Source organism: Hylobates moloch, unplaced genomic scaffold (assembly GCF_009828535.3).
Source record: "Hylobates moloch isolate HMO894 unplaced genomic scaffold, HMol_V3 SCAFFOLD_12, whole genome shotgun sequence".
Classification (NCBI taxonomy): Eukaryota; Metazoa; Chordata; class Mammalia; order Primates; family Hylobatidae; genus Hylobates; species Hylobates moloch.
In genome coordinates this window covers 100,138,426-100,281,452 of record NW_026652287.1, presented here as the reverse complement: position 1 = coordinate 100,281,452, position 143,027 = coordinate 100,138,426, and the positions used below count along the sequence as shown (strand labels likewise).

General features: G+C 45.1%; 4 protein-coding genes and 3 pseudogenes across 6 annotated transcripts in view; 3 read left to right on the top strand and 4 right to left on the bottom strand.

Annotated features, from left to right (window-relative positions):
* LOC116479147 (zinc finger protein 160) overlaps nucleotides 1-28,562 on the top strand; it is a 36,677-nt gene extending 8,115 nt beyond the window's left edge. The window contains 7 exon segments of the mRNA XM_058425903.1: nucleotides 3,880-4,188; nucleotides 9,275-9,334; nucleotides 9,487-9,583; nucleotides 20,368-20,494; nucleotides 21,278-21,406; nucleotides 25,283-26,557; nucleotides 26,560-28,562. Of these exon segments, the coding sequence (XP_058281886.1) occupies nucleotides 9,512-9,583; nucleotides 20,368-20,494; nucleotides 21,278-21,406; nucleotides 25,283-26,557; nucleotides 26,560-27,095 (2,139 nt within the window). The 5' untranslated portion in view covers nucleotides 3,880-4,188; nucleotides 9,275-9,334; nucleotides 9,487-9,511 and the 3' untranslated portion in view covers nucleotides 27,096-28,562.
* Nucleotides 28,563-40,218: 11,656 nt separating this feature from the next.
* ERVV-2 (endogenous retrovirus group V member 2, envelope) lies at nucleotides 40,219-46,670 on the bottom strand. The gene is made up of 2 exons (XM_032171014.1): nucleotides 46,452-46,670; nucleotides 40,219-43,016 (listed from the first exon to the last, which is right to left on the bottom strand). The coding sequence occupies exon 2, from the start codon at nucleotides 42,636-42,638 to the stop codon at nucleotides 41,025-41,027; it is 1,614 nt and encodes a 537-aa protein (XP_032026905.1). The 5' UTR covers nucleotides 42,639-43,016; nucleotides 46,452-46,670; the 3' UTR covers nucleotides 40,219-41,024.
* Nucleotides 46,671-49,293: 2,623 nt separating this feature from the next.
* Nucleotides 49,294-142,265, top strand: LOC116479152 (zinc finger protein 816). 3 transcript variants are annotated; one of them, XR_009209104.1, is made up of 6 exons: nucleotides 49,294-49,355; nucleotides 119,098-119,175; nucleotides 122,308-122,434; nucleotides 123,595-125,313; nucleotides 136,747-136,937; nucleotides 141,408-142,265. XR_009209104.1 is itself a non-coding variant. In XM_058425904.1 (5 exons), exons 1-4 carry the CDS (start codon nucleotides 49,296-49,298, stop codon nucleotides 125,307-125,309), a joined length of 1,980 nt encoding a protein of 659 aa, XP_058281887.1. In that variant the 5' UTR covers nucleotides 49,294-49,295; the 3' UTR covers nucleotides 125,310-125,313; nucleotides 136,747-137,454. The 3 variants fall into 3 exon arrangements, 1 of the variants encoding a protein (XP_058281887.1); XR_009209105.1 differs by having other exon boundaries at nucleotides 141,404-142,265; XM_058425904.1 differs by lacking the exon at nucleotides 141,408-142,265 and having other exon boundaries at nucleotides 136,747-137,454.
* LOC116479149 (endogenous retrovirus group V member 1 Env polyprotein) lies at nucleotides 83,055-84,644 on the bottom strand. The gene has a single exon (XM_032171015.2). It carries the CDS (start codon nucleotides 84,642-84,644, stop codon nucleotides 83,055-83,057), a length of 1,590 nt encoding a protein of 529 aa, XP_032026906.1.
* On the bottom strand, nucleotides 93,582-98,849 carry LOC116479354 (actin-related protein 2/3 complex subunit 1A-like; annotated as a pseudogene).
* LOC131380863 (ubiquitin-conjugating enzyme E2 E3-like) lies at nucleotides 98,428-99,544 on the bottom strand (annotated as a pseudogene).
* LOC131380757 (zinc finger protein 860-like) lies at nucleotides 99,934-117,586 on the top strand (annotated as a pseudogene).
* Nucleotides 142,266-143,027: the final 762 nt, after the last annotated feature.

Sequence of the window (143,027 nt, the reverse complement as noted above, 5' to 3'; positions counted from 1 at the left end):
CACAGTTTCCCGCGGGAACCCTGGGACTCGCTACCAGTCCCATGAGCGCACCTGGGGATTTTAACGTCTGGTGGGATGGTGGATTCCGAGTGTGGTTGGACAGGGCTGGAGTGCCCTGAAAGGCAGGCTTGAATGCTCTCCTGCCGGTGAGAAAACTGGAAGCGGATTCTGGGCGGGAGCTGTGGCCAGCGAGAGGCGGGTCTTGGATAGTGGGGAGAGGCCAGGGTAGGGAGGGTGGAAGCCACCGTGAGGTGGGGTCTGGGCAATGGGAAAGGGATGGAAGAGGGTCAGGTGGGAGGGTGGAACTGTTGTGGGGCGGGGCCTGGGCAGTGGGGAGGGGCGGGGTGGGAAGGGTAGAAGCCGCCGTGGGGGCGGGACCTGGGCAGTGGGGAGGGGCGGGGTGGGAAGGGTAGAAGCCGCCGTGGGGGCGGGACCTGGACTGGCAAGGGGCCAGGGTTGGGAGAGTGGAAGCCACCATGAGGTGGGGTCTGGGCAATGGGAAAGGGGTGGAAGAGGGCGGGGCGGGAGGGTGGAACTACTGTGGGGGCGGGGTCTGGACAGTGGGGAGGGGGCGGGGTGAGAAGGGTGGAAGCCGCCTTGGGGTGGGGTCTGGGCAATGGGAAAGGGGTGGAAGAGGGCGGCGGGATGGGAGGGTGGAAGCTGCTATGGTGCCGTCTGGGCTGTGGGAAGCGGGCAGAGCCGGGAAAGGAGCGGGTCTGGGCTCTCTTCTCCTTTTGGCCCCAGGTCATTTTCTGCTATGTCAGCCTTTCTCTCCACTAGGACTGGATCAACAGCATTGCACTGCTAAAATAAAATTTCAGCTAATTGAAATTAGGCGGGGATGCTTCCTGCTTATTTTCAGTTAATCCAACATTTCAAACAATTTAAGGCAAAAGAACAGAATTGTACTGGGCCACTTAATTGAAGGTTAACGTTTTTTTACTCTTACATTGAAAACGATTTAAGTGAAAACCTCATTTTGTTTGCGGGTGGAGACAGGCATCCTACCATTAAGAGGATCACAACTCATCTTAGCTCAGGGTACCAGGAGGGGTGCAGGGGCATCAGCGGATGGTCCCTGTGGGGCAGTGGTTTCATCCTGGAACTGGCCGTTAGAACCGTTTAATTAATCCGGGACCTGATTTGTCTGTTTAGAGGATGAAACGAAGGTGAAATTTCTACTTGTGCTGTGTTCAGTTTCATAGTGACAACGATCAGAACGTTGTTTCCATTGCTATTTGCCAGGCACCGGGATGGAAGAAAGAGAACTCTGGGCTTAGGTCCAGGGACGTCTCAAGGACCCTCGACCAGGGTGTGTGGAGGAAGGGTATCTGGTAATTTAGGTCGCCAACCATTCCCTTAAATATAAAGAATACTTTTTAAAATAGAGGAATTACAGGGAAAATCTCAGAGATAAATTTCTGGGTTACCTTTGGTGTTGGATTATTTTGTGTTGTAGATCAAGAAGCTTTCAGATGCATTTTGGAGGATAAAATGATAGTTTGGAGTGTTACCTTGTATGATATCGGGGTCTCATTGGAGCATGTGCATCGCTAATGCCTTGTTTCCTTATATTTCACTTGTTGATCTATTGCATAGTTGTAAGGGAATTTTAAATGTATATGGCTTTGAAATAAACTTGGTGCATCTAATTTTTTCAATTAGCTGAAATTTTCTTTTAGCAGTTAATGATGTCTCTTATGTGTGACAGGAACATTCAGTACACCCACAGTGAAGACTGAGTGCCCTTCAAAGCTTTTTTCTTTTGTTTTTTTGTTTTTTGAGACAGGCTCTGTCACCTAGGCTGGAGTGGTGTGATCATAGCTCACTGCAATCTCAAACTCACTTCAGCCTTCTGAATAGCTGGGACTATAGACATGCACCACCACACCTAGATAATTTCTAAATTTCTTTGTGTAGATGGGGTCTTATTATGTTGCCCAGGCTGGATTCAGTGCCGAGTCTCAAAGGCCAAGGTACCAGGGCAAGTTCATTATTTTTGAGTTTCACTTGGTGTTATGTGTTGACAATGTAGAAGCTGATTTTGATCCTGTAATCCTAGCAAATAGCAAAGGTTAAGCCTCCCCCCTCCATCCTTTCTTCTTTTTTTTTTTTGTTTTGTTTTGTTTTTTGTTTTTTTGTTTTTTTAGATGGAGTCTTGCTCTGTCGCCCAGGCTGTAGTGCAGTGGCACGATCTCGGCTCACTGCAGTCTCTGCCTCCCGGGTTCAAGTGATTCTCCTGCCTCAGCCTCCCTAGTAACTGGGATAACAGGCGCTGCCACCGCGTCTGGCTAATTTTTATATTTTTAGTAGAGACGGGGTTTCACCATTTTGGCCAGGCTTGTCTTGAACTCCTGACCTCAGGTGATCCACCTGCCTCGGCCTCCCAAAGTGAAGTGTTGGGATTACAGGCATGAACCACCGTGCCCGGCCAGAAATACCCTTTTTAAATCTCTTGTGAATATGTTGATTTTGCTTCAATGAAAATTTTATAAGCATTTAAACTCTGCATATACAAAATGGATTCATGGCTTTCATCTATAATCAGATTCACCCCTACTATTCTCAATTTAATGAAAAGATCCAAAATCAAATCATTTCTTTGCTTGGAATTATGGAAGTCCATGCTGAAACTGCTTTCTTGGCAACATAGGTACTTAGCAATATTGCATAACACAGAGCTGCCTACCTTGCAGAAGTCCCCACATCTATCCCAGACCCCATATCTTTTGAAACTGTGTAGATGTAGTTGTGAAATATGCTATTTTTCCTGTCTAAACAATTGTATTTTCAATTAATAACCACTTTTCCATTGATGAAATCTTCCACATGTGGGGATGTGAGAGGCAAACATACTTCAAAGTAGAGGTAAATTCACAGATGTTCACATAAAATTATTGCTAGTAGATACGATGCCATTTAATATTTGATAATCTAGTTTTACTTTGTATAGGGTTCATATGAAGGAGAATATCCAGCCAGTATGGTAGCTAACGCCTGTAATCCCAGCACTCTGGGAGGCCAAAGCAGGTGGATCACTTGAGGTCAGGAGTTTGAGACCACCCTGGCCAATGTGGTGAAACCCCGTCTCTACTAAAAATACAAAAAAAATTAGCTGGGCATAGTGGCGTGCGCCTGTAATCCCGGTTACTTGGGAGGTTGACACAGGAGAATCGCTTGAACCCAGGAGGCAGAGGTTGCAATGAGCCAAGATCGCGCCGTTGCACTCCAGCCTGAGCGACAGAGGGAGACTCTGTCTCAAAAAAAAGAAAAAAGAAAAAAAAAACGCTATCAAATACGCTTAAAATCTTGCAAAATTAATTACCCTTTAGGTGAATATAAATGTAAATGTTTTCTGAAGACGATTTTACAGGCTTTTTTTCTACAACAGATTAAAATAAGTACTTAGAAAACAATTTTTATTTAAATATTGTAATCTGTGTTCTTTGGTTTCTCTTCTATTTCTTCAAGTACTTTTGGAATGCGTGTAAAGTGAATTTCAAATTACACTATATGTAGAAATTATTGACATAAGCATATTATGATGACAAAGTTTATCTCAAAGGTATTTGAGGCTGTGTCATCTCAAGAGTGGAATGGGATAAAGGAAGAACAATGGAATTTATTTCTATTTGTAAAAAGTTACTGCTTTTTAAAAAGCAAGTTATTGACCTAACTAATACACAGGCCTTAGCCCTGCTCTGGAACCGAAGTTGACACTGTCCCTCCTGGGTGCGCAGGGAATAGAAATGGAAAGGAGGTTCTGCTGATCAGCATGAAATTGTACACTCCCTGCGAAGCTCAATTTTTGCATTTCACATTCTAGTTTGCATCTCATTCAGTTACAGCATTTCTTTAAATGCTTAATTTTAATTGCAGAAACGTTCCTGGATCTGATCACTGCCCCCTGAAGACCTAGAGAGATCCCAGCTCCCAGCCCACTGAGTGGCTTCAGCCTCGCTGGTAGGTCTCTCCTCCAAAGCTCTGGAAACAGACTCCTGGGAGCGAGAGGGAGGGAAGCGCAGGCGCCACCCTCTTTCCCCAAGCCTTCCCGCCCACTTCATCTCTCAGGCACCTCCCAACTCCTGGCCCCTCTGCACGAGGTGCCTGCCCCGGGCCCCGCCTACAGGGGACCCAGCTCTTCTTGCAGCTGCTGGAAGCTGATCACCTGGAGTGAAGGCCTCACACGTGAGTTTCCCTCTATTTAGGTTAAACTTGGGCTTACCAGGCTCCTGCACATCCATACTCGGTTTGCAGGAGTCCTCAGAGACATACATGTATATATGCGTGATTGTAGTTCACAGCAGCCTGGACCTCCTGGGCTCAAGCGATCCTCCCACCTCAGCCTCCTGAGTAGCTGGGACCACCAGTGTGTACCACCATGTTTAAATAATTTTTTTATGTATATTTAGTAGAGAGGAGGTCTCACTGTGTTGCCTGAGCTGGTCTCAAATTCCTGGGCTCAAGTGATCCTCCTGCTTCGGCTGGGATTACAGCCCACGAAGTGCTGGGATTACAGGCGTGAGCCATCACTCTGGGTCCTATAGACCTTAATATCCCCTCATGGCTCTTTCATTCCCAAGTAAATTCAGAGGTGTCCATGAGAGGTCAGGGGTCACTTCCCATTGAACCACACAGACAGGTCCTGCTTGCAGTATTTCTGCCTTCAGGCCATGTAGACAGCTTTCACGCCATTTCCTGCTTAAAACCCTTTACTCAGTTGCCACCCTGTGCCTTGTAAGGTCCCCACCCGCGAGGTGCATTCACCCTTTGGGTCCCCTAAGCCTCGCCCTTCATCGCATCTGCACAGCAGCACCGCAGCTCCGGTGCAAGAGAGTCCTCACCCTGGTCCTGGGATTCCACAGATCCCACCCCTCCCCTGAGACACCCGCCCATCCTGCTCTCACTGAGCCTTTTCCTCTACCCTGCAGGCCTCCCCCTCATAAGCATGGCTTCCTCTGACCCAGCGTTGAAGGAGGTGACTTGGGCCTGTCTGTTCACCTCCAGTGTTCTTTTGTCCCAGATTCCACTCCACTAGAAGATGTGCTTTCAGTAGGTGGGCATCTTATTCCATCCCCTTCCCTGTAAATATGTGGCCAAAGGGGATCAGGAGAAAGAGAGACAGGAGAAAGAGAGAGGAAATAGAAAAACTGAGAAGGAGTGAAAAGGACGAGTGAGAACCATGAACAGATGGCAACACAGAGGATGGGTGGGGAATTTGCAGACAGACACTGAGAGTGAAAGACAAAGCTGAGAAAGTGTGGGGCAGGGAGCAACTGGAGGAATGTAGAGAAAAGCTGGGTCTCCAGAGAGATGAAGGACAGCAAGATAGGGAGAGGGGCAGAAAGGGGGAGGCTCCTCAGAGAGTGGCAGAGAGGAGGAGGGATTTGGAGCCAGGGCAGACAGCAATGTGGTGCTGGGACAGCAAGACGGGACAGCTGGTGACAAGGAGAGCAGAGGGAGAACCACAGTATGGGGAGGCTTGGGATCTGGGGGTGCCAGAGAGTGGGGACAAGGGGTGTAACAGGGAAGAGGGGATTTAATAGGGGGAACAGAGGGGGAGCAAAGATGAGGGAAGAAAGAGGCAGAAATATGTGGAGATTGGGATTGGGACAACGAAAAGATTGGGCAGAAAGAGGAATAAGAGGTGGAAGAAGTTGTAGGAATGGAGCAGAACAGGAGGAAGAGAAGGAATGGAGGGAAGAAGGGGAGAAAGAGCAGGAGGGGAGAGGGGCTCAAAATAAGGAGCAGAAACCTGGGGGGAAACATAGAAAAGAGAAAAAGCCAGGGAGAGAAGGTGAGGATGAGATATGTACAGAATGAGAGAGGGAAACACACAGGAAGGAAGGAGGAGGGGACCTTGGTTCAGGTGAGTGGTGAGTTGATTGAATATGGGTAATTTAGTTGTGACATGTTGATTTCTGTCTTTATAATGTGACATTTTAAATATGCTTAAAATACACAGATAAAGATGAGAATTGCAAAACTTGTCTATAAGGCTATGCATTTCATTAATTATGGCATCAGAGGTTAGCTTCCACTTGTAACCTTTTCAGCCAGAGGGCAGTGACTTAACTCATTCATTTGTGGGCCACCCTCTTCCTCCCTTTCCCTGGGATGGGGTTGGGTAGGGGTGAGAACATGAGTTAATGTAGTACTGATTACATAATATTTAGTATTATATGATGCTGATTATAGTCAATATAATAGTGAACACTCAACACAGAAAACTCATCACCAAAATGTGGAGGAACTTCTTCCCACCAGCAATGCATTTTCCATCCGACACTAACTGGGTGACCTTTATAGTTCAACTCAATTCTGACACTGTCCAGCTAGAATTAGGATCAGATGCTGTTTACTGGTTGGTCAGTTCCACAGGGCTGCCCCCACTTCAAATGCCGGTCACAAGTCGCAGGTTGGGACCTGAACTTCTGGGTGACCAACTGTAAATTGGGGATTCTCTTGACCCCCCTCCTCAGGTTGTAGTAATTTGCCACGGTCATTCACCGAACTCAGGACAACACTTAGTTTACTCATTTGTTATAAAGTATGTTGCAAAGGGCACAGATGAACAGCCAGATGGAAGAGCTGTGCTAGCTAGTTATTCAAACCCAGGGAAAGTGTTAGGGAAGCACATTGACCAGGTCAGCCAGAGCGTACACCATGTGAAGCAAGGGCAGTCTTGTGCGACTGAGCTGTCAAGCTGTGGTGTCTGATTCTGTTTTGTAGACAGTGTCAGAATTGAGTAAAACGGCGGGACTCCCTACCTGGGAGTCTGCTGGAGAACCTGTCATTGTGGGGAAAATGACACACATTGTGGTGACTAGAGGTGAAATATTCTGTGTTGAGTGTCAGAGTAGTATGAACAATTTTTTTCCTCTCTGAACAGATCTCCAACGCGTAATAAAGCCTTTTTTTCTTCTACTTTTCCATCTTTAAGACAAAAAAAATACTTCCAACTACATTTCCCTCTGTAATAAGTAAGTACCTATTTATGCTCTATTTAAGAGCATAATATTCTAAAAACTAGTTTTACTTTGTCTTCAATTTTTTTTTTTTTTTTTTTTTTTTTAGTAAAAATATAGAGACAAGATCTTGCTGTGTTGGCCAGGCTGGTCTCAAACTCCTGGGCTGAAGTAGTCTTTCCACCTCAACTTCCCAAAATACTGGGATTACAAGCGTGAGCCGTGTGTGGCCACTTTGTCTTCAATTCTTGCTTAAACCGTTGAATTGTTGCTTGAATCTAGCTTTCACATCCAGCATTCCACTGATTCTTCCTTTTTCAATCATCAGTGACCTCCCCATTCCTAAATGCCGTAATTTACGTCCTGTCCTCATCTTTTTCTTCCTGTCTGTAGCATGTAGCACAGCTGATCACTTCCTCTTCTGTTGTCTTGGCTTTTATGACACCCCGTTAACCTTTACAAATCTATTCAATCTTCTTGCCACTCTGATCACTTTCTGCTTTCCTCTTCTGGTGTCTCCAGAACTTTCTTGTTCTCTGAATGTGCAGGTGCTCATGGCTCAGTCCTTACACCTCTTCTTGTCTCCATCCACACCCACTGCCTTTCCTTACTGTCTCATCTCATGGCTTTATGCCCCACCTATTAATACACAGCCCCATGTCCCCTGCAGACCGTCCTCTGAGGTCTAGAATCCTGTGTCTAGTTGTCTCCAAAACTCTCTACAGGGATGTCCCAACAGGCATCTCCATCTTCATATGTCTAAAAGTGACTTCCTGGCCAGGCACAGTGGCTCATGCCTATAATCCCAGCACTTTGGGAGGCCGAGGCAGGTGGATCACCTGAGGCCAGGAGTTTGAGACCAGCCTGGCCAACATGGCGAAACCCTATCTCTACTAAAAATACAAAAAATTAGCCGGGCGTGGTGGCAGGCGCCTGTAATCCCAGCTACTCAGGAGGCTGAGGCAGGAGAATCGCTTGAACCCAGGAGGCGGAGGCTGCAGTGAGCCGAGATCACCCTACTGTACTCCAGCCTGGGCAACAAGAGTGAAACTCTGTCTCAAAAATAAATAATTAATTATTTAAATAAAAGTGACTTCCCAAACTCCTCCAAACATGTTCACCCCTGCAGTCTTGCACATCTCAGCTGAGGGCAACCCTGTACTTCCTGGGGCTCAGCTGAACTTCTTGTCATGTTTAAAATATGTAAGATACTATGTTGTAAGTGTGTTACTTTGTAAAATGAAGAAACAATTATGCATTTACTTAAAACAGGTGAGGAAATACATGGTTTTATAAATTCTTTTGAGGTATGGGAGAAAGAATGTTTGAAGACCTCTCCCTGTGTGATCTGCCCCTCAGGACCTCTCTGATGTCATCTCCTTCCTGTGTCCTCCCAGCCCCCTCTGCTCCAGCCCCACACGCCCCTTTCCTTTTCCTGGAGCCAAGGTTGCTCCTGCCTCAAGGCTTCCATGTGGGCTGGCCCTCTGCCTGGAACTCTCTGGCCTCTCAGCTGCAAGTGACAAGCAGCCTTTCTTCCTGAGGTCTTTGTTCTGACATCACTTCCTCCGTGGAAACCTTTGTGATGTCCCACAGCCTCCTATTTGACATTGCAGTCCCACCTTCACCCCCACCTCTGGTCCATGTTGCCTGTTCTGTGTGATTCTTTTTGCTCCTTCAGTATCCAGTCTGGATCCTGGTGAGAACAGGTCCCCAACAGGAGAGCAGAGCCAGAAGGTGGGGCTGTGCTGGGCTCGCCCCCGCGGTGGAGCGCAACCCTGGCTTCATATGAGAGTGCCCAGGCGTTTTGCAGAAACATCTCTTGTGCCCCCTTGACATGTTTTCATTTCAGTGTTTTAGAGCCCAGCTGAGTAATATTTCAAGTTGACTCTATTCTGTAGCCAGCATAGTACCAATCCCTGTCTTTTGTTTCTGAAGGCTGAGCTCAGCCTGGGATCCACAGAGAGGTGAGGGGGGCTGTGCTCTGCATGGGGTTTGGTCAGGGCTGGGTCTGTGTCCTAAAGGGGAGCTCAGTCCAGCCCAGCTGCCCACGGCTGCAGCGTGTGTGTGGGCTTCCCCAGGAGAGCGGGTTCTGAAGACAGGGGTCAGAAACTCCCTTCTTCCTGCAGGAGTCTCTCGTCCCCGTATTCCCCCTGTGCAGTGGGGCGCAGAGGACCGTCTTTCCACGGGGTGAGATCTTCTGTGCGTGTGATTGTGGCACATGAAGGAGATGTATAGATTCTCAGCCCTAAGCAGCATAGTTTGGATATTCAGTATTGGCTTCTAAAGACTCTTTTATGTTACCCAAGGAAGAAGTCTGGAAGAAGAGGAAGAGGAAAGAAAAGGAGTCAGGGATGGCCCTTACTCAGGTAAAGTGATATTCCTGGTGGATTGTTTTTTTATTTCTTCCTAAAATGCCTGGCATTGGCACTGCGAATCTTCTCTGAGTCTGAAGCATCCTGCCTGACAGATTTGCTCACACTCACCCGTGCCTTCCCTCAGTCCCTCTCATCTCGTTTAGATTCCATCTCCCGTGACCCAGTGACATGAACTTGGGAAGAGGCTGCACTGGGCATGGTCCTGGGAAGGGCTCACACCCAGACATGGATGGAGACGGGGTGAGGATCCTGTGGTGTCAGTGCTGTTGGGCAGCAGGGATTGTTCAGGGGTCGCATCTGGATGCACTGTCAGCTCTGTGTAAACCATGATAACAGAAGCTGCCCATGAAGTCAGGTATTACTGTGCACAAGTACCTGCTCACTGGCGTGGAATAAGAACACTAAGGGGAAAGCTTTCCTGCCTCATTGATAACTGCATTTGAAGCCGAACAAGTGAGTCATTGGGTTTCCGACTCCAAACTCATAAAGATTGGGAACGGAATGGAAAGTTTAGACACTGACATTGGAGATAGATGATTCTTTCATTCCATCATCCATTTTAATGTATGACATCAATGTAAATGTGTAACAACACAAGATTCATTAAACTGTATCCCATGGAGACTGTGATGTTCTTAGAAGAACCTTTGTCCGTTGGGTATTGTAGGTGAGAGTGGCATATGAGCAGGACAACCTTGCCATTAGAGAGAATGGAACTGTATTTTTGTTTTACCAGTTATGAGTCAACATTTCGCTTCTTTTATTTTAAACATGGCATCATGTATATATTTGTTTTATAGTGAAATGATACATTTATGTGCCAAGAGGTAAAGCATCCCTTTTCCTGTCCAGCCTTCCACCCTCCCTCACATCTCAGTGGGGAGCCACTGTTCTCAGTTCTGTGGGAAGGGTCAGTGCGAGTCCTGTAGAAATGTATTTTGACATCATTATGAGATTTAAACAAATTCCTCAGTGAATGTTTGGTTGTGGTATGTTAACCTGCAAGTTTTGAACATTGACGTGTTTTCGTGTTAGGAAAGGAGCTCTCTTTTCTACATCCTTGTTGGAGCATTCTGGGAATGAAGACAGGTGGATCTTTTAACTTTCTCACTTTTATAAAGAATGCCACACAGGGTGCTGCACGGTGGCTCACACCTGTAATCCCAGCACTTGTGGAGCCCAAGGTGGGAGGATCATTTGAGCCCCAGAGATTGAGGCTGCAGTGAGCCATGATAGTGCCACTGCATTTCAGCCTGAGTGATAGAACAAGATCTTTTTTTAAAAAAAAAAAAAAAAAAAAGTGCCGCCTTGGCTGCCCATGGCCATGCCGACTTCACTATAGATCGTGGAGGGTTCCTCCAGGCTGGGCGATTGGAAGAGTGATCTCTTCTAGGATGGTGCATTTCCTGTGTTGCTAGATCTGGCAAGATTCTATCCCTACCCTAGGTGCAGAGGTGCCCTCTCCCACCAATGCCACGTCAGATTTCCCCTTCATTAAGCAAACTTGCCACTGTGTTCATTTTATGTTATGAAAATCTGGGGATAATGCAACCCATTTTATTTTCATTTTCTTATTTCTTGTGAGTCTGAGTGGGTTGCATTACTTTGTGGATGTGTATATATGAAATGAATTTTTATACTTTGCTCCATTTTCTGTTCCTGGAATTCAGGAGCTATGTTGTATTCTGCGGTTTATTTTCTTTTTAACTTTCACTACAGTTTTTGAGACAGGGTCTCACTGTGTTGCTGGAGCGAGGCTGGAGCACAGCGGCTCTGTCACTGACATGCAGGTTCAGTTGCTCGCTGCTTGCAGAGTCCAGTTAACAAGAGCAAGGTCTGGTAGAAAGACAGTGACTTTTTGGTCCAAAGCTAGCTTAGGGGAAGAAGTACAGGCTTCCTGCCTTAAGGTACTGCATTGCTCTTGGAGCAGAAAGCAGGCGCTTTTAAAAGGGGGACTTGGCATGAATGGCACTAAGGAGAGGAAGCGAGCAGGTGGGTGTCCCCCTAACTTGCTTCTGTGCCTTATGTACCGGGGGTTGAGCTGGCAGCCACTGGTGCCTGTGTGGGCAGAACTAGGTTGTAAAAGTGGCTGAAACTCTCCAGGTGGGAGAGAGTTTTGTAGCAGGACTTTGGGTTGTAGATTGATTGCTGTTCCTCAAGTTAACCTCCTGGCAGGTGAGATTCGCCTCTGGAGCTCAAAGCACGTAGTTAGATGAACTTGCCCTGTAGAGAGTGTCTGCTGAAGGGGAGTTAAAAGGTTATAAGTGTATTTCTAAAGGGCTAAGTAGGAAGTAGGCAACAGGGGAAAATGGAGAAAGGAGAAAATAAGAGAAAAAAATAATAACTCACTCCCTTTTTCTTAGAAAAATGAGGGTACTTGGTTACAGTACAGTCATGACTCACTGTAGCCTTGACCTCCTTGGCCCAAACAATTGTCCCACCTCAGTCTCCTGAGTAGCTGGGACTACGGTTGTGTGCTGCCACACCCAGCTAATGTTTTATGTTTTTGTTTTTTGTAGAGACAGGGTCTCACTATGTTGCCCAGGCTGGTCTCAAACTCCTGGGCCCAAGCCATCCTCCTGACTGTGCCTCCTAAAGTGCTGGGATTATGGGCATGAGCCATTGTGCCCGGCTTGGTTTAATTCTTTATGTACGCACTGTTGTCTTCCTTTCGATTACACATTATTCTACTGTAAAAATAATCTTTCTTTGCTCACCCCTTTCTCAATTATTCGTTCAGTTTATCTTGTTTTGGAAGGCCTTACGAAATGAAATGGTATGCTTTATCTTTATCTACCGGTGGATTGCTCACATGGCCTTTGTCTTTGACCCAGTTCCTGGCATATACAGCTCCTAAAATCTATAGTTTCCAAAGTGTTGTCTTTTTGCATACTGATGTATTGACTGATAGCTGGCAGCCTCCAACAAGCTTTAGGATGGGGCCTGGGTCACCAGAATATCCAAGGCAAGATTGGAAGATTGGGGCTTTAAACTCCACTCCTCAGCTACCGGGCGGTGGGGGAAGAGGCAATGAAGATTAAGTTGATCACCACTGGCCAATGGTTTAATCATGCCTACTTCATGAAGTTTCTATGAAAACACAAAAACACACGGTTCAGAGAGCTTCAGGATAGGTGAACACGTGGAGATTCCTGAGGGTGGCATACTTAGGGAGGGCATGGAAGTTCCAGCCCCTTTTCCAATACCTCACTGCATCTCTTCATATGTATTCATCGTAATATCCTTTATAATAAATGGGTAAATGTACATAAAGTGTCTCCCTGAGGTCTGTGAGGTCTAGCAAATTAATTGAACCCAATGAGGGAATTACAGGAACCCTAATTGTCAGTCTGTCAAAAGCACAGGAAAAACAACCTGGGGCTTGCTGTTGGCACCCGAAGTCGGACTGAACCCTCAACCTGTGGGATTTGCCACTATCTCCAGGTAGATGGTGTTGAAACTGAACTGGGGTTGGAGGACACCCAGGCGGTGTCTGCTGCACAGTTGATTGCTTGCTGGTATGGGGGAAAACTACTATACATCTGTTTATTTGTTATTTGTTTGGTTTTTTATTGTTTTGAGACAGGGTCTCACTCTGTAGTCCAGGCTGGAGTCCAGTGGTGTGATCACAGTTCACTGCAGCCTTGATCTCTGGGGCTCAAGTGATCCTCCCACCTTAGCCTCTGGAGTAACTGAGACTATAGGCATGCACCACCATGCCCAGCTTGATTTTTTTGTAGAGATGAGGTTTCATTGTATTTCCCAGGCTGGTCTCTTGAGCTCAAGCAGTACTCCTGCCTTGGCCTCCTAAAGTGCTGGGATTATAGGCATGAGCCACTGCACCTGGCCACATCTGATTTTAGAAGCATTTTCTGAGATTATAGTAGGAAAAACAATTTCATTTTTCCACAGAATGTGTCTCATGGATTTGAATTTTTGTGTGTACATTGGTATGTACTTTTATTTGATTCACTTTATATTTATTTTAGATTCAGGGGGTACACGTGAGGTTTCTTATGTGGGTATATTTTGTGATGTTGAGGTTTAGTCTTCCAAAGATCCCATCACCCAAGTAGTGAACATAGTACCCGATAGATAGTTTTTCAGCCCTTCCCCTCTTCCTTCCTGTTCCTTTTTGGAGTCCCCAGTGTCTATTGTTCTCATCTTTGTGTTCGTGTGCACACAGTGTTTAGCTTCCATTGTGAGAACATGCGGTATTTTTCTATTTGTGCATTAATTCGCTAGGGATAATGGCCTCCAGCTGCATCCATGTTGTTGCAAAGAACATGATTTTGTTTTTTTTATGGCTGTATAATATTCCATAGGGTATATGTCTACTATATTTTCTTTATCTGATCCACTGTTGATGGTCACCTAGGTTGATTCCATGTCTTTGCTATTGTAAATGGTGCTGCAATAAACATATGAATATAGGTGTCTTTTTGATAGAACAATCTGTTTTCCTTTGGGTACATATTCCAGTAATGAGATTGCTGGGTTGAATTGTAATTCTATTTTTAGTCTTTGAGAAATCTCCAAACTGCTTTCCACACGGTCTGAACAAATTTGCATTCCCATAAGTGTATGAGTGTAAAAGTGTTTCCTTTTCTCTGAAGCCTTGTCAATATTTGTTATTTTTTTTTTACTTTTTAGTAATAGCCATTATGCCTGGTATGAAATGGTGTCTCATTATGGTTTTGATTTGCATTCTCTGATGTTTGGGGTGTTGAGCATTTTTTCATATGCTTGTTGACCAATACTACGACTTCTTTTGAGAAGTGTCTGTTTATGCTATTTTCCCACTTTTTCGTGGGGCGATTTGTCTTCTTCTTGTTGATTTGCTTATGTTTCTTATAGATTCTGGATATTAGTCATTTGTCAGATGCATAGTTTGCAAGTATTTTCTCCCATCCTGTAGATTGTTTACTCTGTTGATAGTTTGTTTTTCTGTGTACAAGCTCTTTAATTAAGTTCCACTTGTCTATTTTTTATTTTGCTGCATTTATTATGAGGTCTTCATAAATTCCTTGCTTAGGCCAAAGTCTTAGAAGAGTATTTCCTAGGTTTTCTTTTAGGATTTTTATAGTTGGAGGTCTTATATTAAGTATTTAATCCATCTCAAGTTAATTTTTTTATATGGTGAGAGATAGGGGTCCAGTTTCATTCTTCTGCATATGTTTAGCCAGTTTTCCCAGCACCACTTATTGAATAGGGCATCCTTTCCTCATTGTTTATTTTTGTGGATTCTGTTGAAGATCAGTTGGTTGGAGGTGTGGGCCTTTATTTTAGGCGTCTCTGTTCTATTCCATTGGTATATGTGTCTGTTTTTGTACCAGTACCATGCTGTTTTGTTTACTGTAGCCTTGCAATATAGTTTGAAGTCAGGTAATGTGATGCATCCAGCTTTATTCCTTTTGCTTAGGATTGTCTTGGCTCTTTGAGCTCTTTTTTGTTTTCATATACATTTTAGAAGTTTTTTCTAATTCTGTGAAAAGTGATGTTGGTCATTTAATAGGAATACTGTTGAATCTATAGATTGCTTTGGGCAGTTTGGACATTTCATTGATATTGATTCTTTCAACCCATGAGCATGAAATGCTTTTCCATTTGTTTGTGTTGTCTCTGATTTCTTTCACTGGTATTTTGTAGTTCTCCTCATAGAGATAGTTCACCACTTTGGTTAGACATATTCCTAGGCATTTTTGGGGGTGTGTGGCTATTTTTAATAGGATTACATTCTTGATGATGTGTTTCTCAGCTTGAACATTATTGGCGTTTAAGAGTACTGCTGACTGGGCCGGGCGCGGTGGCTCACGCCTGTAATCCCAGCACTTTGGGAGGCCAAGGCAGGCGGATCAACTGAGGTCGGGAGTTCAAGACCAGCCTGACCAACATGGAGAAACCCAGTCTCTACTAAAAATACAAAATTAGCCGGGCGTGGTGGTGCATGCCTGTAATCCCAGCTACTTAGAAAGGCTGAGGCAGGAGAATTGCTTGAACTGGGGAGGCAGAGGTTGTGGTGAGCCAAGATCGCACTCCAGCCTGGGCAACAAGAGCGAAACTCCGTCTCAAAAAAAAAAAAAAAAAAAAAAGAATACTGCTGATTTTTGTACCTTGATTTTAAATCCTGAGACTTTGCTGAAGTCATTTATCAGGTCTAGGAGTCTTTTAGTGGAATATTTAGGGTTTTAGATACAGAATTATATCCTTCTCAAAGAGAGATAATTTGACTTCCTCCTTTTCCTTTTCGTTTGTTGTTTTTGTTGTTCCTAAAAAATAGAGAGAGTCTCACTATGTTGCCCATGTTGGTCTCGAACTCCTGGACTCAAACTATCCTCTCACCTTGGCCTCCCACAGTGATGTGATTACAGGTGCAAACTACTGCATGCAGCCCTCTTTCTATTTGAATGCCTTCTGTTTCTCTCGCCTGATTGCTCTGGCTAGGACTTGTCACAGACATACTGTTTTACTCTTGGTAGCATCTGTTGATGCACAAAAGTTTTTTGGTTAGATGCAGTCCCTTTTTTTTTTTTTTTTTTTTTTGCTGCTGTTGTGTTTGCTTTTGGTGTCATAGCCAGGAAATCTTTACCAAATCTAATATTCTGAAGTTTCCTTGATTTGTTGAGCCTTTTTTTTTTTTTAGATAGAGTTTTGCTCTTGTTGCTCAGGCTGGAGCGCAGTGCAGTGGCACCTCACTGCAACCTCCGCCTCTCGGGTTCAAGAGATTCTCCTGCCTCAGCCATCCAGGTAGCCGGGATTACAGGCATGTGCAACCATGCCTGGCTAATTTTTTGTATTTAGTAGAGACGGGATTTCACCATGTTGGTCAGGCTGGTCTCGAACTCCTGACCTCAGGTGATCCACCTGCCTTGGCCTCCCAAAGTGCTGAGATTACAGGCGTGAGCCACCGTGCCCGAATTGTTGAGCATTTTTATCATGAACTATGTTGAATTTTGTCACATAACTTTTTTTCGCACCGATTGAGATGAGCATGTGGTTTCTGTCCTTCGCCATGTCAGTGTGGTGTATTACATTGACTTTCTTCTGTTGAACCCCTCTTGTCTTCCCAGTGTGTAGTCCACTTGGTCGTGGTCTATAATCCTGTTAATGTCTTTACAATTTGGTTTCCTAGTATTTTGTTGAGGGCTTTTGCATCAGTGTTTATCACGAATAACATCTTACACTTTTGTTTCCTTGTCATATATTTGCTTGGGTGCTGTCAGAGTAAGGGTGGTATCATACAATTGTTTTTTGTTGTTTCCTCTTCTTCACTTATTTAGAATTGTTTGAGAATTGTTAATTCTTCATTAAACATTGAGTAGAATTGTACAGTGCTTATGAATTATGCATTTGTTCCTGGTCGTTGTTCTAGGATTTTTTTTTTTTTTGATTACTGCTCCAGTTGCCTTACTACTTAGGAGGGTATACAGATTTTTTCTTTCTTTTTCACTCAGACACAGTAGGTTAAGTTCTCTTATACTCCTTTTTCTTACTTTGACATTGGAGTTGACACACATGATAGTGTTCCACAGTTCCCTTAGGCTATGTTCATTTGTTCATTTTTCTTTTTTCTTTTCTTTTTTTTTTTTTGACATGCAGTCTCACTCTGTCACCCAAAGCTGGAGTGCAGTGGTGTGATCTTGGCTCACTGCAACCTCTGCCTCCTGAGTTCAACTGATTCTTCTACCTCAGCCTCCTGAGTAGCTGGGATTACAGGCACACATCACCATGCCTGGCTATCTTCATCATTCTTCTATTTCATTTTCTCCTTTTATTTATTTATTTTTTTTTAGAGGTGGGGTCTCACTTTGTAGCCCAGGCTGGAATATGGTGGCATGATGATAGCTTACTGTACCTTCAACCTCCTAGGCTCAAATGATCCTTCTACCTCAACCTCCCGAGTAGCTGGGACTACAGGCTCATGCCACTACACTCAGCTAATTTTGTGTATTCTTTTTCCCCTGAGATGGCAACTCTTGTTTCCCAGGCTGGAGTGCAATGGTGCGATCTCAGCTGATTGCAATCTCCATTTCCTGGGTCCAAGTGATTCTCCTGCCTCAGCCTCCCGAGTAGTTGGGATTAGAGGCGCCCGCCACCATGCCCAGCTAAGTTTTTGTATTTTTGTAGAGATGAGGTTTCATCATGTTGGCCAGGCTGGTCTTGAACTTCTGACCTCGTGATCCGCCCGCCTTAGCCTCCCAAAGTGCTGGGATTACAGGCGTGAGCCACCACGCCTGGCTCTAGTGTGTTTTTTAATTCAGTTATGTTTTTCAGCTCTAGAATTTCTGTTTCTTCTTCATAGTTTTTATCTCTTTGTTGATAATCCCATATTTATTGTTTTTCTGATTTTCTGAAGTTGTTTATGAGTACTGTCTTAATACACTGAGCAACTTTAGGAGTCTTATTGTTATTTCTTTGATAATGTGTATATATATATATATATATATGCTTCTTTAGTATTACTTTGTGGTGATTTAATGGGTTGCTGCATATGGTCCATGTTTCTTTTTTTCTTTTGCCTTTTTTTTTTTTTTTGAGACGGAGTCTCACTCTGTCGCCCAGGCTGGAGTGCAGTGGTGGGATCCCAGCTCACTGCAACCTCCATCTCCCGGGTTCAAGCGATTCTCTGTCTCAGCCTCCCGAGTAGCTGGGATTGCAGGCATCCGCCACCATGCCTGGTTAATTTTTGTATTTTTTGTACAGACGGGATGTCACCATTTTGGCCAGGCTGGTCTGGAACTCCTGACCTCGTGATCCACCTGCCTTAGCTCCCAAAGTGCTGGGATTACAGGTGTGAGCCGCCGTGTCCGGCTTCTTTTGATATCTCATCTCCTGTTGGGATCACAGCATTTCACTCATCAGCCACTTCTAGTTTTTGATTCTGGCTTCCTTCAGGGAAGACATGCTACAGTCATCCTGACTAGAGGCTCTGGAGATCCCTCAAGCCTTTTCTAGGGATGCGTCCTCTGTGGGCTTTTTGACTGTAGCTTAACTAAAGAGGTTGTGCCAGTTTGTATGCAGAAATGCCTCTGTTGTCTGCCGGCTGTTCCGCAGCCTCGCTGGTGTCCTAGTAAGCTGGGGGCTGCACCGCCACCTAGTGTCTGCCTACTTTACTACAAGCTCTGGTTTATGACGGATGGCTTTGTTCTCAGTAGCTTCGTTACCTGGGGTCCTGTTACTTCAGTGTTTATATTCAGGCAAGACAGAAACTTGTCCCTTAGCAGTGCCCTGAAAAGTCAGAATGTTATGAGCCTTGTGTTGTGTTACAGGAAAAAAGAGAAAAAAAAAGTCAGAATGTTAGATGGATATTCCCATACTTTCTCTCCCCAGGAGAAAATGGAAGTGTGGTTTTCTCACAGTGATACTACATCATGCCAGGGTAGGGCCTCAGGTGAGTGGGTGTTTCAAAAGAGTTCTGACCTCTGATGTGGTTACCAGATTTCCCACAAAGACAGTTTGGTCCATGTGGTGTTATTAAATCTGTGTCTCCATGGGTAGTGCTTTGGGACTTCCTCCTCTGTCTTATAGACAACAGCATGACTTCAGTACAGTTTTCTTTTTTTGAGATGGAGTCTCACTCTGTCGCCCAGGCCGGAGTGCAGTGGCGTGATCTCGGCTCACCGCAACTTCTACCTCCTGGGTTTAAGTGATTCTCCTGCCTTAGCCTCCCGAGTAGCTTGGATTACAGGTGCCTGCCACCACGCCTGGCCAATTTTTGTATTTTTAGTAGAAACGGGGTTTCACCATGTTGGCCAGGCTGGTCTTGAACTCCTGACCTCAAGTGATCCACCCGCCTCGGCCTTTCAAAGTGTTGGATTACAGGCGTGAGCCACCATGCCCGGCTGCATTATCATTTCTTAAGATATCAGTTGTGCTTTATTTAGTTCATGTAGATATTGAATATCACTCAGTATGTCAAACATAATATCTAACACTTCCATAGAGATAACCTTGTTTTCAGTTTTTTATTTGTATACTTATTGCCCATAAAACTGAGAAATTGACACTGATATAGAGGATATCACAATCTCTTAGGTAAAAGAATAATAAAACAGAATTAGGGAGACATAACTTGCTCAAAAGCCCTTAATGTGTAGGAAAATATGGGAAAAACAGACTCAGTTTCTCCTACTTTGCTTCCATAATATAAATACTTCTGTGATCTTGGATGTATTGGGTTTTCCTCTACACATCAAATAAACAATTCTGCAACAGACACCAAATGGGTGTTCTCATATTTGATTCCATTCTGATACTGTCTATCTGGATATAGGGTCAGCTCTCATAGGCTGAGGGCTCAATCCCACAACAGCGCACACACTTTAATGCCAGTCACAAACACAGGTTGTGGCCTGTGCTTCTCAGTGACCAGCTGTGAATTATGAATTCTGATGACCCCCTCCTTGGGATTGATTAGTTTGCTTGAGTGGCTCACAGAACACAGGGAAACACTTTACTTATACTTACCCATTTATTATAGAAAATGCTACAAAGCACACAGATGAACATCTAGATGGAAGTGATCTATTAGTTGAGATATGGGAAAGGAGTGAGGAGCTGGGATGTATTCTGTCATGTATTCTGTGTTTTTTGAGTTTTCATGGAGGCCCCATTATGGAGGCATTGCTTCCAGTATTGGCATTGGTGATCAACTGAACCTTCATTCCCTCTGCCCTCCCGAGAGGACAGAAGCTTCGTTTAACCGAGCCTCAGTCTTTCCAGTGACCACCCACCAAGCGTTAGTTCCAGTGACCGCCCTCCACCCTGAAGCTACCTAGGTGCTCCAGCCACCAATTATCCCATTAATGTACAAAAAGATACTTATCACTCCACAGATTTCAAGTGAGCTCTTATGTCAGGAGAGGGGGATGAAGACCAAATCTGTATGTCACATTGTCACAATCTGGATCTGTCAGCTCACCCACTTCAGTTTAACCTATCTCACAGTTTTCTCCTCTTCTCCTTTTATGTGAAATTTTGAACTCTCCCCTTAGCCACTTGGTGAAATGTGTTTTTCATTTTAGGTACGGTTGACATTTAGGGATGTGGCCATAGAATTCTCTCAGGAGGAGTGGAAATGCCTGGACCCTGCTCAGAGGATTTTATACAGGGACGTGATGTTGGAGAACTACTGGAACCTTGTTTCTCTGGGTGAGGATGACTTTCTTCCAGAAGTCAAGATCTATTCTTGTCTATTGTTGCATTTTCCCTTATGAGTCCCTGGAGAGCCCCAGCATTGCTTGACTGAGATTGAAGTCCTGTTGACTCTGAAATGGAAAGCTTAATCATGGGAAACCTGGACTTTAATCTTCCCCTTTTTCAGATGTTCTGCCTCCTTTGTGCTTCATCATTTGAGGTTTCAGAGCTTTTGTATGCATAATACATTGTGTTAGACTTTTGAAATGTCAGATTTCCTGTTTTCTACCTCTCTGCTTTGGATTAAGTTGTTGGTGGAATAGAGCCTTCTGTCAGCATGTACCGTGTTTCCTGGGTATTCAGGAAGCATTCAGTGGATGATTTTTTTTTTTTTTTGAGGCGGAGTCTCACTCTGTCTCCCAGGCTGGAATGCAGTGGCGTGATCTAGGCTCACTGCAAGCTCCACCTCCCAGGTTCATGCCATTCTCCTGCCTTAGCCTCCCAAGTAGCTGGGACCACAGGCACCTGGCACCACACCTGGCTAATTTTTTTTTTATATTTTTAGTAGAGACAGGGTTTCACCGTGTTAGCCATCATGATCTCCATCTCCTGACCTTGTGATCCGCCTGCCTCAGCTTCCCAAAGTGCTGGGATTACAGGCATGAGCCACCGCGCCTGGCCCAGTGGATGAATTTTTGAAGTTTTCTTAGATCCACATGTAATGTCCTCTCATGTAAACACAGGGTTGGGATTCTGGAAAAGCCCCGGCACATTGCGATCCTTTCTTCTTATAAACAGGACTGTGTCATTTTGATATGAATATTATCTCCATGTTGGAGGAAGGGAAAGAGCCCTGGACTGTGAAGAGCTGTGTGAAGATAGCAAGAAAACCAAGAATGCGGGAATGTGTCAAAGGTGTGGTCACAGGTAAGAGCTCAGATGGGCAGAGAGAAGGCCGCTCATTAACTAGAGTGTGGGAGGAGGCACAGTAGCTCACGCCTGTAATCCCAACACTTTGGGAGGCCAAGGTGGGCAGATCACTTGAGGTCAGGAGTTTGAGACCAGCCTGACCAACAATGTGAAACCCTATCTCTACTAAAAATACAAAAAAAATTAGCCGGGCATGGTGGCGCATGCCTGTAGTCCCAGCTGCTCAGGAGGCTGAGGCAAGAGAATTGCTTGAACCCGGGAGGTGGAGGTTGCAGTGAGCCAAGATCATGCCACTGCACTCCAGCCTGGGTAACAGAACGAAACTCCGTCTCAAAATAAATAAATAAATAAATAAAGTGGGAAACTCTCTGCACACGAGAGTTCTTTGGGAAAATAAGTTGCCTTAGAGATAGAGGCAAAGTCTTTATCATGATGGACAACACCCTGTCATTTGAACTCTATGGTTCCTTTTGAAGAGACTGCTTTCTTTCTTGGTCTCTCCCTCTGTATTTAATTCCATATGGCGCTCAGTTCTTAGTCCATATGGGTCAGAGGGGAAGCCTCCATAGTCCTTAGTCCTGACATCTAGACCTATTTATGTTCCATCCCATTTCCTGTGCGTGGAAGACTTGCTCAGGAGATGGAAACATTGGCTGCTGCTCCTTGGCATCTGCTGCCCCAAACCTCATGGAAGAGTCTCCAGCCGTCTCTGCCTGTTGAGGTCCCTCAGCCATTTCTTCCATTCTGCTTTTGCCACTCTTCATGGGGGTGTGTCATAAGCGAGTGGGTTCTATCTTCTGAGATTGTTCTCAGCATAACCGTAAAGACACCTAACAAAATCATTCTGTCATTGATCCTCAGTCTTACATGGGGTGCGCATTCTGTTTTTCCAGGCTTTAGCACAGAAATACAAGTACTGCGTGTTCTCACTTATATTTGGAATCTAAACCAATAAAGCTAATAGCAGCAAAGAGTAGAGTGTGGGTTACCACAGGTTGGGGACTGGAGGGAATAGGGAGATGTTGGTCACTGGGTGAAAACATTAGGAGTAAATGATAGGTTTTTGAGATGACTTATATGGTAATAAGCTTGTTTCCATCAGTCCACATTGCATACCTATAACAGAATATCAGTTTGTTTCCTGTAAATATATATAATTTGTCAATATAGAATTTTTTTTAAAATCATATTCCAGTTCTTATTATCTGTGTTGGTTCTAAATAGAAATCCTTCTTTCTCTTAAGAGAAAACTGTTTATTATTCCACAGACAATAATTTTTTTTTTTTTTTTTTTTTTGAGATGAAGTTTCGCTCTTGTTGCCCAGGCTGGAGTGCAATGGTGCGATCTCGGCTCACCGCAACCTCTGCCTCCTGGGTTCAAGAGATTTGCCTGCCTCAGCCTCCCAAGTAGCTGGGATTACAGGCATGCGCCACCATGCCTGGTTAATTTTGTATTTTTAGTAGAGATAGGGTTTCTCCATGTTGGTCAGGCTGGTCTCGAACTCCCGACCTCAGGTGATCCACCTGCTGCGGCCTCCCAAAGTGCTGGGATTACAGACATGAGCCACTGCGCCTGGCCAATAACTTTTTAAGTTTCCACACGTGGCCTTAAACAAGAACATTTTATATATGCAGTTATTCCTCTCAATTCATTTTATCATAGTCTACTAGAATATCTTATTAGTTGATTTTCATAAAATTAATACATTATGGTTTTCAGCATGTATTGTGAAATATAACTGTCAGGCCAGGTGCAGAGGCTCACGCCGATAATCCCAGCACTTTGGGAGGCAGAGGCAGGCAGATAACAAGGTCAGGAGTTCGAGACCGGCCTGACCAACATGGTGAAATCCCGTCTTTACTAAAAATACAAAAATTAGCCAGGCATGATGGCACATGCCTGCAGTCCCAGCTATTCGGGAGACTGAGGCAGGAGAATCACTTGAACCCTGGAGGCGGGGGTTGCAGTGAGCCGAGATCGCACCACTACACTCCAGCCTGGGGAACAGAGCAAGACTCTGTCTTAAAAAAAAAAAAAAAGAAAGAAATATAACTGTCGTGTACCACTTACTAATGTTGCAAAATTGTCTGCTCTGTGTGGATATAGATAGTTATGTAACAAGTATTTCAACACATTTTTTTCTGACATAGTTTTATTGAATATTCATTTTCCTAGTGCTATTATGGTTTTGCAGTTCAAAATTCCCGCTTCTTAATTACGTTTCCTGTGAGCTCTTTGCAATTGTAATATATTATGTTGTACTTTAGTATGTATTTGTACATAATGAATATGCTTTAAATGTGTATAACTTATTTTTCTTCAATTGAGATAGCCATATGTTTTTGGCCAATTGGTATGTGCCGTGAGGTCATGGTGGAGAAATAATCCTCTGATGGCTAACATAGGATTCACAATGTGAGTGTTTTGGTCATAGGTAGTTTGAATCTAGGCTGCCCCAATTTTTTTAATTTTTTTATTTTTTAAGAAATCTCACTGTCTCTAAGGCTGTAGTGCAGTGGTACAATCATAGCTCACTGTAACCTTGAACTCTTGGGCTAAGGCAATCCTCATGCCTCAGCCTCTTTTTTTTTTTTTTTTTTATGAGACAGAGTTTTGCTCTTGTTGCCCAGGCTGGAGTGCAATGGCGCAACCTCACCTCCTGAGTTCAAGCAATTCTCCTTCCTCAGCTTCCCAAGTTGCTGGGATTACAGGTGCCCACTACCACACCCAGCCAATTTTTTATATTTTTAGCAGAGACAGAGTTTCGCCATGTTGACCAGGCTGGTCTTGAACTCCTGACCTCAGGTGATCCACCTGCCTTGGCCTCCCAAAGTGTTGGGATTACAGGCATGAGCCACCGCACCCAGCACCCTCAGCCTCTTGAGTATCCAGAATTGCAGGCACATGCCAGCATGCCGAACTAATTTTTTTTATTTTTATTTTTTGATGGAGTCTTGCTTTGTCACCCAGGTTGGAGTGCAGTGGCACAATCTTGGCTCACTGCAACCTCTACCTCCCAGGTTCAAGCAATTCTTCTGCCTCAGCCTCCTGAGAAGCTGGGACTATAGGCGCATGCCCCCATGCCTGACTAATTTTTGTATTTTTAGTAGAGATGGGGTTTCACTGTGTTGGCCAAGCTGGTCTCAATCTCCTGACCTCATGATCCACCCGCCTCAGCCTCCCAAAGTGTGGGGATTACAGGCATGAGCCACCACGCCTGGCCTAATTTTTTAATTATTTTGTTTTTGTAGAGATGGAGTCTCGCTATGTTGCCCAGGCTGGTCTCAAACTTGTGGCCTCCTGTGATCCTCCCACCTTAGGCTCCCAAAGCATCGGGATTACAGGCATGAGCCACAACAGCCAGCCCTTCCCAGATACTTGAATTACATGTAACTGCATTTTCTTTGTTAAAAAATACTACTTTGGCTGGGCGCAGTGACTCATGCCTGTAATTCCAGCACTTTGGGAGGCCAAGGCAGGCGGCTCACGAGGTCAGGAGATTGAGACCATCCTGGCTATCATGGTGAAACCCCGTCTCTACTAAAAATACAAAAACAAAATTAGCCAGGCGTGGTGGCGGGCGCCTGTAGTCCCAGCTACTCGGGAGGCTGAGGTGGGAGAATGGTGTGAACCTGGGAGGCAGAGCTTGCAATGAGCCAAGATCGCACCACTGCACTCCAGCCTGGGCGACAGAGCGAGACTCCGTCTCAAAAAAAAAACATTTTTGTTCCTAACAATTGAAATACACGGTTCTGAAGTTCCAAAGTCTGTTCAATATAAGTATTACTTTTGGTGGAATATATTTTCAATGTAAAATATTTATTTCTATACTGTAATTAATTGGAAATTATGTGGTTCTTTATATCTTGTAGATATCCCTCCTAAACATACAATCAAGGATTTGCTACCAAAAGAGAAGAGCAGTACAGAAGCAGTATTCCACACAGTGGTGTTGGAAAGGCACGAAAGCCCTGACATTGAAGACTTTTCCTTCAAGGAACCCCAGAAAAATATGCATGACTTTGAGTGTCAATGGAGAGATGACACAGCAAATTACAAGGGAGTGCTTATGACCCAGAAAGAAGGTAAAAGAGATCAACGCGATAGAAGAGAGATAGAAAACAAGCTTATGAACAATCAGCTTGAAGGAAGCTTTCATTCACATCTGCCTGAACTGCAGCTATTTCAAGGTGAGGGGAAAATGTATGAATGTAATCAAGTTGAGAAGTCTACCGACAATGGTTCCTCAGTGTCACCACTTCAGCAAATTCCTTCTAGTGTCCAAACCCACAGGTCTAAAAAATACCATGAACTTAACCATTTTTCATTACTCACACAAAGACGAAAAGCAAACAGTTGTGGAAAACCTTACAAATGTAATGAATGTGGCAAGGCGTTCACTCAGAATTCAAACCTTACAAGTCATAGGAGAATTCATAGTGGAGAGAAGCCTTACAAATGCAGTGAGTGCGGCAAAACCTTTACTGTTCGTTCAAATCTAACTATTCATCAGGTCATCCATACTGGAGAAAAACCTTACAAATGTCATGAGTGTGGCAAGGTCTTCAGGCACAATTCATACCTTGCAACTCATCGGCGAATTCATACTGGAGAGAAACCTTACAAGTGTAATCAGTGTGGAAAAGCCTTTAGAGGACATTCAAACCTAACTACCCATCAGTTAATTCATACTGGAGAAAAACCGTTTAAATGTAATGAATGTGGCAAGCTCTTCACTCAAAATTCACACCTTATAAGTCATTGGAGAATTCACACTGGAGAGAAACCTTACAAGTGCAATGAGTGTGGCAAAGCCTTTAGTGTTCGTTCAAGCCTAGCAATCCATCAGACAATCCACACTGGAGAAAAACCCTACAAATGTAATGAATGTGGCAAAGTCTTTAGGTACAATTCATACCTCGGAAGGCATCGGAGAGTTCATACTGGTGAGAAACCTTACAAGTGTAATGAATGTGGCAAAGCCTTTAGTATGCATTCAAACCTAGCTACCCATCAGGTCATCCATACTGGAACAAAACCTTTCAAATGCAATGAATGCAGCAAGGTTTTCACTCAAAATTCACAGCTTGCAAATCATCGAAGAATTCATACTGGAGAGAAACCTTACAAGTGTAATGAGTGTGGGAAAGCCTTCATACTGGAGAGAAACCTTACAAGTGTAATGAGTGTGGGAAAGCCTTTAGTATGCATTCAAACCTAACTACCCATAAGGTCATCCATACTGGAGAGAAGCCTTACAAATGTACTGAATGTGGCAAGGTCTTCACACAGAATTCACACCTTGCAAATCATCAAAGGACTCACACCGGGGAGAAACCTTACCGATGCAATGAGTGTGGGAAAGCCTTCAGTGTTCGTTCAAGCCTAACCACCCATCAGGCAATCCATACTGGGAAAAAACCTTACAAATGTAATGAATGTGGCAAGGTTTTTACTCAAAATGCGCACCTGGCAAATCACCGAAGAATTCATACTGGGGAGAAACCTTACAGGTGTACAGAGTGTGGGAAAGCCTTTAGGGTAAGGTCAAGTCTAACTACCCATATGGCAATCCACACTGGAGAAAAACGTTACAAATGTAATGAGTGTGGCAAGGTCTTCAGGCAGAGCTCAAATCTTGCAAGTCATCACAGAATGCATACCGGAGAGAAACCTTACAAATGAGTGTGGTGAGGTCATCAGGTACAATTCACTTCTTTCACATCAGTTAATTCATTCTTGACAGAATCCTTACAAATGCAGTGACAGTGGCCAATCCCTTATGAGTTGAAGCCAATACCTCATGAGAGGCCATAAGCAAGAGACATCATGTAAACATATGTGGCAGAGGGTTTATCCAGGCCTTGCAGGTTACTAGGCATCAAAATTTATATCTTTGATGAAACCAAACAAATGTAATATGCATCCTGAGGCCATTACCCAGTGACTGACGGTAAGTGAGGATTCCTACGAGGAATAACAGTCTCTGGTTTCCCTGTTTGCCTTTGATATTATACACTGTAGAATACTTACAAGTCCAAATATGCTAAAAATTATATATTTTTAACTCATATATGAAAAGGTTGCAGGATATTTGTAGGCAGTCAGTTACCTTCACCTTATGAAATGTTTTATTGAGTTATTTAAGGTTTTTTGGAAAGCCTACCATTGAGTTTCAATGTGAACTTTGAAATCTGTTATTGTGCCTCCTCACACACCTTCCACGCTGGTTTCCTGGAAAGATCATTGGGATGGAAGGATCATTGATTGGGTGAAGATCATTGATTAGGTGAAGGATTATTTCTATCCAATTTGTGAAGAAGGAGGACTTTGCTTTTAAAATTAAGTATTGTCTGAATTAGCATTTGGGAGTGGCGAAAAACAGTGTAAAACTATGATGTCACTCACCATTCGGATAATGTTCAGGGTGCCTTTCTCCTACCAGGAGAGTACTGTGGCTTAGAGGAAAGAAATGGTCTATCAACTGAACATGAAATGGAGCAGGCCAAGACCCTAGGACATTGGGATTTTTGTGGGAGGAAAGTAATAGGTAATTAGATACTGATTGTGTGGTAGAAATACTACAGGGGAAAAGGTCGCCCCCTTATCCATTAAAGAGCAATACCTGTTGTTTAGCAAAGAGTGATGAAAAATTGGTCTTGTTTTTGAAATTGAAAAGAGAGGCCAGGCGCGGTGGCTCACACCTGCAATCCCAGCACTTTGGGAGGCTGAGGCGAGTGGATCACCTGAGGTCGAGAATTCTAGACCAGCCTGACCAACATGGAGAAACCCCATCTGTACTAAAAATACAAAATTAGCCGGGTGTGGTGGCAGGTGCCTGTAATCGTAGCTACTTGGGAGGCTGAGGCAGGAGAATCACTTGAACCCAGGAGGTGGAGGTTGTGGTGAGCCAAGATCATGCCATTGCACTCTAGCCTGGGCAACAAGAACAAAACTCCATCTAAAGAAGAAAAAGAAAGAAATTGAAGAGAGAGTAGTTGTCAGAGTGAAGAGTTTAATCAACAGAAGTAGAGTAACATATTCTTTAGTAGAACTCACGTTATCTGCTTGAAGCACATTTTGCTAATGTTTTATTCAGAATGTATCATAGATAAAATGTTTTAACTAATAAAATAGAATGGTTTTTCTCTATGAATGAATCACATTCTTTCTGCCAACATAGTTTTATCCTGTCTCAGTAGGATACTTCATAACATAATAGCAGTGCACCGCTAGGCTCTTAAAGGATCAAGAATAATTTTTTTCATGGTGAAATCAAGTAACACAGTTTTGGAAACCTATAACTGCATTTTGCGCTTGAATTATGTGCCCCGCACTGTGGCTTAGGATACTTATTGGGGTATAATGAAAATCTTACTGAAAGTTAATTTCACATTCTTTTTTTTTTTTTTTTTTGGGACGCGGCCTGTCTCTCCCGCCCGGGTGGGGTGGCGCAATCTCGGCTCACTGCAAGCTCCGCCTCCCGGGTTCACGCCATTCTCCTGCCTCAGCCTCCTGAGTAGCTGGGACTACAGGCGCCCGCCACCTCGCCTGGCTAATTTTTTGTATTTTTAGTAGAGACGGGGTTTCAGCGTGGTCTCGATCTCCTGACCTCGTGATCCGCCCGCCTCGGCCTCCCAAAGTGCTGAGATTACAAGCGTGAGCCACCGCGCCTGGCCAATTTCACATTCTTACACCCCAAAATCTGCATTGGCTTTGATGGATATGCACCACATTAGTATATTTCCACATCAGTTTCTTGTGTGCCAAATAAGACCCATGCTATGCATCTTGGTTTCCATGAAGTGAAAATACATAGTAAGAATATGAGAAATATAAATTAGGCCAGGCACGGTGGCTCACACCTGTAATCCCAGCACTTTGGGAGGCCAAGGCAAGTGGATCACCTCAAGTCAGGAGAGACCAGCCTGGCCAGCATAGTGAAACCCCATCGCTACTAAAAATATAAAATTAGCTGGGCTTAGTGGTGCATGCCTGTAGTCCCAGGTACTTGGGAGGCTGAGGCAGGAGAATTGCTTGAACCCAGGAGGCGGAGGTTGCAGTGAGCCGAGATCATTCCATTACACTCCAGCCTGGGCACGTCTCAAAAAAAAAAAAAAAGAAATTAAAAGACGTTGGCCGGGCATGGTGGCTCACACCTGTAATCCCAACAATTTGGGAGGCTGAGGTGGGTGGATTACTTAAGGTCAGGAGTTCAAGACCAGACTGGCCAACATGGTGAAACCCCGTCTCTACTAAAAATACAAGAACATTAGCCCGGTATGGTGGTGCATGCCTGTAAATGCCAGCTACTTGGGAGGCTGAGACAGGAGAATGACTTGAACCCAGGAGGCGGAGGCTGCAGTGAGCTGAGATTGCGCCACCGCACTCTAGCCTGGGCAACAAGAGCAAAACTCTGTCTCAAAAAACAAACAAAAAAAAGTGGTGGAGAATAAAGACAACACCTCCTTCCTGATGTTCTTGGAATATTGATATAATTTGAAAAGATTAATGTTCATGAGTTTCCTCTTAAGAGTGAATATGGAAAAGGAGCATTTTATTTTGTTCTGGTAGATAAACTAGGAACATGTATGTTTGCTTATCACACACATGCATGACTCTCCCATAACCTGTTGAGTATGTTTACTTAATAGTCAACATGCTGCTCTTCAGTATAAATTCCTGTCGCAGCTTTCCTCCTCTGAACTGCCTATGTTGTTTCTGGTAGAGACCATGCTTCCCAGCCTCCAGGCTGCAACCCTGCGTAAGAAATAAAGGTCTCCTTACTAGACTTTTTTTTTACCTTTTTGGTCAATGCTGGTTAGGGTTTCTTGGTGGACACTCTGCAGCATCCTCAAGCAGTGTAGCACATCCTTGTGAGAGCACTGAGTACACTGTTTGCTCAGGTCTCTCCTCTTCCTATAAAACCGTCACTTCTGCTCCCATGATAACACAGTCCATTAATCTGTGCATGGATTGATTCATTCATGACAGCAGAGCTCTCATGATCCAATGACCTCTTAAAGGCCCCACCTCTCAATATGGCCACACTGGGGATCAAGTTTCCAAATGAGTTTTGTTGGGGATATTCAAACCAGAGGAGTATTGTATTTTATTTTCAATTTCCATGTATTAATTGCTAGTATATAGAAATAAAGTAGTTTTTGTATGTTAATTTGATAGTCTATTTCCTTAAAATCTCATTCTCCAGATTTTTTAGATTTCTTAGGGTTTTCTACATAAACTCAATTTCCCATTGCTGTTGTAACAATTACCACAAAGTGAGTGGCTTAAAACAACACAAATTTAGGCTGGGCATGGTGGCTCACACCTGTAATCCCTCTACTTTGGGAGACCAAGGCAGGTGGATCATGAGGTCAGGAGTTTGAGACCAACCTGGCCAAGATGGTGAAACCCCATCTCTACTAAAACTACAAAAATTAGCCGGGCGCGGTGGCACGTGCCTGTAATCCCAGCTACTCTGGAGGCTGAGGCAGGAGAATTGCTTGAGGCGGAGGTTGCAGTGAGCCGAGATCATGCCACCACACTCTAGTCGGGGCGACAGAGCAAGACTCCGTCTCAAAAAAACAAACAAACAAACAAAACCCACAAATTTATGCTGTTAATGTGTGGTGGTCAGGAGTCAAACAGGTTTACAGAACTGTGATCCTTCTTACTCTCTAGGGGAGTTTATTTCTTTACCCCCGCTAGGTTCCAGAGGCCACTTAGATCCTTTACCTCATGGCCTATGTCTGTCCGTTTTCACAGTCAGAAGGTAGTGTCATAAAATCTCTTTGTCCCTTTGCTATGCAAGCATTGCCAATTCTCTGTGATTCTAAGTCCACCTGTATTTTTCCTATATGGACTCTTGTGATTATGTTGCTTCAACCAGATAATCCCGGATATTCTGCCATCTCAAGATCCTCAGCCAGATCACATCTGCAAACTCTGCTTTGAGATACCATGTAATACAGGTATAGGGCTATTGATGCGGAAATCCTTTGTATGTGCATCTTTGGGGGCGGGGGTCATTAGCTTACCACAACCATCACATCGTGTACACTATTATGCCTTCCTTTTTGGTCTCTATTATTTTTCTTATTTCACTTGTATTATTCTTTTCTAGATGGGGTCTTGCTTTGTTACCCAGGCCGGAGTGCAGTGGTGCAGTCAGAGCTTACTGCAGTCTTGAACACTTGGGCTCAAGGGATCCTCCTGCCTCAGCCTTCCAAAGTGTTTAAATTGCAGGCATGAGCCACCTCGCCCAGCCACCAGCCAATTTTCAATTTTTTTTTTGTAGAGATAGGGTCTCCCCATCTTGCCCAGGCAGGTCTCAAATTCCTGGACTCAATCAATCCTCCTGCCTCAGCCTCCCAAAGTGCTGGGATTACAGACATGAGCCACTACAGACATGAGCCAAGAATTGCTAACACTACGTGGAATAGAAGTGGTAAGAGTGTACATCTTTGCCTTGTCCCCAACCCTGGGAAGGAATCTTTCACTTTTTGACCATGATACATGATGTTTGCTGTTAAGGTTTTGTAGGTACCCTATTAAGGAAGTTTTCCAACATACTGTTTTCCATAGTGGGTGTGCCATTGTACATTCCCACCGCCAAGCGGAGGAGGATTACAGACTCTCCTTGCCTATGAAGTAGGTTCACTTCGCACAGGTTACAAATGTCTGACTCCAGTGAGACAACCCGTGCACACAAGTTCAATAAAGTGAGTTTACTACTGACAGGCAACAAGGGGCAGTAGAAACCTAGGATTGATTCATTGCAAGATGGTCCCCCAAGGCTCAGGAAAACTGCTTGGGGAAGATGGAGTCTCATCTACTGGTGTCCCACCGGCAGTGATGCTGAGGGACCCCACAGAGCTCCCACCCTAGGTTTTACGGCACATGGCCTCGTGATGAGCCGCCCTAAAGCACTGAAGGACATCCTGTTTTTTGAAAGGGGGGCAGGGGGCTCTGGAATGGAGCCCAGGCTGCTTTGGCCAGTTTCTTCATATTTCAGGGTGTTACCTTCCGAATAACATTCTGAAGTTATTCTTGAGAACTACAAGCAAGGAAGGGAAGAAAAATAAGTTTGTTCCTTTAATGTACACATCCCACGGTACCTTCTACAAAACCAAAAGACAGCTCAGGAAGCCTTATCAAATTTGCTGTCTCCACATCTCCTATTGGAACTTTCAAGTGCCAATTAACAATATCAAGTTAATTAAGAAGAGAATGGATGGGGGAAAATAGTGGAGATTCGAAGGACTTCTCTCATAAAGGTGGAAATTTTAAAATCATCATTAAGAAAAAAGGTGAATAAAGCAAGCATTCATAGGCTGGGTATGGTGACTCACACCTGCAATCCCAGCACTTTGGGAGGCCGAGGCGGGTGGGTCCCTTGAGGTCAGGAGGTCGAGACCAGCTTGGCCTACACGGTGAAATCCTGTCTCTACTAAAAATACAAAACAATTAGCTGGGTGTGGTGGTGCACACCTGTAATCCCAGCTACTCTGGAGGCTGAGGCAGGAGAATGGCTTGAACCTGGAAGGGGGAGGTTGCAGTGAGCCGAGATCGTGCCACTGCACTCCTCCAGTCTGGGTGACAGAGCGAGACTCTGTCTCAAAAAAAAAAAAAAAAAAAAAAAAAAAAAAAAAAAAAAGCATTCATAAAATGAAACAAAGCGGGGAAAGGTAGGGGAGAGTCATGGCTCTCCTCCCAGCAGAGTGGAAATCTTTAGATGGTAATTAAGAAATGGGATGACAAGCCTGGGCAACACGGCGAAACCCTGTCTTTACAAAAAAATACAAAAATTAGTCAGGTGTGGTGGTGCACTTCTGTGGTCCCAGCTAACTTGGGAGGCCAGGATGGGAGGATCACTTGAGCCCAGGAGGTCGAGGCTGCAGTGAGCAGTGATTGGACCACTGTACTCCAGCCTGGGTGACAGAACGAGACCCTGTCTCAAAAAAAAATGGGATGAGTAAAATGGAAATGGAAATTGATGGAGTTGAAACAAAGGTCTTAATACAACAGTTTCGAGGACTGGGTGGACCAAAGGAGCCCCTGCTGTCCTGCAGCATTAAAGGGTTGCACACAAGTCTGCATGGCTCATGAATCATGAAAATGTGATGAGATATGGTGGTGGATGTGGCCTGCAGGGGCCATTACCAACGCATGCAGTTTGGCTAGTTAGGCAGAATGTCTATGTCTAGTCTTAGTCAAGAATGGCCATCCACTGGGTCAAAGAATGGCCATCCACTGGGTCAAAGAATGGCCATCCACTGGCTGAAGCCCAGTAGACCCTGTGTGTTTATTGTTTTGCAGAGACATCAGTAAACCATGCCATACACTTGGTGGGCATATATGTGAATCTTGGGTCCCAGGTAGCCACAAGAGGAGCCAGAGGATCCTTTAAGGATTGTTTGATCCCTTCTTGTAAGCTATCCATTTGTTCATGGAGTATACTGGTCCCTTGAGGTTCTGCTGTGCCTCATCTTGAATATGCCAGTTCCATTTTATAGTTGAGCTCTATTGAGCCTGTCCAATTTTATTGGTAAGGTTTGTGAGCACCTGAGTGAGAATGGGCAGTTCATGTTACAGGGTAACACAGAGCTCTGGCTGTAAGATGCACCGTTCCCACCAGTGTCCAACAGCAAGCAAGGAGTTACATTGAAAAGGTATATATGTGGTGGGTATCTCAGGTAACTTACATGTCCAAAACCCAACGAGGTTGGTTCACGCACCGTGTTTTCAGGCTTTTAAGTAGCCAGGGGTGTGGCCCAGCCAAAACGGAAGGGGGTGATGGAGTGTCTCCTAGGTAGCTTGCTCCCAGGAGGTAGGGAGCTGCAGTAGCTCAGCTGGGAAATGGTGGACAGGTGTGAGCCACTGCACCTGGTCTACATGAGCTCTTTATTTTTTCCTCTTCTTCTTTTTTTTTTTGGTAGAGATGGGGTTTCATCATGTTGCCCAGGCTGGTCTTGAACTCCTGAGCTCAAGTGATCCATCTGCCTTGGCCTCCCAAAGTGCTGGGATTACAAGCATGAGCCACCGTACCCGGCCATACACAAGCTCTTTGTATGGAACAGTGCAGGGCCAGGTGCAGTGACTCATGCCTGTAATCCCAGCACTTTGGGAGGCCAAGGCAGGTGGATCATTTGAGGCCAGGAGTTCGAGACCAGCCTGACCAACATGATGAAACCCTGTCTCTACTAAATAAAAAAAAATTAGCCAGGCGTTATGGCACATGCCTGTAATCCCAGTTACTTGGGACCCTGAGGCAGGAGACTCACTTGAACTGGAGAGGTGGAGGTTGCAGCGAGCCAAGATTACACAACTGCACTTCAGCCTGGGCAACAGAGTGAAACTTTGTCTCAAAAAATAATAATAAAAAATAAATAAAGGAATAGTGCAGTCATGTGAACTCCAGGTAGCTTAGGAGAATTTTAACAGAAGATGAAACATGGCTTTACCAGTACAATGTTGAAAAAACCACAATCAAAGCAATGGTTACCAAGAGGTGGAAATAGTCCAGTGAAAGCAAAAGGCTGACCAGTGAACCTTGGCTCTGTGGCACACACCTGTAATCCCAGCATTCTGGGAGATGGAGGCAGAATGATTGCTTGAGCCTAGGAGTTCAAGACTAGCCTAGGTAACATAAGGAGACTCTGTCTGTACAAAAAATTACAAAACAATTAGCCAGGCATGGTGGTGTGTGCCTGTGGTTCCAGCTACTTGAGAGGCTGAGTTAGGAGGATCACTTAAGCCCAGGAGGTCAAAGTTGTGGTGCACCATGATTGCGCCACTGCACTCCAGCCTGGGCAACAGAGTGAGACTCTTTCTCAATAGTTAATTAATTAAAATAAGCTGAGCGGCCGGGCGCGGTGGCTCACGTCTGTAATCTCAGCACTTTGGGAGGCCGAGGCGGGCGGATCACGAGGTCAGGAGATCGAGACCATCCTGGCTAACACAGTGAAACCCCGTCTCTACTAAAAATACAAAAAAATTAGCCGGGCGTGGTGGTGGGCGCCTGTAGTCCCAGCTACTCGGGAGGCTGAGGCAGGAGAATGGCGTGAACCCGGGAGGCGGAGCTTACAGTGAGCCGAGATGGCGCCACTGCACTCCAGCCTGGGCGACAGAGACAGACTCCATCTCAAAAAAAAAAAATAAATAAATAAAATAAAATAAGCTGAGCAGTGAAGAACAAAGGTCATGGCAATAGTTTTTTTTTTGGCAGGGGGGATGCACAAGGCATTTTGCTTGTCGACTTTCTGGAGGGCCATAGAATAACATTTATTTATTTTTAGAGCATTTTGAGAAAGTGAGCCAAAGTTTTAGCAGAAAAATGTCCAGGGAAACTTCACCAGAGTCCCCCTCCACCATGACAATGTTCCTGGTCATTCCTCTAATCAAACAACGGCAGTTTTCCAAGAGTGGGTTGCAATGAGAAATCATTAGGCATCCACCTTACAGACCTGATTTGGCTGCTTCTGACGTCTGTTTTCTAATCTTAAAAAAAAAAAAAAAAAAATGCTGGGCGCAGTGACTCACGCCTGTAATCCCAGCACTTTGGGAGGCCGAGGCGGGTGGAACACCTGAGGTCGGGAGTTCCAGACCAGCCTGTCCAACATGGAGAAACCCTGTCGCTGCTAAACATACAAAATAGCCAGGTGTGGTGGCGCATCCCTGTAATCCCAGCTACTCTGGAGGCTGAGGCAGGAGAACCACTTGAAACCGGGAGGCAGAGGTTGCAGTGAGCCGAGATCGCACCATTGCAAAACCAGGCAGAAAGAGTGGGCTGGAACCAAGCACACACCAAACACCCCCACCCCGGGCAAAAAAAAAAAAAAAAAAATGAAAAAAAAAAAAAAAAAAAAAAAAAAAAAAGTTTAGATATTATTGATTTAAGCATATTATGATTTAAAGAAAGTTTATCTCGGCCCGGCCCCTTGGCTCATGCCTGTCATCCTAGAACTTTGGGAGGTCGAGGTGGGCGCATCACTTGAGGTCAGAAGTTTGAGACCAGCTTGGCCAACATAGTGAAACCCCATCTCCACTAAAAACACAAAAATTAGCCGGGCGTGGTAGTGGGCGCCTGTAATCCCAGCTACTCCGGAGGCTGAGGCAGGAGAATCGCTTGAGCTTGAGAGGCAGAGGTTGCTGTGAACCGAGATCGCGCCATTGCATTCCAGGAGCCTGGGGGACAGAGCGAGACTCCATCTCAAAAAAAAAAAAGTTTATCTCAAAGTTATTTGAGGTTTTGTCAAGTGTGGAACCGAATAACAAGTATAAGGAAGAACAATGCAATTTATATCTATTTTTTAAAAGTTATTGCGTGTTTTAAAGCAGCAGTTGGTGATCTAGCTTACTGCGGGTTTTAGCCTTCCACGGTCCACAGCCCACGGTCCAGGTGTTGTCCTAGAAAAGTCTCTGGAAGCACAGACTTGACTCTTCCCCTGGGACAGGTGTGGGATAGAAATGGAAGGGAGGATCCTTTGGGCAATAGCATTACGTATCACATTAGTTCCGGGCAGAGTTTTGCATTTCACAGTCTAGTTTGCATCCCCTTCACAGATAATTTCAGGGCTTTTCAAGTAAGTTACTCAAATTAATTTGAATTGCAGGAACTTTCCTGGATCCAATCACTCACTGCTCCTCCTGGACCCCCCCCCCCCCCCCCGCCCACCCACCGAATTCCCACTTCCCAGACCGTTGAGCTGCAGGAGACTCCCTAGCAGGATCGGGTTCAACCCGCTGGCAAAAATAGTTTTGAGATAAACCGTTTTCATCTTGGTGGGATGAAAACATTTTGCTTTCCATCATAAGGGGCCCACACAACTCTATGCTTTTTACCTTAAAACTGCACAGGCCCCGCCCCGGCGGTCCCTCCGCAGACCCCGTCTCTCCCCGGGCTCCGCCCCAGGCTACCCCGGCTCTGCGCGCACGTGCAGTTTCCTGCAGTCCCGGAAGCGGATCGCGGTGTGTGAAGGTGACGCCGCCGAGCAAGAGTGTGCCTACGTGTAGATTAAGCCTTCGATTCGCCGTCCACCTTTTCCACACCCGCTCTGCTGACCTTAAAATCCCCGCATCGCGCCCTTCGCCCCAGGTAAATACAGACCTCGCCATGTGGGTAAAACTCGCTCTGAGACCGGTCCCTGTCCCCTGCCTTTCGCGTCTTCTTCCCGCATAAAACCCTTTCCTGACCCCTCCTCCCGCCCCGCGCTTTTTAAAGTCCTCACCCGCGAGGTGGATTCCCGTCCTGAGCGCCTCCCAGCCTCTCCGTCGTCGGCTCTGGAGCGCAGTGCCGCAGCCTCAGTCCCGGGGAGGCCGCGTCCTCTGCCTGGTCCTGGGATCCTGCAGACCCCATCCCATCCTAAGGCGTCGTCGCCCCCGACCTCCCTCCTCCTCGTGCCGGGCCCTGCTGCTCCCCAGGCCTCCCCTTCGCAGTCACGGCTTCCTCTGCGCTCGCGTTGGGGAGGTGCCCGGGACCTGTCCTGTGACACCTGGCGTTCTTGCCTGCCCAGCTCCACCCTCTGGAAAATGTGCTCCTCCGGGGTGCAGGCGTCTTACTCCAAACCCTCCTGTGAATGTGAGAGGGAGGAAAGAGTCAGGGTTAGGGGAAAAGAATGTTCCTGAATGCCAGGAAGCAAGACATCATTGGCATTAATCTTGAGCAGCTTCCTGGCTGCTGGCTTTTCAAGTAAATGAAGTTTTAATGTCTCATATTCACCTTAAGCTCTCTAGCAGCTTCGGGGACTCTGTCCTTATCTCCTGCCAGCTGGAGGAGAATGAACAACAACCAAACACCATTAAGGTGGCTTCTTTCAATTCGAACTCTAATTCCTAAGGCACGATTCCTAGGTAGGACAGTGGGGAGCCACATGTCTGCCACAAGCTCATGAACACAGAAGAAATTAAGATAGAGGCCGGGCGAGGTGGCTCACGCCTGTAATCCCAGGACTTTGGGAGGCCGAGGCGGGCGGATCACGAGGTCAGGAGTTTGAGACCAGCCTAGCTAATATGGTGAAACCTCATCTCTACAAAACATACAACAATTAGCTTGGTATGGTAGCAGGCACCTGTAATCTCAGCTATTTGGGAGGCTGACGCATGAGAATAGCTGGAACCTGGGAACTGAAGGTTACCGTGAGCCACGATTGTGCCACTGCACTCTAGCTTGGGTGACAGAGCCAGACTCCATCTCAGAAAGAAGAAAAAGCCCGGGCACGGTGGCTCACACCTGTAATCCCAGCACTTTGGGAGGCTGAGGCAGGCGGTTCACTTGAGGTCGGGAATTCAAGACCAGCCTGACCAACATGGAGAAACTTCGTCTCTACTAAAAATACAAAAAAATTAGTGGGGGTGGTGGTGCATGCCTGTAATCCCAGCTACTCAGGAGGCTGAGGAAGGAGAATTGCTTGAACCTGGGAGGCAGAGGTTGTGGTGAGCCAAGATCACGCCATTGCACTCCAGCCTGGGCAACAAGAGCGAAACTCAGTCTCAAAAAAAAGGAAGAAAGAAAAAAAATTATTCTATGGAATTTGTACCAATTGCAAAACTGAAAATAATAACAAACTATCAATTGTATACATACTTACATGAAACTACTTAATATTTCATTTAGTATTGCTATTACTATTAATTGTTACGGAGCAGAAGCTGAGTCTGTGTTCCATTACAAGGGAGTGGTGTCCATTTCAAATTGTGCTGTCTTCACAGTGGGTGAGTAGAGAAATTTAGTAAATATTGTGCAAAACCAGATAATTTATATATTTCTTTTCTTTTCTTTTTTTTTTTTTTTGAGACAGAGTCTTGCTTTGTCGCCCAGGCTGGAGTGCAGTGGTGCAGTCATGGCTCACTGCAAGCTCCGCCTCCTGGGTTCACGCCATTCTCTTGCCTCAGCCTCCTGAGTAGCTGGGACTACAGGCACTCTCCACCACACCCAGCTAATTTTTTGCATTTTTAGTAGAGATGGGGTTTCACCATGTTAGCCAGGATGGTCTTGATCTCCTGACCTCGTGATCCACCCGCCTCGGCCTCCCAAAGTGCTGGGATTACAGGTGTGAGCTACCGCACCCGACCAATTTGTATATTTCTGATAAGATTAAGGTATTCCTCACCTACCAGGGAAAGCAAAGACCAGGTTCTCTGGAGTTATCTCTCATGAGAAAATAGATGCTGACTGCTTCAAAACGTATATTGATTAAGGTAGAGGCATTCACCAGCCACTAACTGGGCTGGGATTATCAATTTATTGTTTTCCTTTGTGGAGAGGATTTCTGGGTGAGGAGAAAATTTTTTTGCCTTTAATTATATTTTCCCAGCGTTTAATAAATAAAGAGTATTTCTTGGACAGTTGAGTGCAGTTTGTATTTACTAGTTTATTTATTTATCTATTTATTTATTTATTTGAGGTGGAGTCTTGCTCTGTCACCCAGGCTGGAGTACAGTGGTGCAACCTCAGCTCACTGCAACCTCCGCCTCCCGGGTTCAAGCGATTCTACTGCCTCACCCCCTCGAGTAGCTGAGATTACAGGTGCCCGCCACCATGTTTGGCTAATATATGTATTTTTAATAGAGACGGGGTTTCACCATTTTGGCCAGGCTGGTCTCAAACTCCTGACCTCAGGTGATCCGCCTGCCTCAGCCTCCTAAGGTGCTGGGATTACAGGTGTGAGCCATCGCGCCCAGCCTGTATTTACTATTTTAGATGCACTAAATCCTTCATGGACCTTTGGTTACCATGAAGGGTGGGGAATCCTTCAGTTCTTGGTCTTCCTCAAGGAAGGAATTCAGTCAGGAGACACAGAAAGAGTTAAAGGATTAAGTAACCTTTATTTAAAAAGAGAGGACATCAGAAGAATGAGCCAGCTGCTAGTGCCTGAGTTTTTATGGGAGCTTTTAAAGTCATCAGAACAGCACACCCAGAAAGACAGAACAGGGTGGGCTGATCAAAAGGATGCGTCTCCTCCTACTAATGGCTGGGCAGATGTTCTCATGAGAACCCTACATGATTATTCACGAACGTGCCATTCAGAGTAGCCAGGCGCAGTGGCTCACGTCTATAATCCCAGCACTTTAGGAGGCTGAGGCGGGCGGATCACCTGAGGTCAGGAGTTTGAGATTAGCCTGACCAACATGGTGAAACCCCATCTCTACTAAAAATACAAAATTAGCCGGGCATGGTGGCCCATGCCTGTAGTCCCAGCTACCCAGGAGGCTGGAACAGGAGAATCAATTGAACCTGGGAGGTGGAAGTTACAGTGAGCTGAGATCGCACCACTGCACTGCAGCCTGGGAGACAGAGCAAGAACTTGTCTCAAAAAAAAAAAAAAAAAAAAAAAGCAAAAGGCTGTTCTAGGATGGGTTATTAGAGAAGTGCTGGCTGTCTGTGGGCAGCATCACCAAGGAAGCTATCAGTGGGCTGCGTTTCTAAAGGTTCCTTTCCCAAGGGCTCTCCTGCCTGCTCATGCCTGCCTACCTGCCTACCCTAATATTTCCCTCCTCAAGAGATGGGGACCCTGAAAAGCTTTGGGTGTAAGGACGTCGTGGGTCTTCTGTAACTACTTCCTGCTGACATGGGGCGAAGAAGTCATCAGGGTCTCCCTCTCTTGCTCTGTCTCAGAGAGGAAATTCCTCTATAGCTTCCCGGAATCTTCGCCCACTGGCATCCAAGGGGGAGATGTGCTTATAGGTGCTGGGGCCTCTGATGACAGATAGCTGATGTCTTTCCGTTTTGGGGGACTTCATGTGAAATTGCTTTATCCTAGAAGAGACACACTTAACCAGTAAATTAAAGAAACAAGGGCCAAAGAGGAAAAGTAAGAGTATAACTGTTGCTGGTCCCAGTAAAGGGACAAACCAGTTGAGGGAGGGGAGGGCAGACTTCACAGCCTCCCAAATGGCCCTTGCTGAAGCACCTCCTTTTCCAAAGTCATGGAGCCACGTAGCCTCGTCATAGATCTTTTTTATATCCTCCTCTATCGCCCCACTGTTATTGACGTAAACGCAACAGGATTTATTGATCACTGCACAGACTCCGCCCTGCTCTGCTAAGAGGTAATCTAAGGCCAATCTGTTGTCCATGACTACGTTTGCTAGAGAATCTATGGAGGCCTTGAGTTTAGAGATGCTATCTCTCGTACTCTTAGCTATGTTTTCTATTTGTCTGGAGAGATTTCTGAGGGTGACATCATGATAAGTGAACCCTCCCCATGGGGCGAGCATTCCTACGGCTGCTCCCATCCCTGCCAGTATTAGACCCAGAGCTCTTTTCTGTCTGGGTTGGGTGGTGTTATAAATGGTCACACCTATCCCCCGTGGTCCCAAAAGTCCCACAGCACATTCCCCAGTATGTTGGATGTTATTAATGCAAGTATAGAGGTTTGCCACAGGGGGGGTTGAATAGGTTCTCTTAGGACTTCCGTCAAAGGGCAGTTTATTTTTTTGTGGTCCACATAAAAATACATAGCCGGGAGGGGTACAGGCCCACCGGGGGACGTGGCTGTCGAACCACTTGTGTAACTGCGATTTCCACGCTGCTGGAATAGATTGATTGCACGTAGGGGATAGAGGCCCTCCCAGGGGAACTGTAGTTTTTGGCCATGTGGGGACAGTGTGTGCCTTGGGAAGCGAATATAGAACCCTCCATGTGATTAGCTCTTTTCCTTCCCAAGCTGCACAGCGGTTTTGGGGTGACTTGTCTCGATAATCGTTCATTTGTTTATGGCTAGCTGGACACCAGTGAGTCAAGTTAGGGTGGCAGCCTGCTGGGGAAAAGCTCATGGGATGGATGGTGGGACTGGGGAATCCCTCCTCAGAGGTGTTCTTCCTGTCGCAGTGTCCTTCAGGGCATGGACAACAGGTTTGGTTTAGAGAAGAGCAGTTGTAGAAATAGAAAGAAGTTTTAGAGCTTTGATTGAAAGGTGGAGTGAGATCCAGACAGGGGACTTGGTGCGCTGAGTTAGCAAGCGAAACCTGGAGTGGAACAGATTTATGTTGGCCTTCGGGGATTCCTGAACCAAATGTTAGGTTTAAAGAAAAATTTCTTACCAAAATATATTGGTAAGATGCGGACCTGGTGATGAAGTTGTGACAGATCCAACAGTTGCTTAGATGGTTTCCCGAAGCAATTATTTTGGAAAAATTGACAAGGGAATTTTCACTCCATTGTGCCTGTGAGGGTAGGGGCATGGGAAGGAGGGAAAGATAAAGGAAAAGGAATTTCTCTGTCATAGCTGATTCTCCCTTAAGCTTTGTGAAAGCAAAAGGAAAGTGGTGAAAACAGGAGAGACAAATAATGAAATGGTTAGACGGAGTGTTTAGTGAGAAAACAGGCTGTTATCGGGACTTCAGGTGGCATGCAAGTGTGGGTCAAAATCAGGAGAATAACCAATGCCACCGCAACCAAGATTCCCTGTACTGAGGCTGACTCCAGTTTTGAGTGAACAGAGAGAAGGCTTTACTTATCTTTTCACTTGAAGTGGAATTTTAAGTTCTCCAGTGGCTCACAAGAATGCTCAGGTGCTGATTCTGTTGTTGGTTCTTCGGGACCTTCCTACAGTTTTACTTGGGACTGATGTATCCAACTGGAGATGCCAGAAATGTTGATAGCTGTTGGGGTGGAAAGTACAACAGTAAAGGGGCCTTTCCATAAGGGAGTTGAGACCCAGATGACCCATCTCTCCAGGTTTTGATCAGGTTTTTTGACCCTGGTTGGTATAATGGGTGTTGATTACTGGACGGGTCAGTGGCAGGCAGTACCTTTTGTCCAAACTCCTGAATGGCTTGTATTTTTTTTTTTTTTTTTGAGACGGAGTTTTGCTCTTGTTGCCCAGGCTGGAGTGCAATGGCGCGATCTCGGCTCACCGCAACCTCCGCCTCCCAGGTTCAAGCGATTCTCCTGCCTAAGCCTCTCGAGTAGCTGGGATTACAGGGGACCGCCACCATGCCTGGCTAATTTTTTTGTATTTTTAGTAGAGATGGGTTTCACCATGTTGGCCAGGCTGGTCTCAAACTCCTGACCCTAGGTGATCAGCCCACCTTGGCCTCCCAAAGTGCTAGGATTACAGGCGTGAGCCACTATGCTTGGCTGTTTTTTTTTTTCTTTTTTCTTTTCTTTTTTTTTTTTTTTCTTTTTGAGCCTGTTTTGCAGCCTTTACAAAAATCAGGGTTTTCCCATGAGATCATGAGGATTTTCACATAAGGGACCTCTGACCATGTGTGTTGGCGTTGGCAGTAAAGGTCAAGCTGGAATATGGTATTAACATTTAAGCTCCCCACCTTTGGCCCTTCTAGTTCATATTCTGACCAAACTATATTGCAAAGGAAAATCAGTCTCTTTCGTTTTACAATCTGGGGATCAACCTTATCCCAGATTCCAAGGGGATCCAGGAGGGGAATCCTGGGATATAAAGATCTGATTACCCGTCTGAAAGACAAGACAAGGGAGAATGCAGGATAGAGGAAGTGTCCTTTTACCTATTTGGTGACTCATGAAGGTCAGGCATTCCAATGCTTGACCTAAATGAGGTGTCTCATGCCTCTCCCTGCAAGGGTGAAGTGTCCTTCACCTTGGAGGTCTGGAATTAGCCCTACCATGTGCTCTGCTGTTTGCATTCCTTCCTATTGTTTTGCTCAGAAGGATTTCTTAGATTTCCTGGGTCTGATGCCCAGTAGTGATGCCTTCCACTCTTCCGTGTTGGGTAAGGCCGGGTGGAAGAATGTCTGCCATGAGAGTAGTTCTCTTCTCTCATATCCCAGTGACCTTCGTTCTGCAGGAAGCCCAGTAGTTGTGCCCCTGCTGAATTCTGCAGAGAATGGACTTCTAAAGTCCTTTTTTTTTTTGAGACAGTTTCTCTCTTGTTGCCCAGGCTGGAGTGCAGTGGCACGATCTCAGCTCACTGCAACCTCCGTGTCTGGGGTTCAAGCGATTCTTCTGCCTTAGCCACCTGAATAGCTCGGATTACAGATCCATGCCACCAGGCCCGGCTAATTTTTTAGTAGAGACAGGGTTCCACCATATTGGCCAGGCTGGTCTCGAACTCCTGACCTTGTGATCTGCCCGCCTTGGCCTCCCAAAGTGCTGGGATTATAGGCGTCAGCCACCGTGCCCGGCCGATACGGGGTTTCTCCATGTTGATCAGGCTGGTCTCGAACTCGTGACCTTAGGTGATCCGCCCACCTTGGCCTCCCAAAGTGCTGGGATTACAAGCGTGAGCCAATGCGCCTGGCCTAGGTCTTCTTAATACATAATGATATCGGGCTAATACTAATGATTACAGGAATGGAAAAGATGATATCTTCCCCCACTCTTAAAAGGTTCCTTGGGGATTATACAGAAAAAAATGCTTAAAAAGCATGGAAGCCCCCCTAGGGCTCAGAGTTAGTGAACTGGGCTGTTGATCCTGGTTTTTTAGGTCCGTTATATGATCACATAAACAGCAAGGGGAATGTGAGAAGCATTTTCTATCAGCTTATTCAACAAAAAGCAAAAAGGACCTGAGTACTTCATGGGTCTGTTACAATGGCCTAATGAGGTGGAGAAAGAAGTCCCCTGTGGCCCATTGGAAACCCTGGCTGTACAGAGAAACTGGGAAGTAAGGAAGTGGTCACAGGTGACCCTCTGGAGGAGCCAGGCAGTTCTGTTGAGGAGTCACAGAATGAGGCATTCTTGAAGAGTAGGCAGGCGGAGAAGGACCCAATAATAAATGAGGGATTACTTTTTTTTTTTTTTTGGGACAAGAGTTTCACTCTTGTTGCCTAGGCTGGAGTGCAATGGCATGATCTTGGCTCACTGCAACGTCTGCCTCCCAGGTTCAAGCTATTCTCCTGCCTTAGCCTCCCAAGTAGCTGGGATTACAAGTGTGCACCACCACACCTGGCTAATTTTTGTATATTTAGTAGAGACGGGGTTTCACCATGTTGGCCAGGCTGGTCTTGAACTCCTGCCCTCAGGTGATCCACCCGCCTCAACCTCTCAGAGTGCTGGAATTACACATGAGCCACCGTGCCCGGCCAAAATGAGGGATTTCTTTAAGCAGGCATCCTGCCAGTGCTGGTCCCTCCAGTGAAAAAGGAGGCAAGGGAAAGGACAAAGCCGAGTCTCATTTCTGAGGAAAAAAGTGTAAACATCAGCATAGGCCCTCAAAGGACTCTGGCGCCTGAGTGAAGCAAACGCAGCAGGTCCTGGATGAGCAGGCCCTGCAAGAGGCTTGCACCCACAGGAAGAATTCGTGAAATCCTCACAGCAAGGAGAGGGACAGCAAAGAGTAAGCAGAGTGACCTGGGAGATTAATCAATGGTGGGGGCATATTGTGTTCAGGGGAGTGAACGGCCATGAACGGCAAGTATACGAGCTGACTTAACACAGGATTGTAGTTTTAGTTAAAAGATATGCGCCGGGGCGCGGTGGCTCACGCCTGTAATCCCAGCACTTTGGGAGGCCGAGGTGGGCAGATCACGAGGTCAGGAGTTCAAGACCAGCCTGGCCAATATGGTGATACCCCGTCTATACTAAAAATACAAAAATTAGCCAGGCATGGTGGCACACGCCTGTAGTCCCAGCTACTCAGGAGGCTGAGGCAGAAGAATCGCTTGAACCCGGGAGGCGGAGGTTGCAGTGAGCCGAGATCACACCACAGCACTCCAGCCTGGGCGACGGAGTGAGACTCTGTCTCAAAAAATAAAAAAATAAAAATAAAAAATGAAGCTCCCCAGTCACTGCACAGCCAGGCATATTCCCTGCCACCTTCATAAGCCTCCTGCAGGGAGGGTCACTGTGTGTCTCAGATCTACTCAGTGTGGAGTTTAAAGTCCTCCCTCCTCTGCTTGTCACCCCTCAGGGTGAGCTGAGAAACCAGCCAGCAGGAGCAGAGTGACAGTGGCTGAAGGGAAATGGGACTGGGCAGGTGTTAGTGAACAGAGCCTGAGAGGAAAAACCCCTCCCCTTAAAGCTGCCAGAACTGCATTAGGGCAGGAGGTTCTTCAGTGCAGAAAGAAGCAGAGGTCATCAACCAGAGAATCTGGCACCAGCTTTTTGGCACTTACCCGGATAACCAGGCGAGGTAACCACGTAACCAGGTGAAAACACCAGATGTTACCCGGAGGGGTGTGGAAGTCCTCTGGTTCTCGGTCTTCTTGGATTCAGTCAAGAGATGCGCAGAAAGAGTTAAAGGGTAAATGCCCTTCATTTAAAGAGATGGGAGCTCAGAAAGAAGAGACACCCTGAACGACAGAACGGAGTGGGCTCCTGAAAAGAAGGAGTCTGTCCTTACTAATGCTGGCCTGACCCTTTTAATGAGAACCTGACATGATTATTCATGAAGGGGCCGTGCACAGGCATTATTGGTCAGCACGTTCTGGGAAGTCCTTTGGGCAGGAATGTGCAGTGACTGTCCGTGCACACATCACAGTCTCCTTAGCATCTCAAGTCTCCACCCAGGGGTGTGGCTTTTATTTTCTTTTTTCTTTTTTTTTTTCTTTTTTTGAGATGGAGTCTCCCTCTATCGCCCAGGCTGGAGTGTAGTGGCGCTATGTCAGCTCACTGCAAGCTCCGCCTCCCGGGTTCACGCCATTCTCCTGCCTCAGCCTCCCGAGTAGCTGGGACCACAGGTGCCTGCCACCATGTCTGGCTAATTTTTTTTTTAGTAGAGACGGGATTTCACCTTGTTAGCCAGGATGGTCTCGATCTCCTGACCTCGTAATCTGCCGGCCTGGGCCTCCCAAAGTGCTGGGATTACAGGCATGAGCCACCGCGCCCGGCCCTTATTTATTTTTTTCTAAAATCATATTTGAAAAAAGGGGGATGTGTTTCTTAGTATTATAATGAGCAAAAGGCCATTCTAGGATGAATTATTAGAGGAGTGTGCATGCTCCTTAATAGGGAAAATCCCCTAGCTGGGTTATTTCTGGCTAGGGCCTGAGAATTCCCTTTCTGGGCCAGACGAGCCCAGCCACCAGCACAAGTGTAGGCAATGTAGCCACTGTCCTGCTTTTGCTGTCAAAAGGGGATTGTCAGTGGGCTGTGTTTCTTTTCTTTTTTTTTTTTCTTGAGATGGAGTCTGGCTCTGTTGCCCAGGCTGGAGTGCAGTGGTGCGATCTCGGCTCACTGCAAGCTCCACCTCCCGGGTTCATGCCATTCTCCTGCCTCAGCCTCCCAAGTAGCTGGGACTACAGGCGCCCGCCACCAGGCCCGGCTAATTTTTTTTGTATTTTTAGTAGAGACGGGGTTTCACCATGTTAACCAGGATGGTCTCGATCTCCTGACTTCATGATCTGCCTGCCTCGGCCTCCCAAAGTGCTGGGATTACAGGCATGAGCCACCGTGCCCGGCCCAGTGGGCTGTATTTCTTAAGATTCCTTTCCCAGGGGCTCCCTTAACTGCTCATGCCTGGCTACCTACCTACTCCAAGCTGGTTTGTTGGCAGAAAGACTTTATTTATTTATTTATTTATTTATTTATTTATTTATTTATTTATTTATTGAGATGGTGTCTCACTCTGTCACCCAGGCTGGAGTGCAGTGGCGTGATCTCGGCTCACTGCAACCTCCAACTCCCTGGTTCAAGTGATTCTCCTGCCTCACCCTCCCGAGTAGCTGGGATTACAGCCACATGCCACCATGCCCAGCTAGTTTTTGTATTTTTAGTAGAGATGGGGTTTCACCACATTGGCCAGGATGGTCTTGATCTCCTGACCTGCTGATCTGCCCGACTCAGCCTCCTAAAGTGATGGGATTACAGGCGTGAGCCACTGCACCTGGCGCTAGGAAGACTTTTAAAGTAGTATCTAGTTCATCCACATTTGTATGTTTCTTCTATTCAATTTGAATGCAAATTTACCTAAAGCTTTTCCCCTGAGATCACAGAGAACAACTTTCTTCACCTTAATTTTGTTTTCAGCTGGGCATGGTGGTGCACACCTGTAATCCCAGCACATTGGGAGGCTGACGCAGGCGGATCACTTGAGTTCAGAAGTTTGGGACCAGCCTGGGCAACATGACAAAACCCCATGTCTACAAAAAATACAAAAAAATTAGCCGGGCATAGTGTCGTGACCCTGTAGTCCCAGCTGTTGAGGAGGCTGAGCTGGGAGGACGGCTTGAACCCAGGAGGTGGAGGGTACAGTGAGCTGTGATCATGCCACTGCACTCCAGCCTAGGGGACAGAGTGAGACTCTGTCTCAAAAACAAACAAAAAACAAAAAACAAAAATCAAAATACGTTTATTCTCATTAGGTTATTTCTCTTATCATGAAAGAAAATATCTCTGAATTACCTTCCTTCATCAGGGCTCAGCTGGTACCAAAAAGGATGTCAAGAAAATTTAGATTGAGGTCAGGCGCGGTGGCTCACGCCTGTAATCCCAGCACTTTGGGAAGCCGAGGTGGGCAGATCACGAGATCAGGAGATCGAGACCATCCTGGCTAACATGATGAAACCCTGTCTCTACTAAATATACGAAAAATTAGCCGGGCGAGGTGGCAGGCGCCTGTAGTCCTAGCTACTCGGGAGGCTGAGGCAGGAGAATGGCGTGAACCCAGGAGGTGGAGCTTGCAGTGAGCCGAGATCGCGCCATTGCACTCCAGCCTGGGCAACACAGCAAGACTCCGTCTCAAAAAAAAAAAAAAAAAGAAAATTTAGATTAATATGAGAATGTGACATGGATCTGACATAGAAATTAGTGTTTTTATTGTCAAATTGTGACCAAAGAATTCATGAAGCTGTGAGAATATGTTTTCCCACGATCAGCAGAAAAATGTATACGGGAACACTATTTTTCTTAATATGACCCTAGCTTTCTGCTTAATTCGACAGTTACAGAGACCCTTGAAGGTGGAAATGTAGAGCCGTATCTTCCAACAATAACTGATCAGTGTCTTGCATGTGATAGAAATGAATACCACGCAGCCAAAATGCGCACTGAGGACCCTTCAATGTCATTCAGAAACTGAGGTAAGGAGCAAAGTTTGCTATTGTTCTTGTTACTTTTAGTTCTGTTTTTCAAGTAGAACACATGTATTTATTATTTTTTAAAATCTTTGTTTGATGTTATAATATGTGGTGACAATGTTGAAGTTTACTACAACTTCAGCCTGACCAACATGGAGAAACCCCGTCTCTACTAAAAATACAAAAATTAGCCGAGCCTACTGGTGCACGCCTGTAGTCCCAGCTACTCGGGAGGCTGAGGCGGGAGAATCGCTTGAACCCTGGAAGTGGAGGTTGTGGTGAGCCGAGATCATGCCACTGCACTCCAGCCTGGGTGACAAAGTGAGACTTTGACTCAAAAAAGAAAAAAGAAAAAGAAAAAGCTTTAGAGCAGAAATGAAAGGAAGGAAAGTACACTTGGAAGAGGGCCAGGTGGACGACTTGAAAGGCAACATGCAGTTTGACCTTTTGACATAGGGATTTATACGTTGGCATACTTCTGGGGTCTTGCTTCCTTGGGGTGGGCTGTCCACACGCACATGCTTTAGTCCACTCGCCCAGCTCCTGAGATCTCATGGTAAGGGGCTGATCACCAGTTTTAGGTGTTTTCTATCTATGCCTTTCCCTGGTGCCGGCTGTGACTAATTATTATTTTAGAGAGACAGTTAACAACCACCTGACCATCACCTGATGGTTGCCTGGCTCATTCCTGATCTGTGTGTATGGGGAGCGGGAGCCCTCTCCTTCTCATACCGGGTAAGCTACCTACTGTAACAAAATGTCATTCTTTGGAGTTGCAGATCTCTGAAACATCCTGCCTGACACGTTTGCTCACTCACGCATGCCTTCCCTCAGTCCCTCTCATGTCACTTAGATTCCATCCTGCATGCCCTAGTGACATGAACTTCTGAAGAGGCTCTGCTGGGCATGGTCCTGGGAAGGGCTGACACCCAGACATGGATTGGAGATGGGGTGTGGGCCTTGTGGTTTCAGTGCTTCCGGGGAGCAGGGATTGTTTAGGGGCCACATTTGGATGTATGCCACCTCTTTGTAGACCAGGATTCAAGCAGTTGCCCATGAAGTCAGGTATTAATATGCACAAGTTCCTGTTGAATGCTTTAAAATGAGAACACTATGGGGAAATCTTTCCTCCCTCATTTTTATTATATTTGGAACTGAACAAGTGAGTCACTGTGTTTCTGAGTTCAAACTCTTAATGACTGGGAATGGAATAGAAAGTTTAGATGGAGACATCAGTGATAGGATTTTTTCATTCCACACATTTTAATAGATGAAGTCAACATAAATGTCAAGCAGCAGGAGATACATTAAACTATTTTCAGATAGACCAGAACAGAGATGTTGTATTCCTGCAGGATCCCCTGTGAACCACGTTTTAGGTGAGAATGGTTATCACTGTGCTCATACAGTGAATCAGAGCTTCTTTGCCACTGGAGAGAATTGAACCATTTTTTAAACCCAATAATTATTAAATATTCTATTTTATTTTGAACATCACATGATGTTTTTATTTATTTATTTATTTTTTGAGATGGAGTCTCGCTCTGTCGCCCAGGCTGGAGTGCAGTGGCGCGATCTCAGCTCACTGCAAGCTCCGCCTCCTGGGTTCACGCCATTCTCCTGCCTCAGCCTCTCCAAGTAGCTGGGACTACAGGCGCCCGCCACCACGCCCGGCTAATTGTTTTGTATTTTTAGTAGAGACGGGGTTTCACCGTGGTCTCGATCTCCTGACCTCGTGATCCGCCCGCCTCGGCCTCCCGAAGTGCTGGGATTACAAGCGTGAGCCACCGCGCCCGGCACATGATGAATATTTTATAGTAAAACTCCAAACTTACAGCTTAGGCACTAAGATGCAACACATCCTCTTTTCTGTTCAGCTTCCTTCCTCCTGCTCATCTCAGTGGAGAACCACCATTCTCAGTTCATGGCAAGAGTCAGCACAAGATTTATAGTAACGTATTTATACATCGATACGAGATTTAAAACATGTTTTTCAGTGAATGTTTTATTGTGATATTTTAACCTGCAAGTTTTGCGATTTTGCTTTTGTGTTAGGAAACAGGAGCTCACTCTTCTACATCCTTGCTGGAGCACTCTCTTTTGATGCACAGAAGTTTTTCACTTGGATGTAGTTCCATTCATCTGTTTTTGCTTTCCTGCCAGTGCTTTTCATATTGTATCCGAGAAATCATAGCTAAATCTCATGTTCTGATTTTTTTTCTCTTTCTAGTTTAAGTGGTTTTTTAAAATCATGAACAGTATTGGATTTTCTCAAATACTTTTTATGCATCAATTGAGATGATCACGTGATTTTTGTCCTTCACTTTTTCAGTGCGGTGTATTACAATGACTTTTTTCTGTTTTTTTTTTTTTTTCTTTTGGTCTAATTTTTAGTCACCTATATGTTCTTCCAGGCTTCAGCTTTAAAAAAAAAACAAAAAACTTTTTTTCTTGGGGCTGGGCTTGGTGACTCATTATTCCCAGCACTTTGGGAGGCCGAAGTAAGCAGATCACCTGAGGCGGGGAGTTTGAGACCAGCCTGACCAACATGGAGAAACCCCGTCTCTACTAAAAATAAAAAACTAGCCAGGTGTGGTGGTGCATGCCTGTAATCCCAGCTACTTGGGAGGCTGAGGCAGGAGAATCGCTTGAACCTGGGAGGCAGAGGTTGTGGTGAGCCGAGATCATGCCACTGCACTCCAGCCTGGGCAACAAGGGCGAAACTCCATCTCAAAAAAAAAAAAAAGTTCAGCAGTCAGCCGGGCGCTGTGGCTCATACCTGTAATCCCAGCAATTTGGGAGGCTGAGGCAGGTGGATCACCTGGGGTCAGGAGTTCAAGACCAGCCTTGCCAACATGGTGAAACCCCGTCTCTACTGAAAATACAAAAATTCAGCACTTTGGGAGGCCGAGGCGGGCAGATCACGAGGTCAGGAGCTCGAGACCATCCTGGCTAACATGGTGAAACCCCATCTCTACTAAAAATACAAAAAATTAGCACCTGTAGTCCCAGCTACTTGGGACGCTGAGGCAGGAGAATGGCGTGAACTCAAGAGGCGGAGCTTGCAGTGAGCTGAGATCGCACCACTGCACTCCAGCCTGGCTGACAGAGCGAGACTCCGTCTCAAAAAAAAAAAAAAAAGAAAAAACAAAAATTAGCTGGGTGTGGTAATGCACGCCTATAATCTCAGCTACTACTCGGGAGACCGAGGTGGGAGAATCACAGGAAAGGCAAATCCGTATCTGGCCTAAGTGTCTATTCCAGTAAGGACAAACTGCTGCCCTTTCCATGATGCAAGACCTGCCACCAAGTACCGGCTGATCACTCCCAAGGAATGGTGCCATGTTGAGGGCTCAATGTTGGTCTCTGCTCCTGGCAAATTGGGCCCTCAGTGGTGGCCATAGCCAGGTCAGCCTTGGTGAGTGGAAGTCCATGTTGCTGAGCCCATGAGTAACCTCCATCCCTGCCACCATGGCCACTTTGTTTATGAGCCCGTTGGGCGATGACAGGAGTGGCTGGGGAAAGAGGCTGAGTGGTATCCACAGAATGAGTTCTCCTATCCATTTCATTATTAAAATCCTCCTCTGCTGAGGTCATCCTTTGGTGAACATTCATGTGGAACACAAATATCTTCACTGTTTTTGACCACTCGGGTCCATCCACATTTGGATGGAAATTCTCCAGATTTTTCTGTCACCAATTTTCCAATCATGCTCCTTCCAAGTCCCTGACCATCCAGCCAAACCATTAGCTACAACTCATGAATCAGTGTATAATCACACATCTGGCCATTTCTCCTTCCAACCGAAGTGCACAACCAGGTGTGCTGCTCAAAGTTCTGCCCACTGGGAAGATTTCCCTTCACCACTATTCTTCAGGGATGTCCTAGAAGGTTCTGCAGCTGTCTACTTTCAGGTGGTACCTGCATATCATGCAGAACCATCTGTAAACTGGGCCCTGGTCTTCTTTTGCTCTGTTAACTGATCATAGGGAACCCCCCGTGAGGATGTTGGTGCAGGCTGAGGGAGAGAAGGCAGGGTGGCAGGAGTAGAGACCACAGGCATTTGAGCCACTTTCTCTCTTTTTTTTTTTTTTTTTTTGAGATGGAGTCTCATTCTGTGACCCAGGCTGGAGTACAGTGGCACAATCTCGTTTCACTGCAACCTCCACCTCCCGGGTTCAAGCGATTCTCCTGCCTCAGCCTCCTGAGTAGCTGGGATTACAGGCATGCACCACCACACCCGGCTAATTTTAATATTTTTAGTAGAGATGGGGTTTTGCCACGTTGACCAAGCTGGTCTCGAACTCCTGACCTCGAGCTATCTGCCCACCTTGGCCTCCCAAAGTGCTGGATTATAGGTGTGAGCCACCATGCCTGGCCATTTGAGCCACTTTCTCATGTAACTTCCTTGTGCCTTCAGGAACTGCTTGAGCCCAATCACATATATACCATTTCCATTTGATGATGGAATGCTGCTGTGCATGCACAGCTTTATGGCTCCATGAATCAGAAAGTACCCAGTTCATGACAGGCAGATCAGGTCTCATCGTAACTTGGTGACCCATAGTCAAATGTTCAGTTTCTACCAAGGCCCAGCGACAGGTTGGGAGCTCTTTCAAAAGGTGAGTAGTTATCTGCAGAGGATGGTAGGGCCTTGCTCCAAAATCCCAGAGGCCCCACTATGATTCACCTTTAGGGGCCTGCCAAAGGCTCCAGACAGCATGTCTATCTGCCACTGCCACTTCAAGTACCATTGGATCTGCTGGGTCATATGGCCCAGTGGCAGAGCAGCTTGCACAACAGCTTGGACCTGCTGTGGAGTCTTCTGTTCTGGACCACACTCAAAATTGGCAGCCTTTTGGGTCACTTGATAAATAGGCCGGAGTAACACACCCAAATGAGGAATGCGTTGTCTCCAAATCCAAACAGGCCCACTAGGCGTTATGCCTTTCTTTGTTGTAGGAAGGGCCAAATGCAGCAACTTATCGTTCACCTTAGAAGAAAGATCTTGGCCGGACGCAGTGGCTCACGCCTGTTATCCTAGCACTTTGGGAGGCTGAGGCAGGTGGATCACCTGAGGTCAGGAGTTCAAGGCCAGCCTGACCAACATGGTGAAACCCCGTCTGTACTAAAAATACAAAAAGTTAGCCGGGCATGGTGGCGAATGAGTGTAATCCCAGCTACTTAGGAGGCTGAGGCAGGAGAATTGCTTGAACCTGGGAGGCAGAGGTTTCAGTGAGCCAAGATCGAGTCATTGCACTCCAGCCTGGGCAACAAGAGCAAAACTTCATTTAAAAAAAAAAAAAAGAAGAAATATCTTGACTGGCCCCACACCACCGGACCCCTAGAAATTTCACTGAGGCAAAAAGATCCTGAATTTTACCCCGATTTATTTCTCATCCCCTGGCATACAAATGTCTCACCAATAAATTCAGTGTGGTTGCTACTTGTGGCTCACTGGGTCCGCTCAGCATAACGTCATCAATGTAAAGGAGCAGTGTGATACCTTACGAAAGCGAACTGATCAACATCTCTGTGAACAAGGTTATGACATAAAGCTGGAGAGCCCATATTTCTCCAAGGCACGACAGGGAAGGTCTATTGCTGGTCTTGCCAGCTGAAGGCAGATTCCTTCTGGTGGGCCTTATGGACAGGAATGGAAGGAAAAAAAAAGCATTTAGCCAAATCAGTGGCTGCATACCAGTTACCAGGAGATGTGGTAATTTGCTCAAGCAATTAAACCACATCTGGCACAGCAGCTGCCATTGGAGGCACCACTTGGTTGAGCTTATGATAATCCACTGTCATTCTCCAAGATCCACCTGTCTTCTGCACAGGCCAAATAAGAGAGCTGAATGGAGATGTGGTGGGAATCACCACCCCTGGATCTTTCAAGTCCAGAGACGTGATGTTGTTGTTTCTGTTTGTTTTTGAGATGGAGTCTTGCTTTATCGCCCAGGCTGGAGTGCAGTGGCGCGATCTCGGCTCACTGCAACGTCCGCCTCCTGGGTTCAAGTGATTCTCCTGCCTCAGCCTCCCAAGCAGTTGGGACTACAGATGCGTGCCACCACGCCCAGCTAATTTTTGTGGGGTTTTTTTGTCTTTTTTTTTTTTTTTGAGACAGAATCTTGCTCTGTCGTCCAGGCTGGAATGCAGTGGTGCTGTCTCAGCTCACTCCAACAGTCACCTCCCAGATTCAAGCAATTCTCCTGCCTCTGCCTCTTGAATAGCTGGGATTACAGGCACATGACACTGAGCCCGGCTAATTTTTGTATTTTTAGTAGAGATGGGGTTTTACCATGTTGGCCAGGCTGGTCTGAAACTCCTGATCTCGTGATCTGACCACCTCGGCCTCCCAAAGTGCTGGGATTACATGCGTGAGCCACCACGCCCAGCCTGTATTTTTATATTTTTAGTAGATACGGAGTTTCACCATATTGGTCAGGCTGGTCTTGAACTCCTGACCTTGTGATCCACCAGCCTCAGCCTCCCAAAGTGCTGGGATTACAGGTGTGAGCCACCGTACCTGGCCTGTGATATTTTTTATTTGCAATTTTTCTAGTTGGAGGCAGCTCTAGTGGCTTCCGTTTGGCCTTTCCCACCATAATAGCCCTCACTTTACTAGTCAGCAAGCTAATGCGGCGATTCTGCCTGCTGCTAAGTATGTCTATTCCATTTATGCATTTTGGCACCGGGGAAATAACCACAGGATGAGTCTGGGGACACGCTGGACTCACTGTAAATCAGACCTGAGCTAAAACTCCATTAATTATCTGATCTCCCATAAACCCTTACTCTAACTGAGGACCAAAATGATGTTTTGGGTCCCCTGGAATCAGTGTTAGCTCAGAGCTGGGTCCACTAGTCCCCAAAAGGTCTGATCATTCCACTTTCCCCAATGCACATTTACCCTGGTAAAAGGCCAGAGGTCTCCTTGGAAAAGGATGGGAGAAAGATTGACAGTATAAATTGTCGTGCAGTGAGATCCTTTCTTAAGGAAATCCAGCTTCCCTTTCATTCAAGGGGTCCTGGGTCTGTAAACTGGCTCAAGTCTGGAAATTGACTGAGAGGCCATAAGTCTCGCTAGTTGGCCTCTACCTCCTTAAGATCCAGTTATTCCCACTGCATTTACGTTTTTTAATTGAGTGACTGGTTCCCACTGTAAGATCTGGCATACAGAGAAGATCAATCACAGAGCTCTCCAAGGATGCAGGTGCTCCCTTCACAAATCTATTTCACAAGTGAGGACTAAGCTCTGATTTTTTTTTTTTGAGATGGAGTCTTGCTCAGTTGCCCAGGCTGGAGTGCAGTGGCACGATCTCAGCTCACTGTAACCTCCACCTCCCGGGTTTAAGCGATTCTCCTGCCCCAGCCTCCTGAGCAGCTGGGATTACAGGCGTGTGCCACCAAGCCTGGCTAATTTTTGTATTTTCAGTGGAGATGGGGTTTCACCATGGTGGTCAGGCTGCTCTTGAAGTCCTGACCTTGTGATCCGCCCACCTCAGCCTCCCAAAGTGCTGGGATTATAGGCGTGAGCCACCACGCCTGGCCCACAATCCTTTATCTTTAACCTGAACATTCCTTTCTATCGATCCCAGGTCTACAGATAACCTCAACCAATTGTCAACCAGAAAGTGTTTAAATTTACCTTTAGCCTGGAAGCCCCCTGCTTTGTGTTGTCCCACCTTACTAAACCAAACCAATGTATTTCTTAGATGTATTTGATTGATGTCTTATGCCTTCCTAAAATAAAACCAAGCTGTACCCCAACCACCTTGGGCACATGTTCTCAGGACCTCTTGAGGGCTGTGTCACAGGCCATGGTCACTCAAATTTGGCTCAGAATACATCTTTTCAAATATTTTTGAAAGAGTTTGACTCTCTTCGTCAACACACGGTATTGGTAAAGAGTATGTCTTCTGGACCCTCCTAATTGGGACGAGTAGGTCTAAATTGACTAATCCACTCTAGCATTCCAATCTCCGTAAGCCTTAGGATCCCATCCTCTTCATTAAACCAAGGGAGATCAGGCATTTCCAGCTCACTCTCAGTAAGCCAGCTTTCAATCCATGTTTCAGTTAACCAAGCAAATAAAATATTAGAACCTTTTTTCTTTTTAACTCCCTGAGCTGCAACTTTTAATACGGAATCTCTGCTTAGTAGGCCCATATCAATAAATTCAGCCTGAGCCAAGTTTGTGTTCCTTCTAACATTACCCCACATCCTTAATATCCATTCCCATACCTGTTGTCCAGCTTACATAAATTAGAAAACTCAAGCAGTTCTTCTGGAGTGTAGCACACTTGCACGTGGGTCACACCCTGAACCTCACCTCTAGGAACCTGCCGGGAGTTGAGTCTAGTGACAGGTCTAGAAGCAAAGAGTGTGGGTCCTGAGGAGAATCAGTGTAGTGTTGCCTGGCACCTGTCCCAGGGTAGACCCTTGCCATGGCCTCAGCCAGTGCAGGGTTAATCTCCTCAGACAAAGGTGGAAAGACTGATGGCAGCCTGGGTGAGGAAGGGGAAGTTGCCACCACTGAGGGTAGGGAGGCTGTCTCCTCTGGCAAAAAAAATAAATAAATCCGAATTTAGAGGCTCAGTACCCCCAGCTTCCTCAGGGTCCTTCCTCACATCCTCATTCCAAGTTACAGGTTCTCATTATTTTCCAATCAACGGCCTCACTTTGACAGTAGACACCTGATAAGGCTGACGTTCACATTTCATTGCAGGTCATCCATTTGCATTGTATGGGCTTGTGTCTGATTTTCCCCAATTTCAGCCCTTTGTCTAAAGGAGATTCGACTCCCACCCAGGGCAATCTTAGATTTGAGGCTAAATATGCGCTTCTGGTGCTGGGAGATGGAATCCCTGAGCTCGTTTTTTTTTCTTTCATCTATTTGTCCAGCAAACTTATGAGCAATCAACCAACTTCATTATATTCCTTGATTCTCAACATATGGTCAAAGGTATTATGTACAGAGTTACTAAACGCCTTACCTCTCAGGTGTGGTGAATCAGATGTATCAAATGCATTTATTTTGCATAACTATTAAACAGTTTATGCCAATAACTACCAGTGTTCTCCATACTATTTGAAGTAGAGTCCTTGGCATTTTGGGGTCTAATCAGATTAAACAGCCAACTCTAGAGACCCCAAAACCAACTAAAGAAACATATCCTTAAAATTCTGTTCCTCTTGAACCATTCCCGATACCAAAATCTGTACTGGGGTTCTCCAGAGGGACAGAACTAATAGGATATATGTATATAAGAAAGGGAGTTTGTTAAGGAGAATTGGCCTACACGATCACAAGGCCAAGTTCCACAATAGTCTGTCTGCACGCTGAGGAAGAAAGAAGCCAGTAGTGGCCCAGTCCAAGTTCAAATGCCTCAAAAGTAAGGATGCCAACAATGCAGCCTTCAGTCTGTGGCCAAAGGCCCGAGAGCACCTGGCAAACCACTATAAGGCCAAGAGTCCAAAGGCTGAAGAACCTGAAGTCTAACGTCCAAAGGCAGGACACATGGAAGGAAGCATCCAGTGTGGGAGAAAGATGAAAGCCAGAAGACTCAGCAGCCCAGCTTATCTCACCTTCTGGGTGCTTTGTTCTAGCCTTACTGGCAGCCAACTGGATGGTGCTGACCCACATCGAGGGTGGGTCTTCCTAGCCCAGTCCATTGAGTCAAATGTCAGTCTCCTCTGACAACACCCTCAGACATACCCAGAAACAATACTTTACCAGCCATCTAGGCATCCTTCAATCAAGTTGAAACCTAATATTAACCATCACATAGACCTTTATCAAATGCACAGTTTGCAAAAAGCTTCTCCCGTTCAGTAGGTTGTCTGTTTACCCTGTTGTTAGTTTCTTTTGCTTTTCCCCAAATTTCAGGGGCTTAGCTCCGTTGCCTTAGTAGTGAGTTCTTGAGTGAGTTTACCTAAGATCCAGTTGTTTTTAATGTGTACAAAAGGTCCTAAGTTTAACTAGATCCCATTTGTCAATTTTTGATTTTGTTTCTATTGCTTTTGGTGTCTTTGTCATAAAATCTTTGTTCCTATGTCCAGGATGGTGTTGCCCAAGTTGTCCTCTGGAGCGCTTATAATTTTGGGTTTTACATTTAAATCTTTAATCCATCTTGAGTTGATTTTTGTATATGGTGTAAGGAAGGGGTCTAGCTTCAATTTTCTGCATATAGCATCATTTCTTGAATAGGGACTCTTTTCTCCATTGCTTGTTTTCATCGGCTTTTTCCATGGTCAGATGGTTGTAGGTGTGTGGCCTTATACGTGGGCTCTCTATTCTGTTCCATTAGTCTATGCGTCTGTTTTTGTACCAGTGCCATGATGTTTTGGTTACTGTAGCCCTGCAGTATAGTTCAAAGTGGGGTAACATGATGCCTTCAGCTTGGTTCTTTTTGCTTAGGATTACCTTTAGGATTATCTTAGCTATTCAGGATCTCTTTCTGGGTCCATATGATTTTTTTTTTTTTTTTTGAGATGGAGTCTCACACTGTCACCCAGGGTGGAGTGCAGTGACATGATCTCGGCTCACTGCAGCCTCCACCTCCCAGGTTCAAGTGATTCTTCTGCCTCAGTAGCTGGGATTACAGGCACCCACTACCAGGCCTGGCTACTTTTTTTTTGTATTTTTAGTAGAGACGGGGTTTCACCATGTTGGCCAGGCTGGTCTTGAACTCCTGACCTCGTGATCCACCTGCCTTGGCCTCCTGAAGTGCTGGGATTACAGGCATGAGCCACCGTGCCTGGCTAGATAAACTTTTTGATGTGCTGCTGGATTTGGTTTGCTGGTATTTTGTGGAGGATTTTTACATCAATGTTCATCAAGGATATTAGCTTGAAGTGGTTTTTTGTTTGTTTGGTTTTTGTTTTTTTTTAAATCTCTGCCAGGTTTTGGCATCAGGATAATCTAGAATGAATTAGGGAGGAGTCCTTCCTCCTCAATGTTTTTCAGATAGTTTCAGCAGGAATGATACCAGCTCTTTATAGCTCTGGTAGAATTCAGTTGTAAATATTTCTGGTCCTGGGCTTTTTTTAGTTGGTAGGCTATTTATTACTGATTCAATTTCAGAGCTCATTATTGGTCTGTTCATGGATTCAGTCTCTTCCTGGTTCAGTCTTGGGAGGGTGTATGTGTCCAATAATTTTTCATTACTTCTAGATTTTCTAGTTTATGTGCAAAGACGTGTTCATAATATTCTCAGATAATTTTTTGTATTACTGTGGGGCCAGTGGTCACATCCCCCTTGTTGTTTCTGATTGTGTTTATCTGAATCTCCTCTTTTCTTCTTTGTTAGTCTAGCTAGTGGTTTATCTGTTTTATTAATTTTTTCAAAAACAACCTTCTGGATTTGTTGACCTTTTGAATTTTTTTGTGTGTGTCTTCATCTCCTCCAGTTCAGCTCTGATTTTGGTTATTTCTTGTCTTCTGCTAACATTGGGATTTGTTTACTTTTGATTCTCTAGTTCTGTTAGTTGGGATATTAGCTTGTTAATTGGAGATCTTTTTAACTTTTTGATGTGGGCATTTAGTGCTGTGAATTTTCCTCTTAACACTTCTTAGCTGTGTCCCAGAGATTCTGGTGTTTTGTATCATTGTTCCCATTAGTTTCAAAGAACTTCTTGATTTCCGCCTTAATTTTATTATTTACCCAAAAGTCATTCAGGAGCAGATTATTCAATTTCCACATAATTGTGTGGTTTTGAGTAAATTTCTTGGTCTAAATTTCTAATTTGAATGGAATGTGTACAAGAGATTGTTATAACATCAGTTATTTTGCCTTTGCTGAGGAGGGTTTTACTTCCAATTATGTGATTGATTTAAGAGTATGTGCCATATGGCAAGGAGAACAATGTATATTTTGTTGTTTTGGAGTAAAGAGTTCTATAGATATCTATCAGGTCCATTTGATTCAGTACTGAGTTCACGTCCTCAGTATCTTTGTTAATTTTCTATCTCAGTGATCTAATATTGTCAATGGGGTGTTAAAGTTTCCCACTATTATTGTATGGGAGTTGAAATCAATTTGAAGGTCTCTAAGAACTTGCTTTATGCATTTCAGTGCTCCTCTGTCGGGTGCATATATATTTAGGATAGCTAGGTCTTCTTGTTGAATTGAACCCTTTATCCTTATGTAATGCCTTTGTTTGTCTTCTTTGATTCTTGTTAGTTTAAAGTTTTGTCAGAGGCTGGGCATGGTGGCTCACTCCTGTAATCCCAGCAGTTTGGGAGGCCAAGGCAGGTGGATCACTTGAGGTCAGGAGTTCAAGACCAGCCTGGCTAACATGGTGAAACCCCATCTGTACTAAAAATATAAAAAATTAGCCAGGTTTGGTGGCAGGTACCTGTAATCCCAGCTGCTCAGGAGGCTGAAATGGGAATCACTTGAACCCAGGAGGTGGATGTTGCAGTGAGCCAGGAATGTGCCACTGCACTCCAGAGCAAGACTCTATCTCAGAAAATAAATAAATACTTCAATGAAGCTGGGACTACAGGCGCCCGCCACCACGCCCGGCTAATTTTTTGTGTTTTTAGTAGAGACGGGGTTTCACCATGTTGGCCAGGATGGTCTGGATCTCCTGACCTCGTGATCCGCCCACCTCGGCCTCCTAAAGTGCTGGGATTACAGGTGTGAGCCACCGCGCCCAGCCTCGGTCTTGGTTCTTTATCCACCTTCCCACACCATGTCTCTTAATTGTGCATTTAGCATATTTACATTTAAGGTTAGTATAGATGTGTGTGGATTTGGTCCTGTCATCACAATGATAGCTGGTATAGTGTCAGTGATTTGCGTCCTTTGGTGTATTTTTGTAGTGGCTGATAATAGTCTTTTTTTTTTTTTTCCATAGTTAGTGCTTCCTTTAGGAACTCCTGTAAGGCAGGTGTGGTGGTAATGAATTCCCACAGCATTTGCTTGTTTGAAAGGATCATGTGCCGGGTGCGGTGGCTCACGCTTGTAATCCCAGCACTTTGGGAGGCCGAGGCGGGCGGATCACGAGGTCAGGAGATCCAGACCATCCTGGCCAACATGGTGAAACCCCGTCTCTACTAAAAATACCAAAAAATTAGCCGGGCGTGGTGGCGGGCGCCTGTAGTCCCAGCTACTCGGAGAGGCTGAGGCAGGAGAATGGCGTGAACCTGGGAGGCGGAGCTTGCAGTGAGCCGAGATCGCGCCACTGCACTCCAGCGGGGAAAAGAGAAAGACACCCTCCCAAAAAAAAAAAAAAAAAAAAAATTCTTGAGAAGTATTTCACTGGGGTTCTCTGCATTTTCTGAATTTGAATGTTGTCCTCTCTAGCTAGGTTGGGGAATTTCTCATGATTGGTATACTAAAATATGTTTTCCAAGTTGGTTTCACTCTCCCCATCGCTATCAGGGATACCAGTGAGTCATAGATTTGGTTTCTTTACCTAATGTCATATTTCTTGGAGGTTTTGTTCATTCCTTTTCATCCTTTATTCTTTTTATTTTTATTTATTTATTTATTTTTTGAGGTGGAGTCTCACCCTATTGCACAGGCTGGAGTTCCAACTTCGCTGCAAGCTCCATCTTCTGGTTTCAAGTTATTCTTTTGCCTCAGCCTCCCAAGTAGCTGGGATTACAGGCACCTACCACCATGCCTGGCTAATTTTTGTCTTTTTAGTAGAGACGGGGTTTCACTATGTTGGCCAGGCTGGTGTTGAACTCCTGACCTTGTGATCCACCCCCCTCGGCCTCCCAAAATGCTGGGATTACAGGAGCCACCATGCCTGGCCTGCTTATATTCTTCTTCTTCTTCTTTTTTTTTTTTTTTTCTTTGAGATGGAGTTCTGCTCTTGTTGCCCAGGCTGGGGTGCAATGGCACAATCTCGGCTCACTGCAACCTCCACCTCCAGGGTTCAAGCAATTCTCCTGCCTCAGCCTCCACAGTAGCTGAAATGACAGGTATGCACCACCATGCCTGGCTAATTTTTTGTATTTTTAGTAGAGACGGGGTTTCTCCATGTTGGTCAGGCTGATCTCGAACTCCCGACCTCAGGTGAGCTGCCCGTCTCAGCCTCCCAAAGTGCTGGGATTACAGGCATGAGCCACCACGCCCAGCCTATTCTTCTTCATTTTTATTTATTTATTTATTTTGAGATGGAGTCTCCATCTATCACCCACACTGGAGTGCAGTGGCACAATTTTTACTAGAGGTGGGGTTTTGCCATGTTGCCTAGGCTGGTTTTGAACTCCTGACCTCAGGTGATCCAGCTGCCTCAGCCTCCCAAACTGCTGGGATTACAGGTGTGAGCCACTGCACCTGGCCTATTCTACCTGTATGGTTATATTCAAATAGACTTTTATTTTTATTATTTATTATTATTATTTTTTGAGATGGGGTCTCACTCTGTCACGCAGGCTGGAGTGTGGTGGGGCTCACTGCAACCTCTGCCTCCTGGGTTCAAGCGATTCTCCTGCCTCAGCCTCCTGAGTAGCTGAGATTACAGGTGCACACCACCACACCTGGCTAATTTTTGTATTTTTTTTAGTAGAGACAGGGTTTTATCATATTGGCCAGGCTGATCTCAAACTCCTGACCTTCTGATCCTCCCTCCTCAGCCTCCCAAAGTGCTGAGATCACAGGCGTGAGCCACCATGCCAGGCCTGGACTTTTATTTTTATAAGCAATAAAGTATTTTATTTTAATTTAATTTAAGTTCCGGGATACATCTGCAGGACATGCAATTTGTCGCATATGTAAATGTGTGCCATGGTGGTTTGCTGCACCTATCAACCCACCCCCTGGGTATTAAGCCCCACATGCATTAGCTATTTATCCTGGTGCTCTCCCTGTTTCCACCCCTCCAATGTGCCCTGGTGTGTGTTGTTTCCATCTCTGGGCCTGTGTTCTCATTGTTTATCTCCCATTTATAAGTGAGAACGTGCAATGTTTTGTTTTCTGTTCCTGTGTTAGTTTGCTGAAGGTAATAGCTTCCAGCTTCATCCATATACCTGAAAAGGACATGATCTCATTCCTTTTTATGGCTGCATAGTATTCTATGGTGTATATATACTACATTTTCTTTATCTAATCCATTATTGATGGGCATTTGGGTTGATTCCATATCTTTGCTATTGTGAATAGTGCTGCTCAATTGCACTTTTAATAGCTATATCTCTAATCTATGATGATTAAATGAATGAAAAATCCATTCTATGTAATTTCTACTTATTTCAAAGCTGAAAATAATAATGAATTATTAATTCTACACCTACTTACATACAATTACTTAATATTTTAATTAGTATTGCTATTAATACTTATGGTTCTGGAGAAGAAGCTCGGTCTGTGTAAGTTATAATACAAGAGAGTGGTCTCCTCTATTTCTTTTCTTTTTTTTTTTTTTTTTAGACAGAGTCTCGCTCTGTCACCCGGGCTGGAGTGCAGTGGCGCAATCTCGGCTCACTGCAAGCTCTGCCTCCCAGGTTCACACCATTCTCCTGCCTCAGCTTCCTGAGTAGCTGGGACTACAGGTGCCCGCCACCACGCCTGGCTAATTTTTTTGTATTTTTAGTAGAGACGGGGTTTCACCATGTTAGCCAGGATGGTCTCGATCTCCTGACCTCATGATCTGCCCGCCTTGGCCTCCCAAAGTGGTGGGATAACAGGTGTGAGCCACTGCTTTTTCTGGTTTTGTTTTGTTTTGTTTTTGAAATGGAGTCTTGCCCTGTCGCCCAGGTGGGAGTTCAGTGGTGCCATCTTGACTCACTGCAACCTCCGCCTCCTGGGTTTAAGCAACTCCCTGCTCAGCCTCCAAAGTAGCTGGGATTACAGTCGCCCACCACCATGCCCAGCTGATTTTTGTATTTTTTAGTAGAAATGGGGTTTCACCATCTTTGCCAGGCTGGTCTTGAACTCCTGACCTTGTGATTCACCCGCCTCTGCCTCCCAAAGTGCTGGGATTACAGGTGTGAGCCGCCGCGCCCGGCCCAAGAGTGGTCTCTATTTCATATTGTGGTAAGTGTCCACAGTAGATGAGTAAGGAAATTTAGTAAATATCATGCAAAAACAGTCAGTTTACATGTTTCTGATAAGATTAAGGAATTCTGTATTCCTCATCTACCAGGCAGAGCAAAGACTAGATTCTGCGGCATCATCTTTCATGAGAAAATAGAAGCTGACAGCTTCAAAACATGTGTTGATTAAGGTAGAGGCATTCACCACCCAATAACTGGGATTCTTGTGGGGAGTGTGTGTGTGTGTGTGTGTGTGTGTGTGTGTATGCATGTGTGTGTGTGTGGAGAGGATTTTTGGGTCGACAGAAAATTATTTGGCTTTTAATTATATTTTCCCACTATTTTAAAAATGAAGTAAAGAGCATTTCGTATATATATATATTTTTTTGTATAATTGAGTGCAGTTTGTATTTACTAGTTTTGATACACTAAATCCTTTACACACCTTTTGTTACTGGGAGGGGTGTGAAAGTTCTTCAGTTCTTGGGCTTAGTGACGTAAAGAATTCAGTCAGGAGACACACGGAGTTAAAGGGCTAAGTAACCTTCATTTAAAGAGACAGGAGATCAAGAAGAGACAGAACTGGCTGCTTGGGAGAGTGAGCCAGCACTAGTGCCTTAGAAGGAGTTTTTATGGGAGCTTTAACCTATACAAACAGTACACCCTGAAAGATGAAACAGGGTAAGCTGCTCAAAAGAATGAATCTGCCATTACGAATACTAGGCAGACCCTTTTTATGAGAATCTTCCATAATTATTCATGAAAGTACTATGCAGGGCTGTTATTAGTTAGCATGTTTTGGAAAGCCCTCTGGGCACATAAGCACTGAGTGTACATGCTGGTATACATGTGACCTGACTCGTTAGCATCTAAAATCTACAGACGGGGTGTTTTTTAGTATTATAATGAGCAAAAGACTGTATTAGGGTGAATTATTAGAGAAGTACACATGCTCCTTAGTGGGCAATAGCTCCTACCTCGGTAACCTCTGGCTGGGCTGGTAAGTTTCCTTCAGGACCAAACAAGCCCAGCTGCAAGGCCAGATGTAGCCGATGCAGCCACTGTCCTCTCTTTGCTGACTCAGTGTGCAGCATCTGCAAGGAGGCCATCAGTGGGCTGCGTTTCTAAAGATTCCTTTCCCACGGGCTCTCCTGCCTGCTCATTCTTTCTAAAAGAAACTGTGTTCTTCCTAAAAGGTAAATAATTTTTGTCTAATTCAAAGCTTATTTAAAGGCAGTGTGTAAAACAAGGTAAAAGAAGGCTGGGGGGCCAGGCTCAGTGGCTCACGCCTATAATCCCAACACTTTGGGAGGCCGAGGCGGGTGGATCATTTGAGGCTGGGAGTTCAAGACCAGCCTGACCAACATGGAGAAACTCCGTCTCTACTAAAAATACAAAATTAGCCAGGCGTGGTGGCGCATGCCTGAAATCCCAATTACTTAGGAGGCTGAGGCAGGAGAATCGCTTGAACCCAGGAGGCAGAGGTTGCAGCAAGCCAAGATCGCACCAGTGCACTCCAGCCTGGACAACAAGAGGGAAACTCCACCTTAAAAAAAAAAAAAAAAAAAAAGGCAGCGAGGTTAGGATTATGGAAGGTACCTGAATTCTGCTAAAATGTAGGCATGAACAATAACCAGTCATTATCATGGAGATCAAAAGATTCGTAATTTCCCCAATTGCTCCTATAGACATCATTACTGTCAAAATTTAAGATTGATCTCTGAAGTATTTTTCAGACATTTCCAATTGGGCAGAGCAGCTCAGGCCACCTGGGCCTCCTCTTCACTGGTCCCAGAGAATTGGCACCAACAAATCCTGTGATCCCCATCCACAAACTGACTCAGCTCAGGAAGGCTGTTTTGGACACTCCTAAGATTTCCTCTTCTATTAATCAGCCGCACCAATTACCTAGTCCCTTGCTCCCCATATTATCCTCAAAACCCCTAGGCTACAGGTTTTTGGGAGACGGATTTGAGAATTAACTTCCCTCTCTCCCACTTGTTTGACCTGGTTAGCCCTGCGATTATTAAACTCTTTCTTTGCTGCAAAACCCTCCTGTTTTCAATGCATTGGCTCTTGGGCAGAGGCAAGATGAATCCGGATGATGACAGACCTAGCTTCCCACGCCTTGCACCCCAGGTGTTGTCCCTATGAAAGTCGCTGGAAATGAGTACAGGGTTGACTCTTTCTGGAGGGAATGGAGGGTTTGCCTTTCACATTCCAGCTTACATTCCTGTCACAGACAATTCTAGGGCTTTTAAATTAAATTGCTAAGCTTAATTTCGATAGCAGGAATTTTCCCGGATCCAATCACCAACAGTTTGCTCTGTCCCAGGGAGATCCTGCCAAGTTGCTTCAGCCTCACTGGTAAATGTCGCCCCCTAAACCTGTAAAATAGAGATGCCCAGCGAGCCAGAAGAGGAAAGCACAGATCCCGCCTCTCCGCTCTGCCCCCGCCCCCTCCCTTCCTCTCTCCCCCCGCCCCCTCCCTTCCTCTCTCCCCACTCTGCATCTCGCTGGCTGGACCTGCCCAACCCTGGTTTCCGCCCTGTGTGCGCAGTTTCCTGCAGACCCGGAAGCAGTTCACTGGAATGGAAGTTGCTCCTCCACGAGTGAGTTTTCCTCTGACTATATTAAAATTAAATTTGGGGGTCGGGCGCGGTGGCTCACACCTATAATCCCAGCATTTTGGGAGGCCAAGGTGGGCGGATCGCTGGAGGTCAGGAGTTCAAGACCAGCCTGGTCAACAGGGCGAAACTCGTCGCTATTAAAAATACAAAAATTGCTGGGCGCGGTGGCTCACGCCTGTAATCCCAACACGTTGGGAGGCTGAGGTGGCCGATCACGAGGTCAGGAGTTCGAGACCAGCCTGGACAACATGGTCAGACAGAAACCCTGTCTCTACTAAAAATAGTCTACTAAAAATACAAAATTAGCCGGGCATGGTGGCAAGCTCCTGTAGTCCCAGCTACTCAGGAGGCTGAGGCAGGAGAATCGCTTGAACCTGGGAGGCCGAGGTTGCAGTGAGCCGAGATCACACCACTGCACTCCAGCCTGGCGACAGAGTGAGACTCCGTCCCAAAAAAACAAAAACAAAAACTAGCTGGGCCTGGTGGCGGGCGTCTGTAATCCCAGCAACTCAGGAGGCTGAGGCAGGAGAATCGCCTGAACTCGGGAGGCAGAGGTTGCAGTGAGCCGAGATTGCACCACTACACTGCAGCCTGGGCGACAGAGCGGGACTTTGTCTAAACAAAAAAAACCAAACCAAAACAAAAAAGCCAGGCGCGGTGGCTCATGCCTGTAATCCCAGCACTTTGGGAGGCCGAGGCAGGCCAATCACCTGAGGTCAGGAGTTCAAGACCAGCCTGACCAACACGGAGAAACCCCGTCTGTACTAAAAATACAAAAATTAGCCGGGGTGGTGGCACATTCCTGTAATCCCAGCTACTCGGGAGGCTGAGGCAGGAGAATCGCTTGAACCCGGGAGGCGGAGCTTTCAATGAGCCGAGATCCACCATTGCACTCCAGCCTGGGCAACAAGTGCGAAACTCCGTCTCAAAAAAAAAAAAAAGAAAAAGAAAAGAAGAAATGTAGAGAAAAGGTCGATGTCAAAGAGATGAAGGACAGCAAGGTAGGGAGAGATAGAGTCGGGAAGAGGTGGAGTGGTTTCGAGCCAGGGCAGACAGCAGCGAGGTACTGGGACAGCAAGAAGTGGTAGCCATGACACAGAGGGCAGCAGAGAGAAACAAGGTTCTTGGAGATTATTGATTCAAATTCATTAAAAGGTAGAGGCCTGTTCAGATTGTCTCTTTGAGTGAGTTTTGGTGCTGGAACAACTGGAAATCCAAATGCAGAAAAAAAAAAAAGATCTAGACAAAGACCTCACATTTTATACATAAATTAACTCAGAATGGATCATAGACCTCAGTGTAAGCCTAGGGATCTGAGGGTGCTAGAGACTGAGGATAAGGGGGTATAAATAGGGAAGAGAATTTAACAGGGGAAGCAGAGAGGGGAGAAGACAGAGGCAGAAAGGTATGGAGATTGAGGACAATCACGTGATTGGGGAGAAAGGTGAAAAAAGTTCCAGAAGGTGGGAGAGATGGAATAGAGGGAAGAAGGGTAGAAACAGCAGAAGAGGAGAGGGGCACAAAATGAGGAGCAGAAACCCGGGGAAACAGAAAAGCTCCCAAGAGTTACAGAAGGAAGGTGAGAATGAGAGATGTGTCAGGAATAAGGGAGGGAAACAGAATAATGAGCAGTGGGGGGAGTTGATTGGATGTGTTGATTGAATTGTGACATATTGATTTCTGTGTTTATAACAAATTTTAAGTATTTTTTAAAAATATGTGGATATGGGTGAGAATTACAAAAACTCCTATCTATAAGATGTGCATTTTTCATATCTTAGTATCAGGCTATAGCTTCTTTTGAAATCCCTATTCTTTCTAAGGGCGGTGACTTCATGCATTTAGTTTTTGATCACCCTCTTCTTTTCCTGGGGTAGGGTTGGGTATGGGTGAGTCTGTGAACTAAGGGGAAAAACAACAGTATTTTTCCTGCCTTTTTCTCCTGTCACACTCAATGTAACAGTGAAGACTCAACACAGATTACTTCCCTGCTGATCATCAAAATGTCTGCGGATTTCTCCAACTAACAACCCATTCTCCGTCATACATTAGGTGGGTGTCCTGTAATGTAACTCAGCTGTGACACTGTGTACCTGGAGGTAGCATCAGGTCCCACTGTTTGAGGGCTCAGTTCCACAAGGCTGGCACACTATGGGTGTCACTTGCAAGTCTCAGTTTGCAACATGAACTTCTGACTAACCAACTATAAATTAGGCAACCCTTGACCCCCTCCTGGGTTCTATTAATTTGCCAGAGCTGCTCACAGAACTGAGGAAAACTCTATACTTATCTTTACTCATTTGTTATAAAAGATATTACAGGCTGGGTGCGGTAGCTCATGCCTGTAATCCCAGCACTTTGGGAAGCTGAGGTGGGCAGATGACCTGAGGTCAGGAGTTTGAGACCAGCCTGACCAACATGGAGAAACCCTGTCTCTACTAAAAGCACAAAAATTAGCTGGGCGTGGTGGTGGGTGCCTGTAATCCCAGCTACTCAGGAGGCTGAGGCAGTAGAATCACTTAGACCGGGGAGGCGGAGGTTGCAGTGAGCAGAGATCGCGCTACTACACTCCAGCCTGGGCGACAAGAGCAAGACTCCGAAAAAAAAAAAAAAAAAGATATTACCAAGGATAGAGATAAACAGCCATATGGAGGAGCTATGCTACCAACTTAATTAAACTGGACCAGTGGTTATGAGAACCACAGTATTTATTAAGTCACTCAGAAATGTGACAACTGCTACTTGCATACAGCACCGGAAGTGAGGGACCTACTTATGGGACTGAGATCTTAACCTGTGGCATCTGATGCTGTGGCCTTGTAGACACTGTCAGAATTGAGTTAAAATGGAGGACGCCCAGCTGACAGCCACTGGAGCAAGTCATTGTGCAGAAAAACCACACATACATTTTGGTGATTAGAGGTGAAGTATTCTGTGTTGTGACAGCAGGAAAAACAGTTTGTTATTTTTTTTGTCTAAAGACTAACGGGGCCAGGCATGGTGGCTCATGCCTGTAATCCCAGCACTTTGGGAGGCCGAGGCAGGCAGATCACCTGAGGTCAGGAGTTCGAGACCAGCCTGACCAACATGGTGAAACCCCCCCCCATCTCTACTAAAAATACAAAATTAGCCAGGTGTGTTGGCGCATGTCTGTAATCCTAGCTACTCTGGTGGCTGAGGCAGGAGAATCTCTTGAACCCGGGAGGCTGAGGTTGCAGTGAACCGAGATCCTGCCACTGCATTCCAGCCTGGGCAACAAGAGTGAAACTCCGTCTCAAAAAAAAAAAAAAAAAAACTAAACAAAGTGATCTCCAATGGGCCCACCCACCTGCCTCAGGGCCTGTGATCTCTACTCAGTAGTGACTGGGAATAGTCTGTCCCTGCCCAGGGCTGTGGCTGTCCCTGGGATTGTGCACCACGGGTCAGCCCCACTTGCAGTCTCAGGACAGTGTGGCATCCTTCCTCCATGATGTCATCGGTTTTTATTTCAAGGGAATTATTTTTGTTTGTTTGTTTGTTGTCTTTTTTTTTTTTTGAGACAGTCTCACTCTGTCTCTCAGGCTGGAGTGCAATGGCGCAATCTCGGCTCACTGCAACTTCTGCTTCCTGGGTTCAAGCAATTCTTCTGCCTCAGCCTCCTGAGTAGCTGGGATTACAGGCGCGCACCACCACACCCAGCTAATTTTTGTATTTTTAGTAGAGACGGAGTTTCACCATGTTGGTCAGGCTGGTCTCAAACTCCTGACCTCGTGATCCACCCGCCTCGGCCTCCCAAAGTGCTGGGATTACAGGCATGAGCCACTGCGCCCGGCTCAAAGGACTTATTTTCATCAGTGTACCCAGATGGTGGTCTTCTCCTTTAAAAAACACATAAACATACATGCACACACACAAAATAAAGCCATTTTTTTCCCTTCTACTCTCCTATCTTGTGGGGGAAAGAAAGATAGGTCAGACTGTTACTGTGTCTATGTAGATAAAGGAAGACATAAGAAACTCCATTTTGATCTGTACTAAGAAAAATTCTTCTGCCTTGAGATGCTGTTAATCTGTAACTTTAGCCCCAACCCTGTGGTCACAGAAACATGTGCTGTATTGACTCAAGGTTTAATGGATTTAGGGCTGTGCAGGATGTGCTTTGTTAAAAATGTGTTTGCACGCAGTATGCTTGGGAAAAGTCATCACCATTCTCCAGTCTCGAGTACCTAGGGACACAACGCACTGTGGAAGGCCGCAGGGACCTCTGCCCTAGAAAGCCTGGGTATCGTCCAAGGTTTCTCCCCACCGAGACAGCCTGAGATATGGCCTCGTGGGAAGGGAAAGACCTGACTGTCCCCCAGCCCGACACTCATAAAGGGTCTGTGCTGAGGAGGATTAGTGAAAGAGGAAGACCTCTTTGCAGTTGAGATAAGAGGAAGGCATCTGTCTCCTGCTTGTCCCTGGGAATGGAATGTCTCAGTGTAAAACCCGATCGTACATTCTATTTACTGAACCTCCACCTCCCAGATTCAAGCAATTCTCCAGCGTCAGCCTCCCGAGTAGCTGGGATTACAGGCATGCACCAGGACACCCAGCTAATTTTTGTACTTTTAGTAGAGGCAGGGTTTCACCATGTTGGCCAGGTTGGTCTCAAACTCCTGACCTAAGGTGATTTGCCCGCCTTGGCCTCCCAAAGTGCTGGGATTACAGTTGTGAGCCACCGAGCCCAGCCAACCTCCCCATTTTTACACTTTTTTTTTCCTTTTTGTGGAGAATGGGGTCTTGCTATATTGCCCAGGCAGGTCTCGAACTCCTGGGCTCCAGCTGTCCTCTCGCCTCTGCGTCCCTGAAAGCTGGGATTACAGGTGTGAGCCACCGTGCCCAGCAAACCTCCCCATTTTTAAATACAATATTTAACTTCCTGTCCTTATCTTTCTCTTCCTATTGGTAGTATGTGGTACAGCTGATCACTTTCTCTTCTGTTTTCTTGGCTTTGAAGACATCCCATCAACCTTAAAAAATCTACTTCTTTTACTTTTCTTCTTGCCTCCCCAATCACTTCACATTTTCCTCTTCTACTGTGTTTTGAACTTCTTTCTCTGAATGTGGAGTGACCCAAAGTTTAGTCCTTGGATGACTTCTGATCTCTGTCCACACCCACTGCCCTTCCTTATCATCTCATCTCATGGCTTTAAACCCCACTTACATGGCTCCATGTTTCCTGCAAACCTCTCCCCTGAGTTCAACAATCCTGTGTCTAGTTGTCTCCTCAACTGTCCTCTGAGGGTCCAGCAGGCATCTCCACCATCATATGTCCAAAAATGACTTCCTGAACTCCCCAAATGCATTCCCCTGCAGTCCTGCACATCTCAGATGAGGGCAACCCCGGATTTCCTGGGACTTAGCTGAACATGTCAACATTTATGAGGATTATAGAAAATATGACATGATTTGTGTGTCAGTTTATATGCGAAAGAAAAAAATGTTTCCTTAAAACAGGTGAGGAAATAAATCATTTCCAGTTTCTTTTGTGTTGTGGGAGAGAGTTGTTTGAAGACCTTGTCCCTATCTGATCTGCTTCCCCAGGACATCTCTGACCGTATCTCCTGCTAGTGAACGCCTCACTCCCTCTGTTCCAGCCATACAGGCCCCTTCCCTTTTCCTGTGCTCTGGGTTGTTTCTTTTTTCTTTTTTTTTTTTTTTTTGGAGACATAGTCTCACTCTGTTGCCCAGGCTGGAGTGCAGTGGCACGATCTCAGCTCATTGCAACCACTGCCTCTCTCAGGTTCAAGCAATTCTCCTGCCTCAGCCTCCCGAGTGGCTGGGATTACAGGCATGAGCCACCACGCCTGGCTAATTTTTGTATTTTTAGTAGAGACGGGGTTTCACCATGTTGGCCAAGCTGGTCTGGAACTCCTGACCTCTGGTGATCCACCTGGCTTGGCATCCCAAAGTGCTGGGATTACAGGTATGAGCCATTGGGCTGCGCCATATGTCTTCTTTTGAAAAGTGTCTGTTCATGTCCTTTGCCCACTTTTTAATGGGGTTGTTTTATTCTTGTAAATAATTTGTGTAAGTTCCTTACAGATGCTGGATATTAGACTCTTGTCAGGTGCATAGTTTGCGCAAAAGTTTCTCACATTCTGTACGGTTTTCTATTCACTGCGATAGTTTCTTTTGCTATGGGGAAGCTCTTTGGTGTAATTAGATCCCATTTGTCAATTTTGCTTTTGTTGCAATTGCTTCTGGTGTCTTCGTCATGAAATCTTTGTCCATTTGTATGTCCAGGATGGTATTGCCTAGATTATCTTCCATGTGTTTTATAGTTTGGGATTTCTCATTTAAGTCTTTAATTCATCTTGACTTAATTTTTTGTGTGGTATAAGGAAGAGGTCCAGCTTCAGTCTTCTACATGTGGCTAGCCAGTTATCCCAGCATCATTTATTAAATAAAGAGTGTTTTCTCCATTGCTTGTTTTTGTCAGCTTCATCGAAGATCAGATAGTTGCAGGTTTGTGGCCTTATTTCTGGGTTCTCTGTTCTGTTCCATTGGTATCACAGACCAGAAGTTTTAACTTGATGAAGTTGCATTTATCATTTTTTTCCATGCTTTTGGTGTCATATCTATGAACTCTTTGGTGTGCTTGTTCCCAATTAATTTACAGTATGTTTTTCTAATTCTTGATAGATTAACATTTTATGGTTTCTTTATTTTGCATTTAACAATACAATCCTTTTTGAATGAGTTTAAAATTTAGATGCAGATTCATCTTTTTTCATTTGTGGATATTCATTTGGTCCAGCACTATTATTTGAAAGTCCTGCTTTCAGTTGCTTTGGTATCTTTTTTTTTTTTTTTTTTGAGACGGAGTCTCACTCTACCGCCTGGCTGGAGTGCAGTGGCATGATCTCGACTCACTGCAACCTCTCTCTCCCGGGTTCAAGTGATTCTCTTGCCTCAGCCTCCCGAGTAACTGGGACTACAGGTGCAGGCCACCACACCCAGCTAATTTTTGTATTTTTAGTAGAGATGGGATTTCACCACATTGGCCAGGATGGTCTCAATTTCTTGACCTCATGATCCGCCTGCCTCGGCCTCCCAAAGTGCTGGGATTACAGGCGTGAGCTACCGCACCTGGCCTCTATGTTTACTATTTTTCAAATCTTGATACCATGTTCAATGATTTCACCCACTTTATTCTTTTTCTTATGTTTCAGCTATTCTAGTTTCTCTGCCTTTGCAAATAAGTTTTAGAATTATCTAATGAAATGGCAACTTTCTAGGAAATATACTCTCCCCATGTTGACATTAGTTGACGCAGAAAATCCAAACAGAACCATATCCATTGAAGAAATTGACATGTTTTGTGAGGTGGGCAGATCACTTGAGCCCAGGAGTTCAAGCCCAGCATGAGCAAAATGGCAAAACCCCATCTCTAGAAAAAATTTTTAAAAATTAGCCGGGCATGGTGGCACGTGCCTGTGGGCCCAGCTACTTGGGAGGCCGAACTGGGAGGCTTGCTTCAGCCCAGGAGGTGGAGGTTGCACTGAGCCAAGATCGTGCCACTGTGCTCCAGCATGGATAACACAGTGAGACCCTGTCTCAAAAAAATAAAAATAATAAAATTACTGTAATAAATAGTATATAAAATGCTAGAGTCTGAATATACATAGGAGAATCCTATGTAAAATATTATCAATTTGTAATAATTAATTTAAAATAATATATAATGAACAAATATAATTTATGCCCTGAATGCAGGTAACATTTAATATTAAGAAATCCACTGCCAGAGTTTATACCAGCTATAGGAATGAAGAGAAAAATAAGGTGCCCACATTCATAAATACAAAAAAAATTGGCAGTATTTAACAGGAAATAATGTTATCTAAAAATAGTGAACTAGGAAGTGATAGATCTTCATCAAATTGACAAACAGCTAGGAAATGTTACAGAAAGTCACACTAAAGTCAGAAATGACACTAAAGAATTTCTAGTCTCCTCTTATCCAACATCATCTTGGAGGGAATAGCCAAGGAAATTTAAGAAGAGCGAGCAAGAAAGGAGAAAAGACTTGTCAATTAAAGAGGTAAAAGTCATTCTGGAGCAAGTGATTCAATTGCTATGTAAATATATGGTTTTGAACGAATTTCTTAGTCTTGATTTCTAACCTGATTGTGCTATGGTCAAAGAGATTGTTATGATTTCACTTATTTTGCATTTGCTGAGGAGTGTTTTACGTTCAAGTATGTGATCTATTTAAGAGTGTGTGCCAGCCAGGCGCGGTGGCTCATGCCTCTAATCCCAGCACTTTGGGAGGCTGAGGTGGGTGAATCACGAGGTCAGGAGTTCAAGAGCAGCTTGGCCAAGATGGTGAAACCCCATCTCTACTATAAATACAAAAATTAGCCGGGTGTGATGGCGGGCGCCTGTAATCCCAGCTACTTTGGAGGCTGAGGCAGAGAATTGCTTGTACCTCAGAGGCGGAGGTTGCAGTGAGCCAAGATTGCGCCACTGCACTCCAGCCTGGGGGACAGAGCGAGACTACATCTCGAAAAAAAAGAAAAAAAAGAGTGTGTGCCATGTGACAATGGGAAGAATGTATATTGTGTTGTTTTTGAGTAGAGAGTTCCGTAGATGTCTGTCAGGTCCATTTGATCCAGTGCTGAATTCAGGTCCTGAATATTTTTGTTAATTTTCTGTCTCAATGATCTGTCTGATATTGCCAGTGGGGTGTTAAAGTCTCCCACTGTTATTATGTGGGAATGTAAGTCTCTTTGAAAGTCTCTAAGAACTTGCATTTTGAGCAAGTTCTTGCTTTAGGAATATATATATATATATATAATATATATATATATTATATATATATATATATATATTAGGATATTACTCTTCCATTATGTAATGCCCTTCCTTGTCTTCTTAGACTCTTCGTTAGTTTAAAGTCTGTTTGTTAGAAACTGGAATTGAAACCCCTGCTTTTTTTTTCTTTTTCTTTCCTTTTTTTCTTTTTGAGATGGAGTTTTGCTCTATTGCCCAGGCTGGAGAGCAGTGGTGCAATCTCAGTTCACTGCAACCTCTGCCTCCAGTGTGCAAGTAATTCTCCTGTGTCAGCTTCCCTAGTAGCTGGGATTACAGACACAAGCCACCATGCCCAGCTAATTTTTGTATTTTTAGTGGAGACAGGTTTTACCATGTTGGCCAGGCTGGTCTTGAACTCCTGGCCTCAAGTGATCCTCCTGCCTCGGTCTCCCAAAGTCCTGGGATTACAGCCATGAGCCATCACGCCTGGCCCCCTGCTTTTTTCTGTTTTCCATTTTCTTGGTAGATTTTTGTCCATTTCTTTATTTTAAACCTATTTGTGTCACTGCTTGTGAGATGAGTCTCTTGGAGACAGCATACCAGTGGGTTTTGGTTCTTTATCCAGCTTGCCAGTCTGTGTCTCTTAATTGGGGCATTTTGCCCATTTACTTTTTTTTTTTCTTTCCTGACACAGAGTCTTGCTCTGTTGCCCAGGCTGGAGTGCAATGGCACAATCTCAGCTGACTGCAGCCTCTGCCTCTGGGGCTCAAGTGATTCTCCTGCCTCAGCTTCCTGAGTAGCTAGGATTATAGGCATGCACCACCACACCCAGCCAATTTTTGTATTTTTAGTAGATATGGCATTTCACCATGTTGGCCAGGCTGGTCTGCAACTCCTGACCTCGTGATCTACGCAACTCCGCCTCCCAAAGTGCTGGGATTATAGGAGTGAGCCGCTGCTCCTGGCTACCCATTTACATTTAAGGTTAATATTGATATGTGTAGATTTGATCCATTGTCATGATGTTAGGTGGTATAGTGTAACTGATCTATATCCTTTAGTGTGTTTTTGTAGTGGCTGGTAATGGTCTTTCCATATTTAGTGCTTTCTTCAGGAGCTCTTGTATAGCAGGTCTGATGGTAATGAATTCCCTTGGCATTTGCTTCTCTGAAAAGGATCTTATTTCTCTTTCGCTTATGAAGCTTACTTTGGCCAATTATGAAATTGTGGGTTGGAATTTCTTTTCTTTAAGAATGTTGAATATTGGCCCTCCATCTCTTCTAGCTTGTAGGCTTTCTGCTGAGATGTCTGCTGTTATGGCTTTCCTTTGTAGGTGACCTGACCTTTCTCTCTAGCTTCCTTTAACATTTTTTCTTTCATTTTGACCTTGGAGAATCTGATGATTATGTGAGTTGGATATGATCTTCTTGTGAAGTATCTTACTGGGGTTCTCTGCATTTCCTGAATTTGAATGTTGGCCTCTCTAGCTAGGTTGGGGAAGTTCTCATGGATAATATGCAAAAATATATTTTCCAAATTGATTTCACTGTCTTTCAGGGACACCAGCGAATCATAGATTTGGCCTCTTTACATAATCCCATTGTGTTATCCTGTTTGTTGTCTTTCTTGGATTGAGTTTCAACATACTCCCATAGCTCAATGAACTTTGTCCTTATCCACATTCTGAGTTCTATTTCTGTTATTTCTGCCATCTCTGCGTGGTGCAGAAACCTTGCTGGAAAGGTGATGCAGTTGTTTGGAGGAAAAAAGGCACTCTAGCTTTTTGAGTTTCCAGGGTTCTTGCACTGATTCTTTCTCATCTTTTTGGGCTTATCTACCTTCAGTCTTTGAGGTTGCTGACCTTTGCATGAGGGTTGTTTTTGTTTTTGTTTTTTACTTTTATCATAACTATTTGATGACCTTGAGGGTTTGATTGTGGATTGTGGTATAAGGTGGATTCAGCCGACTGGCTTCATTTCTGGAAGATTTTAGGGGGCCAGCACTCAGCTCCCAACGTCTGGACTGTGTGCTCTAACTCTAGGGGACTTGTATTGGGCCCCAACATTTTCCTCTGACTCCTCAAGAGCCAGAGTGCTAGAGGGTGACAGAGTACCTGCCTCCATGCAAGTGTTCACCACAGTGGCAGAGACAATGCAGCTGGGTCAGGGGCTGGGGTCCCCTTCTGGAGATTGTGTGCATGGTTACACTGGAGGTGGTATTGGCTTGGGAGTGGGGTGCTGGTGGCCACCATTCTGGGTGACTTCTCTGCCCTGTGAGCAAGAGTGGCACCAATCTTTTTTAAAAGACTGGTAGCAAACTTACCCTTACTTTGAGCTTACAAAGGAGAAGGAGGAATTACAGTTATATTGAAGGTCTCCAAACAAACCCAAGGCCATAGGAGACAATCACGTCAGGGAAGGCTGGGGCAGCTCAGTGGCCTTGTTTGCTCCTTGGGTGCTTGATACAAGCATAGTGCTGCCTGCTGCTCCATGTACCTCCCAGCATCTGGAGGATCCTGAGGCTCAGTGGCTTCTTCCTGTGGGCCCCATACGTAGTTGGTTCCACAGATCTTGGTGGTTTGAGACACTCCTGCAAAGCATTTCTCCTCGGAAGGTGATTGGGGCACCTCTTACCAAGAGAGCTACAAAAGTTTGAATCTCTTTTTTCTCCCAAGTTTTTCAGGATACTCAACTCTTCCTTAAGGTGATTGAGATTGGGATACAGAGAGAAGGAAGAGTCAGGGGTAGAGAAGGAGAAGGTTTCTGAATGCCAGGAAGCAAGACATCATTGGCAGTAATTTTGAGCAGCTTGGTTGGTGGCTGCTCTGCTTTCAGGCAAGTGAAGTTTTAATGTTTCATGTCCACCCTAAGTGCCCTAGCAGCTTTGGGGACTCTGTCCTTATTTCCTGCCAGCTGGGGGAGAATAAACGATAACCAAACACCATTAAGGTGGCTTTTTTCAATCCAAATTCCCAAAGCACAATTAGTAGGTAGGATAGTAGAGACTCTAACTCCCCTTCTCATTCATCACTTATGCCAAAGCATTTGTTACTGGTAGTCTTCCACACCCTGCTCATAAAAAGCCCTTGCACTTTTCTGTTTCAGAAGCCATGTGTCTATCACAAGCTGATTAGTACGGAAGAAATTCAGATAGAAAAAATTGCTGGGCACGATGGCTCACGCCTGTAATCCCAGCACTTTGGGAGGCTGAGACAGGCAGATCACCTGAGGTCGGGAGTTCGAGACCAGCCTGACTAACATGGAGAAACCCCATCTCTACTAAAAATACAAAATTAGGCATGGTGGCTCATGCCTGTAATCCCAGCTACTCAGGAGGCTGAGGCAGGAGAATCACTTGAACCCAGGAGGTGGAGGTTGTGGTGAGCTAAGATTGTGCCACTGCACTCCAGCCTGGACAACGAGAGTGAAACTCCATCTCAAAAAAAAAAAAAAAGAAAGAAAAGAAAAAGAAAAAAAATTAAACTGGTGTGGTGGCTCACTCCTGCAATCCCAGCACTTTGGGAGGCCAAGGTGGGTGGATCACTTGTGGCCAGGAGTTCAAGACTAACCTGGGCAACATGGTGAAACCCTGTCTCTAGTAAAAATACAAAATTTAGCCAGGCATGGTGGTGTATGCCTGTAATCCCAGCTACTCGGGAGGCTGAGGCACGAGAATCACTTAAGCCTATGAGGCAGAGATTGCATTGAGCCAAGATCATGCCACTGCACTCCAACTTGGGCAACAGAGCAAGTCTGAGTTCCACCGTATTATTTAATAAACATTAATAGAGGAAATGCTCTTTTTAGAGTCTGACTGTATGGGTATATTCAATTACATTTTTAAAAGCTATATCTCTAACCCATGATGATTAAAGTAAATGAATGAAAACTCCGTTGGGTGTGGTGGCTCATGCCTGTAATCCCAGCACCTTGGGAGACCAAGGCGGGTTTATCATCTGAGGTTGGGAGTTCGAGACCACTCTGGCCAACATAGTGAAATTTCATCTCTATGAAAAATACAAAAATTAGCCAAGCAAGGTGGTGTACACCTGTAATCCCAGCTACTCGGGAGGCTGAGGCACAAGAGTCACTTGAACCCAGGAAGCAGAGGTAGCAGTAAGCTGAGGTCACCCCATGGCACTTTGGCCGTGCAACAGAGCGGGACTGTCAGAAATAGAAAGAAAGAGAGAGAAAGAAAGATTTATTCTATGTAATTCACACTTACTGTAAAACTGAAAATAACAATGAATTATCAATTTTATACCTACTTACGTAAAATTACTTCATCTTTCAATTAGTATTGCTATTACTGTTTATGGTTATGGAGCAGAAGCTCAGTCTGTTTTAGTTTCCATACAGGAGAGTGGTGTCTCATTTTGTGCTAAGACTCCACAGTGGATGAGTGGAGAAAATTAGTAAATATTGTGCAAAACCAAACAACTTATATGTTTCTCATAAGATTGAAAAATTCTGTATTCCTTGTCTGGAGGGCAAAGCAAAGACTAGATTCTGTTGAGTCACTTATCATGAGAAAAAAGAAGCTGACAGCTTCAAAACATGTATTGATTAAGGTAGAAGCATTCACCAGCCACCAACTGGGATTGTTTATTTATTTTTTTCCTTTTTGGTGAGGATTTCTGGGTTTGGAAAATATTATTTTGTCTTTAATTATATTTTTCCCAAGATATAAAAAATGGAGTAAAGAGTGTTTCTTCAATGATTTCTTGGATAATTGAGTACAGTTTGTATTTACTAGTTTAGATACACTAAATTCTCCATTGCTTCTTCAGGAGGGATTGCACAAAGACCTTTGTTACCAGGAGGGGTGTGGAGGTCCTTCAGTTTATCTTCCTGAAGGAAAGAATTCATCTAGGAGGCACACAGAAAGAGTTAAATAGTTAAGTAACCTTTATTTAAAGACAGGAGGTCAAGAAGAGACAGAACTGGCTGCTGCAGAGAGTGAGTCAGCTGCTAGTGACTTAGGAGGAATTCCCCGCCGCCCTCCCCAGATGGAGTCTCCTGTAGCCCAGGCTGGAGTGCAGTGGCGCAATCTTGGCTCACTGCAACCTCCGCCTCCTGGTTTCAAGTGATTCTCCTGCCTCAGCCTCCTGAGTAGCTGGGATTACAGCCATGTGCCACCACACCCGGCTAATTCTGTATTTTTAGTAGAGACAGGGTTTCACCATGTTGGTCAGGCTGGTCTCAAACTCCTGACCCGTGATCTGTCTGAGGAAGTGCAGGGATTACAGGCCTGAGCCACCGTGCCTGGCCTGGGAGGAATTTTTATGGGGGCTTTTAAATAAACGGTACACCCTGAAAGACAGAACAGGCTGGGCTGCTCAGATGGGTGAGTCTGTCTCACCAATGCTGGGGAGATGCTTCTTTTTGTTTGTTTGTTTTTTGAGATGGAGTTCCGCTCTTGTTGCCCAGGCTGGAGTGCAATGGCACCATCTCGGCTCAACACAACCTCTGCCTCCCGGGTTCAAGTGTTTCTCCTGCCTCAGCCTCCCAAGTAGCTGGGATTACAGGCATGCGCCGCCACGCCCAGCTAATTTTGTATTTTTAATAGAGACGGGGTTTCTCCATGTTGGTCAGGCTGGTCTCGAGCTCCCGACCTCAGGTGATCTGCCTGCCTCGGCCTCCCAAAGTGTTGGGATTACGGGCGTGAGCCACCACACCTGGCTGGGGAGATGCTTCTTATGAGAATCTTACATGATTATTCATGAAGGGGCCATGCAGGGGCGTCACTAGTAAGCATGTTTTGGGAAGTAGTCTGGGCACACATGTGCCGTGTCATTTGCATCTAAAATCTAACAAGGAATATCTGGTTAAAAAATAAAATCTCCACACAGGGGTGTGTTTTTTTATTATTTTAATGAGCAAAATGGTATATTAGGGTGAATTATTGGAGAAGTATACATGCTCCTTACTGGGGAATAGCTCCTACCTTGGTAGCCTCTGGCTGGGCCTTGATATAGTTCCCTTCTTGAACAGAGGATTGCAGCCACAAGGCCAGGTGTAGCCATGCTCCTCTTTTTGCTGACTCAGTGTGCAGTGTTTCCAAGGAGGCCATCAGTGGGCAGCGTTTCTAAAGATTCCTTTCCCAGGGGCTTCCTCGCCTGCTCATGTCTGGCTACCTGCCTACCCTAACAATATTCCCCCTCAAGAGATGGAGACCCTGAAAAGCTTTGGGCATAAGGACGTCGTGGGTCTTCTGTAACTGCTTCCTGCTGACATGGGACGAAGAAGTCATCAGGGTCTCCCTCTCTTGCTCTCTGTCAGGGAAAGAGCCCCTCCCTAGTTGCAGAATCTTTGCGCACTGGCATCCAAGGGAGAGATGTACTTGTAGGTACTGGGGCCTCCAAGGAAGATCGGATGATCTCTTTCCATTTTTAGGGGCTCTGTGTGAAACTGCCGTATCCTGGAAGAGACATATTTAATCAGTGAATTATAGAGACAAGGGCCAAAGAGGAGAAAAAAGGCTATAAGTGCAGCTGGTCCCAGTAAAGGGACAAACCATGTGAGGGAGGGGAGGGCAGACTTCACAGCCTCCCAAATGGACCCTGCTGAATCATCTTTTCCAAAGTCATGGAGCCACGTAGCCTCGTCATAGATCTTTTTTATATCCTCCTCTATCGCCCCACTGTTATTGACATAAACGCAACAGGATTTATTGATCACTGCACAGACTCCGCCCTGCTCTGCTAAGAGGTAATCTAAGGCCAATCTGTTGTCCATGACTACGTTTGCTAGAGAATCTATGGAGGCCTTGAGTTTAGAGATGCTATCTCTCGTACTCTTGGCTATGTTGTCTATTTGTCTGGAGAGGTTTCTGAGGGTGACATCATGATAAGTGAACCCTCCCCATGGGGCGAGCATTCCTACAGCTGCTCCCATCCCTGCCAGTATTAGACCCAGAGCTCTTTTCTGTCTGGGTTGGGTGGTGTTATAAATGGTCACACCTATCCCCCGTGGTCCCAAAAGTCCCACAGCACATTCCCCCGTATGTTGGATGTTATTAATGCAAGTATAGAGGTTTGCCACGGGGGGGGTTGAATAGGTTCTCTTAGGACTTCCGTCAAAGGGCAGTTTATTTTTTTGTGGTCCACATAAAAATACATAGCCGGGAGGAGTACAGGCCCACCGGGGGACGTGGCTGTCGAACCACTTGTGTAACTGCGATTTCCACGCTGCTGGGATAGATTGATTGCACGTAGGGGATAGAGGCCCTCCCAGGGGAACAGTAGTTTTTGGCCATGTGGGGACAGTGTGTGCCTTGGGAAGCGAATATAGAACCCTCCATGTGATTAGCTCTTTTCCTTCCCAAGCTGCACAGCGGTTTTGGGGTGACTTGTCTCGATAATCGTTCATTTGTTTATGGCTAGCTGGACACCAATGAGTCAAGTTAGGGTGGCAGCCTGCTGGGGAAAAGCTCATGGGATGGATGGTGGGACTGGGGAATCCCTCCTCAGAGGTGTTCTTCCTGTCGCAGTGTCCTTCAGGGCATGGACAACAGGTTTGGTTTAGAGAAGAGCAGTTGTAGAAATAGAAAGAAGTTTTAGAGCTCTGATTGAAAGGTGGAGTGAGATCCAGACAGGGGACTTGGTGCGCTGAGTTAGCAAGCGAAACCTGGAGCGGAACAGATTTATGTTGGCCTTCGGGGATTCCTGAACCAAATGTTAGGTTTAAAGAAAAATTTCCTACCAAAATATATTGGTAAGATGCGGACCTGGTGATGAAGTTGTGACAGATCCAACAGTTGCTTAGATGGTTTCCCGAAGCAATTATTTTGGAAAAATTGACAAGGGAATTTTCACTCCATTGTGCCTGTGAGGGTAGGGGCATGGGAAGGAGGGAAAGATAAAGGAAAAGGAATTTCTCTGTCATAGCTGATTCTCCCTTAAGCTTTGTGAAAGCAAAAGGAAAGTGGTGAAAACAGGAGAGACAAATAATGAAATGGTTAGACGGAGTGTTTAGTGAGAAAACAGGCTGTTATCGGGACTTCAGGTGGCATGCAAGTGTGGGTCAAAATCAGGAGAATAACCAATGCCACCGCAACCAAGATTCCCAGTACTGAGAGACCTTTTTTTGAGGTGAAAGGAGAGAAGGCTTTACTTATCTTTTCACTTGAAGAGGAACTGGAAGCCCTCCAGTGGTTGGCTCACGAGACCACTCAGATGCTGATTCTGTTGTTGGTTCTTCGGGACCGTCTCACAGTTTTACTCAGGAGTGATGTATCCAACTAGAGATTCCAGAAACTTTGATAGCTGTTGGGGTAGAAAGTAATAAAGGGGACTTTCCATAAAGGAGAGACCCAGGCTAGTTGAGACCCAGGTGACCCATCTCTCCAGGTTTTGATGAGGACTTGTGACCCTGGCTAGTATAAGGGTTGATTACTGGAAGCGTCAGTGGCAGGCAGTAGCTTTTGCCCAAACTCCTGGATGACTTGCTGAAATTGGGCCAGTGATGTTATGTATTTGGTTAATTGGGTAACTTCTGGATCTGACATTAGGTCTGCATGTACGAAGCCATAAGTAATATTAGGGGCGATGCTCATTCAGAGCAGTGCTGTGGACAGGAGTTCTAACCATGGTGAGGAGGTTTCCTGGCACACTTTGTTCAGGGCCCCTTGAATAGTTTCATTAGTGCTTTCTACCCTGCCCGAGGAATGTGTTCTCCAGGAGTGCTAGCGGTACTTTCTTTCTAGGGCTTTTGCCACTAATTAAAGGGTGTGTGAAATAAAAACTGGGCCGTTGTCACTTTGTAAACACAAACTAAACCCACGCTGAGGGATGGTTTTTTTTTTTCTTTTTGTTTTTGAGACGAAGTCTCGCTCTGTCGCCCAGGCTGGAGTGCAGTGGCATGATCTCGGCTCACCACAAGCTCTGCCTCCCGGGTTCACGCCATTCTCCTGCCTCAGCCTCCTGAGTAGCTGGGACTACAGGCGCCCAACACCACACCCGCCTAATTTTTTCTATTTTTTAGTACAGACAGGATTTCACCGTTTTAGCCAGGATGGTCTCGATCTCCTGACCTCATGATCCACCTGCCTTGGCCTCCCAACGTGCTATGATTACAGGCGTGAGCGACCACGCCTGGCCAGAATGATTTTTTTTTTTTTTTTTTTTAAGAAGTAGCTTGGCTTCTTCCTGGGCCTTTTCTGTTCTTGTAGGAAAGGCTTTAACCCACCCAATAAAGGTGTCCACAGACACCAGAAGGTATTTATAGCCTCTACAGGCTGGCAATTGAGTGAAATACATCTGTCAGTCTTTCCCCAGGTAAGCTCCCTGATGCTGAACTGGCTCAACTAAGCAGGGCAGGGAGCTGCACTGGCTCTGACTGGTTGTCCTGGGGCACAAGGAGGCAAGGCTATGCATTTGAGACCAACCTGGGCAACATTGAGCAACAAAAAAAAAAATTTGGCTGGCCACGGTGGCTCACGCCTGTAGTCCCAGCACTTTGGGGGGCCGAGGCGGGTGGATCACCTGAGGTTGGGAGTTCGAGACCAGCCTGACCAGCACGGGGAAACCCTGTCTCCACTAAAAATACAAAAAAAAAAAAAATTTTTTTTTGGTCTTTTTTTGGTGGCACCTCTGTAATCCCAGCTACTCGGGAGGCTGAGGCAGGAGAATCGCTTGAACTTGGGAGGCAGAGATTGCGATGAGTTGAGATCACGCCATTGCACTGCACCTGGGCACCAAGAGTGAAACTTTGTCTCAAAAAAAAAAAAAAAAAAGCAGGGCAGCCTAGGGCCCTGGGTGCTATTATAGGCACAGGATGCACAGGCGTTAAAGACCTGACAAATAGTCTAGTAGAGCCCTTTCCTGGAAAAGAGGTTTTTGCACATGTGCTGGAGATAATGTCTCCCAAAGTGACATGACTCATGGAGTGCTCTCACAAGTTTTTACTGGAGGGCCTAGGAAAGTAGAGAATTCCTCCCACTGTATACCACACCTCGGGTTCTCGGGTAGATCCATATTTGATAGCCCGTTCCTTTTCCTCTTGGGTTTTTGTGGGTGGGTAAGGTGTTGGGTAAAGTTGGGTTAAGGGCCATGAGGAGTTCCCTAGAGGGTAGTGGTCCTGGCTGCTTGATCTGCCCTCCTGCTTTGCTGGGCATTTTCTCCCTGGTCCTTTTGGTGTCCCTGGCCATGGACTACAGCTATCTCCCGTGATAGGTGTATAGCTTAGAGCAGGGCCAGGATCTGTGGTCCACATTCCGTAGGGGTATCTTTTGCTGGTAAAAATCCCTGTTCCTTCCAGATGGCCACATGAGCATGGAGTCCTGAGAAGGCATATTTTGAATCTGTATAAATTGTGACCATTGAGTTTTTCCCTAGTTCTATGGCTCTAGTTAAGGATATGAGCTCTGCTAGCTGTGCCAAGGTTCTTGGAGGAAGGGATTTGGCTTCTATAATGTCAAATAGAGACACTGTCGCATAACTGCGTGTTTCACTCCATGTTGGATGAAACTGCTGCCATCAGAAAACCAGAGTCAATCAGGGTTCAGTAGTGGAGAATCCTTTAAATGTTTTCTACCAGCAGAATAGATATCCTGTGTTGCAGGGAGAGTTACAGACTTTAACAGGCCATGCCTGAGGAATGGGTTAATGATGGGCTCAAGTCCTTCCATTGCCTCTGGCCATAGCAAGTATTGTTTCTTATGAAAGAAGAGGAAGGTTTTCTTAGCTGGATTTTGACTGGGACTGCAGTGGTTGCCCTTCCTAGCATGTCAGAGGCCCATATCTCAGGGTTATTTGTGATTCCAGATCAAGATAATTCACCAATGTCATGGGTGAGTCTTCCAAAAAAAAAAAAAAAAAAGCCTTTCAGGGAAGTTCAGGTAAATGTGAAGCATGCTCCTAGTTTGGAGAGTATATCCCTGCCCTAAAGATGTATGGGACATTCAGGCATTATCAGGGACTCATGGGAAAAGATGAATTGGTCTTTTAACAATAAAGAAAGTGTAAATCTTAGGAAGAGATGCCATTTGCCCTGATTACCTGACAGAGGAAAGTTGCCTAGAGAAGGGGGTCAGCACCGAGCAGGCTGCTCCCAAATCAAATAGAAAATGTATTGTCCTACCTGCTACGTCCAGAGTTGCCCTTGGTTCCATCCCTTTGACGATGATATCACATCTGGGAGCCGGCCAAGGCAGAGGGCACCCTGAGCTCAAAGCCATCACTGGCTCAGGGGCCCTTTTGGCTCTTGGGACAGTTCTCTTTCCAGTAGCTGAGCTTACGGCAGAGGGGACAGGCTATGTAGGGCTTTTCCCCTTTTGGCCCATAGGGGCAGTTTGCCGTCCAGTGGCCCGGCTTCCCGCACTGATAGCAGTTCCCTGGGAGGGTATCCTTAGGGCAACCTGGAGGGGGCTGGTGGACTTGTAAAGCAGCTAATAATTGAGACTGCCTCTCTTCTTTCTGTTTTTCCTTCCTCTCGGCCCTGTCCCTCTCATCCTGGTCTCGGTTATAAAACACTGAGGAAGCGAATTTGAGGATTTCTGACATGGGGGCACTAGTTCCCAAAGCCCGCATTCGCAGTTTTCTCCTAATGTCTGGGGCAGCTTGTATGAGGAAGTGATGCTTTAGGACTAGTTGTCCTTCTGGGGATCCCGGGTCTAGGTTGGTATGTTTGATAAGAGTTTCCTGGAGCCTTTCGAGAAAGGCCGTGGGATTCTCATGTGGCCCTTGGTCGATGGTTGCTAACTTATTATAATTGACAGGCTTGACTTGACTCCTTTTCATTCCCTCTATCAGGCATAGGAGCATATGATTTCTGGCGCAGATTCCTGCCGGGGTATCGTAGTCCCAGTTGGGGTCCTGCAGGGGGACAGCTGTAGCTCCCACGGGGTAGTTGGCATCTGCCAAGTGTAGCTCATCCCCGCATTGACGCGCTGCCTCCCAAATGGTCTGTCTTTCTTCCAGAGACAGGGTCTGTCCTAGGAGGATGGCGACATCCTTCCAGGTTAGTTCAAAAGTGAGGGTTAGTTTACGGAAGCCCTCCAGGAATTTTCGTGGATTCTCTGAGAATTTTCCCAGGCCTTCCTTAACTTGGGACAAGTCCTGCACGGAAAAGGGGACCTGGACTTGGACTGGTCCTGTTGGTCGGCTCACCACTGGTAGCAGGCAGATTCCAGAGCGGGGGCCTGAGGGCCTAGTGTAGGTTGAGGCTGACCCATCAAGGCTGAGAGTGTGATACAAGGAGGAAGGAGCTGGGGGTGCCTGTTCTTTGTCTTTGGTCTCAGGAAGAGGAGGTTGAGGTGGGTTGACCAGGAAATCATTGAGGCCTCCTGGTTGAAGGCTCCGGAGTGGACGACTGAGGATAGCTAAAAGGGCAGGATCTATCTTGCAGCCTTTACAAAAATCGGGGTTTTCCCTCAAGATCATGAAGGTTTGCACATAAGGGACCTCTGACCATTTGCGCTGTTGTCGGCAATAGAGGTCAAGCTGGAGTATGGTATTAACATTTAAGCTTCCCCCCACTGGCCAGGCTTCCTGCCCTTCTAGGTCATATTTTGGCCAAACTGTATTACAAAGAAAAACCAATCTTTTTCGTTTCAATGCCTGGGGATCAAACTTATCCCAGTTTCTAAGGATGCATCCGAGAGGGGAATCCCGGGGTACGGAGCTCTGGTTACCCATCTGAAAGAGAAGACAGGAAAGAACATAGGATAGAGAAGGCATCTCTCCACCTATTTAGTGCCTCAGGAAGGTGAGGCGTTCCACACCTTGGCCTAGGTGAAGTGTCCCTGCCTCTATTTACAAGGTTGACGAGTTCTTCACCCTGGGGCTCCGGAATTAGCTAACCTTAGCATTGGCGCCATCCATTGTCTCCCTGTGTCTCATTTTGCTCAGAAGGGTTTCTTAGATTTCCTAGGATTGATGCCTAGGAGGGACGCCTTTCTCACCTCTGTGTTGGGCCGGGAAGCATGTAAGAACGTCGGGCATGGGAGTAGTTCTCTTGTCTCTCGTATTCCCAGTGACCTTGGTTCTGCAAGAAGTCCAGTAGTTCTGCCCCTGCTAAAGTCTGCAGAGAAGGGACTCCATGGTAAGGTCCCCTTAATGCATGATAATATCGGATCAATGCATACAGATGGTTAGAGGAATGGAGGTAAATTTGATATCTTCCCCTAGCCACAGTAGGTTCCTTGGGGATCATACAGAAAAAATGCTTAAACAGGCATGGAAGGCCCCTGGGGCTCAGAGTTAGTGGACTGGGCTGTTGATTCTGGTTTTTTACATCCCTAATATGATCACATAAGCAGCAAGGGGAGCGCCGGGGGCATTTTCTGTCAGCTTTTTCAACATAATGCAAAAAGCACCTGACTGCTGTACAGGTCTGTAACAATGGCTTTAGGAGGCGGATGAAGAACTTTCCATTGATCCAGAGGAAACCCCGGTTGTAAAGAGAAACTGGGGTCTGAGAAAGAGGCCCATAAATGACCATCCGGAGGAACCGGACAGCTCGCTTGAGGAGCCACAGAATGAGGCATTCTTGAAGGGTAGTCGGGCGGAGAAGGACCCGATAGTAAACGAGGGATGCCCGTAGGCGAGCATCCTGCCAGTGCCGGTCCCTGCAGTGAGAAAGGAGGCAACTGAAAGGACGAAGCTGGGTCTCAACTCTAGGGAAAAAATAAGTATAAACTTCCTCACAGGCCCGGGCAGGCCTCCGGCGATTGGCAGTGAAGCAAACGCAGCAGGTCCGGGACAAGCAGGACATACAAGGCGCCTGCACATGAAGGAGGAATTCGAGGAAGCCCGGCGGCGAGGACAGGGACAGCAAAGAGTAAGCAGAGTGACCTGGGGGATTATTCACCGGTGGCGGCATATTGTGTCCAGGGGAAGGGAGTGCCATGAACAGCAAGGAGAAGAGCCGACTCCACACAGGACAGTAGTTTTAGCTGAAAGATATGAAGCTCCTCAGTCACTGCACAGCCAGGGTGGATTTTCTGCCACCTTCACAAGCCTCCTGCAGGGAGGGTCACCATGTCTCAGATCTACTCAGTGTGGAGTTGAAAGTCCTCCCTCCTCTGCTTGTCACCCCTCAGGGTGAGCTGAGAAACCAGCCAGCAGGAGCAGAGTGACAGTGGCTGAAGGGAAATGGGACTGGGCAGTTGTTAGTGAACAGAGCCTGAGAGGAAAAACCCCTCCCCTTAAAGCTGCCAGAACTGCATTAGGGCAGGAGGTTCCTCAGTGCAGAAAGAAGCAGAGGTCATCAACCAGAGAATGTGGCACCAGCTTTTTGGCACTTACCCAGAAGAACAGTTCACAGGCCACCAGGGGAAAACACCAGATGTTACCAGGAGGGGCGTGGAAGTCCTCTGGGTCTCCGTCTTACCAGGAGGGGCGTGGAAGTCCTCTGGTTCTTGGTCTCCTTGAATTCAGTCAAGAGACACGCGGAAGAGTTAAGCGGGTAAGTGCCCTTTATCTAAAGGCGTAGGAGCTCGGAAAGAAGAGACACCCTGAACAGTGGAACAGGGTGGGCTCCTCAAAAGAATGAGCCTGTCCCTACTAGTGTTGGGCAGAGCCTTTTTGTGAGAAGCTGACATGATTATTCATGAAGGGGCTGTGCAGGGATGTTCCTAGTAAGCATGTTCCAGGAAGTCCTCTGATCAGGAAAGCCCAGTGACGGTCCATGCTGGTACACACGTCACATGTCTCATTAGCATCTCAAATCTCCACCCAGGGATGTGTGTTTTAGTATCATTTTGAGCAGAAGGCTCTTCTAGGGTGGGTTATTGCAGAAGTACACATGGTTGTTAATGGGGAAAATCCCCCATCTCGATTATGTCCAGATAGCCCCTGATAAGTCCCCTTCTGGGCCACAGAAGTGCAGCCACAAGGCCAGGTGGAGGCAATGTAGCCACTGATCTTTTTTTGCCGTCAGTGGGCAACATCTTTAAGGAGACTCTCGGTGAGTTGCATTTCTTTTTCTTTTTTTTGAGACGGAGTCTCGCTCTATCCCCCAGACTGGAGTGCAGTGGCGCGATCTCGGCTCATTGCAAGCTCCACCTCCCGGGTTCACGTCATTCTCCTGCCTCAGCCTCCCGAGTAGCTGGGACTACAGGCGCCCGCCACCAGGCCAGCTAAGTTTTTGTATTTTTAGTAGAGACGGAGTTTCACTGTGTTAGCCAGGATAGTGTTGATCTCCTGACCTCGTCATCCGTCTGTCTCGTCCCCCCAAAGTGCTGGGATTACAGGCATGAGCCAACGCGTCCGGCCAGTGAGTTGCATTTCTAAAGATTCCTTTCCAAAGTGTCAGAGACATTTGAACCAGAGCAATTCCATCTGGAATAGGGGCTGGAGAAAATAAGCCTGAGACCCGCTGGGTTACATTCCCAGTAAGTGAAGGCATTCTTAGTCATAGGATGAGACAGGAGGCTGCTCTGCCTATGGAGTAGCCGTTCTTTATTCCTTTACTCTCTTAATAAACTTGCTTTCACTTTACTATATGGATTCACCTTGAATTCTTCCTTGCGTGAGATCCAAGAACCCTCTCTTAGGTTCTGGATCAGGACCCCTTGTGGGTGACACAGGGTCTCCTTACCTGCTCATGCCTCGCTATCTGCCTCCTGCAATACTTTCACCTGGTTTGTGGATAGAAAAACTTAATTATACCTAGTTCATCCACTTCTGTACGTTCTCTCTCTATAACCAATCTGAATGTAAATTCACCTTAAGCTTTTTACCCCAGGTCACAGAAAACAACAGAATTTTCACCTTCGTTGAGTTTATTCTCATCAACTTATTTCTCTGACAGAGAGAAAACTTCTATTAAGTGTCTTCATCCGGGCTCCACTAGTATAAAAAGGGATGTCAAGAAAATTTAGATGAATTTGAGATGTGACATGAATCTGACATATAAATTAGTTCTCGTATTTTCTTTTCTTTTTTCTTTTTTTTTTGGGGGGGGGAGGGGAGGGAGTCTCGCTCTGTCACCCAGGCTGGAGTGTAGTGGTGCAGTCTCGGCTCACTGTAACCTCTGCCTCCTAGGTTCAAGGGATTCTCCTGCCTTAGCCTCCCAAGTAGCTGGGAATATGGGCGCCCGCCACCATGCCCAGCTAATTTTTTTTTTATTTTTAGTAGAGATGAGTTTCACCATGTTGGCCAAGCTGGTCTCGAACTCCTGACCTCAGGTGATTTACCCACCTCAGCCTCCCAAAGTGCTCCCAAAGGTGTGAGCCACCATGCCCGGCCTCTTTTTTCCACTTTTGTTGCCCAGGCTGGAGTGCAGTGGCGTGATCTCGGCTCACTGCAACCTACACCTCCTGGGTTCAAGCGATTCTTCTGCCTCAACCTCCTGAGTAGCTGGGATTACAGGCATGCACCACCATGCCCGGCTAATTTTGTATTTTTAGTAGAGATGGGGTTTCTCCATGTTGGCCAGGCTGGTCTCGAACTCCCCACCTCAGGTGATCCACCCGCCTCGGCCTCCCAAAGTGCTGGGATTACAGGCATGAGACACCTCACCTGGCCTAAGTGCTTGTATTTTCTTTCTTTCTTTTTTTTTCCACATTTAGTTCTTTTATTTAATTTTCTAGTGGACAATTTACATATCTCCCTCACCCTGTCTTTTAAGTTAGTGTGACAATTTTCCATAATAAACTACTTAAAGGGAAGCTTTGGTCAAGAATGGAATGAAATCGCAAAAAAAAAAAAAAAAAATTACTGCTTTTATAAAATCAACACTTTCACCAATTTTATACTCAAACAAAACCACATAGCACTGGCGTGATATGTGTTTTCAGTGCGTCCTTGGGTCTAGCTTCCTCGCCATCGTGCCACAGCACAGCTGCAGTTGGTCACAGTTTGTCATGCTGGATGGTGTTCACATTATCCGGAGGACCTGGATGGAAGACTCGAGGGTCTTGAAATCCCAAATTGTCATGGCTCCATCAATGCCAGTAGTGCAAAATTTGCGACAACCTTGCTTGTCTGCCTCATAAATAGAGACTTGAGTGATGCTATTCTGGTGCAGCGTCTCCAAGGCCACGTTGCGGTCCTCAGTCATGGCCCTCTTGTCCATGTTGTGGAAGCGTTCTATGGCAGACATGTTCTGCTGGGTGCTCTGTTTTGGAATGTCTAAATTGGAGACGAAGGTCAGGCAGCCGCGGTCATCATAGTTAAAGAGCACCAGGTAGCAGTCATGGCCAGCAGCCACGACGCTGTTCTCTGAGACAAATGACACACTCAGGAGCAGTAGGAACTCTGTCTTCAGAATTGGGACCTGAACACTTTTTGAGGCATCAGCAACAGATACGGTGCTTTTGTGGCTGACCCAGGCCAGGCGGCTCCCACTGGCAGAGAAGCTTACCCCGTGGACCCAGCCACCAGTGCCACTGCCACCAAACTCTGACATCAGCTGCCCAAAAGGCAGCTTGCTGCCCCAGGGCATGCTGGCGGGCTTTTCATCCACTTCTTTAATGTAAGCAGAAAACACTCTGCATTTGAAGTCACATGACCCTGCTGCCAGCAAAACGTTGTTGGGATGCCAATCCAAGCTGAGGACTGTGGAGCCAATCGGCTTTTTAATATGCTTGCTTACCCACCAGTCACTTTCAGACTCAAAGTAACAAACAGAAATGAGTCATGCTCCACTTCCCACAGCAAATTTGTTCTCTAGGGGGGACACTTCACAAAAGTGGCTGCGCGATTAATTCTCAGGATCACCAGGGTTGGCTTCCAGACACCATCTTTCTGACTCCAGACATAGGCATTGCGGTCTACCCCACGAGAGACAATGCGGTCGCTCTTGGGAGCCCAGTCGATACCTGTGATGTGTCCATTGTGCTCATTGAGTTCGTGACCTTTCACCCACTGGCTCTCGTACTTCTTATAGATGTGCACTTCGTGATTATTGGGACTGAGGGCAATCTGGGTACGATCCCTGTTCCAGGCACGACAGGTGACTGGCTCTAGTAAAAACTGATGCAGTGATATTATTCTTAGTGTTTTCAAAGGAGAGAAAGCTGGGATCGGGGAAGTCCGGACAGGCTCAGAGCAGAGGATTTGTGGACTCTGGGCTGTCGACGTGAACCAGTGCTTGCATTTTCTAATTGTTACCAAAGAATTGATAAAACTGTGAGAGTGTGTTTTTCCATGGTCAGCAGGAAAATGGAAAAGGGAACACCATTTTTCTTTTTATTATTTTTTTTTGGAGACAGAGTCTTGCTCTGTCACCCAGGTTGGAGGGCAGTGGTGCGACCTTGGCTCACTGCAACCTCTGCCTCCCAGGTTCAAGCAATTCTCCTGCCTCAGCCTCCTGATTAGCTGGGATTACAGGCTCATACCACCATGCCCGGCTAATTTTTTTGTATTTTTACTAGAAATAGGGTTTCACCATGTTGCTCAGGCTGGTCTCGAACTCCTGAGCTCAGGCAGTTCACCCGCCTCAGTCTCCCAAAGTACTAGGATTACAGGCGTGAGCCATCACGCCCAGCCCACTATTTTTCTTAATATATCTCTAGGTTTCTGTTCAATTTAACAGTTACACAGACCCCTGAATTTGGAGATTTAGAGCCATATCTTCCAATAATTACTAATGTCTCTTGTGTGTGATAGGAATGAATAACACAGCCAAAATGAACACTCAAGGCCGTTTCATTCCGTTCAAAAACTGAAGTATGGGGCAACATCACTATTGTTCGTATTTTTAGTTCTATTTTTCAAATAGTATACACGTATTATTATTTCATGTGTAATAATACATGAATTATTTTGGAGACAGAGTTTTGCTCTTGTTGCCTAGGCTGGAGTACAATGGTGTGATCTCGGCTCACAGTAACCTCCGCCTTCTGGGTTCAAGCGATTCTTCTGCCTCAGCCTCCTGAGTAGCTGGGATTCCGGGCATCCGCCACCACGCCTAGCTATTTCGTATTTTTTTAGTAGAGACGGAATTGCTTCATATTGGTGAGGCTGGTCTCAAACTCCTGACCTCAGGTGATCCGCCCGCCTCGGCCTCCCAAAGTGCTGGGATTACAAGTGTGAGCCACCGCACCCGGCCTGTACTTATTATTTTTTAAATTTTGTTTTATGTGACATGTGGTGACAGTGTTGAAGTTTATTACAACCCTGTAAACCTAGTAAAGGGTTGAAGAAATAGCAAAGATTGAAGAAAGCACCAGAGGAGCACATGTTCCCCAGACCTCTTGAGGCCTCTAGGGCAAAAGCAAAACATAAACAAAAACAAACAAAAAACAAATAAAACCCACCGGAAACCACTCCCCTGCCCAATCCCTTGTTTTTGTTTTCCCTACAAACAGCTTACTTCAAAGCTTACCCTCTTTGTTTACAGAAGAAAAAACTCCAAATTCCCACAGTTTGTCTCGTCAAGGATTTCTCACTGATCGTGGAAACAATGCTTGTTAACTTACTCAAACCTTAGGCTTCCCTGTTTCTCCAAGCCCCTGACTGTTGGACTATTCTTGGCCATTGAAATTCAGAACAACCTCTATTTCTCTTTTTTTTTTTTGAGGCAGAGTTTCACTCTTGTTACCCAGGCTGGAGTGCAATGGCATGATCTCGGCTCATCGCAACCTCTGCCTCCCAGGTTCAAGTGGTTCTCCTGCCTCAGCCTCCCGAGTAGCTGGGATTACAGGCATGCGCCACTGTGCCTGGCTAATTTTGTATTTTTAGTAGACACAGGGTTTCTCCATGTTGGTCAGGCTGGTCTTGAACTCCTGACCTCAGGAGTGGCATGAGCCACCGTGCCCGGCTAACAACCTCTATTTCTTAACCACATACCGGCACTGTGATTGAGAATAACTTCTCTTTGTTTGTTTTTGAGATGGAGTCTTGGCTCACTGCAAGCTCTGCCTCCCAGGTTCAAGTGATTCTCCTGCCTCAAACTCCCCAGTAGCTGGGATTACAGACGTGTGCCACCACACCCAGCTAATTGTTTTATTTTTAGTAGAGACAGGGTTTCACCATGTTGGCCAGGCTGGTCTTGAACTCCCGTCCTCAAGCGATCCACCCATCTTGGTGTCCCAAAGTGCTAGGATTACAGGCATGAGCCACGGCGTCCAGCCCAACTTTGCCTTTTTAATATCCCATCCCAAGAGTAAGCTGACCTTACGATAAAATATTTGCTGAATAGGTCACAGCAGATGCTCATCCACTGCCCTGTACCTGCTGCTTTCTAACCTTGCTTCCTTCTCCGTATAAAAGAGAAGCCGTTTTCTGTGCACTTCACTTGAACTTGGAAGGCAGAGGTTGCAGTGAGCCGAGATCCCACCATTGCACTCCAGTGGGGGCAACAAGAGCAAGACTCCGTCTCAAAAAAAAAAAATTAAATTAAATTAAAAAGTAAACAGATTGCAGAGATCAAAATTCTTTTTTTTTTTTTTTTTTTTTGAGATGGAGTCTCACTGTGACACACACACACAGGCTGGAGTGCAGTGGTGCAATCTCGGCTCACTGCAACCTCCGCTTCCCAGGTTCAAGTGATTCTCCTGCCTCAGCCTCGCGAGTAGCTGGGACTACAGGTGGGCACCACCACACCTGGCTAATTTTTTTTTTTTCTTTTTTTGAGATGGAGTCTTGCTCTGTCGCCCAGGCCGGAGTGCCTCCCAAGTTCAAGTGATTCTCCTGCTTCAGCCTCTCAAGTAGCTGGGATTACAGGTGCCCACCACCGCGCCCAGCCAATTTTTGTATTTTTAGCAGAGACGGGGTTTCACCATGTTGGCCAGGCTGGCCTCGAACTCCTGACCTCATGATCTGCCTGCCTTGGCCTCCCAAAGTGCTGGGATTACAGGCATGAGCCACTGCTCCTGGCCTTCACTGTTTCTTTCAATAATCCCAGCCAAAAGAGAGAGAATTCAGTCTGTCATGCAAATGCCAGACAAGCCAGAACAGTGTCTGTAAGTTTTACTCTTTTCTTTTGTCCCTAGAAGAAAATAATGACAGATGCATACTGCCCTGTGCCGGGGAGGCAGTGGGACCAAATGAGCAAATTTCCACCAACTTTCCCCCCCATTCAGTCCAATTTTGCATTGGTGTTCATTGAAAACTGCAGCTTCCTTACTGGTTTCTAGACTTTCCACAAAGATATTTCTGATGAAACATTTTTTGTTAAGTTGGTGCCTCCATGAGGATATGAGGGTCTAGCATTTGCTAGTCTGTCAACTTGCTGGCTTTACTTTTTATGTCTTATTCCGCAGACTGTGTTTAGAGGTCCAGGGATTTATTTCAAATCATATAGGAATCAGCAAAAGAGACACCATTATTTTTATATAAGAAACAAGATTTACCCTCAAATTTTTATACGGCACTACTATTCATATTTAGCCCATTGTCGTTTTTCTTCACGAATAGGACCATGCACAGAACTAGGCAGCAATCTCCAGCTGGCTTTGTTTTCAGAACACACATCTCTGGCTCGGCACGGTTGCTCATGTTTGTAATCCCAGCACTTTGGGAGGCTGAGGTGGGTGGATCACTTGGGACCAGGAGTTCGAGACCAGCCTGGCCAACATGGTGAAACCCACTCTCTACTAAAAATACAAAAATTATCCAGGTGTGGTGGTGCGCACCTATAGTCCTAGCTGCTCGGGAGGCTGAGGCATGAGAATCGCTGGAACCTGGGAGGTGGAGGTTGCACTGAGTTGAGATCACGCCCTTTCTTTTTCTTTCTTTTTTTTTTTTTTTTCCTTCAGGAGCATGTTTATTCTGTTTGAGATGATACGTCAGGTGCTCTCTGAGCTACAAAGGCTAAAAGGAAGTCATCTCATTACAAACTGACAAAGGTCAAACATTTTTCACAACAGCATGAACCACATACTCAGAAATAGATCTGGGTTTAATACAAATGACATAATTCCTAGTCATCTACAGCTATTTTTATAACTTCATACAGATAATGAATTGGGCTAAAATGCACTGTATTATTTGGTAGACTTCAGGACCAGTATCCTTAGTACATCACAAAATACATTTTGATATCCCAAAGAAGCAAGGCTTGCAAGTAGATGTTTTAAATATAACTAATCTACAGCTACAAAGTTCTACTCTTAATAGCATTTACCTTTTTGGGGAGTCTCCCAGGCTCCAAAGGATAAAAGCAGAGTAGAATCAGTGTAACATATACACAGAAGTCCATATCGTAAAGGCTATAAAGACTTGCAGCACAATAAGAAGATGCCTTCTGCTCCTTCACACTGCATACAAATTATGTGAATTATGTTGCATACCTCTTGGTCCACCGTCTGGCTGTCCTGTCATGTTCTGCTCTGTTGGTCAAATACTGAGTGGCTATGCTTCCAACCAGAGGACCTGCAGGGTTGCAGTCTGTCAAAAGGGAACAAATAGCAGAACCTTTGAAATAGTCAAAGCGGGACTCCAGTTGTCTTTAAGGATGTCCAGACAGATGACTCCCTGACTGTTGATGTTGCAGTGATAGCTTCTGGTGTGGAAAGTAACCTTTGGTGGCTTCAGTGGATAATCTGATGAAAATGTGACATCCAGAAAAACACACCACCTTCATATACAGAGCCCGGTGGACCTAGTATAGTTGATCTCCATTCATAAATGTTATCTCCTTAGGCCCAGCACTGCAATTAGGAGGAAGATCAAGGGTTATTTCAGCTAGCTCCTTCTGAATTCTTTTAGCACTAGTGGATAACTTAGCAGGGGTTTTGCTAGAGAGTTTGGTGTTTTTCTTCGGCTGGGTGGCAGAAAGTTTTCTTTCCTTGTGTTCTTCAGGCTCTGGAGAAGCCGGGTCTTGCTGGTCCGCATCTGCCACTGCTGGTGCTGGGGCTGTCATCCTCGGACCTTTGCCTGTCACTGGACATCTTGATGAAGTTGTATCTTGGAAAACTTGGCCGCCCGCCCGGCCCGCTCGCACGCCACTATGGTGTGGGTGAGTGAGAGAGAAAAAAACTCTTCCTTAAGGAAATGGAGGCAGCTGTGGTCGGGGGGAGGGGAAGGGGAGAAAGGGAAAAAAAGAAGCCGAGGAGGCTCTGGCCGGGGAGTGTGGAACATTGAAAGTCAGAGGGGGCTATGCCTTCAGATCACACCCATTCTTTCTTAAAGAATTGTATTCCTTTTGTGTTCTTAAACTTTAAAGATCATGTTTGGGAAGTTTAAAATAAGTAATTTTGTGTAATATTTACACATTTCAATATTATTTACCATCTGCACTAAATTGGAAACCTATTGGTCATTATATTTTCTCTTCGAAAAGCATGATGGAATTCTTGTCAACAGAGCAAGGTAATACAGGAGAAGGTTTCTACATAGGGACATTGGAAAGACATAAAAGTCATTACATTGGAGATTTTTGCTTCCCAGAAATCAAGAAAGATAATCATGACTGAGTTTTAGTGGAAAGAAGATGAAAGAAATGGCCATGAAGCACCCATAAAAAAAGCAAAATGTTTACTGCTAGTACAGAGTGATATAATCAAAGGCGTGCTGGAAACAAGCCTATTAAACATCAGCTTGGATTAAGCTTTCATTCGCATCTGCCTGAACTGCACATATTTCAGACCAAAGGGAAAGTTGGTAAATCAAGTGGAGAAGTCTATCAACAATGCCTCCTCAGTTTCAACAGCCCAAAGAATTTCTTGTAGGCTTCAAACCCATATTTCTAATAAGTATGGGAATAATTTCCTCCATTCTTCATTATTCACACAAAACAGAAAGTACACGTAAGAGAAAAACCTTGCCAATGTAATGAGTTTGGCAAAGCCTTTAATTGTAGGTCACGTTGTAAATACTTCTAATGATTACTGTTTGGCTTACTGGACATGCCTTTCAAAACATGAGTTTGTTCCTCCCATCATAATATTCTACCTAAAAGGTAGGTACAAATAAACACATTTGAGAGGTTGTTGGGAACAAGCCCCCCAAAATCTGGCCATAAACTTGCCCCAAAACTGGCCATAAACAAAATCTCTGCAGCGCTGTGACATGTTCATGATGGCCATAACGCCCTCCCTGGAAGGTTGTGGGTTTACCAGAATGAGGGCAAGGAACACCTGGCCCACCCAGGGCGGAAAACCACTTAAAGGCATTCTTAAGCCACAAACAATAGCATGAGCGATCTGTGCCTTAAGAACATGCTCCTGCTGCAGTTAACTAGCCCAACCTATTCCTTTAATTCAGCCCATCCCTTCATTTCCCCGTAAAGGATACTTTTAGTTAATTGAATATCTATAGAAACAATGCTAATGACTGGCTTGCTGTTAATAAATACGTGGGTAAATCTCTGTTCGGGGCTCTCAGCTCTGAAGGCTGTGAGACCCCTGATTTCCCACTTCACACCTCTATATTTCTGTGTGTGTGTCTTTAATTGCACTAGCGCCGCTGGGTTAGGGTCTCCCTGACCGAGCTTGTCTGGGCAATAGGTGAAATTAAAAGATGAAATTATATCAAGACAAAGAAAACTGTGGTTGAAATTCTTCGTATACTGGGAGAGGAAAAACTGGCAGTTCCATGGCACAAATCAAGAAATATTGATAAAGATCACTAAATTGGTCTATGTAAAATTAAAAATATCAGTCAGGCGCGGCGGCTCATGCCTGTAATCCCAGCACTTTGGGAGGCTGAGGCGGGCGGATCACCTGAGGTCAGGAGTTCAAATCCAGCCTTGAGCAATATGGTAAAACCCCATCTCTACTAAAAATACAAAAACTAGCTGGGTATTGTGGCATCCGCCTGTAATCCCAGCTACTAGATAATCTGAGGCAGCAGAATCACTTGAACCCAGGAGGCAGAGGTTGCAGTGAGCCGAGATCACGCCATGGCACTCCAGTCTGGGCAACAAGAGTGAAACTCCATCTCAAAAAGAAAAAAAGAGAGAGATATAATGGACAGTGTTATGGAATGAATGTGTCCGTCCCAGAACATATATGTTGAAATTCTAACCCCCCAGTGTGATGGGATTAGGAGTTGAAGACTGTGGGAGGTGATTAGGTCACCAGAAGGGAACCCTCAGGAATGGATGTGTGCCCTTAACACAAGAGGCACCGAGAACTTGGTTCCTTGTGTCCCTGCTCTCTGTCTGCTTGAGGGCACAGCAGAAGTCCTTCACCTGCCAGCAGGGAGGTCAACCCTCAGCAGACAGCCAGCCTGGTGGCTACTTGATCTTGGATTCCCACCCTCCAGAAATGTGAGAAGTCAACATTTTTTGTTTCAGCCACCCAGTCTTTGGCCATTTATTACAGAAGCCCAAACGGATTAAGTGAGGAGACAGATACGAGGTTCGTATACAAATGTTCGTATGCGATACTGTTTTGTGGTTACTCTCAGAAACTGAACATCTGGCCAGGCGTGGTGGCTCATGCCTATAATCCCAGCACTTTGGAAGGCCGAAGTCACCTGATGTCAGGAGTTCAAGATCAGCCTGGCCAACATGGTGAAACCCCTTCTCTACTAAAAGATACAAAAATTAGCTGGGTGTGGTGGCAGGCACCCGTGATGCCAGCTACTCAGGAGGGTGAGACAGGAGAATCACTTGAACCCAGGAGGCGGAGGTTGCAGTGAGCCATGATCATGCCACTGCACTCCAGCCTGGGCAACAAGTGAAACTCCATCTCAAAAAATAAAAATAAAAAAGAAGCCTAATATTCAGCCCCCCGCTGGGACCACTAATGATGGTGATTTGGGTAATTTTATCAGCAAAGCCACAAACATTGGGTCCCTCAATGTTTGGAAGGAATGGGAGGAAAAGTCTTGGTGACACTCACCAGGCATTTCTTCCTGAGTCTTCTCGTCTCCCCTAACCCCCGGTTCATGACGCACCCTTAGACTTTACTGTCACAGAAGCCATGTGTCTATCACAAGCTTGTGAAAGGAAAATTTCAGGACCTCAAAACTACGAAACCAAAGTGAAAAGTCAAGCTGGGAACTGCATCAGACAAACCTGCCTCTTATTTTATTCCCAAATAAGATAGCTACAGACTGAAAAAAGCTACCTACTTCCCCCACAATTTACCCACAGAGAAATTCCTTGGGGGCTTCAAGATTTCTATTGTAAAATAGTCCTGTTGAATTTCACCCTGGCAATTTTATTTCATAGCTTATCTTCACAGATATGGGCGAAAAATTATCCCTCTGCTTGCCTGACATAAATGCTTAACTGATTGCTGCCTCGGCCCTACTGTTTATGTAAAAATGCAGATTCACTGGGCCAGACTAAGACATAAGTGACTATTCCTCCACCTTCCCTTCACATATAAATTGTATATTCAATGCAGCCCAGCATAGTGGCTCACGCCTGTAATCCTAGCATTTTGGGAGGCCGAGATGGGTGGATCCTTTGAGGTCAGGAGTTCAAGACCAGCCTGGCCAACATAGTGAAATCATGGCCAAGATGGTGAAACGAGGAGGTTGCAGTCATCTGAGATCTTGCCACTGCCCTCCAGCCTTGGTGACAGAGGGAGACTCCGTCTCAAAAAAAAAAAAAAAAGTATATTCAGTGAAAGGCTGAACAAAGACTCAAAAGAATGCAACCATTTGCCAGGCGCAGTGGCTCACACCTGTAATCCCAGCACTTTGGGAGGCCAAGGCTGGTGGAACACCTGAGGTTAGGAGTTCAAGACGGGACTGGTGAAACCTCATGCCTACTAAAAATAGGAAAGTTAGCTGAACATGGTGGCGGGTGCCTGTAATCCCAGCTGCTCGGGAGGCTGAGGCAGGAGAATCGCTTGAACCCGGGAGGCAGAGGCTGCAGTGAGCTGAGATTGCGCCACTGCACTCCAGCCTGAGTGACAGAACAAGACTCTAAAAAATAAATAAATAAAAATTTAAAAAATGCTATCATTTATCTGTTGTCTACCTATAAACTAGAAGTCTCTGATTTTTGTTACTCTGCCTTTCAAGACCAAACCAATGTACATCTTACATTTATTGATTTATGTCTCCTGTCTTCCTAAAATGTATAAAACCCAGGTGCATCTGGACCACATCGGCTGCAAAAAACACATCGTTAACCTTGGCAAAGTAAACTTTCTAAATTAATTGAGACCTATTAGATACTTTTGGTTCACAAGCTCATGAACACAGAAGAAATCAAGATAGAAAACAAACTAGATCTAATGAAAAGCATAAAATAAGTTCATAAATCTGAACTCTCATAGATATTGAACATAGAGGAAATGGTCTTCTCAAACTGTGTTTATATTAGATCGCATTTTTGAAAGATATTTCTAATATTTGATTAACCCATCCTATGTAGTTTTAGCCAATATAAAACTGAAAATAATAAATGATCAATTGTATACATACATTAAACTTCCTAATATTTCCCGTAGCATTGCTATTACTATTTATGTTATTGGAGTAGATGCTCAGTCTGTCTTTGATATATTACTAGAGTGGTGTCTTCCATAATGGTGTTCAGACTCTGTGGTGCATGAGTGGATACACTGTTAAGCAGGAACCTAGGAGAACCAGGATGTCAAAGCTCAAGTCCATTAAAACTAGGAAAACGTACTCCTTACTGCACGAGTCAAGGTCATAAGATGTTAATGGTTGGCCGGGCGCGGTGGCTCACGCTTGTAATCCCAGCACTTTGGGAGGCCGAGGCGGGCGGATCACGAGGTCGGGAGATCGAGACCACGGTGAAACCCCGTCTCTACTAAAAATACAAAAAATTAGCCGGGCGTGGTGGCGGGCGCCTGTAGTCCCAGCTACTCGGAGAGGCTGAGGCAGGAGAATGGCGTGAACCCGGGAGGCGGAGCTTGCAGTGAGCCGAGATCGCACCACTGCACTCCAGCCTGGGCGACACAGCGAGACTCCATCCCCAAAAAAAAAAAAAGGTGTTAATAGTTAAGGAAAGCAGCTTAATGATATTTGCAAGGACAGACTCCTACAGAAACACAATGTCCACATGACCCAATATCTCATGACAATGTATGCTTCTAAGATAATTACAGTCATGCTTTCAAGTACTTGCACACTAAAATACCAAGGACGTTTTAAATCAACAAAGTAGTAAGTTTTGTCACACTATCAGCCCACCGGCAGTTAGCTTTTACGTAGGCCCCTATACAAGAAAAACTTGAAACAGGTGTTCCCCCTGCTTTCTGAGGAGCCCTACTGTGTAACTGGTAGCTTTTCTTTTCTTTATTTTTTTAAGACAGAGTTTCGCTCTTGTTGCCCAGGCTACAGTGCAATGGTGTGATCTGGGCTCACCACAACCTTCACCTCCCAAGTTCAAGCGATTCTCCTGCCTCCGCCTCCCGAGTAGCTGGGATTACAGGTGCCTGCCACCACGCCCAGCTAATTTTTGTATTTTTAGTAGAAATGGAGTTTCGCCATGTTGGCCAGGCTGGTCTCTAACTCTTTACCTCAGGTGATCCGCCCTCCTCGGCCTCCGAAAGTGCAGGAATTACCTGTTTTTCTTCTTAATTTGAAAATGGTTTAAATGCAAAGTGCCTTTTGTGAGCAGGTAAAGACACCTGTCCTGCAGGCGGGGCGGGGCGAGCTCCCCGCAGCCTGGGGTAGCTGGGGTAGGGGGAGGGTGAGGGGCAAGGACTTCGGTAAAGGGGTGGAGTGTGGCACTGGTTGCAGCCAGGACTGAGAATTAGAACGGCTTGTTAAGGGGCCGGGCGCAGTGGCTCACTCCTGTAATCCCAGCACTTTGGGAGGCCGAGGCGGGTGGATCATGAGTTCAGGAGATCGAGACCATCCTGGCTAACACGGTGAAACCCTGTCTCTGCTAAAAATATAAAAAATTAGCCGGGCATGGTGGCGGGCGCCTGTAGTCCCAACTACTCGGGAGGCTGAGGCAGGAGAATGGCGTGAACCCGGGAGGCAGAGCTTGCAGCCAGCTGAGATCACGCCACTGCACTCCAGCCTGGGCAACAGAGCAAGACTCCGTCTCAAACCTGCATGTGGAACTGCTTATTGCACACTGGAGGTGAAGGACAACTTTCCCTTCCTTTCTTTTCTCAGGACATTTATTTAGAAAATTTGTAACTGTATTTTCTCTTTCTTTTTGTTGTTGTTGTTTTGTTTGTTCGTTTGTTTTTAGACTGAGTTTGTTTGTTTTTAGACGGAGTCTCACTCTATGGCTCTATTGCGTAGGCTGGAGTGTAGTGGGGCGATCTCTGCTCACTGCAACCTCGTCCTCCCGGGTTCAAGCAATTCTCCTGCCTCAGCCTCCCGAGTAGCTGGGACTACAGGCGCGCACCACCATGGCCAGCTGATTTTTGTATTTTTAGTAGAGACGGGGTTTCACCATGATGGCCAGGCTGTGTTGATCTGACCTCGTGATCCGCCCGCCTTGGCCTCCCAAAGTGCTGGAATTACAGGGTTGAGCCACCACGGCCCCTATAATTCTTAAACTGGAAATTATCTAGATTGCTAATGTCAAATAATAACCTTAGATCCTAAATTATGACAAGTTTGTTTACAAGCATGTATTCCATTGCATTTACCCAGCTAATTTTGTAGTTTACCTAGATTATTTACACACACACACACACACACACACACACACACACACACACCCTGTGATAGCTGATGTTTATTAAAGTTTTGTTTTTTGGCTGGGTGCAGTGGCTCACGCCTGTAATCCCAGCACTTTGGGAGGCCGAGGCGGGCAGATCACGAGGTCAGGAGATCCAAACACGGTGAAACCCTGTCTCTACTAAAAATACAAAAAATTAGCCGGGCGTGGTGGCACACCAGCCTGTAGTCCCACCCACTGGGGAGGCTGAGGCAGGAGAATTGCTTGAATCTGGGAGGTGGAGGTTGCAGTGAGCCAAGATCTCGCCACTGCACTGCAGTCTGGGTGACAGAGCAAGACTGTTTCTCAAAAAAAAAAAAAAGTTTTGTTTTTTTTTTGCAGGAACTCTGATGAAGCAGGCATTTTAGGTAAAAATGATTATAATTTTGTTCTGACATCAGAGCAGAACTTATCATTAGAGAAGATGGAGCCATATTCTTCTTCTACCTATTATTAATTTTTTTAAAATTTTAAACACCACACAATGTATATATGTGTTGTGTAGTAAAAATTCAAAGAAAAGTTCACTTATGCATCTCCTTTCCTGTCCAGCCTTCCACCCGTTCCCATGGCTCAATGGGGAATCACTGCTGAGAGTTCTGTGGCAAGTCAGCGTAAGTCCTACAGAAACTGTATTCAGACACCATTTTGAGATTTTAGAAAAAATTCTTTGATGAATGCGCCTGTCACCCAGACTGGAGCGCAGTGGCGCAATCTCAGCTCATTGCAGACTCCGTCCCCCAGATTCAAGGGATTCTCATGCCTCAGCGTCCAGAGTAGTTGGGACTACAGGTGTGTGCCACCAAGCCTGGCTGTTTTTTTGTTTTTAGTAGACATGGGGTTTCACCATGTTGGCCAGGGTGGTCTGGAACTCCTGGCCTCAAGTGATCCTCCCTCCTCAGCCTCCCAAAGTGCTGGGATTACAGGTGTGAGCCACTGAGCTCAGCATGATAAATGTTTTGTTGTGGTATTTTATCCTGCAAGTTTTGAAAATTTCCATGTTTTGAAGGTAGGAAACACGATAGCTTGCTGTTTTCCTTTTTTTTTTTTGAGACAGAGTCTCGCTCTGTTGCCCAGGCTGGAGTGTAGTGGCGCAATCTCGGCTCGCTGCAAGCTCCGCCTCCTGGGTTCACGCCATTCTCCTGCCTAAGCCTCCCGAGTAGCTGGGATTACAGGCGCCTGCCGCCACGCTCGGCTAATTTTTTTGTATTTTTAGTAGAGACGGGGTTTCACCGTGTTAGCCAGAATGGTCTCCATCTCTTGACCTAGTGATCCGCACGCCTAGGCCTCTCAAAGTGCTGGGATTACAGGCGTGAGCCACCAAGCCCAGCCAAAAAATCTTTCCAACGTAGTGAGAGTGGCAAAGCCTTTAATTGTAGCTCACTCTTAAGGAAACATCAGATAATCCATTTGGGAGAGAAACAATATGAAAGTGATGTATGTGGCAAAGTCTTATTATTGTGGTGGAGATGATATCTCATTTAGAGGAAGATTTTTTTTGTTTTCAATTATATTTTCTCAACATTTAAAAAGTGAAGTAAAGAGTATTTCTTGGCCAGGTGCGGTGGCTCACGCCTGTAATCCCAGCACTTTGGGAGGCTGAGTGGGGCAGATTACGAGGTCAGGAGTTCAAGAACAGCCTGGCCAACATAGTGAAACCTGGTTTCTACTAAAAATACAGAAAATTAGCCGGGCATGGTGGCAGGCGCCTGTAATCCTAGCTACTTGGGAGGTTGAGGCAGGAGAATCGCTTGAACCCGGGAGGCGGAAGTTGCAGCAAGCCAAGAATGCGCCACTGCACAGCAGCTAGAGTGACAGTGTGCGACTCCCTCTCAAAAAAGAAAAAAAAGGCTATTTCTTGGGACAGGCACGGTAACTCACGCCTGTAATCTCAGCACTTTGGGAGGCTGAGGCAGGCAGATAACTTAAAGTCAGGAGTTCGAGACCAGCCTGGCCAACACTGTTAAACCTCGTCTCTACCAAAAATAACAAAACTTAGCCGGGCATGGTGGCGCGCGCCTGTAATGCCAGCTACTGTGGAGGTTGAGGCAGGAGAATCGCTTCAACCCAGGAGGCAGAGTGTGCACTGAGCCGAGATCTTGCCACTGCACTGCAGCCTGGGCGACAGACAAATACTCTGTCTCAAAAAAAAAAAAAAAAGAAAAGAAAAACGTAAGTGAAAAAAGAAAGTAATAGATCTCTTCCACAAATGTGCTGGGACAAGTAACTGGATATCCACATGGAAAAAAAAATAATGTTGGATCCCTATCTCACACCATAAAAAATTTTATTTAAAAAAGTTTAAAAACAAAACAAAACAAAAAAACAAAAAACAGAGAGAGAGAGAGAGTGACGAGGAAGGGAGCCCTGCGGGAGGGGGTGTTACTTTATCGCCCAGGCTGGCCTGGACCCCCAGGCTCAGCGATCCTCCCGCCGCTGCTTCCTGAGTAGCTGGGAACTCAGGATCCCGCCCCGCGCCCTCCCACGCCCACTTGCGTGCCCGCATCTCTGCTGTGTTTATCCAGCAGGTGGTAACCTCACTCCTCCCTGGCCTGAGCACTCCGTCCCGCATCCCAGGCGGTGGCTCTATGGAAGTCTCTGAAGCTGAGCGCAGGGTGGACTCTCCCTCTTGAGTGAGTGGAAAATAGAAAGGGAGAGGATTTCTATTCTGTTCTGTGGGCCGTCAGCATGAAATAGTACGTTCCGCCCAGGCAGGGCTTTGCATTTCACATTCTAGTTTGCATTCCCCTTCCAGACAGTTCCAGGGCTTTTCAATCACGCCTCAGCTTTCCTGGCCGGTCTCGCCTCCAAAACCCACAAACGCGCTGCGAGCGAGGCTGAGAGACGCGCAGATCCCGCCCCGCCCTCTGCCGGTTCTATAGGGGAAGGTCTCTTCGCCTCGCTCCCTGCCCCAACCTCGCCCAGGCCCCGCCCACCCCCTCCCGTGTCCCGCCCAGACCTGGCTTCCGTACTGCGCGCGCAGCTTAGCGTAAACCCGGAAGCGGATCGCGTGGAGTCAAAGTCACACGGCAGCGGTGAGTTTTGCTCTGTGTTGTGTTCTGTCTGCGCTCCTCAGGTCCCTGGGACTTCTGTCCCAGGGGACGTGGGGTCCCCACATACCTGGAAGTTTCTACCATTCTTCCTTCGCCCAGAGCAATTTTTTTTTTTTTTTGAGACGGAGTCTCGCTCTGTCGCCAGGCTGAAGTGCAGTGGCTCGGTCTTGGCTCACTGCAACCTCCGCCTCCTGGGTTCAAGCGATTCCCCTGCCTCAGCCTTCTAAGTAGCTGGGATTACAGGCATGCGCCACCATGCCCGGCTGATCCCCAAAGCAAAATTTGATGTCCCCGTGAGAGTCCAGAAGTCGCTTCTTTTGGGTTTAAAGTCGCCCTGAGGCTGGACCCGTCCCCGGTCTTTCTGCTATAGGGCAACGTATACACTTCGTATCTCGTAATTTTCCTGTTCGTAACTATTTTCTGACTCCCTCCACCCCGCGCTTTTTAAAGTCCTCACCCGAGAGGTGGATTCCCACCCTGGGCGCCTCCCACCCTCCCTCGTCGGTCCCTGGAGCGCAGCCCCGCCTCCCCCGTCCCGAGGAGGCCGCATCCTCTGCCTGGTCCTGGGATCCTGCAGACCCCACTCTTGTCTTAAGGCTCCGTCGCCCCCAACTCCCTCCTTGTGCCGGGCCCTGCTGCTCGCCAGGTCTCCCCTTCAGCAGTCGCCGCTTCCCGTGAGCCCGAGTTGGGGAGGTGCCTAGGGCCTGTCCTGTGACAAGGGGTGTTCTTGTCTGCCCAGCCCCAGCCCCTGGAAAATGCACTCCTCTGGGATGCAGGCGTCATACTCAAAACTCTCCTGTGATTGTGTGGGCCAAAGGAATGAGGAGACCGAGAAAGAGCAGTAGAAAACTCGAGACAGAGAATAGAACAACGAGAAAGGCCCATAACAGATGGCAAAGTGGAGGATGGGTGAGGGATTTGTCAAGAGACAGCAAAAGTGAAAAGAAAAAGTTAAGAAAGCAGGAGGAGAAAATCAACTGGAGAAATGTAGAGAGAAGCTAGATGTACAGAGAGACGAAGGACAGCAAGGTAGGGAGAGGGGCAGCAAAGAGGGAGGCTCATCAGAGTGAAGGAGAGGAGGAGGCATTTGGAGCCAGGACAGACAGCAGAGTGGTGCTGGTGGCAAGAGGGAGAACCATAGCAGGGAGGACACCTGGGGATCTGGAGTGCCAGAGAGTGGGGACAGGGGGGCTTAAAAGGGAAGAGAGAGTTTAACAGGGAGAGCAGAGGAGGCGCAGAGGTGGGAGAAGAGGTGGTAATATATGGAGATTGAAGACGATCGAAAGGCTGGAGAGAAGGAGCAACAAGAGGTTAAATAAGTTGCGAGGATGGAGCAGAAGAGGTGGAAGAGAAGAAATAGACGGAAGAAGGGGATGGTGCGCACTTGTAATCCCAGCTACTCTGGAGGCTGAGGCAAGAGGATCACTTGAGCCTAGGAGGTCCAGGCTGCTGTCAGCCGAGATATGCCACTGCACTCCTACCTGGTCAACAGAGTGAGACCCTGTCTCAAAAGAATAAAAGGGGTGGGGACTTTGGGTTCAGATGAGTGGGTAAGTTCATTGGATATGATTAGTGTGACATATTGACTTCTGTGTATATAATCTAATAACTAAAAACTTGTTTAAATTATACAGATGAGATTGAGAATTTTAAAATTCCTATCTATGGAGTCATGTACATTCTATAAATCTTGGTATCAGAGGTTAGCTTCCACGTGGAATCCCTATTCAGCCAGAGGGCAGCGACTTATTCAGTTGTGAGTCACTCTCTTCCCTTTTCCCAGGGTGGCATAGGAAGTGGGGCAGTGAAGTGGGGAAACAAAAGCACTTTGTGTTATTACATATTACTTTTTAAATTAGTTAAATAATATTTTGAGACAGGGTCTGGCTCTATCACCCAGGCTGGAGTGCAGTGGTGTGATCTTCTCTAACTGCAGCCTCGACCTCCTGGGCTCAAGCTATCCTCCTACCTCAGCCTACCAAGTAGCTGGGACCACAGGCATGAGCCACCAAGCCTGGCTAGTTTTTGTTTTTTTTTTTTTTTTTGTAGAAATGGGGTTTTACTATGTTTCCCAGGTTGGTCTCAAAATCCCGGGCTTAAATGATCCTCCTGTTTTGGACTCCCAAAGTGCTGGGATTACAGGGATGAGCCACCACGCTTCTCATACGTAGTACTTTTTTTTTTTTTATTCAGACGGAGTTTCACTTTTGTTTCCCACCCTGGAGTGCAATGGCGCAATCTCTGCTCACCACAACATCTGCTTCCTGGGTTCAAGCGATTCTTTTGCCTTAGTCTCCCGAGTAGCTGGGATTACAGGTGCCCGCTGTCACACCCGGCTAATTTTTGTATATTTAGTAGAGGTGGGGTTTCACCATGTTGACCAGGCTGGTCTTGAACTTCTCACCTCAGGTGATCCACCTGCCTTGGCCTCCCAAAGTGCTGGGATTACAGGCGTGAGTCACTGTGCCCAGCTTCTATTTTTTTTTTTTTTTTTTAAGATATAGTTTCACTCTTGTTGCTCAGGCTGGAGTGCAATGGCGAGATCTCGGCTCACTGCAACCTCTGTCTCCCGGGTTCAAGTTATTCTCCTGCCTCAGCCTCCGGAATAGCTGGGATTACAGGTGCCCACCACCACGCCCAGGTGATTTTTTGTATTTTTAGTAGAGACGCGGTTTCACCATGTTGGCCAGGTTGGTCTTGAACTCCTGACCCTAGGTGAGCCACCCGCCTTGACCTCCGAAAGTGCTGGGATTACAGGCCTGAGCCACCGTGCCTGGCCACCCATGTATTCTTGATTGAAAAAATTTGCTTATGTCTTAGCTCTACGGCTGACCTTCTTTCACTGTTTTCACAGTCAATAGCTGTGTGTTCACACCTCTGCAGTTTATAAATGTTTATAAATGTTACTGTGATTTTCTTGTAAGGAAGAATTAAATGTTGGGAGACAGTGGCATCAGAACGTTGCAAAAGAAGTTTCTTTAGCCCAGGTATATGAAAGATGCTTCTCTAATTTTCAAGGATAGGGGTGATAAAGACCAATCCTTCCCATTAGCCCTTCCAGGCCTCCATGTAAGAATCCAGACACACCTTCTCACTCATCTCAGACCTTCTCAGGGTAACTTGGTGAAAATGTCCCCGCTCTGAGCCCCAGTGAGCCTCCCTGTGACTGATAACCTGTGTGGCGGTGAATCAATGCCCCCTATCACAGAAGAAACTGACTCAACTCCATCAGCTGGTAAAAGAGCAATTGGATTCAGGACATATAGAGGAGTCACACAAAAACAGGAAGTACACACGAGAGAAAAATCTTTCCAATGTAATGAGTGTGGCAAAGCCTTTAATTGTAGCTCACTGTTAAAAAAAAAAGTCAGATAATCCATTTAGGAGAGAAACAATATAAATGTGATGTATGTGGCAAGGTCTTTAATCAAGCTATACCTTGCATGCCATAGTAGATGTCACACTGGTGAGAAACCTTAGAAGTGTAATGAGTGTGGCAAGACCTTCAGTCACAAGTCATCCCTTGTAATTCACAAGGCAATTCATACTGGAGAGAAACCTCACAAGTGTAATGAATGTGGCAAGGATTTTAATCAAAAAGCACACCTTGCACGTCATCATAGACTTCATACTGGAGAGAAACCTTACAAATGTGAAGAATGTGACAAAGTTTTCAGTCACAAATCACACCTTGAAAGACATAGGAGAATTCACACTGGAGAGAAACCATACAAATGTAAGGTTTGTGACAAGGCTTTCGGATGTGATTCACACCTGGCACAACATACTGTAATTCACACTGGAGAGAAACCTTACAAGTGTAATGAGTGTGGCAAGACCTTTGTTCAAAATTCATCTCTTGTAATGCATAAGGTCACTCATACTGGAGAGAAACGTTACAAGTGTAACAAGTGTGGCAAGGTTTTTAATCACAAATCAAACCTTGCATGTCATCATAGACCATACTGGAGAGAAACCTTACAAGTGTAATGATTGTGGCAAGGTTTTTAATCAAAAATCAAACCTTGAACATCATCATAGACTTCATACTGGAGAGAAACCTTAGAAATGTGAAGAATGTGACAAAGTTTTCAATTTCAATTCACACCTTGAAATACATAGGAGAGTTCATACTGGAGAGAAACCATAGAAATGTAAGGTTTGTGACAAGGCATTCAGGTGGGATTCACACCTGGCCCAACATACTAGAATTCACACTGGAGAGAAACCGTACAAGTGTAATGAGTGTGACAGAGCCTTCAGTGGCCAGTCAACACTTCCTCACCATCAAGCAGTCCATGTCATAGGGAAACTTTACTAATGTAATGATGGTCACAAAGTCTTCAGTAATGCCACAACCATTGCAAATCATTGGAGAATCCATAATGAAGTGAGAACATACAAGTGTTATAAATGTGGCAATTTTTTCAGACTTAGTTCATACCTTGCAGTTTATCAGCGAACTCATACTGGAGAGAAACCTTACAAATGTGATGATTGTGGCAAGGTCTTCAGTCAAGCTTCATCTTATGCAAAACATAGGCGAATTCATACAGGAAAGAAACCTCACAAGTGTGACGATTGTGTCAAAGCCTTTATTTCAGGTTCATGCCTCATTACACATCAGAGAATCCATACTAGACAGAGATCTTACAAAAGTCATATGTGTGGCAAGGTCTTTAGTCTGAGGTCACTCCTTGCAGGACATCAGGAAATTCATTTTGAAGGTAATAATTCCAAATGCATTGAGTATAGCAAACCATCAAGCACTAATCGACGTTAGATTCAAATCAGCATTGACTTGAGTTTGAGTTGACTTAACACTGATTTCAAGCATTAATTGAGATTAAAGTGTTTATGTTAAGAGGATTAGGCCAGGTGCGGTGGCTCACATCTGTAATCCCAGCACTTTGGGAGGCCAAGACAGGTAGATCACTTGAGATCAGGAGTTTGAGAGCAGCCTGGCCAATAGAGGTGAGCACTTTGCCCAGTCTGTTTTTTGTTTCTTCAACAAAAACTGACAAGGATTTTTATGGGTATTGTGTTGAATCTAAATCACATTGGGTTATATAATCATTTAACAGTATCAATTTTCCAAAACATCAATATGGGTTATATTTTTATATATGTTTTTAATCATTTTGATCAATGTTTGTAGATTTCAGTGTATGAATTTCTCACTTCTTTCCATTTATTCCTATTTCTTTAAGTTCTCTGGCAAATGGAAGTGTTTCTAATATTTCATTTAAAATTGTTTATTGTTAATGTATGAAAATTCAACTAATTTTTGGTGCTGATATTGTATTGTGCACATCTACTGATGTGTTTATTAGTCGCAATAGTATTTTGGTTGTGATTTTCTACACAGAAGATCACGTCATCTACAAAAAAATATAATTTTACTTTTTCTGATTTTGAGGCATTTCATTTCTTTTGCTGTTTCATTGCTCTGGCTAGGACATCCAGTATTTATTGAATAGAAAAAGTGAGAACATTCTTGCATCATGTGAGATCCTACAGGAAAAGCATTCCATTTTCCCTGCTTGGTTATTTCCATGTTGGTCATTTCATCAATGCTCTTTCTTTTTTTTTTTTTTTTTGAGACAGAGTCTCACTCTGTCGCCCAGGCTGGAGTGCAGTGGCGCAATCTCGGCTTGCTGCAAGCTCCGCCTCCCGGGTTCACGCCATTCTCCTGCCTCAGCCTCTCCGAGTAGCTGGGACTACAGGCGCCCGCCACCACGCCCGGCTAATTTTTTTGTATTTTTAGTAGAGACGGGGTTTCACCGTGGTCTCGATCTCCTGACCTCGTGATCCGCCCGCCTCGGCCTCCCAAAGTGCTGGGATTACAAGCGTGAGCCACCACGCCCAGCCCAACAGGCCTTTTTCTTTATATAGTGCTTTATGCACTTGGAGGGTTAAAAAGGCATACCGAGAGTCCGTGTAAATGTTTTCAGTCTTACCTTCACTGAGTTCTAAGGCCTGAATTAAAGCAATGAGCTCGGCTTTCTGGGCTGAAGTGCCCTGGGACAATGATCTGGCATCAATGGCAGTGCCCAGGGTTACTACCGCATATACTGCACATCTCTCTCCTTGTGGATTGATGAAGCTACTCGTGTCCACGTATAGCTCCCAATCTACTGATGCCCAAGGCTGGTCTCAAAGGTCAGGACTGCTAAAGTAAACTGAGTCCAATACCTCTAGACAGTTATGCTCAACAGGGCTGTCTGATACTGGGAGCAAGGTGGCAGGGTTCAGGGTGTTACAAACTTCAATGGTTATGTGGGGATTTTCACAGAGCAAGCTTTGGTACTTGGTTAGTCTAGCATTCGTTAGCCAATGATGTCTTTTGGTATTCATTAAAGTCATCACAGCATGGGGGGCCTTTGTGTTCAGGTTTTGCCTAAGAGTTAGTTTATCTGCTTCTTGTGCCAGCAGGGCAGTTGCTGCCAAGGCCCTCGAACACGAGGGCTAACCTTTAGAAACCCTGTCTAGTTGCTTAGAGAGGCAGGCCCCTGGCCTCAGCCAGGGCCCCACAGTTTGGATCAATACTCTAACTGCCATATTTTCTCTCAGAAACATACAGTGTAAAAGGCTTTGTCAGGTCAGGTAACCCCAGGGCTGGGGCCAACATAAGATTTTCTTTTAACTCATGAAAGGCTTGCTGTTGTTGGGATCCCCGTTCAAAGGTTCCTGGTCCTCCTCCTTTGTGACTCCGTACAGAGGCTTGGCCAGTACTGCAGAGTTTGGGATCCACGGTCTGCAGAACCTCACAGCTCCTAAGAATTCTTTTACCTGCTTTCTGGTCTTAGGCTTCAGTAGGTTGCAAATGACCTGCTTTCCTTGTGATCCCAGGCTGTGCTCCCCCTGTTGGATAGTAAATCCTAGGTAACATACCTGCAGTTGGCAGATCTGGGCTTTCTTCTTGGACAACTTATACCTACAGTCCTCCAGGGGCCAGAGTAAGGCATCCGTTCCCTTGGCACACCCGACTGCCATGGGATGTCCTAACAGAAGGTCATCAACGTACTGGAGCAACACGCAGCCTAGGTTTCTGGCGGGAAACTTCTGGAGGTCGTGAGCCAGTGCTTCCCCGAAGATGGTGGGGGAGTTCTTGAACCCTTGCAGAAGCCAGGTCCAAGTGTACTGAGTGGTGACACCTGACCCCAAATCTTCCTACTGAAAGGCAAACAGCTTCTGGCTCTCAGGGGCTAGTATCATGCTAAAGAAAGCATCTTTCAGGTCTAAGCCAGAGAACCAGCTGTCTTCAGCTGGCAGCAACCTTAACAACGTGTGTGGGTTAAGTACTGTTGGATGTAAAGTCACTGTAGCTTGATTAAGCGCAAGTCCTGTACTGGCCTGTAGTCATTGGTCCCTGGCTTGGGAACAGGCAGGAGGGGAGTGTTCCAGGGAGACTGACAAGGGACTATAATTCTAAAGGCTCTCAGACACTCGAGATGGACCTGGATACTTTCAAGAGCTTCTCTGGGGACAGATACTGTTTTCGCCTGACTGGCTGGGCCCTACGCTTAACTTCTGTAAGTACCAGGGCTTGGTTAACTGCCAACCCTGGAGGGTTGTCTTCTGTCTACACCCTTGGCCACTGCTTAGCCAGAGCTGTTCTTATCTCTTGGCCTGGCTCAGTTAAGAGAAGTCTCCATTCCTCCCCCCGGGGGACGGTAAGGGCCATAATGACTCCCGTTTCAGGTAACCTTAGCTGTAAAGAGCCGTGCTCTGTAAAAGAGATGGTGGCTGTCAGCTGGCTAAGCAAGTCCTTTCTTAGCAAGGGCAAGGAACAGTCAGGCATGTACAAGAACTGGTGAATCACTTTTTGTCTTCCTACAGTACAAGTCCGGGGCAACAGAAAGCTTGCTTTGACAAAACTCCCATGGCTCTGATTATAACAATAGTCTTTTTGGAAAAGGGGCCAAACGGGGCGGTTACTACTGAATGTTCAGCACTGGTATCGATACGAAAAACAAAGTCTTTTCCCCTAACTGCCATCTTGACCATGGGCTCTTTGGGGGCACTTGAGCCCGGTCCTGCTCAGCTCAGCAACTTCTGCTATATTGAACAGGGCTCCTTCTGGGGTCTCCTGCTCTGAGCCACCTTGTTTTCCTTTTAGCTGAGGGCACTTGTCCTTCTAATATCCTGTTTCTTTACAATAAGCACACTGGTTACACTGCAAGTTCGGACGGCCAGGCTAAGTGTCTTTCTGGGGCACATGCCTACCTGGGAGCGCTCTCAGAATCCATGTCGCTCAAGCTGGCTGGAGTACCCGGCAGGGATGCTCCACAGGGCAGGCCCAAGTCGCCTAAGGGGCTGCCTTGACCTTCTGTTAATCACCTGGCTTCCAAGTCAGGGAACCAAGAAATGTAGCATGATGAGCCGCAGACCGTACCTCTCAGACAACGGGTTAAAGAAGGAAGTGGCTTTATTTGGCCCAGAGCATCAGAGGACTCACGTCTCAAGAACGAAGCTCCCCAAAAAAGAAATTCCTGGCCCTTTTAAGGGCTTACAACTCTAAGGGGTCCACGTGAAAGGGTCATGATAGATCGAGCAAGCATGGGGAACGTGACTGGGGCTACAGGCCTCAGCTAACAGAACAGAAGGCTTTGCAATGCTTCTTCATACAATGTCTGGAATTTACAGATAACATAAGTAGTTTAGGTCAGGGGTTGACATTATTATTTTATTTATTTATTTATTTATTTATTTATTTATTTATTTATTCATTCATTCATTCATTCATTCATTCATTTTAACCACCAGGGCCAGGTGGTGGCTCCAGGGTCGTCTGGCTGTTTATCTTACTTCTGTTTCTTTCTAACTTTTTGCTTTCTTACTTTGCTCCTGTCTTATAAACTAGGCAAGGGGGAAGGAGGAAGGCAGCAGGAGAAGTGGTGGTCTTCCTACCTCAGCCTCCAGAGTAGCTGGGGCCACAGCCGCGTGCCACCACACCACACTAATTTTTGTGTTCTTCATAGAGATGGGCTTTTGCCATGTTTCTCAGGCTGGTCTCCAACCCCAGAACTCAAGGGATCCAGCTGCTTCGGCCCCCCAAAATGCTGGGATTATAGGCATGCTCTTTTATCAAAGATTGCTATTATCATAGGATGGGACCCACACTCAATAATACTTACAATGGCACTGGTGATCCTCATCTGTGTCCAGCATTGAACATCAAGGAAGTTTCCTCCATGTTGAGAGCTGAGATCAGCCTGTGATCCACAGGGAGGTGAGGGGGCTGTGCTCTGCATGGAGTTTGGTTAGGGCCGGATCTGTGCCCTGCAGATCTGTGTCCTGCTGCAACGTGTGTGTGGACTTTTCCAGGAGGAGAGCAAGATCTGAAAACAGGTCAAAATTACACTTGTAGGTCTTCCTGTGGAACTTTCTTTCTTTTTTTTTTTTTTTTTTTTTGAGACGGAGTCTTGCTCTTTCGCCCAGGCTGGAGTGCAGTGGCGCAATCTCGGCTCACTGCAAGCTCCGCCTCCTGGGTTCACGCCATTCTCCTGCCTCAGCCTCTCCGAGTAGCTGGGACTACAGGCGCCCGCCACCACGCCCGGCTAATTTTTTGTATTTTTAGTAGAGACGGGGTTTCACCGTGGTCTCGATCTCCTGACCTCGTGATCCTCCCGCCTCAGCCTCCCAAAGTGCTGGGATTACAAGCGTGAGCCACCACGCCCGGCGGGAACTTTCTTATCTCTGCATGATCTCTGGTGCTGTGGGTAGCAGAGGACCGTCTTTCTCTCGGGTGAGGTCTCCCCTGTGTGTGTGTTTTGTCACAGGAAAAGAGTGAATGGTTTCTAAATATTAAATCTCTTTTTTTTTTTAACATACAGGATTTCCAAATACTCATATTATGTGAGGAAGCCACCAAGAAGAGCAAAGAAAAGGATCCAGTAATGGCTCTTCTTCAGGTAAGTGATATTTCTCGGTGGATGCTTCTGTCTCTTTCCTTTCTGAAGGGCCAGGTATTGTAGTAGCCATTCTTCTCTGAGTGTGAAGCGTCCTACATCACATGTTTGCTCGCACTCACCCATGCCTTTTCTCAGTCCCTCTCATCTTCACTTAAATTCCATCTCCTATAACCTAGTGACATGAGCTTGGGAAGAGGCTCCACTGGGCATGGTCCTGGGAAGGGCTCACACCAGACATAGATGGAGATGGGGTGTGGGCACCGTGGTGTCAGTGATGTTGGGCAGAGGGGATTTTTCAGGGGCCACATATGGATGCACATTTAGCTCTTTTTGGACCATATCAGAGAAACTATATGAAAGTCATACATTAATGGGTACTGATATCTGGTAAATTCTGGAAAAGGAGGCAAACTAAGGGACATATTTTGTGTCTGATTTTGTAATGCATTTGAAGCTGCACTAGTGAGTCAATATGTCCCTCACACCAAACTTTTAAGAGACAGGGTGTCACTCTGGGGCCCAGTCTGGAGTGCAATGGCACAATTCTAGTTTACAGCAGCCTCGAACTCCTGGGCTCAAGTCGTCCTCCCACCTGAGCCTCCCAAATTGCTGGGATTGCAGGTGTGAGACAGCCCAGCAGGACTCTGCACTTTCAATGTCTTGGAATAGAATGGAAAGTGGATATAGGTATCAGTAATATAGTTAGCTTTATTCCATCAGTGACTTCAAATTATGAAATCAATATAAATATCTAACTGCAGGGGATTCTTTAAATCATTCTCAGCACTTTGACCAGAGACTGTATTTTTTTTTTTTTTTTAAACAGGGACTCTGATGAAGCAAGCATTTTAGGTAAAAATGATTGTAAGTTTGCTCTGACATAAGAACACAACTTATGTCATTATAGAGGATGGAGCCATTCTTTTTCTACCCATTATTATTAAGTAATTCTTTTGTTTTAAACATCACATGATGTATATATGTGTTGTGTAGTAAAAGTCCAAAGAAAAGTGCACTTATGCATCCCCTTTCCTGTCCAGCCTTCCACCCATTCTCATGTCTCAGTGGGGAAGCACTGTTGAGAGTTCTGTGGCAAGTCAGCGCAGTCCTTTAGAAATGTATTCATACAACATTATGAGATTTTAGAAAAAATTATTTGATGAATGGGATTTTTTTTTTTTGCATGTTTTTTGAGACAGGGCCTCACTCTGTCACCCACCTGGAGTGTAGTGGCACATTACAACCTCTGGCTCTCAGGTTCAGATGAGTCTTGGGCTTCAGCCAGCTGAGTAGCTGCAGTTATAGACGTGTGCTACGCTCCTGGCTAATTGTTGTATTATTAGTACAGATGGAGTTTCACCATGTTGGCCAGGCTAGCCTCAAACTCTTGGCCTCAAGTGATCCTTCCTCCTCGGCCTCCCTAAGTGCTGGGATTTCAGGTGTGAGCCCTGCTCCCGGCCTGAAGAATGTTTTGTTATGGTATTTTATCCTGCAAGTTCTGAAAATTTTCATGTTTCCAACTAGAAAACAAGATAGCTCGCTCTTTTAAATTCTCCTTGGAGCTTTCTCTGAATGAAGACACGTGAGTCCTTGACAGTTTTGTTTCATTTCTTTTTTGTTGTTTGTTTGTTTTGAGACGGAGTTTCATTCTTGTGGCCCAGGCTGGAGTGTAGTGGCACGATATCGGCTCACTGCAACTTCCACCTACCAAGTTCAAGTGATTCTCCTGCCACAGCCTCCAAAGTAGCTGGGATTATAGGCATGTGCCACCATTCCCCGCTAACTCTGTATTTTTAGTAGAGACAGAATTTGTCCATGTTCTTCAGGCTGGTATCAAACTCCTGACCTTAGGTTATCCACCCGCCTCAGCCTCCCAAAGCGCTGGGATTACAGGTGTGACCTACTGCGTGCAGCCAGTCCCACAGTTTATGTAGAAAATACATCATTTGCAATATATATATACTTTTTTTTTCTTTTGAGAAAGAGTCTCAGTCTGTTGCCCAGGCAGGATTGCAGTGGTATGTTCTTGGCTTACTGCAACCTCTGCCTCCAGAGTTCAAGCGATTCTCCTGCTTCAGCTTCCTGAATAGCTGGGATTACAGGCACTTCCCTACCATGCCCAGCCAATTTTTTAATTTTTAGTAGATACGGAGTTTTGCCATGTTGGAGAGGTTGGTCTCGAGCTCTTGACCTTAAGTGATCCACCCACCTCGGTCTCCCAAAGTGATGGGATTACAGGTGTGAGCCACCATGCCTGGACTTATTTTATATATATATATATAAAATATTTAATAACATTTATTATACAATATTATATAATATATAATAAAATATTGTAATATATATAACATTGTATTATATATTATATATTTTATATAGTTTATAAATATATATTATATACATATATAGTTTATAAATATATATTATATAGATATAGAATATATAGTTATATAATAAGTAATTATATATAATATATAATTATATATAATTATTAAATATTAAAATATATATTCTATGTCTTATATAGAATATATAATACCTATATAATATATAAAATACATATTAATATATTTTTTAAAAATATATATGTTTTTTTGAGATGGAGTCTTACTCTGCAGCCCAAGCTGGAGTGCAATGGCACAATCTTGGCTCACTGCAACCTTCGTTTCTTGTTCTCAGGTTATTCTCCTGCATCAGCCTCCCAGGTAGCTGGGACTAGAGGCGTGTGCCATCACACCTGGTTTTTTTTTTTTTTTTTTGTATTTTTAGTAGAGACGGGGTTTCACCATGTTGTCCTGGGTGCTCTCGAACTCCTGAGCTCAGGTGATCCACCCGCCTTGGTCTCCCAAAGTGCTGGGATTTTAGGCATGAGCCACCGTGCCAGGCCATAGATTTTTTATATTGTCCATAAAACTGAGACTTCCACAGTGACTTAGGGGATTTTAAAAGCTGTCATGAAAAAGTGCAATACAATGCAACTATACAGAAAAATTGTTCAAAAATACCTTAACGTGGGTTTGTCAGAACACAGTCTTGGATCAAATCAATATTTATTTTCTCTTTTCTCTTTTCACGTGAGGGCAATAACTCACTCCTCCATAATGTTTTCTTGAAATGTGTTTTTTATTTTAGGGACGCTTGACTTTCAGGGATGTGGCTATAGAGTTCTCTTTGGAGGAGTGGAAATGCCTGAACCCTGCACAGAGGGCTTTATACAGGGCCGTGATGTTGGAGAACTACAGGAACCTGGAGTTTGTGGGTGAGGAAAATGTCCCTCCAGACATGAGGAATCTGCACTTGTCTATCTTGGCTCTTCCTGATTTTGTATTCTCTTTTGTGATGTTGCCGCATACATGCTTTTGATGTACATGTCATTGTTTTCTGTAGTGATGACCCTCCTATCTGTCATGGATGGTTTCTTAGAGACTCTCCTGTGGAGTGCTTTTACATAAAAACAGAAAATTCATGAACACTTTGACTAATACAATTGAACATCATCCTGCTCTAGGCAGAGATGCCCCTGGAAGTCCTGAGCAGAATTGTCAGTGTGGCCCAGGATACGAGATAGAAAGCATGACACTGACTGACAAGTGTTTGCAGCTGTGCTTCTGGTTTTGTTTTCTCTTTGTTTGTTTTCAGACAGTCTCCCTCTGTTGAACAGGCTGGAGTGCAGAGTCGTGATCTCAGCTTATTGCAACCTCTGAATCCTGAGTTCAAGAAATTCTTGTACCTCAGCCTCTCAACCTAACTGGAATTACAGGCACATGCCTCCATACCTGGCCGATTTTTGTATTTTTGTTAGACATAGGGTATCACCATGTTGGCCAGGCTGGTCTTGCACTCCTGGCCTCAAGCAATTTGCCCACCTCAGCCTCCAAGCGTTGGGATTTCAGGTGTGAGCCACCATGCTTGGCCTTTCGTTCTGGTTTTTGAGAAGCATCACAGAAGCATCTCTCACTGGCACTGTGACAGTGTCATCACATAAACTAATGATCGACTTCTCTAAGCAGCAGTCACTGCTATAGAAATTCTTCCTAGGGAGGACATCATTCAGGCTTACTGCCTCATGTATATGAGGCTCTTGATTGAACTCTTTTTTTTTTTCTACGCAGAATTTTGCTCTTGTTGCCCAGGCTGGAGTGCAATGTCATGATCTCCACTCACTGCAACCTCTGCCTCCTAGGTTCAAGCAATTCTGCTGCCTCAGCCTCCCAAGTAGCTGGGATTACAGGCACCCACCACCATGCCTGGCTAATTTTTGTATGTTCAGTAGAGACAATGTGTTCTTAAGCTTTGAAGATCACATTTGGGAAGTTTAAAATAAGTATTGCTTTTTGTGTAATTTTTACACATTTCAATATTAACTATTATTTACCATCTGCACTTAATTGGAAACCTATTGGTCTTTATATTTTTTAGATAGCTCTTTAAAATCCATGATGGAGTTCTTACCAACCGGGCACGGTAATACAGGAGAAGAGTTCCACACAGGGACATTGGAAAGACATAAAAGTTATCACATTGGAGATTTTTGCTTCCCAGAAATCAAGAAAGATATTCATCACTTTGAGTTTCAGTGGCAAGAAGTTGAAAGAAATGGCCATGAAGCACCTATGACAGAAACCAAAGAGTTGGCTGGTAGTCCAGACCGACGTGATCAAAGGCATGCTGGAAACAAGCCTATTAAAGATCAGCTTGGATTAAGCTTTCATTCGCATCTGTCTGAACTGCACATATTTCAGACTAAGGGGAAAATTAGTAGCCAATTGGACAAGTCTGTCAGTGGTGCTTCCTCAGCTTCAACATCCCAAAGAATTTCTTGTAGGCTCAAAACTCATATTTCTAATAAGTATGGGAAGAATTTCCTCCATTCTTCATTATTCACACAAATACAGGAAATACACATCAGAGAAAAACCTTGCCAAAGTAATGAGCGTGGCAAAGCTTTTAATTATAGCTCACTCTTAAGGAGACACCACATAACCCATTCAAGAGAGAAACAGTATAAATGTAATGTATGTGGCAAGATCTTTAATCAGAAGCAATACATTGTATATCATCGTAGATGTCACACTGGTGAGAAAACTTACAGGTGTAATGAGTGTGCGAAGACCTTCACTCAGACGTCATCCCTTGTGTGCCATCGTAGACTTCATACTGGAGAGAAACCTTACAAGTGTAATGAGTGTGGCAAGACCTTCAGTGAGAAGTCATCCCTTAGATGCCATCGTAGACTTCATACTGGAGAGAAACCTTACAAGTGTAATGAGTGTGGCAAGACCTTTGGTCGAAATTCAGCCCTTGTAATTCATAAGGCAATTCATACTGGAGAGAAACCTTACAAGTGTAATGAGTGTGGCAAGACCTTCAGTCAGAAGTCATCCCTTCAATGCCATCATATACTTCACACTGGAGAGAAACCTTACAAATGTGAAGAATGTGACAATGTTTACACGCGCAGATCACACCTTGAAAGACATAAGAAAATTCATACTGGAGAGGGATCGTACAAATGTAAGGTTTGTGACAAGGTTTTACGGAGTGATTCACACCTTGCAGAACATCAGAGAGTTCATACTGGAGAGAAACCGTACAAGTGTAATAAATGTGGCAGGAGTTTCAGTCAGAAGTCATCCCTTCAATACCATCATACACTTCATACTGGAGAGAAACCTTACACATGTAATGAATGTGGCAAGGTTTTTAGTAGAAGAGAAAACCTTGCACGTCACCATAGACTTCATACTGGAGAGAAACCTTACAAATGTGAAGAATGTGACAAAGTTTTCAGTCACAGATCACACCTTGAAAGACATAGGAGAATTCACACTGGAGAAAAACCATACAAATGTAAGGTTTGTGACAAAGCTTTCCGGAGTGATTCATGCCTTGCAAACCATACGAGAGTTCATACTGGAGAGAAACCTTACACGTGTAATGAATGTGGTAAGGTTTTTAATCAAAAAGCAAGCCTTGCAAAACATCAGAGAGTTCATACTGCAGAGAAACCCTACAAGTGTAAGGAGTGTGGCAAAGCCTTTACTGGACAATCAACACTTATTCACCATCAAGCAATCCATGGAAAAAAGAAAGATCACGTGGGTGCCAGATATCGGGGAACCTGCCCCCGATAGTCTTGTAGGTTTTTTTCTATTTTCCCTAAGTGTTGGCCAGGTTGAGAAATAAAGGGACAGGGTACGAAAGAGAGAAATTTTAAAGCTGGGCATTCGGGGGAGACATCACATGGTAGGTTCTGTGATGCCCCCTGAGCCGTAAAACCAGCATGTTTTTATTAGGGATTTTTAAAATGGGAGGGAGTGTACAAATAGGGTGTGGGTTACAGAGATAATGTACTTTACAAGGTAATAGAATATTACAAGGCAAATGGAGGCAGGGCGAGATTACAGGACTACAGGACCGGGGCAATTAAAAGTGCTAATGAAGTTTTGGGCACCATTGTTATTGATAACATTTTATTAGGAGACAGGATTTGAGAGCAACTGGTCTGACCAAAATTTATTAGGCAGGAATTTCCTTGTCCTAATAAGCCTGGGAGCACTATGGGAGACTGGGGCTTATTTTATCCCTACAGTCTTGACTATAGAAGATGGCCACACCCAAGCGGGCCATTTTAGAGGCCCACCCTTAGGGGTGCATTCTCTTTCTTAAGGATGTTTCTTGCTGAGAAAAAGAATTTGGCAATATTTCTCCCATTTGCTTTTGAAAGAAGAGAAATATGGCTTTGTTTTGCCCAGCTCACCGGCGGTTAGAGTTTAAGGTTATTTCTCTTTTTCTTTGAACGTTGCTGTTATCCTGTTCTTTTTTCAAGGTGCCCATATTTCATATTGTTTAAACACACATGCTCTATAATTTGTGCAGTTAATGCAATTATTACAGGGTCCTGAGGTGACATACATCCTCCTCAGCTTACGAGATGGCAAGATTAAGAGATTAAAGTAAAGACAGGCATAGGAAATCACAAGGGTATTGATTGGGGAAGTGATAAGTGTCCATGAAATCTTCACAATTTATGTTTAGAGATTTCAGTAAAGACAGGCATAAGAAATTATAAAAGTATTAATTTGGGGAACTAATAAATGTCCATGAAATCTTTACGATCCACGTCCTTCTGCCATGGCTTCAGCTGATCCCTCCGTTCTGGGTCCCTGACTTCCCACAACAGTGTAGGGAAACTTTACAAATGTAATGATTCTCACAAAATCTTCAGTAATGCTACAGCCATTGCAAATCATTAGAGAATCCATAATGAAGAGAGATCTACAAGTGTAATAAATGTGGCAAATTTTTCAGACATCATTCATAACTTGTAGCTCATCAGTGAACTCATACTGGAGAGAAACCTTACAAATATCATGACTGTGACAAGGTCTTCAGGCAAGCTTCATCCTATGCAAAACATAGGAGAATTCATACAGGAGAGAAACCTCACAAGTGTGATGATTGTGGCAAAGCCTTTACTTCATGTTCACACCTCATTGGACATCAGAGAATCCATACTGGACAGATATCTTACAAATGTAAGGGTGGCAAGGTCTTCAGTCTGTAGTCATTCCATGCAGAACATCAGAGAATTCATTTTTGAGATAATTGTTCCATATAAAATGAATATAAAAAAATCATAAAGCTTTAATTGACCTCCTGGCCTCAAGTCATCCTCCTGCCTTGGCCTCTTAAAGTGCTGGGATTATAGGCGTGAGTCACTGTACTTGGCCATTATTTTATTTTTATAAAATATTACTTTTAATTTAATCATGCCTAAAATATGTTAAGGAAGTTTTTAACTTTAAGAAGGAATAAAAGTTAGCCTTCATGTTTGCTGATTCACTTAATTATGCTGCTAAAATCACTTAATAAATGTGCTGCTATTATTAGGGATCTAGTACAGTTCATTTCCCTTTTTTCCCGCAGGAAAGGAACTTTTCATACACAAGCTCTCTGAAAAAAGCATGCATTTTCCTTAGTATATGATTATTTTCAAGTAACCCCCTTAACCTGCTGTAACTTGAATAACTGTGAATCATTGAAATAGGGAAAGATGCATAAAGTAGTTGTTTTTTTTGTTGGTTTTTTTTTTGAGATGGAGTCTTGCTCTGTCCCAGGCTGGAGTGCAGCGGCACCATCTCAGCTCACTGCAACCTCTGCCTCCCGGGTTCAAGCGATTCTCCCTGCCTCAGCCTCCCGAGTAGCTGGGATTATAGGCGCCTGCCACTACGCCCAGCTAATTTTTGTAGTTTTAGTAGAGACGGTGTTTCGTCATGTTGGCCAGGCTAGTCTTGAACTCCTGACCTCAGGTGATCTGCCTGCCTCAGCCTCCCAAGGTGCTGGGATTACAGGCGTGAGCCACCACACCCGGCCACATGAAGTAGATTTAAAAGGCCACAAATGTAAAATTCGTAAACATCAAGACTGTGATATCTCTCTAAGTATTCTTCAGTCCATATTTTATGGTTATCTTCTTTCCTTCTCATTCTTTCTCTGCTCCTTCCTTTTCTTTCCTCTTTCTCTCTCTCTTTCCAGCTCTTTCACTTTTTTCTTGCCTGCTTCTCTCTCTTTCTTTGTTTTAAATTGGTTAGTTCACTCTAAGGCATCATTCTCTAATGTAGCAGAGGTTACAGATTCAATACCTATGGGAAGTTTTACACAGAAAAATTCTTATGGGCCAAGCTTGGTGGCCCATGCCTGTAGTCCCAGCACTTTGGGAGGCCAAGGAGAGGGGATTGCTTAAGGCCAGGAGTTCAAGACCAGCCTGAGTAATAGTGAGACCCTGTCCCTATCTCTACAAAAACTACAAAAAAAAATTTAGCCAGGTGTGGCAGCTCACACCTATAGTCCCAACTACTCAGGAGGCTGAGGTGGGAGGATCTCTTGAGCCCAGGAGTTTTAGGCTGCAGTGAGCTGTGATTGCACCACTGTACTGCAGCCTGGGCAATAAAGCAAGCCTGTCTCAAAAAAAAAAAAAAGAAGGAAAAAAGTATTTTGTGGTCATCTTAATTTATATTGTTGATCACAGGGAAAGAGAAGCGTAATTAATTAAGTTCTTGAAAAAAATAAACTCTATTAGACAGATGTCATCAGTTTTATCTTTTTGTATAAAACCTGTATCAGTCATCTTGAATTAGAATGCTTAGTTTCAAAGTTCTCAACTAAGAAGTCAGACATGGTGGTGTGTAGCTGTAGTCCCAACTATTTGAGAGGCTGAAGCAGGAGGATCCCTTGAGCCCAGGAGGTTTAGTTTGTTTGTTTTTGTAGAGATGGGGTTTCACTATATTGCCCAGGCTGGTCTCAAACTCCTGGCCTCAAACTCCTGGCCTCAAGCAACCCTCCTGCCTCTGCCTCCCAAAGTGCTGGAATTACAGTTGTGAGCCACTGTGCCTGGCTGACCACAGGTGTTAGAGGCCAGCATGGGCAACATAGCAAGACCCTGTCTTGTGGGGAAAAAAAATTCTCAGCTAAGGCTTGGCCTGGTGGCTCACGCCTATAATCCCAGCACGTTGGGATGCCAGTGCAGGAGGATTGCTTGAGACTGGGAATTCAAGGCCAGCCTGGGCAATATAGTTTGACCCTGTCTCTACAAAAAAAAAATAAAAATTTTAATTGCTGGGCAGAGTGTGGTGTACCCTGTAGTTCTGACTACTCAGGAGACTGAAGTGGGAGGATCACGTGAGCTGAGGAGTTCAAGGTTTCAATGAGCCATGAGTGTACCACTGCACTCCAGCCTGGGCAATAGAGTGAAATGCTGTCTCAAAAAAAAAAAAAAAAGATTATTGGCCAGGTGTGGTGGCTCACATCTGTAATCCTAGCACTTTGGGAGGCCAAGACAGGTGGATAACCTGAGGTCAGTAGTTCGAGACCAGCCTGTCCAACATGGTGAAACCCCATCTCTACCAAAAATACAAAAATTAGCCATGTATGGTGGTGGGCGCCTGTAATCCCAGCTACTTGAGAGGCTGAGGCAGGAGAATTGCTTGAACCCAGGAGGTGGAGGTTGCAGTGAGCTGAGATCACGCCACTGCACTCCGGCCTCAGCAACAGGGAGAGACTCTGTCTCAAAAAAACAAACAAACAAAAATTATCAACTAAGAGTCTGTGAAAAGGTTACAAAGGGCCAAAGTACAATACACTTTCTGAAACTGTAGGCAGTTTTTTTGTGTATCTGTGCTTATGACATCTTTGTAGGAAGACAATCCATGGCTGTCAGCAAATTTTCGTGAGGACTGTGGCGCAAGCACAGTGAGAACCACTGGGTTCAAGAATCTAAAATCTTTATTGATGTATATTTATGTATTTCCCAAATTTTGCTTTTACCTTATGGATAAACTATTAAATATCCCAATGTTATATTAACATAAGAGCATTGGCTGGATGTGGTGGCTCATGCCTATAATCCCAGCACTTTGGGAGGCTGAAGTGGGTAGATCCCTTGAGCCCACGAGTTCCAAGACCAGTCTGCACAACATGGTGAAATCCCATCTCTAGTAAAAATGCAAAAATTAGCCAGGTACAGTGGTGGGTGCCTATAGTCCCAGCTGCTCAGGAGGCTGAGGTGGGAGGATCACTTGAGCCCAGGAGCAGAGGTTGCAGTGAGCTGAGATTATGCCACTGCACACCAGCCTGGGCACAAAAATAAAAAATAAAAATAAAAAAAAGCACTAAGCTAGATGACTTTTAAGTTCTTCCTACTTAAAAAAAAAAAGAAAGCCTGGGTGTGGTGGCTCACACTTGTAATCCCAGCACTTTGGTAGGCCAAGGCAGGCAGATCACCTGAGATCAGGAGTTCGAGACCAGCCTGGCCAACATGGTGAAACCCCGTCTCTACTAAAAATACAAAAAATTAGCTGGGAGTGGTGGTGCATGCCATCTACTTGGGAGGCTGAGGCAGGAGAATTGCTTGAACCCGGGAGGCGGATGTTGCCGAGATGGTGCCATTGCACTCCAGCCTGGGTGACGGAGTGAGACTGTCAAAAAAAAAAAAAGAAAAAGCAACCCAATTATATGACACTGGAAGATAAAACTGCCGTAATCTGCATATGGCTTTTTTTAAGTTGGGGAGGAAGTTAATATACTTCCAGTGGAAGACCTGAGAGGGTACCTGAAGAGATACCAGGAAAATACTGGAAACATGCCACCAAGCCCTCTTCGATAGAAGAGTCTTCTTATTTGGAAAGTTGCCATTTTAATGTTCAGTGTGAATCAGGTAGGGATTTGCTAGTCATCACTATGAATGGTGGATACTTTGACAAATGCTTTAAGGATATTACCATGTCCTTGCGTCTGCTGTTCAGAAAATTATAACCTTAGACAAATATCTTTGCACTGAGCCTCAGTTTTTAAAAAATCTCTAAAATAAAAATACACATGCACAGATTTATATTTTTAAGATTGAGCTATACCTTTAATAGTTTAAGGTTGAAACAAAGAAATAAAAAATGAAATAAATTAAAAAAAATTTTTTTTAAGATTGGGCCAGATAATACCAAAGGTACCTTCCAACTCTTTGATGGATAAGAGTCATCTCTCCGTCTGTAAATAGTGGGTTCATGAGGGAGAATCTGTGGTGTGGTAACAGGAATATGGGCTCTGAAGTCTACAATTCAATGCAATTTCCATTAAAATACTACCATCATTCTTTACAGAACTAGAGAAAAAAAAAAAATCCTAGGCTAGGCGCAGTGGCTCACACCTGTAATCCCAGCACTTTGGGAGGCCAAGGCGGGTGGACCACCTGAGGTCAGGAGTTTGAGTCCAGCCTGGCCAACGTGGTGAAAACCCATCTCTACTAAAAATACAAAAATTAGCTGGGTGTGGTGGCACACGCCTATAGTCCCAGCTACTTGGGAGGTTGAGGCAGGAGAATCACTTGAACTCGGGAGGTGGAGGTTGCAGTGAGCCGAGATCGCGCCACTGCACTCCAGCCTGGCTGGCAACAGCGAGACTCCGTTTCAAAAAAAAAAAGAAAGAAAAAGAAAATCCTAAAATTCATATGGAAACAAAAAAGAGCCTGCATAGCCAAAGCAAGACTAAGCAAAAAGAACAAATCTGGAGGCATCACATTACCTGATTTTAAACTATACTATAAGGCCATAGTCACCAAAACAGCATGGTACTAGTATAAAAATAGGCACATAGACCAATGGAACAGAATAGAGAACCCAGAAATAAACCCAAATACAAATAGCCAACTGATCTTCGACAAAGCAAACGAAAACAAAAAGTGGGGAAAGGACACCCTCTTCAACAAATGGTGCTGGGATAATTGGCAAGCCACATATAGGAGAATGAAGCTGGATCCTCATCTCTCACCTTATACAAAAATCAACTCAAGATGGATCAAGGACTTAAATCTAAGAACCAAAACTATGAAAATTCTAGAAGATAACATGAGGAAAACTCTTCTAGACATTGGCTTATGCAAAGATTTCATGACCAAGAACCCAAAAGCAAATACAACAAAAACAAAGATAAATAGGTGGGACTTAATTAAATGAAAGCGCTTTTGCACAGCAAAAGGAACAGTCTGCACAGTAAACAGAGAACCCATAGAGTTGGAGAAAATCTTTATACATATGACAAAGGACTAATATCCAGAATCTACAAGGAACTCAAATCAGTAAGAAAAAAAAAATCCCATCAAAAAGTGGGCTAAGGACATGAATAGAAAATTCTCAAAAGAAAATATACAAATGACCAACAAACATATGAAAAAATGCTCAACATCACTAGTGATTAGGGAAATATAAATCAAAACCACAGTGCGATACTACCTTACTCCCACAGAATGGTCATAATTAAAAAATAAAAAAAAATAGATGTTGGCATGGATGTGGTGAGCAAGGAACACTTCAACATTACTGGTGGGAATGTAAACTAGTACAGCCACTATGGAAAACGGCGTGGAGATTCCTTAAAGAACTAAAAGTAGAACTATCATTTGATTCAGCAATCCCAGTACTGGGTATCTACCCAGAGGAAAAGAAGTCATTATACCAAAAAGATACTTGCTCACACACGTTTATAGCACCACAATTCACAATTGCAAAAATACGGAACCAGCCCAAATGCCCGTCAATCAACAAGTGGATAAAGAAAGTGTGGTATATGCATACAATGGAATACTATGCAGCCATAAAAAGGAATGAATTAATGGCATTCGCAGCAACCTGGATGGGACTGGAGACCATTATTCTACATGAAGTAACTGAGGAATGGGAAACCAAACATCGTATGTTCTCCTTCATAAGTGGGAGCTAAGCTATGAGAATGCAAAGGCCTAAGAGTGATACAGTGGGCCAGGCACGATGGCTCACGCCTGTAATCCCAACATTCTGGGAAGCTGAGGCGGGTGGATCACCTAAGGTCAGGAGTTCAAGACCAGCCTAGCCAACATGGTGAAACCTGTCTCTACTAAAAATACAAAAATTAGCCAGGCGCGGTGGCAGGCACCTGTAATCCCAGCTACTTGGGAGGCTGAGATAGGAGAATTGCCTGAACCCAGGAGACGGAGGCTGCAGTGAGCTGGGATCATGCCACTGCACTCCAGCCTGGGTGACAGAGCAAGACTCCACCTTTGGGGGGAAAAAATGATACAGTGGATTTTGGGGACTTGAGGGGTGAAAGGGTGGGAAAGGGGTAAGGGATAAAAGTCTACAAATTGGGTTCAGTATATACTGCTGGGGGGATGGGTGCCCCAAAATCTCACAAATCACCACTAAAAGCTTATTCATGTAACCAAATACCACCTGTTCCCCCAAAACCTATGGAAATAAAGAATTTTTAAAAATAAGAGAATAAAAAAAACCTTAAAAAAAAAAAAAAGAATATGGGCTCTGGAATCATAGACCTGGATTTACGATTTGACCTGTTTGGGTTAAAAGGGAAAATATTATCAGATGAGTATTCTACATTAAGATAAAATATAGTTTAGAAATAGAATTACCAGAAGTCAGAGTTGTTAAGCATACTTTAAATGTCTTATTTTGTTATTATTTAAATTGAGTATTTCCTACAACATTCCCTAATGGAGCTTATTTTTATCAACATGTATACATATATATATGTATGTGTGTGTGTATATATATATATATACATCCATCCATACTACTACTCAATGAAACTTGTAAACAATGAAACTTTGTAAACAATGAAACTTGTTTACAAAGAAACTGACTTCTACTGAATAGTTTTTGAAGATTCTGAGGCATTAATTTCTAAAGGGAAATTTCTAACCAAGCATTGCCATGCCGCCTAGTGACAGCTTCATAAAGCACAGTTATTAGGCTTAAAAAGAATTAAGTTCCCAAGGGTATCATCATTCAATGTTAGGCTAAACAGTTTGGAGGGACTTACATGTAAAGCATTTTTTTCTCTGTATAAATAAATCCAGCTTCAATTACTGGAAAACTTTCCTCCTGATAGAATATTCAGTAAATTTCCATGACCATTAACGGTCTGATTCATAACACTTGAGACTGTTTAAACTTCTTAGATTATTCAGTCTCTACGAGATGACAAAGATTGTTTGCTTGACCAAACTTTAGTCAGGCTCCTGAATCTTCTTCTAGTCCCATCTGTGCTCTTCCTTGTAAAATCCCATTTTAGCAAAGAACCCTGCTGTGTCAGTTTAGCAAGAAGCCCCCACCGTCAATATCTGATCATACTCAATATCCAATCAGGTTCCTCATCCTTTATCATCCCCCAGAGGTTATGTGTCATCATCCTGGCCAGTCTTCAGTGAGAATCCTGTTAGATCAGTTCAGCCATAATCTCCCTTACCCTTGAGGTTTTTCCTCTCGGTAATTTTCCATTCATTGACCCCTGACCTACTTCTTGGCTATAAATTCCCACTACTTGGCCATGCCGTACTCAGATTTGAGGCTAGTATCGCTCCCTGACCGCAAAATCCCATAGCAGTGGCCCCTGTACCTATTTTGATGGTCCTGAATAAAATCATCTTTTAACAAGTATCATTGAATAATTTTTTTGTTGACAGGTACTATCCATATAAATAAAAGTGTTTGTTTGTTTGTTTGTTTCTGGAGACAGGGTCTAACTCTGTCACTCAGGCTGAAGTGCAATGGTGTGATCATAGCTCACCACAGCCTCAACCTCCTGGGTTCAAGCGATTCTCCCACCTCAGCCTCCTGAGTAGCTGGGACTACAGGCACATGCCACCAAGCCCAGCTAGTTTTTTTTTTAGAGACAGGGTTTCGCTATGTAGCCCAAGCTCATAAAAGACTTTCTAACTCCAAAAAAAAAATTTTTTTTGAGACAAAACGTTTTTCTTCTTATATAACTTTTATACATAAAGAATTCAAGACTGAAATCTATTATTGAGCTCTTTTTCCTGGAAATCTTTCCTTCCTGTACACTCTACAAGTAGATTGGAAGTGCTTCTATTTGCTGATTCCTTGCATGCTAAAAAGATTTTTGGAACACGAAAACCAAAAAAGTTGGGGCTGAAGCCTCATCTCTGCTGCTTAGCAACCCTATAACCAATGATGCTACCTAAGAATTCATTCATTAGTATAATCATTCAGCTTCTCAGCTATGCCAGGTATGATGTAGGAGACATAAAGTGGATGTCATGGTCCCACCCTTGGAAAAGTAACTCTAATACAGAGAACATAAACATGACATTAACAATGTAGTAAGTGTATAGAGGTATGAAGACAGAACTCTATACAACTCATTTATTATGGCATCTGAAAGAGAAGCAGTATTTAAAGTTGGTCGTGAAATCTGAACGGGAGTTAGGATTTGTAACAGCATCTCTGGAAGAGGGACGAGGATGTTTAAAGGGACTGGGTTGCCAAGAACATTTTATACATATTTCCATCTTTCAGGGGGCTGTATGCATATGCATACATGAAAATTATATATATGTATGTATATAGGAATGGCAGATTGGGTTAGAAAGATGAGTTGAGAGTAAATTTAACTTTGATGTGTTTAGGGTGAGATACTTGTGAACATCTAAATTGAAGCTGTGGTAAAGCATAAACTTCAAAATTAGACCCACCTGTGTTTGACTCGCAAGTCCACTACCTAATGTGACCTTGAACAGTTTACTCATTGTTTTGAGCCCAGGTTTTCTCATTTGCATAATGGAGCTAGTATACAATTGTTGCAGTTAGGATTAAATGATACATATATATACATTGCCTGTCACAGGTTAGGCTATTTTAATAAGTGCTATCCTCTCACCCTCCAGGTCTGTGTTTCTTTTTTTGTGTTTGTTTTGTTTTGTTTTTGAGACAGAGTTTCACTCCTGTTGCCCAGGCTGCAGTGCAATGGTGCGATCTCGGCTCACTGCAACCTCCTGCCTCCCGGGTTCAAGCGATTCTTTTGCCTCAGACTCCCAAGTAGCTGGGATTACAGGCATGCGCCACCATGCCTGGCTAATTTTGTATTTTTAGTAGAGATGGGGTTTCTCCAAGTTGGTCAGGCTGGTCTCAAACTCCTTACCTTAGGTGATCTGCCCACCTTGGCCTCCCAAAGTGCTGGGATTACAGGCGTGAGCCACCGTACCCAGCCTTAGGCCAGTGTTTCTCAGAGTGGCCCAAGGTCACCTGCACCAGAATCACCTGGAGTGCTTGTTAGACAATGACGCCTTTCCATACCTAATGAATTAATTTACTGAGATGGAACTTGAAACTATGAAATTTAACCATCACATTGGAGTTGTGAGGTATATAAATTATGTTAATTAACCCATATACAAAGACTTTTTTTTTTTTTTTGAGACGGAGTCTCGCTCTGTCGCCCAGACGGGAATGCAGTGGCGCGATCTTGGCTCACTGCAACCTCCGCCTCCTGGGTTCAAGCGATTCTCCAGTCTCAGCCTCCCTAGTAGCTGGGATTACAGGTGCGTGCCACCATACCTGGCTAATTTTTGCAATTTTTTTTTTTTTTTAGTAGAGATGGGGTTTCACCGTGTTGGCCAGGCTGGTCTCAAACTCCTGACCTCAGGTGATCTGCCCCCCTTGGCCTCCCAGAGTGCTGGGATTACAGGTGTGAGCAACTGCACCTGGCAAAGACTTCTAATTACACAACTGTTCACTGACTCAAGTTTCTATTAGGAGTTTCCTTTAGGCTAAAAATATGAAACCACTTAACCTTTTGTCAGACAGAATATGATACTTAAAAGTTATAAATGAATATATGAGGCATTTTCCTAATTCTTTTTTTTTTGTCTGAGGCCGGATCTCTGTCTGACACCCAGGCTGGAGTGCAGTTGTGTGATCTCAGCTCACTGCAACCTCTGCCTCTCAGGTTCAAGCGATTCTCCTGCCTCAGCCTCCTGAGTAGCTGGTACTACAAGCGTGACCCACCACACCTGCTTAAATTTTGTATTTTTAGTAGAGAGAGGGTTTCACCATTTTCCTAATTCCTAAAGTCCAAGTTCAGAGTAAAATTAGGTGCTTTAAAGATGGCTCAAGGATGCTAAATACTAACCATTAAATTAGCAACAAAAAGTTAATAAAACGCTAAAATTGACAAAGATATTTTGATAAAGTTATTCCTTTGTTTTATTTGTTGTGTGTTTTATTGTAGGATTTTCACCAGGGGCCGGACATGGTGGCTCACGCCTATAATACCAGCACTTTGGGAGTCTGAGGCAAGCAGATTGCTGGAGCCCAGGAGTTGGAGACCAGCCTGGACAACATGGCAAAACCCCATCTCTGCAAAAAATTAGCCAGGCGTGGTGGTGGACACCTGTAGTCCCAGCTACCCAGAAGGCTAAGGTAGGAGGATCACTTGCTGTGAGGAGTGATCGAGCCACTGCACTCTAACCTGGATGACAGAATGTGACCCTGACACACACACACACACACACACACACACACACAATTTGCTGGGCACAGTGGCTCACACCTGTAATCACAGCACTTTGGGAGGCCAAAGCAGGTGGATCACTTGAGGTCAGGAATTCAAGACCAGCCTGGCCAACATGGTGAATCCCCGACTCTACTAAAAATACAAAAAAATTAGCCAGGCGTGGCGGGCGCCTGAAATCCCATCTACTGGGGAGGCTGAGGCAGGCAGGCAGGATTGCTTGAACCCAGGAGGCAGAGGTTCCAGTGAGCAGAGATCGCACCACTGCACTCCACTCTGGGCAACAGAGTGAGACTCAGTCTCAAAAAAAAAAAAGATTGCCACTATAAACTATTTTAAGTTAGTTTAGGGCTTATACTTCAGAATAAAAGGGGTATAACTAGCAATTCAACTATTTTGAAGGCCGGGTGCTGTGGCTCACACCTATAATCCCAGCACTTCGGGAGGCCGAGGTGGGTGGATCACCTGAGGTTGGGAGTTCGAGACCAGCCTGACCAACATGGTGAAACCCTGTCTCTACTAAAAATACAAAAATTAGCCAGGCATCGTGATGCGTGCCTGTGATCTCAGTTACTCAGGAGGCTGAGGCAGGAGAATCACTTGAACCCAGGAGGCAGAGGTTGCAGTGAGCCGAGGTTGTGCCATTGCATTGCAGCCTGGGCAACAAGAGTGAAACTCCATCTCAAAAAAAAAAAAATTGAATAAATATATATTTAAATATATATTGAAAATGTGAGTGAACACAATTTGAAAAATGTTTTGTGTTAATAAGATATACAAATTATAAAATTACACAATTCAGTATTTCAGTTGCTAACTCTTTAGTGCTTCTATAATTATTCAAATTAATTTTCCTGATTTATTTTTTCCCTACTGTGTGTTTTTGTTTGTTTGTTAGAGACAAGGTCTTGCTCTGTCACACATGCTGGAGTGCAGTGGTATGATCATAGCTCACTACAGCCTCCAACTTCTAGGCTCAAGTGCTCCTCCTGCCTCTGCCTCCCAAAGTGGTGGGATTACAGGCGTAAGCCATCTTGCTGGGCCCCTACTGTTTTCTTGAATCCTTACCCTCCTTTCTTAGATTCATTGTCGTCTTACTACAGTACTGTATCCTTAAGCAGTTCTTTCAGAAATGGTCTCAAGAGTGGCACTCTGAGTCCTTGTTTATCCAAAAGTTTGTATTTTGCCCCCAGGCATTGAATACTGGTTTGACCTGGGACTTCGGCTCCTGTTGCTCAACATTTAGTTTAACTTCCTTATAGTGTGTCTTCCTAAACTTCGGAGAGTAGAAAGCTAAAAACCTCATTTTCCAGCTCCTTTGTAGCCAGTGTTCTGAGTATGATTTACATAAAACTGTTTTGTTTTTTTTGTTTTTTTTTTTTGAGACAGAGCCTCGCTCTGTGGCCCGTCCCGCCGTGCAGTGGCGCAATCTCGGCTCATTCAAGCTTCTCCTGCCTGACCTTCGGTGGTGGGAATAGGCCCGCCACCTTCCGGTATTTTTTAGTAAGGAGGCTATTATTACTATTTTTTGAGACGGAGTTTCTCTCGTCGCCCAGGCCGGAGTACAATGGTGCAATCTCAGCTCACTGCCTCTGCTGGGATTACAAGCATGTGCCACTACGCCTGGCTAATTTTTTGTATTTTTAGTAGAGATGGGGTTTCACCGTGTTAGCCAGGATGGTCTCAATCTCCTGACCTTGTGATCCGCCCCCCTCGGCCTCCCAAAGTGCTGGGATTACAAGTGTGAGCCACCGCGCCCGGCCACAAAAAAACCATTTTTTTTTTAAGAGACGGTATCTCACTCTGTTGCCCAGGCTGGAGTACAGTGGTGCGATCTTAGCTCACTGCCGCCTCAAACTCCTGGGCTCCAGCAATCCTCCTGCGTCAGCCTCCTAAGAAGCTGAGAGTAGCTCATAAAATTGACTCATGTCCTTAAGACCAGTCTGAGTCCAGTCCTGTATATGCCACTTCCACTTGATGGCAGCACATGCTGCTGAGCACACCTAATCCACAGTGGGGAGGAGAAATTATCTCAGGGAGAAATCAGAGCAATATTTCTGGTGGTTCAACTTACATGAAGACATGGGTGGAGATGACAGTTAATGGTTTGACCAAAGGGTCAGAGATTTGACAACTACAAGATAAGAAACCCAGGCCAGGAACGGTGGCGTAGGCCCATAATCTCAACACATTGGGAGGCCAAGGCAGGAGGATTGCTTGAGGCTAGGAGTCCAAGGCCAGCATGGGCAACATAGTGAGATTCCCTATCTCTAAAAATAAAAATAAAAAAATTAGCCAGGGGTAGTGGTGCAAGCTTTTAGTCCCAGCTACTCTGGAGGCTGAGGTGAGAAGACCACTTGAGCCCAGGAGTTCCAGGCTGCTGTGAGCTAGGATCATGCCAGTGCACTCCAGCCTGAGCGACAGAGCAAGACCCCATCTCAAAAAGAAATAAAAATAAAAATAAATTTTAAAAAAGAAAGAAAAAAAAAGAAACTTGGGAAGTAGAAGCTTTAGGGAAGTGTGTGGACAAACTCAGAATAGGCCCCAAATGCAAGGATATTTGTTTCCTGTGTGAAAGCTTATCAAAAGCTTTCTTATCAAAAGCCGTCTTCTGTAGGTAAGGCTCTTAATATTTAGATGGACGGCATAGCATACACTGTGGACATTGGTTAGCCTCTTTCCCCAGCCATCCCAGTGCTTGCTCAGTTATGCTACATTCTGGGAAAATTCCCTCAGCTTCTTTCTAACTCAGATTTTCAGTCTTTTTTCTTTTTTGTCTTTTTTGTCGTTTTTCTTTTTCTTTCTTTCTTTTTTTTTTTTTTTTCAGAGTCTCTGTCACCCAGGCTGGAGTGCAGTGGTGTGATCCTGGCTTACTGCAACTTCCACCTCCTGGGTTCAAGCAATTCTCGTGCCTCAGCCTCCCGAGTAGCTGGGACTACAGGCATGCACTGCCCTGCCTAGCTAATTTTTGTATTTTTAGTATGGACAGGGTTTTACCATGTTGCCCAGGCTGGTCTTGAACTCCCAGGCTCAAGCCATCCACCTGCATCGGTCTCCCAAAGTGCTGGAATTACATGGGTGAGCCACTGCACCTGGCCCAGATTTTCAGCACAGTACTAGTGTCCATTCTGCTGTTCAATCCATCTATTAAGCAGAAGTTTTTTGTCTTTTTTTTTTTTTTTTTCTTGGAGATAGGGTCTCTCTCTGTCACCCAGGCTGGAGTGCAGTGGCACAATCTCGGCTCCCTGCCACCTCCGCCTCCTGGGTTGAAGCAATCCTCCTGCCTCAGCCTCCCAAGTAGCAGGGATTAAAGGTGTGCACCACCACACCGAGTTAGTATTTTTAGTAGAGAAGGGGTTTCACCATGTTGGCCAGGCTGGTCTTAAACTCCTGACCTCAGGTAATCTGCCTGCCTTGGCCTCCCAAATTGCTGGGATTACAGGTGCCCAGCCCAAAAGTTATTTTTAATAACTTATTTTTAATTTCTAAGAACTATTTTGTTATAGCAACCTGCTCTTGTTACAATAGATACAGTGACCCTATCAGTCCTTTAGAGGATATTAGTTTTTGTTTTTTCCTTTATTTTCTTCCCTTAGGGATTCATTCTTGTTAGATTTGGGGCCTCTCTGGTGATGAGTGTCCCTCAAATGTTTAATGCTTGGTTGTCCTTTTTTTTTTCATTTCTGAATTCCTGTTTACCCATGGGTGAATCCAAGTTCTTTTTTTGTGTATGTGACGGAGTTTCACCCTTTTTGCCCAGGCTGGAGTGCAATGGCATGATCTCGGCTCACTGCAACCTCCGCCTCTCAAATTCAAGTGATTCTCCTGCCTCAGCCTCCCAAGTAGCTGGGATTACAGGCACCCGCCACCACACCCGGCTAATTTTTTGTATTTTTAGTAGAGACAGGGTTTCACCATGTTGGCCAGGCTGGTCTCGCACTCCTGACGTCAGGTGATCCACCCACCTCGGCCTCCCAAAGTGCTGGGATGACAGGTATGAGCCACCATGCCTGGCCAATCCAAGTTCTAATTTGGTGTTTTGCCTCTGGTTGTTGTGGGGGGTAAGAGGGAAACAGGAGGGAGATGTGCTGAGTTCCCTAGGGCCCTGCCCTGTCAGAATTCTTTCTAATGAGGTCCAAGCTCTTGGCTTTAATCAGAGTTCAGTGACACAACCCACTGCTCCGTTAACATTTGTTTACTTTGATGCCCTTAGGGGATATGACATTATTTCAGGTTCTAGTCTTTCCTTTCCAACCTGTACACTTTAACCCCTTTTACTGCCCAGCCTCAATACCAAGACAGGGAATAGGGCCCAGCTGTAGGTTTCAATCTTTCAATGGCTAACCCATGATCTCCTTCTACTCTTTTTTTTTAGACAGGATCTCACTGTGTTGCCCAGGCTGAAATATAGGGGCTATTCACAGGTGCAGCTGTAGCACACTGCAGCCCCCAACTCCTAGGCTCAAGCAATTCTCCTACCTCAGCCTCTCGAGTAGCTGGGACTGCTGACACATGCCACCATGCCCAGCCTTCTCCTACTCTCTGTATTTGTCCTGAGATTAAAATATCTCTGGAATTGTTCTTACCTCTTTGGTAGTTTTCTCCTGCCCTGATTTGGGATATGGGTTTTCTTGTTTCTCTAACAATCTAATCGTATTTGTTTTCCATGTTTTAGACACTTCTCCACATCAGTAGTACTCTTTTTGTTTACTAGAATTACGGACTTAATCTTACAAAAGATAACAGAATTTTGTCATGCACATAATATGGGCTCCAATAAAATGAATACCCAGTGTCCAACATCTAGCTTGAGAAATACTGTATCACAAATAGCATTGAAACGCACCCTGTGTATTCCTCCCTCATGTACCTCCCTCCCCTCCCCAGCAGACATTTAATGGGAGTTGGAACAGGTAGAGAAATAGGTGAACATGATCAGTTTGCTATGTTGAGGCAATCATCACTGAATTCAAAAATTCAAAAATGTTTTTCCACAACAATACATATCTTTAAAGTGTCACTCCAGATATTACTATTTAGAGCCAATTTTTTATGATCTATATTGTCTCCAGATAGAGCTAATATTAAAAGTGTTCTTTGAAATAAAATATATTAAAACATCTATATTTAGCAATAAATTTTCAAAATTAGGTGTTGAAATGGATGAAAGCTTTGATCCTAGTGATAAAGAATTAGGGCTTATGTTCATTAATGTCAAAAATCAATTTGTAGGGCCAGGCGCGGTGGCTCACGCCTGTCATCCCAGCACTTTTGGAGGCCGAGGCGGGTGGATCACGAGGTCAGGAGTTCGAGACCAACCTGGCCAACATGGTGAAACCCCGTCTCTACTAAAAATACAAAAATTAGCTGGGCATGGCAGCAAGCGCCTGTAGTCGCAGCTACTCAGGAGGCTGAGGCAGGAGAGTTGCTTGAACCCAGGAGGCAGAGGTTGCAGTGAGCCAAGATCGTGCCACTGCACTCCAGCCTGAGCAATGGAGCAATACTCCATCTCAACAAAAAAACACACACAAAAACACCAATTTGTAGTGGCTCAAAAATGAGCACTATGAGGCCTAATTTATATAGAAAGTAGTTTACTGTAATAAGCATGTGAAAACACGCATACACACTATTCTCAGAAGAACGTAATCATCAGGCTGGGGGATGTTTGGGAAAGGCAGCTTTGAGGAATGACCCAGTTTCTGAAAGGAAAAACACCTGGTTGGCGTTCTGCCATCCAGGATGAGGTCCAGACAGGTAATGGACTTTAAATGAGGACTTACCTTTTTACCTCCAGTGACATCACCTTGAACTTATTGCACAGTTATATTGTTTGGTTGCAAGAATTTCTCTTGTACCACCAGCATCTTCTTGCTACACTGTCCACAGATTATATGCAGTAACCGGGTATCACACAAACATGGTCACTTTGCAACGCTGCAATGATAACCAGTCTAGGCCTAGGAAGGAATGACCAGGCCCTAAAGCAATATAATCTA

Excerpts from the sequence above, each read along its gene's own strand:
- ERVV-2 (XM_032171014.1), bottom strand. The coding sequence starts at position 42,638 with ATGACAGAGAAATTCCTTTTCCTTTATCTTTCCCTCCTTCCCATGCCC.
- LOC116479152 (XM_058425904.1), top strand. The coding sequence starts at position 49,296 with ATGAATACCACGCAGCCAAAATGCGCACTGAGGACCCTTCAATGTCAT. Across the intron at positions 119,176-122,307 it reads CAGTAATGGCTCTTCTTCAG|GGACGCTTGACTTTCAGGGA; the intron begins GTAAGTGATATT and ends TTTTTATTTTAG. Across the intron at positions 122,435-123,594 it reads CAGGAACCTGGAGTTTGTGG|ATAGCTCTTTAAAATCCATG; the intron begins GTGAGGAAAATG and ends TATATTTTTTAG.
- LOC116479149 (XM_032171015.2), bottom strand. The coding sequence starts at position 84,644 with ATGACAGAGAAATTCCTTTTCCTTTATCTTTCCCTCCTTCCCATGCCC.